Source organism: Ammospiza caudacuta, chromosome 20 (genome assembly GCF_027887145.1).
Source record: "Ammospiza caudacuta isolate bAmmCau1 chromosome 20, bAmmCau1.pri, whole genome shotgun sequence".
Taxonomy (NCBI): Eukaryota; Metazoa; Chordata; class Aves; order Passeriformes; family Passerellidae; genus Ammospiza; species Ammospiza caudacuta.
Window position 1 is genome coordinate 1,396,619 of NC_080612.1, and position 139,482 is coordinate 1,536,100.

General features: G+C 50.3%; 7 protein-coding genes and 1 pseudogene across 10 annotated transcripts; 1 reads left to right on the forward strand and 7 right to left on the reverse strand.

The window, feature by feature from the left end:
• Positions 1–1,450: 1,450 nt before the first annotated feature.
• On the reverse strand, positions 1,451–4,013 carry LOC131566668 (schlafen family member 12-like). Its single transcript, XM_058818025.1, is given in 4 exon segments — positions 1,451–2,704; positions 3,017–3,593; positions 3,708–3,857; positions 3,859–4,013. Coding segments are annotated over 4 exon segments (1,104 nt in total). The 3' UTR covers positions 1,451–2,482.
• Positions 3,494–9,326, reverse strand: BCL7B (BAF chromatin remodeling complex subunit BCL7B). Of its 3 annotated transcripts, XR_009275545.1 has the most exons (7): positions 9,183–9,326; positions 8,791–8,866; positions 7,971–8,067; positions 6,826–7,011; positions 6,556–6,635; positions 4,342–5,144; positions 3,494–3,593 (listed from the first exon to the last, which is right to left on the reverse strand). XR_009275545.1 is itself a non-coding variant. In XM_058817714.1 (6 exons), the coding sequence occupies exons 1-6, from the start codon at positions 9,272–9,274 to the stop codon at positions 6,072–6,074; spliced, it is 609 nt and encodes a 202-aa protein (XP_058673697.1). In that variant the 5' UTR covers positions 9,275–9,326; the 3' UTR covers positions 4,916–6,071. The 3 variants fall into 3 exon arrangements, 2 of the variants coding, with proteins under 2 accessions (XP_058673697.1, XP_058673696.1); XM_058817714.1 differs by lacking the exon at positions 3,494–3,593 and having other exon boundaries at positions 4,916–6,164; positions 6,826–6,996; XM_058817713.1 differs by lacking the exon at positions 3,494–3,593 and having other exon boundaries at positions 4,916–6,164.
• Positions 9,327–9,854: 528 nt separating this feature from the next.
• Positions 9,855–15,516, reverse strand: TBL2 (transducin beta like 2). 2 transcript variants are annotated; one of them, XM_058817797.1, is made up of 7 exons: positions 15,339–15,516; positions 15,128–15,252; positions 14,662–14,846; positions 13,888–14,039; positions 12,677–12,803; positions 11,889–12,041; positions 9,855–10,428 (listed from the first exon to the last, which is right to left on the reverse strand). In XM_058817797.1, the coding sequence occupies exons 1-7, from the start codon at positions 15,466–15,468 to the stop codon at positions 9,972–9,974; spliced, it is 1,329 nt and encodes a 442-aa protein (XP_058673780.1). In that variant the 5' UTR covers positions 15,469–15,516; the 3' UTR covers positions 9,855–9,971. The 2 variants fall into 2 exon arrangements, with proteins under 2 accessions (XP_058673780.1, XP_058673781.1); XM_058817798.1 differs by lacking the exons at positions 14,662–14,846; positions 15,128–15,252; positions 15,339–15,516 and adding an exon at positions 14,428–14,500 and having other exon boundaries at positions 13,888–14,172.
• Positions 15,517–16,098: 582 nt separating this feature from the next.
• Positions 16,099–33,647, reverse strand: MLXIPL (MLX interacting protein like). Its single transcript, XM_058817875.1, has 17 exons — positions 33,352–33,647; positions 27,351–27,457; positions 27,137–27,219; positions 26,857–26,946; positions 26,607–26,651; positions 26,117–26,315; positions 25,328–25,405; positions 21,714–21,886; positions 21,037–21,631; positions 20,333–20,406; positions 19,822–19,996; positions 19,063–19,175; positions 18,783–18,926; positions 18,451–18,578; positions 18,024–18,147; positions 16,764–16,893; positions 16,099–16,340 (listed from the first exon to the last, which is right to left on the reverse strand). The coding sequence occupies exons 1-17, from the start codon at positions 33,645–33,647 to the stop codon at positions 16,207–16,209; spliced, it is 2,688 nt and encodes an 895-aa protein (XP_058673858.1). The 3' UTR covers positions 16,099–16,206.
• A 5,384-nt stretch (positions 33,648–39,031) lies between these two features.
• Positions 39,032–50,385, reverse strand: LOC131566669 (fibrinogen-like protein 1-like protein; annotated as a pseudogene).
• A 6,098-nt stretch (positions 50,386–56,483) lies between these two features.
• On the forward strand, positions 56,484–97,697 carry BAZ1B (bromodomain adjacent to zinc finger domain 1B). The gene is made up of 19 exons (XM_058817643.1): positions 56,484–56,690; positions 62,932–63,048; positions 65,074–65,218; positions 66,013–66,211; positions 67,589–67,710; positions 68,513–68,710; positions 69,820–71,515; positions 73,011–73,149; positions 73,608–73,738; positions 75,040–75,151; positions 81,575–81,673; positions 82,092–82,269; positions 82,716–82,901; positions 86,978–87,125; positions 88,623–88,770; positions 90,892–91,010; positions 93,202–93,350; positions 95,005–95,108; positions 95,646–97,697. The coding sequence occupies exons 1-19, from the start codon at positions 56,578–56,580 to the stop codon at positions 96,010–96,012; spliced, it is 4,470 nt and encodes a 1,489-aa protein (XP_058673626.1). The 5' UTR covers positions 56,484–56,577; the 3' UTR covers positions 96,013–97,697.
• Positions 97,698–101,331: 3,634 nt separating this feature from the next.
• On the reverse strand, positions 101,332–103,403 carry FZD9 (frizzled class receptor 9). Its single transcript, XM_058817711.1, has one exon. It carries the CDS (start codon positions 103,288–103,290, stop codon positions 101,668–101,670), a length of 1,623 nt encoding a protein of 540 aa, XP_058673694.1. The 5' UTR covers positions 103,291–103,403; the 3' UTR covers positions 101,332–101,667.
• A 15,469-nt stretch (positions 103,404–118,872) lies between these two features.
• FKBP6 (FKBP prolyl isomerase family member 6 (inactive)) lies at positions 118,873–138,992 on the reverse strand. The gene is made up of 8 exons (XM_058818026.1): positions 138,758–138,992; positions 137,321–137,410; positions 136,541–136,743; positions 135,286–135,405; positions 134,110–134,304; positions 133,712–133,821; positions 130,351–130,438; positions 118,873–119,299 (listed from the first exon to the last, which is right to left on the reverse strand). The coding sequence occupies exons 1-7, from the start codon at positions 138,990–138,992 to the stop codon at positions 130,363–130,365; spliced, it is 1,029 nt and encodes a 342-aa protein (XP_058674009.1). The 3' UTR covers positions 118,873–119,299; positions 130,351–130,362.
• Between the last annotated feature and the right edge of the window lie 490 nt (positions 138,993–139,482).

The following is a 139,482-nucleotide window of genomic DNA, read 5'->3' on the forward strand; positions in this document are numbered from 1 at the left end:
ATATCTTGACTCACATGCCCGTACCACCATCTTGAGTGTACCTGTAGTGACTTCTGGCCATTATTGCCATCTTGAGTGCGGTGTGATGCAATTTCTGGTAAATTCTCACCATCTTGAGAGTAGCACTACGAGTTTGTTCTGGATCCACCATGTTGATTGTTACGGCACGTGACTTCCTGTCATGCTCGCCATCTTGAGAGTGGATTGATGCCAATTCCTGACTCCTCTACCATCTTGAGCACATTATCATCACAGAATCACAGAATCACTAGGTTGGAAGAGACCTTTAAGATCATCTAGTCCAACCCATTCCCTAAAACCACCTCAACTAAACCACGGCACTCAGTGCCACATCCAATCTTTTTTTTAAACGTGCCCAGGGATGGTGACTCCACCACCTCCCTGGGCAGACGATTTCAGTTCTTTATCATTCTTTCAGTAAAAAGCTTTTTCCTAACATCCCACCTAAGTTTCCCTTGGCACAGTTTAAGAATGTGTCCTCTCATTCTGTCGGTTGTTGCCTGGAAAAATAGACTATCCCCCCACCTGACGACAACCCTGTTTCAGGTAGTTGCAGAGAATGATAAAGTCACCTCTGAGTCCCCTTTCCTCCAGCCTAAACAACCCCAGCTCCCTCAGTGTTTCCTCGCAGGGCTTGTGCTCCAAGCCCTTCAAGTCATGTGACTTCCTGCAGCCAAAGCCCAACAGCACATGGCAAGAGCCCTCTTTCCTCATTTGGCTCACTACAACCCTCCTCAGCCACTGCCACTGCAGCTGGGTTCCACACCTGGTGCTCCCAGGCACCACATGTGCACCAGGGCCAGCAGGAGGCAGCGGTAGGCATGGAAAGCGCCTCAGTGACACTTCAACGAGTCACTCACTGTCTGTGCGAGGATTTCTTAGTTGCAGCACTGCTTTTTAGCTGCAGGTGGCCGCAGTGAGTCGTTTAGGTCATGGCACGTATGCCCATTTCTTAGTTGCAGTACTGCTTTTAGTCTGCAGGTGACACTACTGAGTCACTAAATAGCATATATGCGCAGTACCTCGTAGTTATCACCAGGTGGCAGCAGTGAGGTGGCAGCAGCGATTTAAGTCCCAACCAAGATATCACTGTTTTGGAATGACACACAACATGCTTTTTGCTTGAATAGACAGAGCTATCTTTATTGCCTTCATAGAGATCATATTTTCTCCCATTTTCAAGCCCTTTCTTTATTTTAAATTATATATACAAAAGGTACATTTGTATTTTCAAACGCTGTGTATTAAGATAATATGCATATTTAGAATTTCTTATACTCTTAAGATCCTGCATATAAAACAGTAGATAAAGGGTTGCATTTGGAAATCAATGTTTATAAAAATTATTCATATATATATATATATATGTATAAAACATAAGAAAATTTACCATTTTTAACTACCCTAACCATTACCCCTTACAACTGCACCTAACCCAGCAACTCAGTATCTCAGGAGCAGTTCAGAGGCAGCTGCCAGGAGCCCAAAGCCAGCCAGAGCCATAACTCGTGGCAGCTTTCATCTTGTAACAATCCTCCAATGTTCACAATTTTAGGAGGCAGAATCCCACTTTTAGCCCCAGGAGTGTGCTGCCTTCTGGTGACAGGCAAGGCGACCTGGTTCTGAGGAACAGCACGGCGACCCAAACTCTCCAGGGTCGCTCGGGCCAATGACACACGCAGACACCAATATGGTGGATGGTCAAAAGGCGTTTATTACTTCTTCTTGTGGGGTTTTATAGTCTAAGGGGTTCTCTACGTCAAAAGGGGGTCTGTCCTTATTATCTATGGTTAGTAAGGAATGGAAAATTACTGGGTAAGGAATGGAAAGTTACTAGCACTACTGTTAGTGGGGCCACACTCCTAGGGTAATCTCTTATCTTAGGGGAACAGGGGGTCCTGGCTTTCCGTGACATCGTGTAATCTTCTGAAGCGCCTATCCCTATCTACCACAGGAGTGTGACTGTGAATGTTAGCTCTTTTCCAGAGGAAGGAAAGCCTTGCAACCCTCTGTCTCAGGGACAGTTGAGACACAGCCCCCAGGAGTCCAAGGCCAGCCAAAGCCTGGCAGATTTCATCTGGAAGGAATCCTCTGATATTCACAAGTTTAGGAGGCAGAATCCCATTTTTGGATTACAGCGCCTAACCACAAATTGATGACCCTTTTCCATATGAAGGAAAGCCTGGCAACCCAGTGTCTTGTGGGCAGTTGTGTTCCAACCCAAACCACTCCATGATTCTACAATTGAGAGTGCTTCAAGAAGTCCTGCTGAATGAGTTCAGGGATAGAGGTGCCACTGCAGGCCAGTAACTGCACCATCATCCCAGTGCCTGTGGCTGGGCATGGGTCAAATGGCCCTTTCTAGGTGTGGTGAGAACACCCTGAAAAGAAGTTGATCTTTCCTCCTGAATGTTTGCAGCAGAACACAGAAATGAAGTTGATGCTAACATAAATGCGGGTTTTATTTATCTGGGTCTGCAGCTGTCATGAGCTCCATCCATTTCCGGCTGCTCAGTCTTTTAGTCAGTGCCCAGCTCCCTACACTCTCCTCCCTGATAGTGCCCAGCACCATCCAGAATTCGGGGTCACCATCGAGCACAGTGCAGCCAGATGACTCAATGTGCATGGCACAGGCATAGCCCTGTGAACAGCCTGCTTGGTCATAAACACCCAGGATGTGCACCTGTATTACAGTGACCTGAAGAGGTCTTCATGGTGAGAGAGAAGGACAAGAATCTTGTTTGATGATCAGAAGGCTGGATTTATTGATATATGATATATAATACATTATAACTATACTAAAAAGAATAAGGAGAGAATTTGTAGAGGCTGCTAAGCTAAGAATAGAATAGAAAAGAATGAATAACAAAGTTCTGTGTCCAGGGAATCTGTCCCCAAGCTTGGTCCTGTGATTGGCCCCCAATTGTAAACACGGAACGTGATCCAATCACAGGAGCACCTGCTACATTTCACAGCAGCCGATAACAATTGTTTACATTCTTCTTCTGGGGCCTTTGCTTCCCAGAAGATGCACAAATCCCAAAGAAGGGATTTCTATGAAAAAATGTCTATGACACACCTGGATCTGCACGCCAGCCCCAGAGCCACAGAAGTGATGGGCACACATTGAGCTGATGGCATCAGCTACTGTTTGTTCTAAAGCTACTTTCTCCATATTACTGTGGGTCCCAGTGACTTTACTGTTGTCATCCACACCAAAAAATAAATATCCACCCTCAGTGTTTGCAAAGGCAGAGACGTATTTAGGAAAGTTTTTTCTGATGTATTACAAGCTACTCTTTGTACTGTATTCCTTAAATTCAATATGTGTTGCCTGTGTGAAACCCAGGACCTCCCCAACCAGCACTTCATCTTTCTTTATAAACCTGACCACAGTATCTTGGATGTTGTGCTCTTGGATGTTTGGAGGAGTCTCTTTTGCTCCCCCATCAAAACTCAGCTGAGCTCTCTTGGGGGTCAGTCCATTCTCTTTGCAGCACTTGACACAGTTTTTCTTTCTCAGGAATTCAGGAGCTTCTCTGGAAGTCACAGGATAAACCAACGTGCCAGACCTATAAAACAAATCAGTGGTTAAGCTGCAGCGGTGCAACTTTGTGGCTGCACCTCCCAGCTCCGGGCCTCAACAGCTCCATGTTTTAACAAAAAGCAGCAGGTTACTCCCCTGCTGCATCCGTGCAAAGTATGGATGAGCCTTTCTTCTGCCAGTGCAATCCCTGAGGCTCGTCTCTATGTCTCCACAAATGCCATGCTCCCAGAAGTCATTTCTGTCCTCACTCTCCATTCTCAAAATTCCTCCTCCTGAATTCAGCAATGCACGCTGCTGCTATGGAAAAGACTTTTTCTGCTTTCTGATTGCTAGACTTCTTCTTTCTGGAACTCTTTCCTAAAAGCGTTTTCCCAATAACTACCAACACATCAGGATAGTTTGTGGTCAAATTAATCGGCAGCTGCCTCTCTTGGCTGGCAATCATGATCCTGAAATATTATTAAAATCATGATTATCATAGAATTGTTAGGGTTAGGAAACCTTTCTGAGACCATGGAGTCCAATTGGTCCCACAGCACTGCCAAGACCACCACTAACCCACGTCCCTCCCCTCGTGCCACATTTACACATCTGTTAAATCCCTCCCCAGGTAGTGATTCTATCAGTGGCCTGGGCAGCCTGTGCCAGAGCTGGAGAACCCTTTCACTGAAGAAACTTTTCCCTGATGTTCAACCTAAATCTCTCCTGAGAAAACTCAAGATTGTTTCCCCTCATGCCACTCCTTGTTCTGTGGGAGCAGAACCCAACCTCACCTTGCTTGCACTCTCCTGTCAGGGAGTCCTGCAGAGCAAGAAGGTCCCCCTTGAGCCTCCTTTTCTCCAGACTGAGTCTCCCAGGTTCTTCAGCTGCTCCTTATCAAACGTGCTCCAGACCATTCCCTAGCTCCACTACCCTTCACTGGACATGAAGAGAAGGGCATACACGCAATATCGGGATCAAGAAAACTTGGGAAAAAGGAAACACTGGATAATGAAAGTGAAAATTAAAATAATTTATTACAAGGGCAGTCAGGTCTGAGCGGGCTTGGTGCGGAGGCCGCGGCGTAACGATGGGAATTGCTTGGGCGGTCTGGCACTACTCTGAAGTCACGTCGAAACCACATCCCCGCCTCCGGAAGTCGCGGCCGATTTTTCCCGGCCCCCGCGGTACCTGAGGGCGAAGAGCCCCGCCCCGCGGGCAGAGTCCCTGGGGTGGGCGGGGGCGGCTGCGGAGCGGGCAAAGCCCCGGGCCGGGGCCACGGTCGGAGCCGCTGCGCAGGGCTGAGGGGCCGTCCCGGGCTCCTCTTCCCTCCCCACCCGCCCCCGGCCGGCCCCGCCGGGCGCCAGTGCCGCCTCGTCTCGGGGCCGTCCTCCGCCGCTCCAGACAGCGCCGGCGACCGGCAGGGAGGAAAGTGTGGAGAACGGGGACCGGGCGCTGACCGAACTTCCCGGGGAATCGGGCTCCGGGCCGGCTCTGTGGGCGCCGCAGGCGGCGAGTGCCGGCACAGGGCTCCGTTTGGAAGAAACTTCTCTTCCCACGCGGTCCCTCCCCACTCGGCCGACATCGTGCTCTGCATCTGTATTTCAAAGTTTAATTTTAAAAATATTCTATTCAGTGCTAAAATAACTTTCCACTTCCACGCGCGGCCGCGCCTCCAGCTTCACCAGGCTCGATCACAGACTCGGCGGGACATGCAGTGGCAGTGGGGGGAGAGTTGGGGCTAGGGGGGCAGCGGGTATTGGGAGGCGGCAGAGCCCCAGGGCGGGAGCGCTTCCCGGGAGCTCCAGCACCCTGCTGCTTCCTTTCCCACCTCGGAGATAGCGGGTACCTAGGCCGGGGCAAGGCCCTCCAGCATAGGGCAGCGGCTCCTCCTGCTCTGCAGGCTCCCGGGGGACTGCAAATTCCACTCGGCTGGAGTTGTGCCCCGAGGCAGAGCCGAGGCCGGTCCCCCCTCTGGGAGGGGAAAGCGCTCCCCTCTCTCCCAGCATGAATGGCTTACACTAGCAGCTTATTGCACAGCGTCCCAGTGGGTCCCTGCTGGCCGCTCCCTCACTGCCCCCCACACCCATCATCACCTGCTCCCACAACCGAGTGAACACATCACCTGGAGCAGGTGGAAAGTGCCTCTCCTGTTCCCAGCACCCAGGGGAAGGGCAGGCAGGGGAGCCACAAGCAGGCAAACAGCATCTGCCAAGTGTCCTGGGGACCATGGAGAGCAGGGAGCCCCATGGAGAACCCCCCTCCACATGCAGCCCACCCAGCAGAGAGCCCCAGCTCTAGGGGCAGGGAGCAGGGAGAGAGAGAGCCAATAAATAGAGGCAAATTTGCAGGTACTGGCAGCAGCCCCATCCATCGGGCAGGGCAGGATAGGGCAGGGCAGGGCGCACTTGATGCGAGTGGTGGGAGCCCCGACACTGGGGAAGGGGCAGGCTGGAGGGAAGCACTGGTCCTGGGGGGCCAGGTGGCTCTGCAAGGGGCTGGCGAAGGTGCCGGGCCAGGCAGGTTAGCTCTCTGAGGCTGTGTGGCACACAGAGTTCTGGTCAGCACAAAATCTCTTCAGAGGTGGCGCACCAGAGTCCTCATCCTCTTCAGTTACCTGCAAGAGCCAGAGGTCACAGGCAGTGACACTGAGCTATTCACACCTAGACAAGGCTGTGTCACACTATGGGGACAGCCCAGGCTGTCACCCATGCACAGGCCCCAGGGCACCAGGAATGGCAACCCACTCCAGCCCTGCAGCCTGCCAGAACTGTCATTTTCCCACATCCCCATATCCTTCCCTCACACTCCAACACTTGATCTGAACCAAGGAATAAAGACTAAAGCTCAGGAAACCAGGAGGTTCTGGGAGCTCCCAGGGGCACTTCGGGACTGCAGAGCAAGTCCATCCACCAAGATGCTTCTGCTACAAGAAGCAGGAACAATGGTCAAAGGGCCAATCTAGGTCCATGCACATTTAGAGATGGTTTGAATCCTCCTTCTCTTACCTGAGTCTCAAGGGGGACTGGCTCTTCCTTTGTGAGAGTGGGAGGCTCATCTGCCACTTCTGAGGAAGGCAGGGAGGGCTCTGGGGAGAACAGGTGGGTCAACAAAAATGCACACCTCGCACCCAGGTCAGTGCTGACCGAGGACAGAACACCTAGCTAAAGAAGTCCCCAATGCCCTGTCAGCTTCCAGCAGTGCCATGGCCACCCACTGAACCACCACGTTCCCTGATCCCACCCATCTGCCTCCTCCCTTCTCAGCCCAGCACCCACCTTCCAGGGTCTCCTGCCCCAGGGTAGGAGGCTGTGAGTCGTCTGTGCGGAAGTCAGATGTGTGGGCAGGACTCATGGACTCACTCTGTTGAGGACTGGGGCTGGAGTTGGGACTGCTGTCCACCTTGAGCTGGTATACATCAGACAGGGAGCTCTGGTTGCTGTTCTCATCTGCAGAAACAGCACCTGGTGAAAAAGAGCACCTTGACGCAGGGGCACAGGCAGCTCAGGGCGGCACTGGAAGCCGGGGTCTTGCTGAGAAGGCAGAGCACAGTCAGAGAGTTAAACAGGGGATTCACTGTTCCACATCAGCCTAAGGGCTGTCAGGCACAGGACTGAGTCCTCCAGAACACAGTGGGAATCATATACACAACTGGCCATGGGAGAGGGAATGTTCCTGCCCTGGGAATGAGAATGAGCACTGCCAAACCCCACATCTGCAGCTTGGGAGGGCCCTGGGCATCCAAGGGCAGGAATCTCCTGCTGTGTACCACGGTTTTGTTCCTCCTCTGTGAAGCAACACAAGGAATAATGCTCAGCACCATTGAAGAAGCAGGCCTGGCACACACCTTGCCAAAGTGCAGACCTGCAACATAACCCCACCACATCTGGGAGCGCCCGCAAATTTTCCTTAGCCACAGACAGAGCAGGTGCTGGGCAGATGTGTACACTACCTCAGCAGCAAGTCTGGCGCTGCTGAAACCTCTCCTGGCTGCACCACAATGCCTAGACCAAGAGCAAGGCCAGGGACAGCCTTTGCCCCTTCACCCTAAGGTCCATGGAAGTAACTTTGGGAAAAGCAAGCTTGGCTGCAGGTGGCTATTGGCCTCTCCCCAGCAGAGCATGGAAAGGGGGGATCAGGAAACCCCACTTCTCCAGTTGGCTGTGAAGCTTCCCACAGAAGATACCAGAAACAGCCCATTAAGACTCTCTAACAGCAAAAATGAACAGTTTGGACAGGGACAATCCAGAAGTGGATCAGCCCAACTCCACAGCTCAACCTCACTGTTCTCCACTCCATGCCAGTGCTCAGGGGCAAGCACTGCTCTTCTCCATATTGGCAGCACACAGAACCAACAATGTCCCAGCTGCTGTACAGCCTTGGAGTCTTTCCCCACGTTGAAGGCAGCTCAGCCCAGACCCACCTTGGAACTCCAGAAGGAGGGAGGAGTTGGCAGAGGTGTCAGCTGGGAAGCCATTGGCTTCTCGGGCCGTGCTGCTACTCGATTTGGATTTCTCTTTCTTGAGGAGAGAAAGAAAAGCACAAACACAATGTCAGAGAAACATATGCTGCTCCAGAGGAGCCATTCCCCTTTCTGTCTCCAGATGCCCAGAGGGATGTGCTCAAGCTGGCCTCTTCCCTTGGCTTTGGGGGCACATTCCTAAGTGAGAGGCAAAACTCCATCTATGAAGGGACTGGGAATCAGGAAAGAGAGGAGGAGCTGATGCCCATCTAGGAATGTCACCAAGTAAAGCAAATCCTTGGAGAAGTCAAGCAGAAGCAGGAGGGGTCTGAAGAGAGCTCAGGGGATTCGATAGTTCAGGGGAGGATCAGGTTGGCTGAAAGGGCTCTTTGGGGCTGGGGGTTGCCCAAGAAGGCCTGACAGGAGCTCATGGGCCTTCAGAAGGGTGGGGTTCGGGGGTCGGCTTGGAGAGGGATCAAGGGCTTAGAGGCACTCGGGGGATCTCGATAGGGCAGGAGGGACTCGGTCGGGCCTCAAAGGTGCTCAGCAGGGCTGGGAGGGCTCAGGTGCTGGCTTGGGGAGGGCTCAGGGGTCGACTTGGAGGGGACACAAGGGGGTTTGGTGGCGTCCGGAAGAACTGGGGGGCTCGGAGGTGGCTCGGGGTGCTTCGGTGGTCGGTAGGGCTGGGGGAGGCTCAGAGCTCAGCTTAAGGGGGGTTGTTAAGGGAGCTAGGCTGGCTGTGGGCGGTGGCTCCCGGCCCATCTCCACCAGCGGTACCCACCTCCTTACTGTCCGCCACTGGCACCCACTTGAATATCCGCAGAGACGTGTCGCCCACCGTCACCCACTTCTTCTCCCTGCGGGACACAACGCTGACGGACCGGACCGGGCCTGGGGCACCATGGCAACAAACCCCGCCATCCCGCCACGCTCCGGTTGGCCCAGAGGAGCGTCAGCTCAGCACCGCGCAGCACTCCCCCCTGCCCCCCGCACTATGATTGGCTGGGCCAACCGCCCTTCACAGTCGCTTCCCTCCCCGCCACGCTCCCATTGGCTGCCGCCCCTCCGCCCGCACCCGCTGGTTGGGCGCGCACTCTCGAGTCGCACCCCGCGGTGCGGTGATTGGCTGCGCGCGGGTGGCAAGGCCCTCCCCCCCTGCGGGCCCGCCCTCACCATCTGCGGACGCGCTCGATGGCTGCCATCACCTTCTTGATGTCATCTTTGGCGCGGCTGCGGGTCTCGGCCCGCACCGAGCGCCCCGACATGGCGCGCGCAGCCCCGCAGCACCGGCCCCGCCGCACCCGCCGGCGCACCCGGCCCCGCGCACGCGCCCTGCGTGGCCCGCCCGCGCGCTGCGCTTCCTGCGTCACCACGCCCGACACGCCCCGGCTGCTGCGCCTGCGCAGGCATAGACGCCCTACAGTGGGCACGGAAACGACGCGCAGGCGAGGCGACAGTGCACCGCCATCTTCCTTTGGGGCAGGTCCCGCCGCACACTACCGTGAGATCACCCTGAGATCCCGGGCCGGGGGAATGCTGCACCGTTACCGCACTGCCCCGTTCCCTGAAGCAGAGTCCCCACCGTTTAGCATCAACACTGAGCTTTGGCAGCTCTCTTGAAAAAAAAAAAAAAACAACCAATCAAAAAACCTACCCCAAATCCACACAACTCCCGTTTCTAAGCTCAGGAGAACTCGTAGGCATTGGCTTAGCAATCGATTTCATAGGATACTGATGATCGAAGCCCGGGAGGAAAACAACACAAGAGTGTGGAGTGTGACACTGGGAGACGCCACTGTCCCCAGCCCTGTCCCACCTATCACACAGCACGCAAGGAAGGACCTGGGCACTCTTTTATTACTGCTGTTCACAGTTACTAAAAAAAAAAACCAAAACAAAACAACAAAACAAAACAAAACATCTCCAAGGCAGAGCACAGTTGCCTCCTGCTTTACAGGTAGCTTAGTGCTTCTTGCCATAGATGGCAGCCAATGCTTTGCGAGCACTGGAGATCTGCTGCTCCAGCCTCTCCTGCGTGGCTTTGTTCCCAGTTTTTTTCAGCATGGCCTCCATCTCCTCCACCACGGCACGGTGCCCGGCAGTGTTGTGGAGGACACAGATAGCGCGGTCCCCACAGGACACGACATAGCGGCCAGTGGTATCAAACGCAAGGTCTGTGATACAGTGGCTGTGCACACCAAGAAAACGCTCCTCCTCCTCACCGCGCCGTGTGTTGTACACCACAATGTCTGTGCCGCTCGCCACAGCGACCGTGCGGCCGTCAGGGGACAGAGCAATGCGGCATGGCTCCAGCACTGCACACTGCCCTGTCAGAAGCAGGTGTGGGTCCTGCTGCTTCTTGTACTCCACATCTGTGTCCCAGAACTTCCATGTGCCATCCTTTGACACGGTCGCCATCCTGCAGCCAAGAGAGCACAGTGAGTGCATGGAAAAAGGGTGGCACCTCTTAACCTCCACAGAGGATTCCTGGTTCATGGACAGGGCAGAGTATCTCTTGGGAAGTGTGAGTCTATACACAGATACAGTCTCGGTTCTTTTTCCAAAGCAAAAAAGCCTACCACTAGACCAGGCTGCTCCAACACAGCCTTGAACACTTCCTGGGATGGGGCAGCCACATCTTCTCTGGGCAACCTGTGGCAGGGCCTCACCATCCTCACAACCAAGCCTTCCTTCCTAATATCCCACTTAACCCACTCTCTATCAGTCTGAAACCAATCCCCCTTATCTTGTCACTCCAGGCCCCTGTAAATAATCTCTCTCCCATCTTTCTTGTCAGTTCCCTTCAGGTCCTAGAAAACCACAATTACATAACCTGAAGCCTTCTGTTTTCCAGGCTAAGCAATTCCAATTCTCTCAGCCTTTCCTCATACCAGAGCTGCTCCATCCCTCTGATCATGTTGGTGTCTCCACTAGACTCACTCCAGCAGCTCCAAGTCCTTCCTGTGCTGGAGAACTGGAGGCAGCTCTGCAAGTGGGGTCTTACCTGAGAGTGGAGCAGAGGGGCAGAATTCCACTCTCCCTTGTTACCCACGCGCTGTGGGATCAACCCAGAGGAGTTTCTGAGCTGGGTCATGTCCACTTCTCACTCACAAGCACCCCCAGGCTGCTCTCAGTCTGTTCATCCCCATCTTGGATACTGGGGGTTGCCCTGCTCTGTTTGGGCAGCCAGTCAGGAGTCTGATGGCTCAGCCTGGATGCCGCAATCTTCCCAGAGAGAGATGCCACAAGAGACAATTTTCTAGGAGTCTCAGGCAGTCCTTCAACTGCTGGGTAACCTCAGCAAGGGGCAGGCAATTCAGCTCTGAGCAGTGATTTCAGCTCTGCCTTGCTAAGTGTACCCTGGCCCACACAGGGACAAAGAGACAGGAGCATCGTGTGGTTATTCCACAGGGGTAGCCTTTATTCCAGCACCCTGCCAAGGAGGCCAGGGATAGCAGCTCCCCCCTGAACGGGGCAGCAGCAGGGGTTTTTATGGGGAAAACTGGGAGTGGTACAAAGGGGAAAAACCAATCGGTCCCAACAAATTTACATGGGCTTCCAAAGCATGCTGGGAACTCACCATGACCAAAGAGGATTTCTCTGTCCAGGAGGGTTTGAGAAGATCTTATCATAACTTATTCAAGGGATACCTCTCCAAGGGAGAGGGTTGGCATGCCTATCTGTCTCCACACTGATCCAGGTGCAGCATCAGCACTTGGTCTTGTTAAACCACATGAGATTCCTATAAGCAGGGTGGCCAGATTTGGCTCCCCAGAGCAGTGTTTTACCCCCTGCAGCTCAGTGGTGCAGCTGGTGAACACTGAAAGAGATGAGCTTACATGTCCTTACAGTAACTAAGAGCAAGTAACACACACATACCTCCTTGAGTCGTTGGAGAAGGAAAAGGATTGTACACCAGCAGTGTGGCCCTTCAACTCAAAAGCCCTGGTCACCTCCCTGAAGTCTCCGTTCTTGCTAAAACACACCACCCATACCTTCACATCAGGGGTAAAGCCACAGGATGCCACAAACCTGTGTGAAGGAATAAGCAGACACACAGATTGCCTCTTACAGAGAACCTGAGCGAGGCAGGGCCACAGCTCTGCAAACCTGTCCTGACTCCTGCACTCAAGTCTGGTCATCTTAATTTCAATTTTTCCCTGAAACCTGGCTGGTAAAGGGAACAGTAAGGAAGGACACCAGAACAGCTCAGGAATGAGAAACTCTCTGGTCAAAGTAGAAGAGCTAAATGCTTTTTAGCCCCAACCTCCTCATGCCAGGAGCAAGGCAAATCAACCAACAGCAGCAAGTGATTTCCCCAAAAAACAGATCTCCCAGAAATAAAACCTTTATTTTTATAATTAACCTTTAAGAGGTCACAGACAAGTTCAAAATGCTGTTTTCTTTGCATAAGCCATTTGCTCTGTCCCACCCCTGCAATGTGAGGCCAAAGCTGTTCTCAGGTTACCAGAACAGTAGCACTGAGGCAAGATGACAGAACAAGAGTGCTTGACCCCACATCAGCTCCACCTCCTGGGAGGTCAAAATACCTTTTTAAACTGTGGAACCCTCAGAAAGTTACATTACAATAGCAACTAACTGCCAATGGTCTGAACTGATGTTATCCCTGTTCGAAGGAGCAGCCTGAAATCCTGCCTGTCACTCACCTCCCACAGGGTGACACTGTGGCATAGGCATTGTTCATCTGGTTGGTGTTAATGCTGGCCAGGACTTCGCCCTTTGGGCTCCAGATCAGGATGGTGGTGTCACTGGAAGCTGTCATGATAAACTTCCCTGGGAAAAAAAAGGCAAAGATCAGGAGAGCCCCCAGACCTAACACTACACAGACTCAATGAAGCCCCAGGATAACCTCTCCCTGCAGCTGGAGAAAACCAGCAGCAGCACCAAAATCCAGGGAGTATCAGCCTCCTAAGACAGGGTAAAGAGCGGTATCACAAGACTCAGCTCCTGGTTATGCCTCAGTACTCCCCTGGCTCCTGAGCAGGCAGGAGGCACTGAACCCATGTGTGCCCTGTACTCAGAACCCTGAGCACCACAAGCAGAGCTGGGACCCCCACATGCAGCCCCACTGGGCTGTGCCACAAACAAGAACAAACACTTCATCTGACCTGCATGCCCAAAATCAGCTTGAGGATAAGCACCTTTCAAGCTGTGGACTGCAGACAGGCAACTGAATCCCAGTCACAACACCATGATCCATGATTGCTGGTTGTGCCCATGCTGGACTGCTGCTTGTTCCCACTTCCCCTTTGCCACCTCAGCCCAGGCAGGGAGTTGCCTGTTTACCTTCCAGGTACTTGGTTTAAGTTTTCACTTTCACAGCTCCAGTCTCAGTTAACATTTTTCCTGCTCTCCTATTACAGAGGTGAACTCACATCCACCTGCTTCCAATTGCCACTGGCACATACCTGACACATTAATCCATGAAGCCCTCACCACTAAAATGTAATTTCCACCCATCCACCCCCATCTCTGTTCTAGATGATCCCAGAAGTTCAAGATAGACCATATTAACTCACTAGAGAGATTTCTGACTGGTTAAAGAGAGACCGGCAGCCCAGAGAACAGCAATCCTCTCAATATTGAGACCAGACCTCTTTGCAACAGCATCCCTGGAAATGTAAATTAAGAAACTGTGCATATTGGGGAGCTGGTTACAGGGATATTATTGGTGTGAAAACAACACCTTTTGGTTCAGTCGGCAGCAAATTAAGTTAAAAAAAACTAATAGACTACAAAGCTCAGTACTGGTGCTGTCCACAGCCCTGAGAACGCCAAAAACTCTAACACTTTGAATCCAGCAGCTTCACAAGGAAATCAAAGCTGTACTGGAGAGGTGATCAGCTCATTTCCATACCTGTCTCTGCAATCCCTATGTTAATGACAGGAGCCTTGTGCTTCTTTGGGAAGTCCCCAGAAGTCGCAGTGAAGGTGAAGCTGCCGTCATCCTTCTTGGTCATCTTGTAGACACGAATGGTCTCAGCATTGGCCAGCCAGACAATAAAAGCCCTGTGGAGGGAGAGGCTCTGAGCCCCAGCTCAGCCCAGGTCACTCAGGGGCACCTGGGAAGAGGGATATGCTGCCACGTAAAAATATTTACAAGGGCACCAACTTCTCTCCCTATGTTGGCTCAACTGCAACACTGAATGAAAAAGAATGAAATTTATTATCCACACCAGGAAACAAGATCCCTTCTTTTCTTTCGGAAAGAGACCAAAAAGCCAAAAGATATTCTTCTGCCAGATTTCCCACCCAGCAAGAGCTCCCCTGACCACTGGAGAGACTCAGCAGCACATTCCAGCTGCACTGTCAGCTGGCAGTGATGTCAACAGGTACCTTCCATGGGGGCAGCAAGCTGTGCGCAGAGATATTTGCCCTGAAAACCACATTAACCCACCAGGAGCTGGACTAGACGAACTCCAGAGGTTCCCTCCAACTCGAACTACTGTGATTCTGTGATTAAATGCCAGCTGCTCTCAGAAAAGGCCATAAGTCAATGATATCGTGATGACCCAGTGAGAGATGCTGCCTCCACCCATCCCAGAGCAACACCACTGATCCCACCACAGCTTGGTCGTGAGATTGGCGGCTCTGCAGGACATCCCGGTGCTAGTACAAGGTCCGGCCATACCGTGAGTCGGGGCTGAGGCGGACGAGCTCGGCGTGGTCCAGCCCCATGTTGACGCGCAGGCAGCGGTGGTCCCGCCCTGCCAGGTCCCGGATGCTCCACAGCCGCACCGTGCGGTCCTCAGAGCATGATGCCAGGTACTTGCCGTTGCTGCTGAAGTCCAGGCAGGTGACCGGGCTGCTGTGGCCCTGCAGACAGAGAGTTGTCACGAAGGACGCGGGAGGGTATGGGGAGGAGCAGCAGGACACCAGCACCGGGGGGGGGGGGGGGGGAAGAGGGACACCGGCACAGGCACGACACCAGCATCGAAAGGGATGCCTGCACCGACTCCGGCAGGACAACGGCAGGGGGGGAAGGGGGGGCGGGGGGACGGGGTACCGGCGGGACACCAATATCGAGGGGGACACCGATACCGAGGAGCCACTGGCATCAGCACCGGGAAGGCACCGGCCCCGTGCACACGCGGTACCTTGAGGGCAGCCACCAGCAGCCGGTGTGCGAAGCTGTGCTGGTGCGGCTTCTCCCTGCGAGCCCTCGCCGCCGGCTTCGCCTTCCGCGGCTCCTCTGGCCTGGCGTGCCCGTTCGCCCTGGGTTCTGCGGCAGGGGAGGGGTCGGTGGGTACGGTTCAGCTACGCTCCGCTCCGCGCTGCCCGGTGCCCCACTGTCCGCACGGTACTTACCGTCCTGCGGGGCGGTGGGGGTCTCCCGCGGAGCAGAGCGGTGCAGCGCGACCCCCAGCAGCAGGACCAGCATGAGGACGATGAGGGCGCCTGGCAGCACCGACCCGCCCAGCCCTGCCACCGCCTCCATATTCCCGCCGCCGCGTCAGCGGCTGGTTCCAGGAGGGGGGAAATTTCCGTGTGCGCATACGCGGCCCCGGTAATACGCGCAGGGCGGCCCCTGGCGGTGGTACTGCACCCTCCACCCCGGCCGTCCCCCATTCAGCAAAGGACACCCCTCACTCCCCCGCCCAGTCCCTGTTCTCAGCCCTTGCCTCCCACAAAGCCCCGTAAACCCCCCTAGACCCTCTTCTAACACTCCCCCAGCACCTGAGCACCCCAGCCCGTGCCTTCGACGGAGCCCGGGCTCCTCTCATCCCAGCTTCTACGTCCCCCTCACCCCGGTCCCCGCCCACATGCTCCCCAACCCCGGCTCTCCTCCAGTTCCTGCTCCCCCAGGTCCCGGCCCTCAACCTCCCCAGCTCTTACCTTAACCCCGCCCCCTGCCCCCACCAGTCCCTGCCCGCACTTCCCTTCACCCCCCCCCCCCCGCCACAGCCTCTTCCTTCACTTGCCCCCAAGCTCGGTTTCCCTCATTTCCCCCAGCCCCTGGCCCCACTCCCAGTCCCGGCTTTCACGGCTTCCGGTGTCACCCCGCTCAGTCCCGGCCCTTCCCGGCCGTGCCCAAAGCGGCGCCAGGGCTGAAGAACCAGGCGGAGTCCGTGGCACAGCAAGTCCTTTATTGCAGGGGGACAGGGCGGAACAGCCCTCGTGCAGTCCCGGCTCCCCACGCCGGTGCCCTTGGGACACCCCGGAGCCCCTGGAGCAGTCAGATGGAGGGCGTCCCAGCGCCGCCAGGGCGTCCCAGCGCCGCCACTGCCTGCGCCGCCTGCTCGGGGACACGGGCCGGGTCGCTGAGGATGGAGGTGGAGATGCTCAGCTGCCGCAGGGAGCTCAAGACGGCTGTGGGGATAGGGGACGGGGCTGGAAGGCGTGACCCATCCTGGGGAACACGGCGCTGCCCGGCCCTGTTCCAGCCCCCAGAATGGCGGGACTGGTCGCTTCCACAGCCCCAGAAGACGCGGTGGAAGGAAACCCTCCCTGAGAGTGGGTTTGGGGTGGGCTGAGGGGCTTTGGGGAGGGCTGAGCCTGCCCCACCAGGACTTGGAGTTGGGACACTTCCGGCTCAGCTGGGGCGTGGGTGTGACAGGAGCACGGGAAATCACTGAGCAGGAGCCCAAGGACATCCCACAGATCAGCCCTGCCATCGCCCAGGACACCCCTGTCCTTTTCCCCTCTGCCTTTCGAGGATGCCTTTCCTGGACTGAGAAGTCCATGCCAACCCAGCTTGCTCAGGGTGCCACTGCCAGGCACAGGATCACCTACTTGGCCGAAGCGCTGGGAGGGAGCAGTGCTGGTCCAGCCAAGCGAGGGATGTTTGGGTGAGGCTCTCCATGCTGGCTGTGGACACCATGCCATTGAAAGACTCGAAGAGGGGCCGGATGATGATACTGAACTGGTGGGATCAGAGGAGTTAAGGACCAGCTTTGCTATGACAAGGGTCTCACTCCTCCCAGGTGTGGGCATCACCCTCATATGGCAGTAGGACAGACTTTCTTGTCTGGACATGGAGCAGAACTGCTGGGACAGCAGGACAGGCCATGGAACAGACCTGCTGACTGCCTTCCCAGCACAGCACCTCACCTGGCACTAGCCCAAACTGCTAGGGTGATGGCTTAAGTGTCACCTGGGTAGGAAGTGGGAGAGATGCAAAAGCCCTGTCATGGCTGGGGCTACAGAAAAGGTTGCTGAGACAGAAGACATGTCCTCCAGAGTAGGTCAGGGAACAAGCTAGCAAAGTGCTCAGGGGCAAGGCAGGACATCAGTGTGTCCCATAAGCTCCCCTATTGCTTCCAACCTGCAGGGACCAGCCTGCAGATTTTGTGCAGGCAGTAACCCACAGAGATATCTCTATCACAAGCATATCTAGAGCCCATGTTGGCTTTACGATACTCTGTGTCCTGAGGAAGGAGCTCCCCAGCCCTGCATCAGAAGTCACCTCTGCCTGGTCCAGATGCCCTGTGCTGGATGGGACCATGGGCAGCAGTGCCTTTCATCACTCTGCCACTTGGGATTGCACACACCTCAAAGGCTCTGCCAGTGAGTCCTAGTGTGTCTAAATTGTGCTCAGAGAAGAACAGATCCAGCTCTTTTCCCACAGGTTCCTTGCCCCTTGATCCTCCCCCCATCCCTGTGCTTCCAGGGTATGGCATGCAACCACGAAGACCAAGCCATCATGTCCACAGCTTTGTGTCTGGACCTTTCCTAATCCATGGCTACTGCCTCTCAGAGCCAGTTCCCATGTCATCGAGAGCAATTCCCTCCATAAGCTTAGCTCCACTTCCCTTCTCCCTGAGGACCATTTACCAACTGTTTTTGATCCCTTGGAGCAGAATATCCCTCCTAAACACAGAATATCAGCATGTTCCCACCATGCGACTTTGGCTGGGAATCATCTCCCTGTGGTCCCCAAAGCCTCCTGAGCTTGAGGGACCCCAAAGACCCAGTAGCAGCGGATGAACCAGAGCACCTGGTGCCTCCGGTGGAGGGTGAGATGGAGCAGCAGGCACTGGCCCCAAAGGATACAATCCAGAACTTCCAGTTCTGCAATGTGGAGGAGCGAACATACTCGTCAAACATTCTGCGCATGTGGTCAAAGCGCTGCCGTGTGATGGGCACCCCTGTGGCTGGCAGCTGCTCCTGGCACAGGCTGTGGGGCACAACCAGTATTGTGGGGCCATGTTCGGGACTGGGAGCTATGGAAACTCAGCAGGAGTTGCCAGCCAATGTCCCCCTCTCAGGGCAGGTGTGAGACCTGGCCCTGCCTCTGTCCTGCCTCTTGAGCATCAGCCCTCCCACAGAGAGGGTTTGAGGAGGGACAGTCAGCTGGGAGGTGCTCCAGGGAGACCTGCCATGTCCTGCTGCCATCCTGCCATATCCTGCTGCTTGCCCTGCCTGGCTACCCCAAAGCAGGCAGTGCTCCCCCATCTCCCCCAGCCACGCCCCCCCTTACTTGATGGAGCCATTGAGCTCCTCAATCTGCTCCCGCAGACGCTGTGCCTCATCCTGCAGAGCTGCCCGCTCCTGCTGCAGCTTGCAGATATACTCGACTGTCTTCTGCAGGGTGGTGGCCTTGCTGACCTGGGGGGGCATGGGGTGAGAGGGGAAGGGGGCCCAGACCACCCTCACACAGCCGCACCGTGTGCCTGCTGTGTGCTCCAGCCTCCTGCACCACAGGCTGGGGTGCAGGAGAGGAGTTCTGAGCTGTGGGTCACAGCAGGGATGCAGTGTCTCTGGGTGATGTGCCGTGTCCCTCCATGCCCAGGGCTGGCCCTGGATTCTCACCTTGATGCTGGGCTGAGCACTCAGTGTGCTCACCAAGCTGTGCAGTGTGGTGAAGCCAAGCTTGATGTTGAAGCGTCTCTTCTGCTCAGCGGAGATGTGTGTGATGCGGCGGCTCTCCAGCTGCAGGTCAGCGCCGTCAGGCACCTCCCCGCAGCAGGGACAGCCATGGGCCAGCAGCCCCACTGGGAACAGGCTGGCCCAAAGCTTGAAGTGAGGGTGGAGGGTGTCTTGGGGGAGGAGGAAAGGGGGGTGCATATAAAGTTGGCAGCTTCTGCCATACCTTGGTGGACTCAGGCCTTCCTGGACGGGACATGGGCTGGTGCAGGGAGATGCTAGTGGCCTGCCTTGCAGTGGGTCCTGGGGAAGCCTGGCTGGGCTTGGGCCAGTCACTGCCTGAAAAAGGGAAGGTGCTGCTCTGAAGAGAGGGATAGCAACAGCACTCATGACAAGGTGACATCTCAGCACCTGGGGCAGGCAGAGAGGGGCATCCCACAGTGCTGCCCCCACCTCAGGACAAGCCACCCCACTCAGCTGATTGGGATGCTCCTCTTCAGCCTCCAAGCACACATTATCCCAAGTCCCTCTCATTTTACAGCTGTTCAGAAATGGGAACATCTGGGATTCGAGGTTTTAAATTCCCAGCATTTCTTGGGGTAGAAATTGCATGGAAAGAGGTGTGAGGGCAGCAAGGTTGTGGTGAGCAGCACCAAACTGAACTGGGAACAACACCAGAGCCTGGTTTCCAGCAGCCACACTGGTTATTGTGAGTGAAAGCGGATGCTTCTTGCTCCAAAACCAAGCTCCGGGGTTTCAAAACCACAGTCCGACATTTTGCTCCATTTTTGTCTTTCCCTATTTCTGCTTTTGCTGCTGGAGAAAGAAGCAGGTGAAAGGGCACAGAAGGAAACCTCCATGCTCATCAGATTAAATAGAAATAGCCAGGATTGCAGCCAAAATGAAAATTCCCACAGTGCTTGGTCTGAGCTCTCTGCAGGAGCCCCAGTGCCCTGTGGAGCTCCTTGGGGTGCTCCAGACTCACCACAAGCTGAGGTGGGGGACAGCTGCTCTGCCTTGGTGACTTGCAGGGGGCTCAGCTGTGTGCCTATTGTGTGCAGCAACAGTTGAGAAGGGCTGGAGCCAGGAGCCAGTCCTGGGCTCATCTGGGACATTCTGGAGAGGAAGGTGGCAGGGACTTTGGAGACAGTGCTCTGCTGCTGGGAGAAGACAGAGGAAGGGGAGTTGAGGGATCAACACCTCATGCACACCAGGTTGCACTAGGATGTGCAGCCCCTGCCACTATCTGCAGGGGCAGCCACGATGCCCCAGAAAAGGGGCCCTGGAAGTGAGATGTCTCTTACCTCTGCCTTGGTTGTTTTAAAGAAGAAACTCAGGCAACTCCTGCCATCCCCAGCCACCCAGCCATGTGCCCCCTCCTTCCCTCCATTTCTGTCCAGCCCACACCAAAATGTGACCCCCAGAACCCATCTCCACCCCTTCCCCAGCAGCCAGGAGAAGGCAATTCCCAGCCTGGGGGGTTGCTGAGTGCTTACCTCAGAGACAGGGGTCATGGGCATGAGTCCTGCACCTATTGGGCAAGGGATATCCAGCGCCAGGTCCTGCTTGGCTGAGGGGGCACGAAGCAGATGGGCATTGCTATGTGGGGCTCTTGGGGCTGGGGTGACCTTCCCTGCCCCAGGAGACAGCTAGCCCCTCCCTGCACCAGAACTGCTGCAGCCCCTTCCCTGCTGGATTGCCCCAGAGAAAAGGGATGCACCTCTGGAGGAGTCTGTTCTCCTCACAGGAGAGTTGTCAGGAGCTTCAGGCAGGAAGGGAGCTCCAGCCCCTCCTCAAGCAAGCAGAGGGCCATAACTGTGCCCAAGGGACTGTCCCATCACACCCACAGGCAGCATATCAGGCAGGACAGCAGTGAACGCCCCAGCCTGTTGTGCCAACAGAGCCATAAAGACCAGACTAGGGACTCTAGGAACTGCTAGGAACTTCCTAGCAGTGCCTGTTGCCAAGTCCTGGGGCTGGGCGGCATTTCCCTCTGAGGCCATTGAAACCAGGGCTGATCCCTCAGACATGGCTTCACCCCTGGGTTTGGAACTACCCCAGTATGGGGACTGCCTTGTGCCCTGCCCAGTATTCCCTGTGTCCCAACCCCAGGAAGAAATGGGGTCCCCACTCTGATCCCCACAACAGCATGCCCCCCGCCTCACTCCTGTGTCCCCCGACAGCCCCCCAACCCTGTTACCTGTGGTCAGGAGCTGGCTCGGGCAGGGGTTGGGCTCAGGCAGGTGGGACAGGGGGTGTCCTGGCAGCCTCCTTGCCTTGGTGCCACTGGACTTCACTTTGGGCTGCCCACCCTCACCCTGGGGTGGCCCCTTGGCGGGAGTAAACCTAGGGTTGCCCAGCAGGGCAGGGGGCAGGAGCTGGGAGACAGCAGGGCTGGAGTACCCCTGGTGCCCCATGCCTGTGGCATGGCCCAGTCCTGGGACGTAGGGAGCAAAGCAAGGGCTCGAGAGAGGGGAGGCAGGGTGAGTGGCAAGCGAGGGGTCAGGTGAACTGCTGTAGGGGAACTTAGAGCGGGAGGCCGAGGTGGGGGAGAAGGGGGGTTCCAGGCTCAGCAGTGGTGCCCGGGGGGATGGGATGGGGAGGACATAGGGGGGTGCTGGTGGCTCCAGGCTGAGGCACTTGCCAGGAAAGTCGTACTGCAGTGTGGGCTTGTGTCGGAGCTGGGGGCTGAGGCTGCTGGGTGCCACGTCGGGGGGTTCGGGGGGCAGGGGGGCCAGGGGCAGCTCAGAGCCCAGGAAGGCGCTGTGGAGGCTGAGCTGGGAGGCACCACGGGGCTGCAGAAGACATGGCAGGGTCAGGGTGGGTGACTGGTACACCACCAGTAAGCCAAAGGCTGCAGGCTGGGATTTCACTCACCTGGAGGAGGGTGCCAGGTAGGAGCGGGGCCTCGGGGCTCACAGGCAGACCCCGAGCACCCATCAGGGACCCTCCACTGCTGAACAGGGGCTCAGCCATGGGCGAGAAGCAGGATGGATCCTGGTAGCCCGGTTGTGTCTGAGATGGGGGTGGCCGGTGGCTGGTGAAGATTTCTGCAGAGCCAAGTAGAGACACAGTGACCGGCCTAAATGGACCTGCCCAGAGAGGATGGGGCAGGGTGGAACCATACCCTGCTACTGACACTCTGCACTTTTTGGGGCCAGGGCAGCTCAAGCACATGTTCACCCATGGCCAACAAGTTCTGTGCTGCCCACTCCAGTGCTGCTGTGCGTGCAGCCTGTGGCTAACCACATCCCATGGCCTTCCTGAAGCCAAGCCGCGTGACCCTGCTGCGACTCCCGCTCCCTTTCTCTCTCCTTCCCACAGCCCTGGTCCTTCCGCAGGGCCAGACACCACAGCACAAAGGGTGGGCCCCACACTTTTGGCAGCTGTCTCCCTGGGTACATCAGCCCCATGAATGCCTTGGCTCAGTGCCTGTGTCAATGCTGGCTCTGGCATCGCCACAGGGAGGGTTTATCATGGAGAGGATGACTGTGGGACACAGATGGCATTGCTGGATGCTTCCCTGTAGGATGGAGTAGGAGAGTTCACTAGGTTTGCTGCCCAGCAGCCACTGGCACAGGTGCAGTGCCTGAGCAGCCACTGGGGACAGGAACTTGCACCTCCTCTGGGAAGCACCCAGCTATGCTCTCCAGCCCTTGGCTAGCACTGGCAGTGCCAGCTCCAGGCCCTGCTGCTAGTTCTGCCCACTTGGTGTACACAACCATGCTCAGAGCTGCGATCCAGGCTCCAGCAGCTGGGGTGCCTGGGCTGGGACCCACAAAGGCCTAAGACTCTGCTGAATCTACACCAGAGGAGCAAACATGCCAGCACTGTGGGATGGCAGGAGACTGGGCATGGTGATGTTTCCAGCACGCCATGCGCTACCATCTGAGGGGAACACTGATGTGAGACAGGACAGAGCCACTGCTGAGATGTCCCAGTCAGCTCTCAGAGTGCCCCTTACCCCTGCAACAGCCATGGTGAATGCCTGACAGCATGTCAGGGCCATCCCTGCCCCTCCAAAGGCCAGTGCTTTGTATGTGCTGCAGTGCTGCCAGGCAGGAACTTGGGCTTCCTGGGATGCAGTCCAGCCCCACATTGCTCCCACCTCAGCCATGCTCACACCAGGATGTCCCTGCTACCAGCGCTGAAGCTCTGCAGGTATTTATAGGAATTTGTGATGCCCAGCCTGCAGATCCTATTGTGCCTCTCACCATACCTGTCAGACCCTCTTGTGCCTCTCACTGTGCTACAGGGATGGAAGATGCCTGGCAGCCCCTGGGAGCCTTGTCCTCCCTTTCTCCTGCCTCTTCCTCACCCCATAGCTCTTGCCCATGCTCCTCCTCACTGTTGTATCACCCTGTTACACTTGAGGCAGTGTGGCATGGCCAGGACGCAGCCTGCTCAAGGGAGAAGAGCCTGCATGGTCAGCAAACCACAGCTTTGGTATCCTGCTCAAACCTAGGGATGCTCTCCAGTGTGATTGGGCCTTTCCAACCCAAAGACCCTTCAGCACTTGTCCCAGGCTTTGGGGAGAGTCCTGCAGTGCAGCAGGGCATTGCCACCCCATGGGATGGACAGCCCAGCCCCAGTGCCCAGCACCAATCCTACCTGAAGCACAGTGCCAGCAGGGCACAGGGCTGGGCTGCTCCCTCGCTTCTGCCAGGAGGACTTGTCCATCTGCCTCACACCGCACTCCAGCACCCGCCGCAGACACAAGATGCTTCCTCATTTGGGGATTGGTTTGCAGGCACTGACTGACAGGCACTGAGCTCTGCCACACCACCCCACACAATGACAGCCCTGTGACCCCATGGTGCCTACCCCACATGCCTGCCCTGTGTAGCTCTGCATGAGGCTGCTGGGTGATCCTTGCTCCAAAGCTGCCTGCCCTGCTGAAAAAGTGACGTTTTGGGACATAATTGGGTTGGCTGGCACCCAGCACCCCAACCTCCTCTCCCCACGGTCCCAGGGGTGCATGGCATACACAGTGCTCAGATGTAACACCTTATCACCCAGGGAGCTGCTTCATCCAGGACAAAACTCCCATCAAAAGATCTCCAAGCACCCCAGGGGATGCTACTCTGTCCCAGAACACACTAAGCCTGGCAGACCAGGAGCCACAGAGAGACTGGGGACCTTCCTCAGCCCCAGCAGTGTCCCTGGGCTGAGGCACTGGACATGGTCAGAGCAGGAAGGGATGTTTCCTTGTAATGTGGTCTGCACCCATCCCATTGCCAAGAAGCACCCTAAAGCAAAAGGCCTTTTTCCCAGAAAAAAGCTAACCTAACTGATATATTGGTTCAGAAAGGAACCACCGTGCTCCTGCCATCTCCTGTTGAGCTTGAGACCATGCTGGGCCCTCAGAGAGGTGCTGGAGCTGCTGCTGCGACACCATACAGGCCCTCTCAGGATAAGGAACACTTACCAAGTGTCAATTTAACCCACTTGGAGATGTCACACTTTCTAGGAACTGATGACCACTTGGGGCACCAGGGGCAGAAGGTGAAGCACCAACTATGGCAACAGACCCTCTTCCCAGCATGCCTGACTCTGATGGGATCTCTGATTGAAATGAGTTTGAGAGGGTGGTGGCAGGAGTCTTCTCACCTCATCCATCCCAAGAGTATCCATCCCAAGGGCACCCATGCTACCACCTGCCCTGGCACATGGAATGCCTAGCCTTCTCCCTGCCAGCATCTGGTCTTGCAACACCCCAAAGCCATATGGTGCAAGTACCCTTTTTATTTCCTCCTCCAGGAAGTGGAGGCAGGCCATGGAGCTCCAGGCTGCTCACACAGGGGTCTGGAGATGCTGGTGCTGCCCAAGGACACTAGCTATATCTGGGTAGCCAGCAGGCTCCCACCCTGCATGATGTGCACAGCTCTGACACGTTAGAGGGCAAAGCTGGTCCCCAACAGTGCCTTGCCCTGGCATTTGGGGACACTGCTGTGACCAGGACATGTCCCAGCTGAACTGGAAACCAGGGCCAGACTTGTCTTTGGTCAGCCTGGCAGGGACAGTGACTTGTCCCCAGGGGATGTAGCACAGCCCTGTACAGGGTCCTAGCTCCAAGCCAACCACCCAGGCTGGCTGGGCAGTGGGGTGAGGAGGGGACTCAGCAGAACCTACTCTCTAGAGGTTTCCTCCTCCTCTGAGGGACAATTGTCCTTCCTCTATTTGCAGTCAAAATGAGGGCCTTTAGCACTCCCGGAAATAACCTCTTTTTGTAGAAATCCCCTCCCACACCTCATGGCCAAGCCCTTCCTGACCTTCTGTGCCTCTTTCCAGGGTCAGGCAGGCACAACAAGGCTCTGCCTTCAGCCCCTGCCCATCCATGCTGCTTTTCCCATGCCATTAGATGTCCAGTGCTTTCTGCCTGTCTCAGCAATTCCCACTACTGCCAGGCCAAACCTGTGTCCCTCCATTTTAAGCAGTCACGGTGTGCAGGACTGGGTGGGATGTGGTACTGCATCCAGGCTGCCTCTTACCTGATATGTCCATGTCATCCAGGCTGGGCTGCAGGGGTGCCAAATCCGGCTGTATCATGTCAGCATTCCCAACATACGCTGGAAGAGGGCAGAGCTGGAACATCAAAGCCCAGATACTGCATCCCTGAGACCCACCTTGAGGGCTGCTCCCACCACTGCTCTGATAGCTACCTGGCTTCCACACCTCTGTGTCACCCCAGAATCACCCTGTATCACTGCACCCTGCCCTGGGCAGGGATATAAGTGCCTACCCTGAGGAGAGCCAGGGCCATCACATCCCATCCCATCCCATCCCATCCCATCCCATGCCATCCCATCTCACCACTGTCCATCAGCCCCTCTAGGGCCTCATCCAGTTCCCAGGAACCGCAGTGAAAGGCTGATTCTTGGCACAGGACCTGGCCGGAGCTGCAGATGCCCGAGAGACATGGCCAGGTAGGGACAGCAAAGAGTGGCCATGGAAGAAGGACCTTCCCTGGGGGCTGGGGCAAAGTCCTTCATGATGCTGGTGGTCCCTGGGGAGCTCAGCCCTCAGCATGCTGGTGCATAGAGAACCACAGGAGAAGGGGATGATCCCACCCTGCCCAAACACTCCTCAAGCATCCTCTCCCCTGGTGGCTCCTGTTTGGGAAGAACAGGAACATCCCTTCCCCCTGCCCCATCAAGGCAGATGCCTGGGGACCCTGCCTGCTCAAAAGGACATGGCTGGCAGCTCTCAGGGGCTAAACCAAGACACAACATCTGGATTCCTCCTTCACATCCTGCTGAAGCATGGTCTGCAGCACCTACCATCTTCAGGGAGTGCCTGGTGGGTGCTGGGCATCTGTGTCATGGTGAAGAGGGTGTCAGATATGTCCGAGAGGAAGGTGTCCAAATCGAAATGCTGCCTACTTGCACACTCTTCCTCCTCATCCCCAAGCAGCATGGGCACTACGTTGCAGAAGAGCTGGTTGCACCATTTCTCTGTAGGCCTCCAGACATCCTCGTCCTACATGAGGTAGAGCAAAGGAGCTGAGTGGACGCCTTTCATGGGTGGGGTCCATGTCTGCTTCCCTGGCTGCTCCCCTGGCAGCTCCCATGCTCCCTGCAGTGTTTGCTCCCTCCAAACCTTAACTCCTGGCTACTTCCAGAGGGTGAATCCAGTATCCCAGATGCTTAGCATCTCGTTCCAATGGGCTTATCACGCCCTGCTTTTCTTTGCCCTTCTGCCCAGTGCAGGGGTCCAAACTGTCCTCCCTTTTCTCCCTCTTCCCACCCTCAGCAGTCTCAGGAGACTCACCCTCTTTGGACTGGAGATCCCTCCCTCCCGTGTGGATTTTCGGAGCTGGAAGGAGAAGAGAGCCTAGGTCATGCCCCAGGCAGGGAGAGCTCAGGGGTCAGCCAGCATCCCCCTCCCATGCTGGCAAAAGCCTGTCATGTCCTGCTCTGTCTGCCATGGCTCCAGGGAGCCATGTTCCATCCATCACACTATTCCATCCCACTGTTGGCACTGCCGCAGGATGGGGGGCAGCATGGCCAGAGCCACTCACCCGCTTCTTATAGTAGATCCTCCATTTGTGGTACTCCCTCATCACCACCTCAATGCGGCGTTTCCAGTAGTTGCCCTCCAGCACAACAGCCTGGGGGGCAGGACAGGGGGTTAAGGCTGAGCTCTCTGGCCCCACACCCCATAGCCAGGGCTGCTTTCCATGTGCCATATCAGAAACACCTTTTCCAGCAAATCTATGAAATGCAACATGTCCCCAGATCCCTGTTGTGCCACACAGACCTTGGTGCTGCCCAAGAGAGCTGCAAGGGATCCTGCCCTACCTCTGGTTTTCGGTGCTCATCAGCCTCCATGCCCTCCAGAGGGGTGATGAAGCCGCACACAGGGTTTTTCCTCCGTTCCACATCTGCACAGGGGAGAATACAGCTGGCTGTATCCATGCCCCATCCCTATCTCTGCACCTGTACACAGTCATTCCAGTGCCAGCTCCATCCCACTGGCACAGCCTGGCATCTGGGATCTGACACCCATACTCACATTGGATGTACCATGCTCTCCAGATCACATTGTTGAGTCGAATTTTATCCCAGCAAAGCAGACGCAGTCCCTTGAAATTCTTCCACTTCGGAGATACTAGCTTCCCACTGAAACACCAAGCAAAGGGGAGGCTGAGGGGCACCACCTTGAAAGATGTACAGGGGCCACCAATCTGGTGGCAGGTCAGGAGCAGGTACAGCCACGTGACTCTGCTGCAGGTACTTGCCAGGCACCTGTGGGAGCACCCACTGGAGCATTCCAAGCTCCTGCACACCCTGGGAGCAGCACTGACCTAAACCCTGAGCTTCACACACCCACAGAAGGCTTCTCAAACCCCTGGATTAAAGCACAGCCCATTGAGGCATTGATTCCTTGATATTTGAACCCCAGCTTTGAGGTGGGATCCTGCTGCCCCTGACCAAGCCAACTGTGTCCTGGGCCTGGGGGACAGGAAGGTAAGTTTCCTGCCCAGGTGAGATGTGTGGTAACATGCACTGTAGTGCCTCTTTCATCATCACAGTGTTTGGACAGGTAATTCTGACCCTTCCTTTAACACCAGGCAAGGCTTGAAAATGCTGCCTTCAGCTGAAGCAATCAAGGGCAGCCCTTATGGAGGGTCTGGGAAGAGAGGATAACACTGGAGGATGTTCAGGATGTTAAGGGACACTTGCCTGTGCTCCAAGACAGACACATAGTGATACCAGCCAGTCAGAGCTGCCCTGGCTCTCCATACCAACTGCTGCAAACCTGCCCCCTGAGCCCGAGCTGAGCTCCCCGATTCCCATTTCCTGGTTCCCAGAGGCAGCTGTGTTTGTTCTGCAGCTCATCGTAGTGGTGGTGGTGGTGGTGGTGATGTCCCTGATGGGACCTGCAGTGCAGGAAGCCTCATTTCACTCCTCGTCTTGTTTCCATCCAGCCAAGGAACACAGTCCCTCATGTGCAGCCACCAAAAAGCTCCTGAGGGTCCTGCTGCCCCAGGAACTCTGTAGGGAAGGCCAGGGTCCCTCTGCCTTACTTTGGGATCCATTTCACATCTCCAGCTCTCCCAACAACATGCCGTGGGCCTCGGGGCAATGCCAGGTGCTCCAGGGGTCACTTTGAGAGCTAGCTGCAGGCTGCCTGGCATTCCTGCCTGAGAAGCCATGTCCCTCTCCAGCAGACAGTTTTTACCCTAAATATCTTGGTGCTGCTTTGACTTCCACTTTTCCTTGGTACATGCTTGGAGCAGGAAAGGTGGAATCTGAGTTGGTGTCAGGGTGCTGTATATCCCCTGTTTCCAGCCCCTCCAGGTGCCACACGGCTGTGTCCCCAGGAAGGGGAAGGTGCTGGGAACGAGAGTGGTGCATGAAGCCTCTGATTTGTTCATTGAAGCTGGTGAAACCTGTAAATGTTCTCAAATAATGATTTTGGTGGGTTCTGTTTCAACCTTCCTTGAAATCTGCCTCTGGGAGAGGGAGAAGACTGGGGACCCCTACAATTCCAGAGCCTGATGCAGGGATGTGTCTAGGAGCAGCTGCAGGAGTGGATGAGGATGGTCTCCCAAGGGAGACCAAGCCTGACACATGGCCCCAGGGGCTGGAGAAGGACCTGTGACTCCAGCCTACAGAGAGTTAAGGCTGACACTGACCACTCTGCTATCACCAGGATTTTGAACTTTCCCCAGGCGCGCATGGCAAACAGCAAGATGGTGCCAAGTGGAGGAGCCAATGGAAGGGACAGGATTCCTGGGCACATGGCCAGATCATGCTGGTCAAGGCCATGTTCTTCACTCACAGCCAGCTGAAAAGAGCAGCCTGAGCCTGTGGGACACACCTTGGCCTCGTGTGAGGCCAGTGGGCCATGACTAGGAGTTGCTGTGGGGCCTGGAGGCAGCAGATGCCTTTGAGCTTTATCACCAAATGCTTTTTTTCCCCCTTCATGATCCTTTCAGTTTTGGGGCTTAACAGGCTGATCTTTGCTCCCTGCTATGCCTTGAAAAGGACCCCACCCTTCCCTGCAATTAATCTCCCCTGGGGAGATGGATGCAAACTTCCCATTGAACCTGGGAAGGTTATAGGGTGCCCCAAACAGGTTGGGGGTCCTGCTGCCTACACTATCAGAAGGAGGGGGACACAGACCCTGCCACTGGCTACAGGGTGTTTGTGGAATAGGGTGAGGTGGCAACAGGGCTCAGCCTGGGTCAAACACTGGCATGGATCCAGCAGTACCTTGTTTGGTCTGTGACTCATTTACCCATCCAGCAGTTTCAGGGAATGGGGAAAGGGGAAACCCTGGGGAATGACAGAAGAAAGAAGTGCAACTCCCTGCCACAAATGACAGCAGAGCCACAATGCAGCGTGGGTGTGTTTAGCCCAAGCACGAGCCTTTCCCACTCATTAGACCCCCTAGACTGGAGGTCTTCTGCAAGAAAAAAGAGGGTTGAATGATGAACTCCAGTGAGTGCATTCCTGGAGTCTCTGCCTGGTGTTCACTACCCCTGTGTGAGCATTTAAGGCACTGTGAATTAAAGAATCAATAGCAGCAGTTCCACTTCTCCCAGGGGGGATGCAGGCTGACAAGAGGATGAATTAGTAGGGGATTGGCCCCCCAAAGACCTTGTTTTAAATGACAAGAAAGGCTGAGTGTATACTCCAAGAAACTTCCCAGTCTGCTGTCCCTTTCTTGTCAAATCTCTCTGGAGCACAAGACAGATGTTGCCAGGTAAGACCACAAGTGACTGCAGTTCACATCTCCCAATCTGCCCCCAGTTTTCCTTCCTTCGGGAGGATGTTCCCCAGGTCAGTGATTCCCAACAGTAAGGCACAAGAGGGAGTGTGAGCCCAGCCATGACAATGTACAGGCCACACTGCGGTGATAGAGAGGATGAGCCTTCTCGTGCTAAGGTCCACCCTCAGCTTTTTGGGTAATGAGATGCAGCCAGGTGGGCTGTAGAGAGAAACAACATTCTAGGGAAGGATTCAACAAATGCAGGATGTTGCAGGAGAATGAGTGGGAAAGTATCATTACACAGGAAGCTGCTCTAAATGTCCTGGAATACAGGTAAAAAGGAACTGCTTCATCCTAGCCTTAGGAGGAAGACCTCAGAGAGGGGAGTTGCCTCCCTTTGGAGGATCTGAAGAAACAAATCAAAATGTGGGAAGCAAACCTTGATGTGGAGAGAGCAGTTCTTTACCACTGAGGAGTGATGCACAGTCCTGCCCGTGGAAGGAAGATAAGTCATATCCCCAGAATGATTGCTTAGGCTGAGACAGGACTGCTATAATGTTTGTGAAATGCAGAGGAGGAATGCTGGAGAGGGGAAGAATTCCAGATGTAACCATTGAAAAATATTTAGGGAAAGTTTAGTGAGTTACCTTTGAAATGGTGCGAGCCCAGACAGCAAAGGATGGGTGGCTGTAGCAGTCACAGCTCATGAGGGGACAGGGTAGTTTTCCCCTCTGCTCCACACTGCTATGGCAAAGTCTGGACATTGTGTCTAATGGACAAGAGAAGGAGGTTTACAAACTGGAGTGGTCCTGGAGGAGGATATCAAGGTCGTTGGGGACTAATATATGTGACAGAAGAGGACTGTCAAGGATGGGTTTGTTCAGCCTAAAGAAGGTGAAGAGAGAATTACTGCCATCAGCTGCCCTAAGGAGGAGACAGAGCCAGACAGTTCTCAAACATGTACTGAGAAAGGCCAAGGGGAAACAAACATAAGAATTGGAACAGGTAAACTCCAAACTAGAGCCATGGACAGCAATTCCCTGTGGGAGAGGGGCAACCCTGAGTAGGCTGGACAGGTGGTGGGGTCACATCGTAGGGCTCCATCTGTCAAAGTGATGGCCCTGAGCAACCTGACCTGGCTTTGGATCTAGCCCTGCCCTGCATGAGGGTTGTATGAGGAACTCCACAGGAGCCTTCCAGGTGACAGCTTACAGTGGTTTCTCCTTGGTTAGGAAGTTAGTCTGAGCTTAACTGTGGGTGCTCTCCTGAGGGCTGGAGGATATTAGGCTGGTGACCCCAACTGAGGCTGTGCTGCCTCTGGGAACCTGGCTGGGAGGGGAAGTGGGAAATGGCAGGTGATGCAGAGAAGTATCAAATCAGACAACACTAAATGTAGAAATGCACCAGAAACATTTAACTCTATTTTCTCACCCTGATACCTTTCTCCAACTGCTGCCTACAAGTGTGTCAAAAATGTATTAGCAAAAGAAAGGCAAAGTGAGCTGGGTTGTCCAGCCTGGAGAAGAGACGGCCCCGGGGAGACCTTAGAGCTCCTCCAGTGCTTAAAGAGGATCCAAGAGAGCTGGAGAAGGATTTTGATCAAGGGCCTAGAGTGACAGGACAAGGGGGACTGATTTCACAGTGTCTGAGGACAGGGCTAGATGGGATATTGGGAAGAAATTCTTCCCTGTGAGGGTGGTGAGATACCTGAACAGGCTGCCCAGAGAAGCTGTGGCTGTCCCATCCCTGGACAAGGCTTAGGTGAGTGTCCCATTACATAGGAGCCAGTATCTGCACTGCCATGTTCACTGCAGGAAGGAAATGTGCCACCGAGAGTCCAGGGAGTAAGGAGAACTGGAGCAATGGAACCCTGACTGTAGTGGAATGGCCAGCCCCCAGTCACACACAGTACTCCAAGCGTCAAAGCCCTTGTAGCCTGTCCATTTCCACTCTGCCTGGGAGCTCCAGAGCCCAGGGGCACACTGAAGCTGCCTTGCACTTCATGAGTCTACAGTTTGAACACCCTGGTGTGACAGTATCTGCTTCTCCAGCCTCAAAGCTGCAGGGCTCAGGTATGGAAAAAATGGGGCTGGGAGAGGAAAAGACAGCAAGGCCACCAGTGTCTCTATGACCCCTGTGTGTGGCACTCAGGGTGACCTGCCCAACCAGGAAGCATGATCCTTACCTGGGTCACCCCATGCTGAGGCTCCCTGTGCTCCCAGAGAGCACTGGCTTCCCCAGCTCCTTGGAGCAGAGCTGTGCTGTGCTGGCTGCTGGCAAACTGGGATGATCCCATCCACCACCTAGGATATGGTGATGGGTCAGAAGTACACAACTATGTGGGAACCGGAGTGCTGTCTCTCTGCCCAGCATCCCCAAGGATGTCCTGGCAGTGACCACATTCCCCATTGCATTGAGCATTCAAGAACTCTAAGACAAACCTGAGAGCTCAGCCATACTGGATGAGGTAATGGACACCTCTTCAAGGCTGCTTTGCTGAGGTTTTGCTTTCACATGGTAGAACATCATCATCATTTGGACATTTTGGGAGAGCTATACACGCAGTTTGGCACTGACTCCAGCAGAGCAAGTCATGCTGATGCCATGCTGGAGAGAACTCAAAACCTTGGGGCTTGGCAAAGGAAGGGAGCTGCCTCCAAGAATGTGGACTGTGGCCATAGAAGGCACATTGCAGTCTGTCCTGTTGTCACCAAAGAGCTGTCACTGGGCCTTGGCAATTTGTCAGGCAGAGGAACAATGCAGGCACCCATCTGATTTTTCAGGAGAGAAGGAGGAAAGCTTTCAGGAGACCTTGGACGAAACCCATGCAGCCATCCAGTCCCAAGTGCTACTGCATGTCATGGAATAACCTCAGGACATGGGGACAGAGTAAAGGACGGAAGGCAGGACTCCTGCTCTGGGCTGGGTTGCCAAAGAACTGAGTGTTAGCTGTCCACAGGGTCACTGCTGCTCTACAGAGTGTGCTAGGTCTGGCCCAGGAGGAAATACAGCTGGGCACAGTGACACCAGATCTCATGGGAAAATGGAGGAGAGTCAAGCTACACGTGGAACAGAGAAGCTTCTCACCTGGCTCCACAGCCAACAACCCGGCATCAGCTCTTTCTCCCTGAAACTTCCCAGGATGGCAATTTCTGAGCATATGACACATCACAGCCCATGGAGAAGAGGAGGTCAGATGGAAACAAATTCCTGGCTGGGGGACGGGGCTCATCTAGCCTCCTGCCTTCAGCTAGCTGGGGGTCCATAAGACACACACAAGGGCTCTGGGACTCACCTGTACTCCAGGCTCATGCACTCAAAGAGCCGGGTGAGGGTCGGGTCAATACTCCGGGGATCAGCCAGCTCGGGCTCAGCACGGTGGTGCCGTCGCCGGGGCAGTGAGTCGCTGTGCGGGCACGACACCATGAAGTGGCCACTGTGGATGACCTGGGAGTAGTTCTGGGTTGCAGCACTGGGTCCTGTGCCACACACAGCTGCATCCTCTGAGTCAGAGTCAGAGTCGGAGACAGGGCAAGGCCCAACCGGAGGCTCCAGGAAAGATCCCGGCAGTCCCACCTGAGTTTCTGCCATTCCTGCTGCCTACTGGGGAACCCTTATGGATCTGACCCAGCACTGTGATCTGTGCCCCAGTTGAGCTGAAGCCCTACAGACACTGCATTGGCATCGAGCACATGCTGGACTCCCCAGTACAGAACACTGGCACCACGCCTCCTCCTAAGCACCTCCTCCAGCCAGCCCACGCCACCGTCTGTTCCTTGCTCTAGGGTTCAGCGGTTGGTTCCCCAGGGCAGAGTCACTGCCAGCGCTATTTATGGTGCTGGTGGCTGATCCCGCCCATGGCAGACCATCAGCAGGACACATCCAATGGCCACCAAGCACCAGAGCTTCAGCTCCATGCCACCATCCTGCTCTAGCAGTGTCCTGACAACCCCAGCTTTTACATCCCCCACACACCTGGGGAGGAGCGTCCCCTGTCCCCCCTTGCTGTGGCCAAGGGTTGGCTGGCAGTCGGCTCTGTTTACCTGGAGTTAATCACTGATCCGAGGTGCTGGTGGAGTGAAGTGCTGGCAGTATTTACCCAGTGCCTCTGCTTTAATGGATCTCCCTGCACTTTCAAGGGAACAAATACAGATTAAGGGACACAAACAAGTAAAATTATAGCAACGGCCACTCAGCTCAGTGCAATGCCAAGGCACTGAGCCAAGTGCCGAGCTAAGAAACAGCTCAGGAAAGCCTGCGCAAAGCTGTGATCCAGCAGGAGAGGGGATACAAACAACAAATATGAGAGAGAACAGATATGAGTTTGGGTATGTGGGATTTACACACCTTGTTGTCATGTAGTCCTTAAAATGAAAGAATCATCAAATCCTAGAATGATTTGTGTTGGAAGGGACCTTAAAACTCATTTCATTCCACTCCCCTTCCACTAGACCAGGGACACCTTCCACAAGAACAAGTTGCTCAAAGCCCTGTCCAATCTGGCCCAGAGTACTTCCAGGGATGAGGCAGCCACAGCTTTTCTGAGCAGCTTGTGCTTGGACCTCCCCACCCTCACAGGAAATTTTTTTTTCCTAATATCCACTCTAAATCCACCCTGGGTTGCCTTCACCTCTGAGGTTTCCTGAGAGATTTGGGCAGGCAGGGCTTGATGCACCAATCCCTGCTCCATGACAGTGGATCTTGGACAAATACAGGATGTGGAATGTGCCATCCCAGCCAGACCTGTGTCGCAAGCATCTGCTCACTGACCTGAGCCACAGAAGGATACAGTACATACAATTTCACACTTAAAACATTTATTTTCTTTCTAATTCCTGGCAACTTCTTTCCCAGCCCCACAGCCTGGAAGGAGCACACATGCCTGGAAAGCACTCTGGAAAGCACTCAGGCAGAGATCTTAGGTACCTCTGATGGAGATACAGTATAAACTCAGAACAGACGGCTGCAGACATTGGAACCCTAATCCAGTTTGTAGATGGAGCTGAATACTTTTCATATCACCCAAGTGAGACCAAGAAGGGCCAGCAGCTATCCAGGGTATTTTCCAGATCTGGAAGAAGAATATGCACAAGAAGGTGGTTTGGACAGCTTCTACTGGTTGGTGCAAACCTCCCTTTCACACCATTTCTTCACTTAAGAACCACGTCTACATTTTCTAGACAGATTTCTGTGGGTCTGCAGCTTTGTTTTCTCCTCTGTGATCCATTACAACCACCTCAGCCTGTCCCAAGCTGCCTGTCAAGATGTTGAAGAGAGAAGTAATTTTAAAACTACTGTCTGTATATATTTTAAAATAGTAACGGGCATGTGAGTGACCTAGGAAACGAAGAATTAGGCAAGGCACAAAGAAACAAAGATGTCAAAGATACAGATACTTTCTGGGCACATTCCACTCATGCTGTGCAAAAGAGACTTCCCAGAATTTTGACCAAAACCATTTGCCATCTGTTCACCAGTCCCAGACAGACTTCAGTCCTCTGAGATAACATCTGTTTGAGGGAAACAGAGAAGTGCATCAGTGAGGCTTTTATGAACATCACAACTCCCTCATTCCTGGTCCAGCAGCTCTCATGCTGCAGAGAAGGAAAATCCCACAGGCAAAGGGCATCCAGCCTGGATGAGGCAGTGACAGATCTTTAGTCAACCAGGGAGCAGAGCAGGAGTCCTACACAGGGGCAAGTAGGTTGCAGAGCTGAGGAAATTTGTAAAAGACTGTTTGGGTCCTAAAATGTGTGATGCCATTGGAAATGAGAGTCAATGTTAAGGGTAAAGTGAAGCACATCCCTCACTGTACACTAGGGGACTCTAGATTAACGCTAGTCAAGAGCTAAAGGTAACTGTAAGCAGTTCCCTGTAAACATCAGCTGAAGGTTCATGAGTAATTAAAAAGAAAAAAAGGCTCCAGATATTGCAAGGAAAATATTGCTTGCCCCCGTATAAAGCAAGCTCACAAGTGTGTGTGGCTCTGGTGCCTGGCTCAGAAAAGATGGAGAAACACTGGAAAAGGTCACAGAGATGAAGAAAATGGGTGGTCAGAAGTGGGAATGGCATCCTTGCAAGAAAAGGGATCAGGACTGTTAGGAAAAAGGTGAATGAGGTGACAGGCACTGACAGTGTAGACATGGATGCAGTAGGAACAGGGAATGGTTAGAGGTGGTTATTCAGCACATTTCAGAGCTGGAGGTTGGAGTGGATGATCTCCAGAGGTCCCTTTGAACCCTGAATATTCTGTGATTCTGTGTTTCTAGGGGCACCAGGCAAAGGAAGGGCTGGCATATTCATCTCAGTATGTTGTGAAACCAAAAGTCCAATCAGGAATTGGGTAAACTGATGGAGGACTGGAACCATTAAAATTTTTTGTGTGCCCACAGCAAAGCTGACTGATGGGAACTCAGAGCTTTTAGCACCCTGGTCTAGTGGAAGGTGTTCCTGCCCATGGCAGAGAGATGGAACCAGATGAGCTTTAAGATCCCAAACCATTCTGTGAGTCCATGATTCGATATCTATGCAATGAGGTTCTTGGTGATTTTTTCCATGGATGGCCTCTCTCCCTGTGTGAACAGCTAGTGCTGACAGGATCTTAACACTCCATGTAGTGGCAGGACAGAGCAAGGAACATAGAAAAGAAAATTGCAGCCTGCAGCCAGACTCCTCATAGAATATTTCTGGGCTCTCCTTGTCTGCCAGATTTCCCTCAGGAAGCTGCCTGGCAAACCATGGGCAAGAGCACCCTCTGGGGACCAACAGAAATGAAATGGTGATATTACACTTCTCAAATCCCTTCTTTTCACACTGACATTGCATTTTAATTGGGTTTCATGATGGTGATGCATGCCAGGTTGTTTGCCCAGAAAGTGGAGCCTGCTGGAGAGGGCTGGCTCACTACATCCCATCTCTTGTTACTGTGGGACAAGCTGAACCTCCCTGGAGAGAGCAAGAGAGGCCTGAGGATGCACAGCAACCTTGGAGCTTCTAGGAAAAGTGAGGTATCACCTCAAAAAATCATGGAGTGGTTTGGGTTGGAAGGGACTTAAACCTATTTCATTCCAACCTTACTGCCATGGCCAGGAACACCTTCCTCTAGACCAGGTTGCTGCAAGCCCAGTCCAAACTGGCCTGGAACACTTCCAGGGAGGGGCAACTTCTCTGGGCAACCTGTGCCAGGGCCTCACCATGCTCACAGGAAAGACTTTCTTCTCAATATTCCATCTAACCCTGCCCTCTGGCAGTGGGAAGCCATTCCCCCTTGTCCTGTTACTCCAGAGTCTTGTCCAAAGTTCCTCTCCATCTCTCCTGGAGCCCCTTCAAGCACTGGAAGGGGCTCTAAGTTCTCTTTCTCAGGCTGGACACCCCCAGCATCCCCAGCCTCTCTCCACAGTGGAGGGGCTCCAGCCCTTGGAGCATCTCAGTGGCCACCTCTGGACTGGCTTCAACAGCTTCACATCTTTCCTGTGCTAAAGACCCCAGAGGTGCAGGCAGCCCTGCAGATCGGGTCTCACAAGGGCAGATGGGGACAGTGTCTTCCAGACAAATGTCACACTGGTTAAAGATAATGAGGGGACATGGTGCAAAAGAGACTTTTCTGCATCTTGCTAAGGAGACTCACCATGAGGATGGAATATCCAATGGAATTGTCTTTCCTGTCCTGGAAGGGAATATGGTGCTGGGAGCCCAACACAGGTGGGGACACTGCCCCTGAGCTGCCTCTCACCCTACCTGCATGTATAATGAGTGTCCAGCCTGGGAGGGGAAGGCATTAGCAGAGAGTTCCTTTAATCATACATCTCAATGTGTATCTCAAGGCAAGAGAGTTAGCCAAGAAAAAAACCAAAAAGATTTCTAAATGCAACAAGAAATTCCCAAGTTTGACAGCCAAGAACGTTTTATGTAAGTTATTGTCTCCTACACTGGGTGTAGTCTCCTTTCTGAGCTGGCAGATGCCTACTCCCACCTGTCACACACTTCATGACTCACTGCAGAGGAGCAGGAGGCAGTAGGAGGCAGGGAGAGAAATCCCACATTTCAAGGCAGACAAGCAGTAAAATGACAGTGTAAAAAATCACACACAAGCATGACAAAGTAATAGAAGATTTGTTATTGATGACTTTTATTTTCTAGCTCATGTCTCTATATTGATTAGGAAACAGCTCTCATCTCCCTGAGCCAAAGGCACTCCAGGACTCACATGCCCACTGGAGGCAACTTTAGTACATAAATACCATGGAGGCCGGAAGCTGGAAAGGGTGGCATCTGCTGAAGGGTTCTGCCCTCAAAGATGAGGATGTATCATAGAATCATGGGGGTTGGAAAAGCCCTCTACATCAAGCCCAACTGTTCTACCAGCACTGACTCTGGAAGTCATCATGGCTCAGGGAAAACCTGAACAGCAGCAGTAGAAACCCTCTAATGCATTAACCTCTTTGAGAACTTCAAAGGTCTGAAATAAACTTTCACAATTCAGACAGTTCTTTGAATACAAATTTATTTGACTAATTAACATCTATTAGGCCTTACATGCAGGAGGTTCGGAGTGGGAAGTTGTCTGTGCACTTTAGTATCTTGAGCAAGATCTTCAGTAGAAATTAGGTAGTTTTCCTGAAACTAAAGATGTAAATTAACTGACAAAGCCACAGAAGTCTACTGAGTTGAGCATTTCACATGTTGTATAAAGTGCACTACCGATCTGGAAACTTCTTAGTTTCCAAGAGACTGTTTCTATTATTAATGTAATTAAAATGGTCTGACTCTGAACTAGACAACACAGGCACAGCTGAGAAGTAGAGAAAATCTACAGAAGGAAGAAAAAGTTGAAAATGTCTTATTTTATTCAGTAGCTACATATGACCAACCTCTGCAAAGACCCTGTGGCACACCCAGTTTGGTTTTGCTTTGTTCCAATTCTTTGGAGTGCCTGAATTAGCCCCAGGTTGGGCAGAAAGGAAATGAAAATGCAACTAGCAGTAGGTGGTGGGTTTAATGAGGATGGCCGAGGCTTTGCAGTTCCCCAGGCACAGGTTGCTCCATGTCATGCCCCTTTGAAGTTCAGATGTACAAAGTGATATGCCGAGTTCCACCACCACCCCCAGAGCTGGCGGCACAGCTCCCATCAGACGTGTCCTGATCCCGATCTCTAGCAGAGAACTTCACATTGTCATGCATGGTGGTCATGCCCTTGGAGGCCATTGCATCCTTCACTCCCCAAGTGCACTCCCAGCCTCAGCTGGTAGCTCTAGAACTCATCATCCAGGCTGAACAGTTTGTAGTCTGCTAACTTCATGTTATTTGAAGCATCCCAGATGACAAACCTGACCTGGTAGACATTCTGCCTGGTGATCTGGTGGATGTACTCAGTGCCCAGCCAGAACTCGGTGTGTACATTCCCAAAGCCATGCTTTGCTTGTAGGTGCTTCAGGACTCATCCCAGCTGACTGGAGTATCTCTGTGATTCCTCTGGATGACAGTCCAGCCTCCATCCTCCCTGTTCATCTCACAGTACACCATGATGTTTGCTGTCCTGTGGGTTGGATGATGTAGATGCCACTGGGGCTGCCAGCAGGGACCTTGCTGCAGTCCTTGGGCCAACCTGGGGCATGAGAGAACATTGGAGGACCAATGCACAACATCCCAGTGTGCTGTCCTTGGCATCCACTGCATCCCTAGGGTTGAGAAGGAGGAAACCTCATTCCCTTAGCATTAGACCCTGTGGATGGCTGTCCCAGGGACATCCTGGGACTGAGAAGAGACATCCTCTGTGGGCCTGTGGCAGCAGAGTAATGATAGCAAAGTAGAGTCCTCTGAGATCACAGAATCCCAGAATGGGTTGGCTTGGAAGTGACCTTAAAGCACATCTTGTTCCATCCCCCTGCCATGGCCAGGGACACCTTCCACTAAACCAGGTTGCTCGAAGCCCCATGCAACCTGGACTTGGACACTTTCAGGGATGGAGCAGTCACAGCTTCTTTGGGCAACCTGTGCCAGGTCCTCACCACCCTCATTGTCTGACATTTCTTCCCCATTTCCAACCTGACCCCACTCTCCTTCAGTGGCCTTCAAGTTTGGAGGAGTACTTGGAGTTCTGCTGAAGCACTGGGCTGGCTGATCCCCAGGCTGATTGCCAACTCACCACAACTGTGCCTTCATTCCCTACACCCCTCCCTGTTCCCTGGGGAATGTGGATCCTTATTGCTGCGGCCCTGTGCCTGCTGAGGGTCAGCTGCCTGGTTCTGCTGGATGATCCCTCCAGCTTCATCTGCATCAGGAAAACATGGAGTGAGAAGAGCAGCCCTGTGCCACAGCACAGAGGTAAGTCCACCCCCCACAGGATATTATTTCCAGCACTGAGTTTTTTATAGGGCATTTCAATGATTCCACTTGGCTCATTTTTCTTCCTGTGTGGTAGTTTTTAGTTGGAAAAACTTCAAAGGCATCAGAGACTAGGAATGGGAATGCTGCATCCATTAACGGCTGCCTATTTGCTCCTCTCAGCAAGGAGCAGACAGCATAACTGAGTAGAACCACAGAATCATAAATGGTTTAGGTTGGAAGGGACCTTTAAAAGACTATCTAGCCCAACCACCCTGCTATAAGCAGGGACACTTTCCACTTGAACAAGTTACTCAGGGTAGTAGTGATGAGTAGAAATATGTACAGAGAGAGAAGGATTGAGAGGGAAATCAGACCATGGGTGCTCTCAGACCAAGATCAACAAATGGAAGGTGTTGCTGTGAACCTGCTTTCCAGTGATGAAGGATTCATGTGCTCGTTCAATTCATAAAGAGCTCCAGAAACCTTCAGAGTGTGAGGGAGCTCACAGCTATGAGAGAACAATGCTCTGTTTCAGGGAAATCCCAGCACCCATCTCAGTAAGACTGTTTCCCTGACAGCCTCTAGAATTGTGACCTCCATCAGTGGTGTGATGAAGTTTTGGGATTGTTTTGCCACGTGCAAGCTTCAGAAAGCATTTTGATTAGTCGCTTATACAAAGTCTCTCTGAAGTTTCAGGGCTGTGAATGACTATACAAATATATATGGGAAGAGAATACATAAAGGAAGAGAAACAATCTGTCTAGAAAAAGCTGCCACATACAACCTTGTCAGTAACAAAGAGGGCTGAATTACCAAATCTGGTGAAGTTTGTTTAAGATATTAAATTAGAGGAAGATTTGATCAGGATTCTTTTATTTCTACAAGACTATTTTCCACATCTCCCTTTCTGTACAGAGGAGACGGCTCCTGATAGTTCGATAAACAGAGTTCAGGGATATAAGACAGAGAACACATACCAGGAAAACGCCCGTCAGAATGGATATTAACAATTTCATCTAAATTTACTTTCATCTCTCCAGGTTTTCAATGTGCAGAGCAAGAAGTGGGGATAGCAGGGCCAGCATGGAGGTGAAGAACAGAGGACTGTAGTGATGAACAGCTGGAGAAAGAAGATACACAGTGAATTTGGGAATGTGAATCCTCTGGAGCAGAACTGACATGTTGGGTTGTGGGCATTGCTGGTACATAAAGATACTCAGGATCTCCTGGAGGAGGGATAAACAAAGCACAGGGACCTAGGAGTTTGGAAAGAAAGGCTAGGATGCCCAGCTGCACACAGAATTCATGCCATGCCATGCCATGCCATGCCATGCCATGCCATGCCATGCCATGCCATGCCACACTCATCCATGCTGTCTCTGTTGGGACCCTGTGCAGTGGGGAGCTGAGTAGGTCTGGTCTGGTGGCAGCATGGCCAACCCCTATGTTTTATAGGGCTCATCAGTGAGGTGAAGCAGCTGAACAAATAGCAGTATGCATCTATTCCTGGGAATTTATGGTCTATTTGTCCTCTACAGGTACCTCTGCTCATCTGTTGTGTGTCTGTGGTAAGGGTTCCCAGCTGCTGGGGTTCACACAGGATTCCACAAAACCAAGAAAAGCTTGTGATAACACCTAGCAGGACCATGGTCCCTAGGGTCAGCCAGCAGGTCAGTGCAGAGGACCTGCTGGTGCTGCCCAAGCACTGGATGAAAATGGGGACTGAAAGCAGGGGGGAAGAAAGATGAGATTCCAGTCTGATGCTGAGGATTTACCAAAATGCCCTGCACAGATGTGACCCAACAGTTGCAGCTGCTGCCTGATGCACTGGCCACAAGAGAATGGAGATGTTCTACATGAGAAAGCACCCCAGCTGGGGTGATGCCCACCCACACACAGTGAGGGAGAGCAGGTCAGCAGAGCCCTCTTGAGCTTGTTTCTCCCCCTCAGGACATATGGGATATAGGCAGGGAGTGTAGGGAAAGCAGCACTGTATGACTATAAAGTTTTTGTTCAGAGCTGCCACAAAGCATCCAGGAGTCAGGGACCACCCCTAGGAATGAATGTTGACCTTGGCCCCAGCCTTTGCTGATGGAAGGCACAAGGCATCTCTGCCTGCAGTTCAGTTCTGTTTTTCAGCAAGGTGAAGTAGTCAATCCAAACAGCAGAACTCACCTGTTGTTGCAGTGTGAGCTCATTTCCTGTTTTAGATTTCCCAGTCCCTTCCCAGGTGTTGCAATACCTCTCCCTTACCCCTCCCCCTCGCCCCCTTTCTGGGTTGTCAGTCAATCCTTAACATTCCAGCAAGGCCATCGTGTGGTTGGTCAAGTTTGAAGGATGCCCCTCAGGCCTGGGGGTCATTGGCATAGCCAAGTGTCGTTTATCCCCTGAGACCCTCCTCCTCCCACCTGGTTGGTGCTCACCTGTCCCTTCCCCTCCCTCTGTCCCTGGGCTTAAATTGAGCCAGGACCATGGGGTCAGTATTCTGTTGGAGCTGTTACCAAGATTCAGATGTCTGTGACCATGGAATAAACTCTGGATTAAACCCTCCGGCAGAATCCGTCTCCTTTTCCTCTTCACCCTAGCCTGAAGCCTTTCCACCAGAGGTAAACTGAGTTTCTAACCTTGACTGGACTTGTTTCAGCGCCCAGCTGCAACATCCAGCCAGCCAAAAGTGTCTCTGAGGTGAAACACCACAGCTGCCCCCTTTGGCCCAGCAGCAAGGGTCAGACAAGCCCAGGCACGTTCCACCTGGTAATACTGGGATCTTATTCCAATAACCTATTCCTGGAAATTATGGTTTGCTTACCTCCTTCCACAGACTCCTCTTCTCACGTGCCAGCTGTCATGCTTCAGTGATAAGAGTTCTCAGCTGCTGGTGTTCACACTGAATTCCACAAAATCGACAAAAGCTACTGATAAGGATTTTTCTGAGTGTTGTTAATACTTGCAGGGTTTGAAGCCAAGCCGTGTAGGGACAGTCTTTCACCTGGTCATGCCAGAAATTTCTGTTAGACATCCACCAGGTCTGTCCACCTTCACCTGGTGCATTACTTGAGGGGATACTGTGCTCTGACATTTTACGTGGGATTCCACACACACTGAGCAGCAAAAGGGCCTCATCTGTAGCTCTGACCCTTGCTTCCAGTGCCATATATAAACAGGGACTGTAGCATTTGTCTTAGACACATTTCTGGCAGTACAATGTCAAAACAAATGAGAAAGGTCTCCCCAGCCCTTCCAGCAGCACTCCCCATGCCACACAGGAGCAGGGCTGGCTCTCTGCACCCACCTGGACACCAAGTGCAGCCCCAAAGCCAAGGTGCCAAGCTGTGCCTGACATCCCAACCTGTGGGCACTGGGGAAGCCCTGGCTGCTGTTACCCCTCAGTGACATCCTCACCCTACAGCTATAAGGGAGGTCCTTGCAGCTGGGACCCCATGGTGTGCCCTCCAGCACTGTGGACCCTTGAAGTAACAGTGCCAGGGCATGGATGGCCTTGGAAGTGTGAGCCCAGCCAGGGTATCTGGAGGCCACAAGGGAAGCTGAATTATGGAACGAGGGAGAAGAAGGGACTGAGCCTCCCTAGATGGAGACTTGCAGTTGTCCCCTGCTCCTCTCCTGCCCTCACTGTGGGACCTGCTGCCCAGGGAACCATCATCCAGAACAGAGAGTGTACTGGAGCCAGATGAACACCCAGTGCTGGTGACACACAGGGGTACAAACGGTTCTAACAGGACCACAGCAGGAGCTGGAGGTCAGATGGCAGATCAGGGGGGAGAAACTGCTGGTGCCACCCAAGCACTGGATGCATGGGCCCAGTTTGTGTGACCAGTTCCTTGGGTGGTGAACTGGGCACTGGGGCACAGCCAGGTTAGGGTGCAGGTACAGGGGCTGGTGGTACAACAGGTGCAAGAACTCTCATTCTGTCTCATCCTGCTCAGTGCTGTATGGAAAACCATGATATGAAAAGCCAGTGTCCATAAAGGAGACAGAGGAGTCCTGCAACTTTATTCCAATAAAGGGAGGAAGTCCACTGGGTCACACTCCCATGGGGTTTTTTTCTCTCAAGGTTTTGGAGGACGCAGCCTCCTTTGATCCTGCCAGGAAAATTAACCCACAAACACCAGAGATTTATGTCCAAAAAGTAGACAGGGGAGTCGCATTACTTTACTTGAATAAAGGGAGAGGCCATGGGGAATTCCCCTGGGGTCTCTCCAATTTTTGGCCAACACAGCCACCTTTTTATCCTAATTTCCCAACCACATGTCCCTCTCTCTTTCCCCATTGGCTGAGGGACTTGAGAGGTACAGGCTCCCCAAAACACCTAATACCTAAGGCCCCTTTCTAATGTATAACCTCCCCACACATTTGTCTTTTCCTTGTGTCAATTAGTGGAATTCCTTATGGAATTTATGGTTCTTCCCATTGTTTCTTTCAACTCCCAATATTGAATTTTATTTATCAAAAGACCTACAATTTATTTGTAAAGACAAATCTCTCATTCCATTTATGAATCAGTGGAATTCTTCCCATTGTTTCTTTTATCACTCAGTATCCAGCTTTATTTACCAGCAGATCCACAGCTTGTTTGTAAAGACAAGTCCCTCATTCCTTTCGATCCTAAACTTCCGGATGCATGTTGCTGTTGCCAGAATTATTTTTGCTTTTATATATTCTCTATATTCTTTACATATATATTCTAGCTCTATTGCTGTATAGTTATATAGTTCCTAGCTAGCCCCAGTACTTTTCCCCACCCTGATAAGCATGTGAGAAATGACTGCACCCTTTAAAATTTCAAAAGTTTATTAAACTGCAACAAACACAACAAAGGACTGAATAAGGAAAACAGACAGTGCTGGGAGTGTGGCCGACTGTCAGAGGCTCATCCACAAAATGGCTGCTCCACTTTTTATACCCCTGGTTGCATCAGCCAACCCTAGCCCCTCCCAAAGTCTGCCAGGCAACTCTTCTTTGCCATCCCTTGGTGGAAACCTTCCTGCAACTTGCTTGGAGGTGAGATGTTGTGCTAAGCCCCCCCAGCAACAAGCTTTCCCCATTCCCAACTGCCCCACGCAAGGGGCACATGTACACACCCTCCCTCCACATGTCCCTGACAGCCCTGACGATACAGAGGGGGGAAGGGGGAGAACAGAGGGTGTCCAAACAACAAACTACAACAACATAACCATACATCAACAAAACTTCTCTTAACATACACACAATATTCATCCCTTTATTGCAAGAGAGTAAATACTGTCCTATTTACCTGTAACTTCCACTTCCCTTCATTATCTTTCCTTGCTCCCATTTGGACGAGTTTTCTCTCTTTGTCTCGCTAAACATCGGGACTTACTGCATTTCCCCCATGGAGGTTAACACCATCATTACCCCGATTAGGCCACATCCCTATCTTCCAAATCCACTAAATTGTTTCCCTGTGCCTCCAAAGTCACCTCTTTTTTGATGTCCCTTAACATATACCACTGCCATTTCTTCTGGTCATTGTAGGGCCTTCAATTACTCCAAAATAAGCCTTTCATGAGTGCACTCCCAGCCTCAGCTGGTAGCTCTAGAACTCATCATCCAGGCTGAACAATTTGTAGTCTGCAAACTTCATGTTATTTGAAGCATCCCAGATGACAAACCTGACCTGGTAGACCTTCTGCCTGGTGACCTGATGGATGTACTCAGTGCCCAGCCAGAACCCAATGCACATTCCCAAAGCCATGCTCATAGGTGCTCCAGGACTCGTCCCAGGAGATCACTGAGCTGCCAGTTCCTCTGGATGACAGTCCAGCCCCTGTCTGCCCCACTCATCTCACAGTACACCATGATGTTTGCAGTCCTGTGGGTTGGATGATGTAGATGCCACTGGGGCTGCCAGCAGGGACCTTGCTGCAGTCCATGGGCCAGCCTGGGGCAGGACAGAGGAGAATTGAACAAGCCCAAGGCACAGACCTGACATTACCAGCCATATCTGCCCAAAGAGTACAGATGAGGCAAATCCCATTGTCAGGTGAGCACATTTATTCCCTTCTGGAATTAATGCCCGCCTCCTTGTCGTGCCCCCAGTTCTGCTCTCCCCACCTGTGATGAGCACTCACTGAGGAGCCTCTCCATCCTGTTGCAGGTAATATTGTCCAGACAGATAGTCCATCCCAGATCCTCTCCCAGAATAAATGCTGCTCAGGGCTGCTACTGCATTCCCCCAGCCACACTGCCTACACATGACAGAGACATCTGTTGTGTCTCAGGAGTCATCAGACACCATCCCCCACACATTGCTGTACCAAACCTCTATCTGTCCCAAGCACTGATTGGAGCCATTCACCAATCCTGCAAGTCCTTGGAGAAAAAGGGCTCAAGGAGCTGTCAGTGTGTGGACAGAGACATCATGATGAACAGGCTTGAGAGGAAGGCAGGTCTGAATATGGCTTTAGAAAGACAGAGTCAACACCAGATTGAGTGTGACAAGAGTAGTTCAAGGAGGGTTTTAATAGGAGTTAAAAACGTTAGCAGAGTTCTCTAACTCTATCCTTTTTTCTCTCTTATATCCATATTTAAACATTGTGATGAGCTTTGTAACTTATCTTCCAGGTGGTGTCAACATCTGCACATCATCGTTCCCTACCTGCATCTGACCATGTTTGTGATGTCAACCCTTGCCACAGAAAGCACAAGGTCACTGCAAAGACACATGAAACACAAGGACATTTGAGTTTGCCACTGTTAGCAGTAAAATCACATTCTCCAGATGAATCCTTGTTATTCCAAACTCAAGGATGGAAAAACCAAGATGATACAGATGTGCTCCCATCATCCTGGAGACATCTTCCAAATAGGCACTTGTATCTTTTTACTGCCAGGCCAGTGAGTTTTTCATATGCACACATGGTGAGTGCAGCCCCACAACACAGATGCCCCACAACACAGAACTCATCAGCTCAGCAGAACAGCATTTGCTTTGCAGTGCTGCAACACTCAACAAGAGCATCCTCTTCCCTGTGCCAATAGCTTGGAAATATTTTGAGGTCAAGACTACTTGTCTCATGTCCCAGGTGACTTTTCTCCCTACCCCATCCTAATAATTTGTCTGGCTACAGGCTTGGCGGGTCACAGACAGCCATAATAGCAGCAATTACTGCCCTTTCCAGCATCCCACACCACAGAGAAAAGCCTGCAGGTCCTCTCTAAACTTTCCTCAGGAGGAATTCAACAGTGCTGTGGTCCAGCCCCATGGTCCTGCAGCGACAAGAAGTGATGGGTGGCCTAGGAGAGGCTTTGGTTCCTGGAGAATCTGAAGCAATTCTTAAGCAGCAGCATGGACACCACACCAGGAGGAGTGTAGTGGCTTTGGTTCTCCAATTTGAGATTTCGCCAGTTTTAAGATTTCCCAGCCAATGCACCAATGCATGTGGTAGGTTCAGTGCTGGCCAATCACCATACACTCACTTCCTGCTGTGAGGTCGGATTAGGAGAAAGGCAAAGCAGGCACAACACTCTAAAAGGGTATAAAAAAAAGTTTATTAACAGTAACTAAAAGGAAGAGTAATAAGAATCAGAACAAACCTTCAGGACACTTCTCCTCCCCCCACAACTTTTTCTTTCCCACTGACAATGTAAAGAAACAAAACCTAAAATTTCAGTTAGTTTACCACCTCTAAAAAAGTCTTTTTTCAGTTCACTTAGGGAGAGAAGTCCCTCTTGTTAATGTTATGGAGGTTTCTCCACAAGAAAACAGTTGTCTCATGACTTTTAATTTCCATCAATAGCAGCCACTGGGGGAAATCTGCAATCATGAAATCCCTCCCATTTTCCACAAGCTTTTCCTACAGCTGTGTTTATGGGCCATGTCAACTTATGGGTTTTAAAGATGAGCTGTTCAAAGGCAAAGTTTCTCATTATCTATCTCTAAAATCGTCTTCATCTTTGGGAACACAGGTCTTCTTATTTCCCTGGGGGCACAGGGTCTTCACTCTTTTCTCTCTTTCTGTTCAAACTTCTCATAGATTACAACTGCTTTATCATCTGCTTACTTTGGCATAGAGGCATTTGCTCAATATCAATCTGAATTCTTTATATCCCCATGATTTCATGTACTACAGGGAAACAGAGTCTTTTCTCCATAGCTTTACAAGGGAATTTCAGCCCTAAGATTAAAACATCTCCTCATCCCTCCCATCTGGGACTTAACTTCTTCACTGACCTCAATGTCTTCATATTGCTCCTTTATATTGCCTGCATTTTGTTCTTTTCTCTCACTCAAGGGAGGATTGAAGTACTAAAAATTAACATCTTGCCCAGGGCCTGCAGATTGTCACCTGACCCTGGCCGGGGTGCTACAGATGGCGGGAACTGCGGCTGGGGGGGATGGAAGGCTAGGATCTAATCTGCCAGGCCGGGATCTAATCCGCCAGGCCGGGATCTAATCCGCCAGGCCGGGATCTAATCTGCCAGGCCGGGATCTAATCAGCCAGGCTGGGATCTAATCAGCCAGGCTAGGATCTAATCCGCCAGGCCGGGATCTAATCCGCCAGGCCGGGATCTAATCAGCCAGGATGGGATCTAATCAGCCAGGCCGGGATCTAATCAGCCAGGCCGGGATCTAATCAGCCAGGCTAGGATCTAATCAGCCAGGCTGGGATCTAATCCGCCAGGCCGGGATCTAATCAGCCAGGCCGGGATCTAATCAGCCAGGCCGGGATCTAATCAGCCAGGCTGGGATCTAATCAGCCAGGCCAGAACTCAGCAGCATCACGATGGGGGAGGGGAGGGGGGGTGGCTTCTCCTTCCCACTGCCCGGTGGCTGCGGGCGAACTCCATGGTGGTAAAATCTTGGCCGAGCAGGCCCGGCCCAGGCTGCTTCTGGGGGCTGGTGGACTCAGCTTGGCCCTGGGCTAGCAGCAAGATGTTAGAAATTGGAGCCATGGCCCTGCTCACGGCACTCCCTCCCCTGCCCAGCAGCCGATGGGAGGGGGCTGGCAGGTGCCCTGGGGGAAGGGGCCCAGCCTGGGGCAGGGGCTGCCCGGCCTGGCCAAAACAGAGGGTCAGGGTGTGTTACCTCTTTGCCAGCTGGAAGATAAACAGGAAGTTCCCAGGTTTCTTTCATCTTTAACATATTTTTCATAGAGGTGTGTACAAGTTTCCAGTGGCTAAAAGTTTTGCATCGCTTCCATAAATGTCTCCCATGCAAAACCAGGACATTGAGGCACCATGTACCTCAGCTGGGGTCACCAAGCTTCTGCAAAAAGAGAAAACCGATGGAATAGCAGCTTGACATTGCCTCCCCTTGGCCAGCACTGAGTGCTGCAGGGAGAGCTGTAGGATTGGGCCCTTAGATGTGTGTCTCTGGTTTCTCTCAATTCCCCAGTCACAGAAACGCAGCACATAAGAAGGAGCTTCCCTGCCCATTCCCCAGCCTGAAATAAAATGCTGGTTTTAGGCCAGAGCAATTTCTTACCATGTAGAGGACAGCAAAGAGAGAGGAGAGGACCCTTTCCCAAAGGGATCCTTGGGTACCAAAGGGAAGGTGGTCTGGTCAGATGCAACGGCCACCCCTAGGCTCAGCAGCCTACAGGACCCTACTTTTTGCCCATATGGGTACAAAGGAGCTCCCAGCACATGCAGGAAGCCCCATGGCTGTGACTGACCCACGGCAGGATTTTCCCCTTGAAGACATGCAACTGTGAGCAGGCGTTTCCTACCAGTAATTTGGGAGGATTGGAGCTGAGCTGTGGAGTAGGGTTTGGCTGTTGCACACTTTTGGTCCAACTGCCTGTGCTGCAGTGCCAGTCCAGAACCCTTGACTCAGGAGCTATCAAAATGTGCTAATATTGCTGGCTTGTCCTAGGATGACTTTATGATACTAGTATCCCCAGCCATCTGTTCTGTTTATGCTGAATATTAAGTTTTGCACCTTTAAGACTGGTTCCAAGAGCGAAGTGGGGGGGAAAAGAAGCACAGTTTGTTTTCAGAAACTGCACTCACTTTCCCGCATTCCTTCTCATGGATTGCATTGTCTGCAGCATGGGACAGACAGTGGGAGAGAGCTCTCCTTTTACTTTTTTTTTAGCTAGCTAAGGCAGAGAAGTTCCCCAGACTGTGGCTTTTCTTTTTCTTGGAACTGATCAGCACTTCTCTAGACTAAAATCCCAGAAAAACACCAGGAGCTCACACCTGTGGCCCAGCCCACTAGGGCCGGGGCATGGCATCTTCCAGTGCAGGAGAGACTGATAAGAGACTGAGTGAACGGAGCTACACCCAAGAAGGACTTTCTGAATTTGCCATGTCTTCAGAACAGTGAGGAGTTTTAATGTTTAATATTTTTTATGCTTTTGAATACTTTACTTGTTAAAGAACCAAAGAAGGTTTTTTTCCGCTTTTCTCCAAGGAAATCTTTTACCAAACCAGTAGGGGGAGGGGCCACTTGAATATGCTTTCTAGAGGGACTTCTTTGGAAGTTGCCTCCCAAATTTGCCCTAAACCAGGACAGACTCTGATAGTGAAAGATTTTGTGACCAAAAATATATAAGGATGTATATTTGCACCTGGGATGGCCATGTACTGCATGAGCAAGACCACCAGCTTGAAAACATGCTTCAGGTTCACAGGTATGGAGTAAAGCCAGAGCCTTTTGGTCCAATTCAAATGTTCACTGATGTTAGAAAGGAACAAGATTACATCTAGCATCTGGATTAACTCCAGGCTGGAGCAGGAGAGCTGATTCAGACACACCTGGGATGTCATCACCAGCAGCGAAGAGAAAGAACATCTGCAGGTGTCCCATGGAATCTGCATCTGTTGTGTGTGCTATGAGCCAGGAGCTGGGCAGCGTTCACTGCTTCACTGGGAGAAGGTCAGTGATGCTGGTGATGTTTGGGGACATTCCCTAGAAGCCTGTTGTTTTCCCACCCCTGGGAGCCCTCAGGTGCTGCTATGTCCACTCCACCAGGAACCTGCCTGCCTGTCAGGGACACAATGTCACCTCAGCATCAGGCAGGCAGCCAGTTCCATTGGAAGTGACTGACTGCAATCAGTCGAGGAAAATAGTGTCAGAAATTTTATCACAGTCTCCTGGGAATGTATCAAAGCAGCACCAGGCTCTTAATAGAATAAGTACTGTAAGCTGTCCTGCACACAGAAGCAGTAATGGGGTACGGCTTCCTGCAGGAGATAGTTTGATGTATCTGGACCATTTCTAATGAAATCCTCCCTGAAGTCCCCTCCTTGTGGCTCTTCCAGGTCCTCCAGGATTAAACAGCTCTCTCCTTTTTCTCTGAAAGACACAAGGCTACTTGCAGCTCCAAATGCAAAGCCCTGTGGGAGCTCCCCTGTGGAGAGCATCAGTGGTGACAGCAGGGTGGCAGCCTTGGCCACCCACTCACAGCTATGTCCTGTTCCCAAATCCTGTGTTATTTATGGAGGCCCTTGCCAGCACAATGTTCAGACAGCTGGCACTGAGTAGTCCAGCACTGTGTAGTCCAGCAGGCACTAGGGTGAGGGCAATCCCTGATTTTGGATCCTGGCAGCTACCTGGGGTGAGGGGAGAGGCATGTTATGACCCACATGGCCAAAATCACATTTAGGATCAAACTGACCTTGAAGCACTTGGGGCAGAGTTGGCTTCTGCTGGTTCACCAGCCCAGAGGAGCAGTAACTGGGAAGTACCTATTGCCCTGGGAAGGATGGGGAAATTAAGAAATTGCTTGAAGATGTAGGAACATAAGAGGAAACAGTTTTCAAGCAGAGATCACAAGAACAGCTGACAGATCAGCAGGACGCTGTGCCCACAGATTAGGCACATTGACTCCCTCCTGTGTCAGTACAGAGAAAGTCCATGACCCAGAGAAGGGCTTTGCAAACCACCAGGTCAAACAACGAGTGTGTTTGGAAGCTGCTAGGAACAGCATCAATGCAGTACCTCCTCAGGTGCCCTCAGGCCAGGCAAGAGTCAGACCAGCAGCATGGCCAGTCTGGACAGACCCCTGTGTCATCTCTCCCACCACTCACCAGCTCCTCGCTCCTCTGGGTCACAAACTCAGTCTTGCTCTCTAAACACGCATGTACCAGACTTGCAAATCTGCTTTTGTTTCTGAAGAGGGAAAATCTGAGAACCTCCCCAGGGTCACAGCTTCACCTCCTACCTACGTTCAACTCATTCAGATAAATCCACTTAGTTCCACCAGCAATTAACAGGAGTGGAAGGTTATTTCAAGTGCGTCCAAATGCTTTTATTTCCTCTATGTCCACTGCTGGTGAAGGCGAGGGAAGATGGGGACTGAGGGAAAGGGCAAGAGCAGTTAAAGGCTGTGAGGAACAAGGGGTCCAATGGTGATTTCCATCATGTGCTCCCTGCTGGAATGCTAAAGGCACCAGCCATGGCTGAGAAGAGGCAGCCAGTGGTAAGGCTTCATGACAGTGAGCTCCATCCTCATAAGGATGCTTTCATTTGACAGTGACACCAACCCATTGCTGGAGTTTCTGCCATCAATACACACCCAGGAATGCCTGCCTGCTCAGCAGAAACTGTTCTCACAGCTCACCACTCCAGCTTTGGTATCTTCCAGAACAGGATATATCACCAGACCGTGCAAATGTCACTTCCCTCCCTAGCAGAACGAATTGGGATGATGATGAGATTTTCCTCTTCAGACAACCTCTGGTGTGTCTGGAGAACAGCTGCACACACTGTCCAAATGCAGGAGTGCCATCTCCTAGGCACTGGAAGACAGTATACAACAGCCTTGGAAAACCATCCTGGAGTATCTCAGAGCTCCTGAGGCTAAGAAGCTGCTGCTACGGGCAGGTACCACCCATGAAGAGAAACCCAACCTTTGTGTGCCTCAGCAAGCAGCTGCAGGGTCAATGAACAGCTCTCAGGTCAGTGCATGTTTAACCTGTGCCAGGAACTACATACAATTTCCCAGCTTGAAAAATGACTGGGGGACACCAGACCTTGACCAGTCCTGTATTGGCACTGGAAGGTTGCCATGCCTCAGATCCCAGTGGTTTGCTATGGAGGAACAGGGACACGGCTCCACAGCGGATGTGCGGGGACAGGCACCTCACCCTCCCATCCCTCCCCGTGGTTCTGCTTCCCTCAGCTCCTTGCCCTGCCTCGGGCTCCTCTGAGGCTGCTCCCTGTCCAAGAACTATCCCTATGCCTGCTGCCTCCCTCCCTGCATGCTGCCATTCCCCAGGATCAGACTCCTGATGTGTCCCCACAGTGTCAGAGCTACAGAGTGGCCATATTCACTCAACACTGCTTTCCAGCTAAGCATGTTCTTCCCACATTATACTGCTCCACAGGTCCGTATCTGCTCCCCATTCTCCCTCAGTTCATTACACTTGTTTTCCTTCTCCTCCCCACTTTCCCCTCCAACCCAGAGGGCACATAGAATTTCAGCTCTCTCGGGGTCTCTAGCTGGTCAGTGACCCTGAGATATGTCAGAAAGTCTCTTTTCCCAGCCCAGGGGTTGAAGAAGGAGTCAGAACTCTTCATTTCTCGGTCTCAAGGTTGTTTATTGTATCTTATCTATAAAATTCTTTCTTCTGACCTGCCGAGGTCTGCTCAGCAAGACAGTCAGAGGCACTCTGCCTGCCCCCGGGCAGTTATCTTTTTATACTAAAAACTACGTATACAATATTTACAGTTACTTTCCAATACCTATCACCTATGTTAGACAGTGAGCTTCTACTCTAAACCAATCAAGAGTGCCAACATCACAGCAGAAGATGGAGGCCAAGAAGAAGGAGAAAGGCTGGATGTGCCCAGATTCCTCCATCTTGCCCCCTGAACCCCTATTCTAAAAACTCCAAAAAATCTATTTTTTCGCCCTGTGATAAATACACTATCATTCTACTTAAACTGTCATGGCTTGTAATTCTTCATATAAGGTTGGTAATTGTTTTTTCCAAGGGCTAGATCAAAGGCACAGGGGTCCTGGGCTCTGTGCCAAGGTCTCTAAGCCCCCAGACAGGGGCTTGAGTCCTCCAGGGCAGCCAGAGGAATTTCCTGGGTTCCAACAAGCTCAGGTACTCTAATTTCTGACAAAATAACATGGAATGAAGCCAAGCTCCACGTGAAGTCACACAAGAACCTGTTTCACTGGCTGTGAGCTGACTGTGCTTTCAAGCAACTCTTACAGCCCCTTACAGGGGTAATGGGAATCCTCAATAACCATTCTTACACTCACTGATGGATTTATGGCAATACATATCTCTTCTGGTACTAAATAGAATCATAGAATCATGTGAGGGGATAGGCTAGAAGGGACCTTGAAGACCATCTTGTTCCATCTAAATAATGGACACGGACACCTTTGACTAGATCAGGTTGCTCCAAGCCCTGTCCAGCCCAGCCTTGGACGCTTCTAGGGATGGGGCATAACTTCACTGGGAATCTGTTCCATTGCAGAATACTACTACTGGTACCAACAATAAAGAAAGAGTGAACACTTATGTTACAGCATTACCCTTCTTTCTTGCCCATTTACAATGCTGTGGAAAATACACTGGACTTCTGATTCCAGCAGACACTGTGCTCCATTATGCAATTGCTGTGTTCCAGGGATACTTACAGCCCAAACTTTTCTCCAGAATTACACAACACATCAAATGAGTGTGCACCCAGGGAAGTTAAATTATTTAAATACTTCACCAGCAGAAATTATGAGATCCTCATTACTATAAAGCAATCTAGTGAACTAATAATAATCTGATTATTACATCTACAATTATTATATCTGGAGAATACTGTGTGAGATCCAGTTACTCTCCTGTCTTCTAGGGAAATGAATGATACCATTAATTCTTTTGCTCCAGAGCAGGACTGGTCCCAGTTCATACATTCCCTTGGACCAAATCACCCAGCATAAACAGCCCTTTACAGGCAGGGGGTAATCTGAGTGTCCAACTACCTGACATAGTGCATGGTTAGATTGGGTATTGGGAAAAAAATCTTCCCTGTGAGAATGGTGAGGCCGTGGCACAAGTTGCCCAGAGAAGCTGTGGCTGCTCTATCTTTGGGAGTGTCCAAGGCAAGGCTGAACAGGATTGGAGCAGCTTGGTCTAGTGGAAGGGATCCCTGCCCACGGCAGGAGTTGGAACAAGATGATCTTTAAGGTCCCTTCCAACACAAGCCATTGTGGGATTCTATGATTCTAAGCAGTTTTCCAGGGCTGCTGCTTCTCATCCTGAAGCAGCCACGACAGGGCTGTAAAAAGCAGACCTAGTCTTCAGTGCCATGAACAGCACAAACCCAGGATCCCTGGAATGTATTTGCACAGTAAACACAAATCTCCTTTCCAATCCCTTGGAAAGAGCTATGAGATCACAGCTTCTGCTTTGACTGCTGCCGCCCCTCCAATCCCCAGTATATGTTCATGCCACAAAATCTCCCCACACATTTCCTATGAAGAAAAAGAAAGCCATAAACCCACAAAACCCAACCCACAACTCTCTAATTTTTGTCTTTCCTCCATTCCCAGGAGCAGCACCCACGGGGTGGCCGAGCCTCTCTCTCCACTGTCCCAACAGCCCCCAGGCCGCAGCTCCTGGCTCTTCTTCAACCTCATCCGTCCCGGAGGCCGCCGCTCCGCCTCCCCGCAGAGCGGAGGGACCCAGCGCCGAGGGGCCGCTGAGAGTTCGCACCGGCGGGCCCGGCCCGGGGCTTCCTACGGGAGCGGCTGCGCCCGCCACACAAACCCCCACAATGCCCCGCGCCAGACGCGGAGGACAAAGCCTGGCGCGCGTCCCCGCAGGGGTACCCGGATGGGCGCGAGGCGGGGCGGTGGCCGGAACGCGCTCTGATTGGTGGTCACAGAGCTAGAGGGGGCGGAGTACCCTGTGATTGGTCGCCGCGCGGCAGGGGGAGAGGGCGGATAACGGGGGGCTACAAAATGGAGCCGTGCGCTGCGCCGCCACTTACATAACGCGACCTCTCACCCCACCGCGCCGGCGGGGCGGGGCGAGGCGGCGCGATCGACTGGCCGTGACACCAATCCGCAGCTGGCGGAGCAGGCGCCTAGCCAATAGACTGTCGGCACCGCGGCGCGGGGGGTGGGTGCTGCGGGGCGGGGCGGCAGGGTAGGGGCGCGCGCGCGGGGCCGGTCCCGCCGCTCGCCGTGAGGGGGAGCGGAATCTCCCGCCATTTTTCAACCGTCCCGCCCAGGCCCCGTCGGGTCTCACCATGGCGCCGCTACTCGGCCGCAAGCCGTTCCCGCTGGCTAAGCCATTGCCGCCGGGGGAGCCGGGTGAGGTGTTCGTCATCCCCCACACGCAGGAGGCCTTCCGCACCCGCGAGTATCCGCCACACCGGGGCGCGGGGGGGCCGGGACGGGTCCCGGGGCCCTGGAGCCGAACAAAGCGGTGGTGGGGTCGGGCGGGTAGTGGGACCGTGAGGAGAGCGCGGCGGGCGCTGCCCTCGGCTCGGCGGGATCGTTGTTCCCTGAGGAGTTCCGGAGCCTGTTCCGGGCGGGCGGGGGAAGTGGGGCAGCAACTCCGCGGGGCTGGAGCGGGCGGGGAGCGGAGCTAACGGGGACCCGGCACCGTCAGAGCGGGCTATCAGAGCAATTCACGCACTCCCGCGGGCCAGGAGCACACTGCCGCCGGAGGCTTCCGCAGTCCTTAATTTCTAGAGAATTAAACAGCGGTAGGAGCTCTCGCTGTGTACATCCCAGGCTTTCGTTCCGAGCGTATCTCTTCCTGGGCTGCTTTTGCATAAAAACCAATTTTTAAATTTTTTTTTTTTTCCTCTGCGTGTGACAGCCTTTGATCGCAGGAAGTGGCCGTAGGCCAGACTGGTGTCTGACAGAGCTGCGCGGCAGCAGAGTTACTGACTAAGTCCGCAGCAGGGCTGAAGGGGCAGGACCTCGGCGCTGTAACGTGCAGACTTGCTGCTGCAGAAGGCTGGGTTGGTGTTTGTGTTATAAAAATCAGGATCTGAGTTGAGAACTAAGGAAGGGCTCTAAGTAAGAGGGAATGCATGGATATGGGAAGGAAGTGTTGGCAGTGTGGAAGACAAAGGGGCTCCAGAACTTCCATATCCCCTGTGTTGAAGAGTGTCTTGTTTCTGCAGTGAGCAGAACAGGTAGAGGAAGCCCCTAGGAAGGATTAGGTGGCCTTTGAAGAGGAAATGCATCTCTTGAGTGCAGGTAGCCATTGTTATATGTACTCAATAAAATATTATAAAAAATTCTAATGTAGCCCAGTAAAACAAGTTAGGTGGAGTGTTGGAGACATGCTTTTTAACTGTGTTTCAAATTAAAACATGCAGTCTGTGATGCCAGCCTGCTTTTTTGGTGTGTGCAAACTGAAAGTAGCTCAGTCATCCACCTGATCAGGCAGTTCTATATTTTTACCTGTGAGGAGTGATCAGTGATCAAAAAGACGAGTTTAAGTCTAAATACTACTTTTATAAATAAGACATGGCTTTAAGGGCCATCTGCCTTGTCAAAACAGCACAGGGGAGCTCTGGGGCTCCTTCTGAAAGCACCATTTTGTTAGATGGCTCTTGTGGATCGAGCGAGTAGGTGGAGGACATGTTTCTGCAAACACTTGGGGGGGTATTAAAATTAAGGGGGGGGGGGAAGATAGTTTCTCTTCCTGAGAGAGGGGGGTGTTAGCTGTAGGATTAGAAGGAAAGAAGAAACCAAGGCAAGCACTGAGGTTCTGGAGAGGTGCTCTTTTCCTGGAGGAAGTATTTCATGGGGTGCTGTGGGAGGCAGCCTAGCATGTTCTAGAAAGTTCATCTTGGCAGACAGACGTCATGAGGCTAAAAAGAGAAACCAAGCAATGTTGGGTTTCTGCTTTGCCTTGTTGACGGTGTATAATATATGCTAGGCCAAAAGTGGAACAGAAAATTGCAAATGAGCCAGTGAGCTGGAGGGAGATATTACCCAAGGAAGACTTGGAGGGCATTTTTGGTCACTTCCATTTATCCTAGATAGTGTTGAGGAGGAGTGGCTCTGGTAGATGAGAGAGCCTACTAAGAGTGTGCCAGGAGGTACCTAAGTTTTCACCCAGTGTTATTTATGCCAAGATCTGACAGAATATATTCTCCTGAATTGTCTTCTATCTTATTGAAGATAGAAAATTATTGATCAGCTCTTGCTCTAAAGACTGTTAAGGTCTTGTACTGCACAGCTACAAGTGAGGTGTTTGAAGGACACCAAAATTTCTTAAAGCTTTTTTGTTGTTGTTAAAATTTGCAGCTGCAGCAGATTGGGTCACACAAAAAAATGGAGACTGTGGTGGCATGCATGAGGAGAGACATCTTCCCCTTGGGTGTGTGTTATGGAAGTGTTTGGTAGCAGTGGGAGTGGAATAAGCTGGTCATTGGAGTTGAGGTGTTTGTTTGGCCTTATTTTCCCTTGTAGCTTTTTGTGGTTTCCTTTGACTGCCAAATCCTGCAAAAACCTTATAAGAGAAGTCCTGCTGTGTAGAGCCCTTTGCGTCCTGGCAGAGCCTTGGGTCCTGCTAGTTGTGTGGGTGTGGGGACGGCAGATTGTGGGGCAGCCAGGGATAGACTCATCCCTGCAGGAGCTCAGTGGGATCTGCTCTGAGCTACCTCAAGTGTCAGGACAATGCTTTGGATGTGTACAGTGCTGTTGCCAGTGCAGTGGATGCTGAGTATTTGCAGTCTCCCAAATACCCAGTGTATACCCTGGTGAATGGTCAGCTCAGCTGTGGGTATGTGGGTCTGCTGCAACATGGTTTGGAAAACTGCTGCTGGATCAGGAGATAAGCTGGGTTTAGAGAGCTCAGCCAGCCTGGGCTGTTCCAGCCAAAGCTTTGCCCCAGCTTCCAGCACATGGTTTTGGGAAGCTGTGTTGTCTCCTCTCTGGGTAACAGCCTGCTGTCCTTCTTTAGTTCATACTCCCGTATGGTATCAGCGCAGGGAAGAAGAAGGGTTTGGCAGGTTAAAGGCTGCTGCTCTCTTCTTCACATGTGATACTGGCCTGACAAACTCTACCTGGAAGGTGGCAGCACAAAGACACTGTTGTGTCACACTCTCCAATTACAAGAAGAACTTTGCTACACATCCAGGGAGTAGCACCTTATAAATGTACCCACATTTCTGGGAAGTTTACCTTCTTGGCTGATGTAAGTGCAAACAATTCAGATGGAGTAAAACTTTTTTGAAGTTGATATTCATACTCTCCCAGAAATTAGTAACTGAGGAAAAAGTAAACGTTTTATTCTGTCAGCAGTTGTTTTGTGCAGTGGTTAGCTTGGTTACTTTTAGACATCTTTCTTTAAAAAGGTCCCTTTTTTCTACTGTAATTTTGTTTGTACTTTAATTTTGACATCTTTCTGCATTGGGTGATCTGCAGTGGGATGCAAACAGATGTGATGTATTAACAGCTACACAGTGGATAGTCAGCTCTTTCATTTAATATACATGTTATTCATAACTTTTTGGGCAGTGTTTGCAAATAGCTTGTGTCCAGGATTTTATTTATTCCTGTGTTGGAAATTTTTGGCAGTGGAGGCTCCAGTTGTGTAGAGAGGTGGATTGATTATGGCATACCAGGGGCAATGATGACTTGCAGTCCTAGATCAGACCTACTGAACAATCTGAAATTTCTTGGGTTCGTTTCCAGTCTGAGTGGAAAAGACAAACTGTGTATATGTAGTGGAAAGTTTGAGCTATAGTAAACTTTGCAGAAACATCCTCCTGCATTTTGGCTTTGTGCTGGCCCCAGGAATTCAAAGCAGGACCTGATCTGGAGCTCTTGGCAGAGCACAAAGGCAGGGTCAGCGCTGTGGGACAAGTCTGGAGCCCTGGATAAGGAGTGTGTCCAGCGTCAGATGAGCTGACCAGCTGGAGGTGGAATTAAATTGCATGGAAGAGGCAGATCTGAGCTGAACAGGGAATGACCTTATCTGTCACGTCTAAATTCCAGGCTTGTCTGGGAAATGTGAGTCCTGATATGGTGAGGTTAAGCCTGTTCTCATAGGTGTGGATAAGGAGTGGAACATTCGTACGGAAAAGTCTCTTGGATCTCCCTACTGATATGGGCAATGATGTTAGGGGAAAAAATGTGTCATTCAGTTATTCCACAGATACACAGAAGGAAACCAAGGGAAGAATGCAGAGGGATTGCAGCAGGATGAAGCTGAAGATGGCTGCTGCTCCTGCATTTAAGCTTGTCTGCTGTGATGATTTGATTTGGTTTTAAGGCTGTTCTTAGTGGGAAAGGCACAGGAATAAATAGTGTTATGGTTGCAACTTAGTCATTATTAAAGTGATTATTGAATCATAGAATCTCAGAATGGTTTGGGTTGGAAGGGATCTTAATGCTCATCTTGTTCCACTCCCTGCTGTGGCAGGGACACCTTTCAGTAGACCAGGTTGCTCCAAGACCTGCCCCAGGGATGGGGCAGCCATAGCTACTCTGGGCAACCTGTTCCAGCCTCAAGTTGCTGTAAATTCAAAGAGAATTCCTGGTTTCTTGTTTGATTTAATTTTTTATATTTTTTTTCTCTCCTAGCTCAGTATCACTATAACAGGCATCACAGTGTCACAGTGGCACTCCTGGGCTGGTCAGTGGGGCTTTGCAGATGAGCTGTGATTTTTTTCCTTGCTCCACCGCAATGATCACACTTCCTCCCCCTGAAGCACAGAACCTTTTGTTTCTGTGAAAAATTTAGCGTCTTTTAAACCCTAAAGAGGGTAAGAATGGACCAGAGGGCTTGAATTATAGTAGGGTGATGAATTGTCAGGTCTTTTCTTCTGCTGAGGAGCAGGAGACTCCACAAGCAGGACAAGCTGAGAGACCACGGGGTTTCTGCTGGAGTTTGCAGTGTGCTTCAGGGAAAGGGAGTACTGTGGCAGACTTCTGGAGTTGACTCTTCCTGGTTAATATCCTTGCATTGATCACGGGGCAAGATTGCTACGTCTGCAAGTTACCTGTACATCAACACCCATAATGCAGCTGCTGTACCTTATTATGCTTTACCTTGGGGCTGTGAGGAAACATTTAAGGAAATTTGCTTTGATGGAATTGTAATTCCTAATAAGAATCTTAAAAAAGAAAAAGAAATAGGTTGGTCACACTACAATGTTCTGGAATGGCAAAAGGTGTGAGACACACCAAGTGCTTTTCTGTGACTGGTGGCTCTGTCTGTGCAAGAGCATAGAGCAATCTGCTGCTCCCACAAGACTCTGCAAATCAGTGCTGGTGCGGCAGTGGGCTGAGCTGTGGCTGTACCCAGTGTGCCTTATGCTTCATGCTGGCTTTAGCACCGGAGGGCATGTGCAGGAGAAGCAAAAGGTGCTTTTCTTGCCTCTCTTAGAATGTCTCCTCATAACTTCCCATTAGAAGGCATGTGGCATTGATCATGGGGCAATTGGTGTGGATTTACACCACACTGATAATTGTGCCTTGCATCTTCTGTCCATAGTGAGTGTGAAGTAGCTGCTCTCTGTTTACCCTGACTATTAATTACCACCCAGGCGGAGCAGGGAGAGCAGCTAAACATGCTCACAGCAGAGTAGCTATTGCTCTCTGCACCCTGATGGCTTGCTCAGGCAGCCTTTAATCATGTTATTCCACCTGGAATAACATAACTTTGAGGGAGGTTGTGACAGAGGAGTGTCAGCACCAGAAGCGTGAAAGAACAAGAAAGAGAGGGACTTTTTGCAAAAGCATAAAGTGACAGGACAAGTGGGAATGGTTTCAAATTAAAAGACAGTAGGTTTGGATTAGATATTAGGAAGAAGTTCTCTGCTGTGCGGATGGCGAGCTCCTGGCATAGGGTGTCTAGAGAAGCTTTGGAAGTGTTCACGGCGAGATTGGACAGAGCTTGAAGCAACCTAGTCTAGTCCCTGCCCGTGACAGGGGGATGGAGCAAGATCGACTTTAATGTCCCTTCTGACCCAAACCATTCTGGGATCCTGTGATTCCATGAAGGAAGTGATGTAGTTGGTGAGAGAGCTCCTCATTTTGGAATGCAGAAGGCTGATATTTTTGGAAATCAAAGGAAAAAAATGGCCTTTCTAGGGGTTTCAGTTTCAAATAGGTTGCTTTTTTTCTTTTGTCAAAAGATTGGGGGTGATGGGTAGCCTGGTAATTTGCATCTGGATTTTGTAACACCACCATAAAGCATTAGTACTAGCAGTGTCACAACAGTTATTGCCAGGAATGTAGCAGCAATCCATGCTGTACTTCCTGCATGTGCCTGTGACATTGGTTGTGCTGTTTTCTAGTGTATCAGCCTGGAAAAGCTGAAATAAGCTAGCAATGCTGTGAAACCTTCAGCCATCTGTGTTCCCCTTGTGCAGTGCAGCTGAGCTATTGGTGGTGTGGAACCTTTTGTGCCAGGATGAGCAGGACGGGCATTTTGGCCTCAGAAAGCACCAGCACATTTGATTTAGCGCAACATCCTCATGGTGGTCACAGGGTCAGAGTGTGTTGAGGCTCTCCTTGGCCTTTGTACGCTCCGGTCATAAGAATTGATTAGAGTTTACTGTTTTGTGCTATGGTGATTGTGGTTTCCACTGCATAAATCCTGTTTTCCTGAGCTGCTACTCATACAGAGAGTACGAAGCACGTTTACAGCGATACAGCGAGCGGATCTGGACGTGCAAGAGCACAGGAAGCAGCCAGCTGACACACAAAGAGGCTTGGGAGGAGGAGCAGGAAGTTGCTGAGCTGTAAGTACTGGTGGCGACGTGGGTTTGTGCTTATCTTTAGGTGTTGGGGTGTAAGAGTGGGCTTGGGAATGTGTGGCTAGTCGGTGAGGTGAGGTAAGGAGATCTGGGGATTCTGGAGTTAAAAGCAAATGAAGTCCAAATTTTAAACCATCACTAATACAATTTGGTAATTTACTTATTTGGTGTTGTCTCTTGGTATTACTTGAACCAAAATAGTTCAGCATAGGGCACTTGGCATATTTTAAAGCCCCTGGAGTGTTGGGAATATTTTAGAGGGAAAAATAACAGATCTTGAACAATGTACAGTCAAAATAGAATAAAAGGAGTCAGTTGAAATGTATGAGATCAGCCAGGTCTGCACCTGTAATTACTTACTCTAGGTCTGCATTAGAGTTGTTGCACTAATTTAAAAAAAGTTGTAGTGAGATTTTGGAGAATCTACTCTACTTGAATCAACGAGAGTCCTTGTTCTGTGCAAATTGTGTTCCTCTGGGCTGCTGTGGCCCTGACCTTCTCTAGCCCACAGGAATCCTTGGATGAAATCCAGCATGGCCCTTGTCTTAGAAATGAATTTTCTGTAAAGGTGCAAGTCCTTGTCTCAACCAACACATATAATTTATTGTGTGATTACCAAATCATAGGAATTATGCTAAACAAGTGATATATTTCTCCATTCTGTCAACTTATGACTTGGACTTCTGTGACTTTTTTTTCCCCAGGATAAAAACTGTGGACAATGTCAGTGGTGTCACCTAAGAGGTGGAATTTTCTGCTGCTTCTCTTCATGTTTCTGATCCATTGGCAGAGTTCACAGCCTTCTCCTAAGGAAAAAATCTCCATCATTTGTGGTTAATCACAATCTTAAAGTCAACAAATAAGAAGCCCATTTGCTAATAGTCCTAATTTCTTTGAGGGGTGATACACTACTGCCTTCAGGCATTGCTCCCTGGTGTTCTTGAAGGCAGCTCCATAAACTTAAAATCCTGAGTTGAAACTCAATGGTCTGCTGCTACTTTCTTTTGGTTGTCCATGTTGGATTGATTGACCACTTCTGGAAACATTAAGAAATGTCAGTGAAATAGAAACAGGAGATTTCTCAAATTTCTCAATAACAAATTTAGCTGTAGTCTCTCTAATATAGAGTGGGGTGTGAGAAGATTCTGTAAAATGAGATTTTGGTCTCGTCTCTTTGAAAGTGGATGAAAAGCTTCCCAGGTAGTTTGCTTTAATAACTGACACTAAGCTGGATAAAAAAGTTCATTTAGGCAGGTTGCTAAAGGGATACATTTGCTTATGGCAGTTGTAACACAGCACATATAGCTGAAGGTTCTCAGCCATGGATCCTGGAGTTTGGGAAGATGAAAGTGCTTTGGGAAAATGGAGTATTTTTTCCCTCCTTATGGTAACTTGAAATGGACTTTACTTTTTAGCCCAGAAGACTTTGTGCAACATATGCCTTAGTGTCCCTGCGAACTTTCTGATGTCAACTTTTAGAAGGGAAAGAAGGGAAGTTAGTGTCGTTTTCGTTTCTTTGAATGAAAAAGTTTGAAGGTCATGACACATGAAATGTGCAAGATAATATGATTGTGTAAACCTGCCCCTGTCTTTACTGCACTGGCAGCCTGTTGGGGGAGAAGGAAATACTAAATCTTTATCAGAATCATGGTGTTACTGTAAACAAGCATTTTAAAGTAACAAGCCCCAGGATAATTGCATCATCTGGATCTGTATTTAATATCTAATAGAGGAACAGTAATAACTATCGTGAAAGAGTTCACACTCAGTGCTGCTCTTCCTGAGTGTTTACAGTATTCTTTCTGGGAAGAACCAGGACATTTGGGATTTTCATGCCAGCTAACACCCGGGGAAAGGAGGGGACCAAAAAACCCTTGAATGTTTGCATGCTAATGGAGCACCTGCCTCATTGTGGCTGTTAACAGGAATTCCTGGAATTGGGAAATGGGAGGGTACTTTGCATTTGGGCTTTTATTCCCCTGAATAAGGAAAACTTCTATGCTTGCTCAGCTTAAAGGAGGAGTTTCCTATCTGGTATGAGAAACTGGTCCTGGAAATAGTCCACCACAACACTGTGTCATTGGAAAAGTTGGTGGATGCAGCTTGGTTGGAGATCATGACCAAATTCGCAGTGGGTGAAGAGTGTGACTTTGAGGTAAGGATATGTTCTCTGTTTTATCTTGTGCTTCTGCATAGGGCTAACTCCAGATAGCTAAAGGTAAGAGACAGGAAGAATATGTTAGTTCTAATAACTCAAGTTATTAGAAGGATGTGAAAATTTATTCTCTATAGAATCCCAGTGACAGCACCTGCGTTTGGATGGAAAATGGTTCTGTGAGCCATACTTCTGGTGGAAGGTGTCCCTGTCCATGTCAGGGACTTGGAACTGGATGGTTTTTAGGGGCCCTCCAACAGGATCCTGGAATAATAGCAAGTAAAAAATGACTAATATATGTGTGTGCATGGGAAAGTGATAAAATTGTTATACTGCTTAAATATGTGATGATCTGTTTATATATAAATACATGATTTAATTAGAAGAAATTAAAAATTATCATCTGTCATAATCTTTTCACTTGACACATTGCCAGAAGGAGCAGTAGTCTGAAACAAATGGAGCCTGAAGTCAAAGCTTAAAAATCTCTAAAAAGACCCTAAAGATTTGAAAATTCCTCCAAAACTGGGAATGTTGATGAAAACTCCAACTTATTGAAATGGGGAGGAGTTAATGTTGTGTGTGGGCAACGTTTAAGACATAGTCTCTTAAACTGGGGCTACCTTGTGCACATGCTGTGTCCTTAGGCTGAGGAAGCAGCATTGGAAAATGCTGTGAGTTGGGAGTTTCGCTTTTAGGTCTCTTAGCTGGTATTTTTCCCTTCCTCATAATGTTAAAGCCCGTTAGCTCACCTGTCTTGTTCAAGTTCACTCTTCACCAATATTTCTGTGCAGGTTAGTAAGGAGAAAATGTTGCCTGTAAAAGTTGTGAAAATGCATCCCCTGGAGAAAGTTGACGAAGAGGCCTCAGAAAAAAGATCTGACGGAGCTTGTGATTCTCCATCCAGTGACAAGGAGAACTCCAGCCAGGCAGCCCAGGACAACCAGAAGGAAGTGATGCTGAAGGAAGATGACAGCAGGAGGGATAGTATGAGTAAGTAGAGAGACAGCATGGCAGGGCAGTAGGTAGCACCTGGCAGTGAGTGTTGGAGTTTGCTCAGTGATTATATTTACATCTCGGTGCTGGGCTGTGAATGTCAAAACAGTGTTATAGGGTGAAAATCCAGAATTGTACTTGTTAGTGGTGAATTTTTGGGGCATCAGTGCTGTTGGCTTTCAGATGCTCTTGCCTGATTTAAAGCAGAAAATGTGCTGTCATTCTGAGGTGTAATACCAAAAGCAATGCATCATCCATGTGGCTTTGAACTGTTCAAGGGATAAATGTATGTTTTATTACAATAGAATGCAACAACAAATGAAGCTGGCTTTTTAAAATTAACTTCAGGATGGAATGGATAGTAATTTCTTCTTCCTCACCCAAATACCCAGGTGCTCTTTGAGGGAATTCCATATAGCCATCCCTATTTGTGGAATCTAGACACTAAATCACAAAAGAGGAAGTCACTTGGGTTTATACCATGTTAGGTATAATCGTGCTGGAGCTTCAGTGCTCTATTATGTGGTTCTGAGGTCTATATTCTTAAGTTTTATTTAGGTTTAACATCTACTTTTATTCTCTGTATATTTAGTAGATTATTACTCTCATCCCTCATGCTTGCTTTATTGTTTTCTTTGAATCCTAGGAAGAAATTCTTCCCTGTGAGAGTGGTAAGACCTTGGCACATGTTGCCCAGAGTAGCTGTGGCTGCCCAGTTCCTAGAAGTGTCCAAGACCAGATTGGGCAGGGCTTGTAGCATGGTGGTCTAGTGGTAGGTGTCTCTGGTCTAGTGACAGGAGCATGGAATGGCCCATCCATCTCAGGTCCCATCCATCTCAGACTATTCCATGATTCTGTGGTAGCCACAAAAACATTTGGAGATTGCTTTCTTTTCTTAAGACAAAACAAAGTCAGTGATTCCTATCATGGAACTATTTCAAAGAAGGCATGGCATAGACAGTCAGGGCTCTTGGAGGAGTTCCCTTAGCAGATTTACTGGTAGTGTTATATCTCCCTTTCATAAATCTTGCATTTTCTCCCTTTGGATAGGTGGTTGCAGCTTACTGCAGAGAGATGGGTTTAAATGAAGATGGTCCTTTTTACTCCGTGAAGATAGATGTTATCTCCTTAGTTCAGAGCTGGTCTGGGCCTCCATTCCTGGCCTGTATCTTCTGGCTATTTCTAAAATCCAGTTTGGGTTATATTCCTAAAGTTCTAGTTTAACCAAACAGTGTACAGATACCAAGAAGACAGATGCCCTGTCCAGTAGTGGTCTCAATTTTTCTCAATTTTTTAACTGTTTTTTTTTTCCTTCTTTTTTTTTTTTTTTCTTTTAAACTCTAATAATAAGACTGTGTCTCGCCTTTTTATCAGATGATCGAGCACGTAGGTCTCCTCGAAAGCTTCCCACTTCGTTGAAGAAGGAAGAAAGGAAGTGGGTCCCACCTAAGTTCCTGCCACACAAATATGATGTCAAGCTGAAAAATGAAGATAAGGTGAGTTGTCTGCTTGAGTCCTTTGTATTATAACATGAATATGCAAGTTTAGTTAATCACTGTCGGTGATTATACAGCACAATGTAGTGCTTTCTGCCAGAGTCCTGGCACTGGAAGCAGGATAGTTGTCTGTGAGGCTGACCAGCCCGTCTGTTTCTATCTGTAATTGGGTTTTGTGCATGGAAACTCTTGGTACCACACACACTGAGTCACAGAGCTTTATTGTGGTTGCTGTTAAATGCCTCATCTCTGGTGTTGCAGTTCATGAGACCAGTGAAATGATGAATGGCAGTTGTTGCTGTTGTCCTGACCAAGCTGCTCTGAGTTGGAGGTGGCAGTGCTTTGGGAAGCTGTGGATAGCTGTGGCACTTCTCTGTTCTTTTTGTCTGTTTTTTGGTAATTTGACAAGTGAGGCAGTGCTGACCTCAAAGAGTACCATGTGCAGAGGTGCTCCTTTGGTCTCAGGAAAAAAAAAAACATCAAACATGTATATGTAAAAGCTTAAAAGTCAGTAGCAAGCACAAGCTGTAGGAAGGCCAGAGATAAAACAGTGGGCTTTGGCAAAAAATCTGCATCATAAACTCATGATTTCTACTGTTCTAGCTATCTGATTCTCCTACCAATCTCTCTGTGTCTCAGTTCTGCAAATTCTGTTTGGCTTGAGTCTTTCCCAGATAGCTTTGAATGAGCGAGGAGTTTTCGGACATGAAGCAGTACAATGATCCTTGTTCCTTATAGGCATATGATCTGTATTTATAATGTGGTTAGAAGTTAATCATTAACAGTGTCTCTTATCTCCAAGATCATCAGCAACGTTCCAGCAGATAGCTTAGTCCGTACAGAGCGTCCTCCCAACAAGGAGATCCTGAGGTACTTCATCCGTCACAATGCGCTACGTGCTGGCACGTGTGAGAACGCTCCCTGGGTTGTGGAGGATGAGTTAGTGAAGAAGTACTCTCTCCCCAGTAAATTCAGTGACTTCTTGCTTGACCCACATAAGGTAAGAATTCCTAAAAGTACCTGCTTTGCTTTGCCGCCCATTCCTTGAGTCTTGGCAGAGACCTCAGTGTGCTGGTTGGGTTTTAAAATCACAAAATCATTAGGGTTGAAAGCCATCAAACCTCACTGTTACCCAGCATCACCGAGGCCACCACTAAACCATGTCCCCAAGTGCCATTTCCAGAGAGAAGCAGAGCAGGAATACCTACTCTTTTGAAGGGTGACCTTTTGAGAGGTGACATGGCTTGAACATCTGGAACAGTGGTCTGCTTTGAAAACTTGAGATGCAACTGCCTTTTAATTTTTCCAATGGTTTGCATTACTTGTCTACAAGTAAAATAAAGTTCCTGGTGTAAGAAAAATGGGAGAGCTGCAGTCTTTATGTGGTAGTATCAGGTATTGGGCCCAAGACCTGGATGCATGTGACTTCATGAGGCCTGGTTCATGTACAGGGCTGCCTTGAGCGATGGCAGATAATACAAATTTAGTACTGAACACATACATAGCATGAATGGGTTCTTCCAGCCCTTAGGGCTAACCAGCCAAATATAATATTAACCAACTAAATGCCATACCATGAAATGAGATGTTTTAAAATCCATCTTCTGGTGTAGAAAGCACTATTTTGTTCATTCAGTAAACTCACTTTTTCATAGACTGTCAAGTGTTGTTGTAAAACCAGGAGATAAATATTTGTTCGGGGCAAGGGAGAATGGCTTCAAACTCACACAGAGTAGGTTTAAATTGAATATAGGGAAAAAATTCTTCCCTGTGGGGGTGGTGAGGTCCTGGCACAGGTTGCCCAGAGAAGCTGTGGCTGCCTCATCCCTGGAAGTGTCCAAGTCCAGGTTGAACAGGGCTTAAAGCAACCTGGTCTAGTAGTAGGTGTCCGTGCCTGTGGCTGGGGTTGGAACAAGATGATCTTTATGGTCCCTCTGAACCTAGGCCATTCTCTGACTGATTATGATTGCAAAAGCCTGTTACCCTTAGAGCAATGAGCAATTTCATTAGAAAAAAAAATTTAAAATGGGCAAAAATAATTGACAGATATCTAGATAACTTTATTTACCTTTTAATATTAATACAAAATAATTCTTCCTTTAATTTTAGTATATGGCTCTCAATCCCTCAGCCAAGAGGAAGAGCTCTCGGTCACCTGAAAGAAAGCTTCCTAAGAAATCCAAAGCAGATGGATCTTCACTGGGACAGCCACTGAGTCCAACCCTGTGGTGTCACGTGCATTTGGAAAAATCTATAATTGGCTCTCCGCTGAAGGTGAAAAACTCTAAGAACTCAAATTGTCCTAAAGAGGAGCTGGAAGAGGTGATGAAAATTGTGTCACCTGCTAAACTTGGTTCTAACTTTCACATTCCAAAGAGGAGCCGACTAGCAAAGGGGAACAGCAAAACCTTGGACAAAAAGCAAAGAGGCAAAAAGGTTCTGAATGGGCAGAAGTCGTCAGGGAAGGCAAAGTCTCCCAGAAAAGGTTTGAAGACCCCCAAGATGAAAATGAAGCAAATTACACTGCTGGACATGGCTAAAGGTACCACTAAGGTATCCAGGGCTCCCAGGAATTCTGGAGGCACCCCTGGATCTTCCAGGAAACCCCAGAAACATCTGCCTCCTGCAGCGCTCCATCTCATTGCCTATTACAAAGAAAACAAAGACCGGGAAGACAAAAAAAGTGCTCTGTCCTGCATCATCTCCAAAACAGCTCGGCTGCTTTCCAATGAGGACCGTGCCCGTCTCCCTGAGGATTTACGAGGCTTGGTACAGAAACGCTATGAGCTCCTGGAACACAGGAAGAGATGGGCCACCATGACTGAGGAACAGCGGAAGGAGTACATGAAGAAGAAAAGGGAAAAGCTGAAAGAGAAACTGAAGGAAAGAGCAAAGGAGCGGAAGGAGAAGGAGATGAAGGAAAAACTGGAAAAACAGAGGAGATTTGAGGACCAAGATCTGAAAGGGAAGACATTGCCTACTTTTAAGCTGGTTGATACTCCAGAGGGACTTCCTAACACACTTTTTGGGGATGTGGCCATGGTGGTGGAGTTCCTGAGCTGTTACTCAGGGTTACTAATGCCAGATGCTCAGTATCCCATCACAGCAGTGTCCCTGATGGAAGCCCTTTGTGCAGAAAAGGGAGGCTTCCTGTACTTGAACAGAGTACTGGTCATTCTCTTGCAGACCCTGCTGCAGGATGAAATTGCTGAGGATTATGCTGAGCTGGGAATGAAACTTTCTGAAATCCCACTTACTCTGCATTCCGCTTCAGAGTTGGTTCGCCTGTGCCTGCGCAAGTCAGATGTGCAAGAGGAAAGCGAGGTCTCGGATAACGTAGATGAAAGTAAGGATTTGGCAGCTTTCGAGGATAATGAGGTACAGGATGAGTTTTTGGAGAAACTGGAGACATCAGAGTTCTTTGAGCTGACTCCTGAAGAGAAATTGCGGATCCTTGGAGCACTGTGTCACCGGATCCTAATGACATACTCGGTGCAGGACCATGTGGAGGCCAAGCAGCAGGCCTCGGCTGAGCTGTGGAAAGAGCGCCTAGCTGTCCTGAAGGAGGAAAATGACAAGAAGAGGGCAGAGAAACAGAAGCGAAAAGAAATGGTGGCTAAAAGCAAGGAGAATGGGAAAGAAGAGCATGTGATGGGAAGAAATGAAAAGAAAAAACACGAAATTATGAAAATAGAGCACCGGGTGGAAATCGAAGCTGATGATATGATCAGTGCTGTGAAGAGCAGGCGCCTTCTTGCCATCCAAGCCAAGAAAGAGAGGGAGCAACAAGAAATACAAATGAGAGGTAAGAAAAATTACCTAGCGAGTAGTGTTTGTGTGTTGTGGAATAACTTCATGGCAAAAATGACAGCCTGTTTCCAGAAGCATTTTCTGAATGAAACCTAAATAAAATGTAGGAATATAGATCTCAGAATGACATAATAGAGCACTGAAGCTCCAGCACCATTATAACACGGTATAAACCCAAGTGACCTCTTCTTTTGTGATTTACTGTCTAAATTCCACAAATAAGGATGGCTATATGGAATTTAAGGGATATACTCACTGGAGATTTATAGTTTGTCTCCTGTGGTTCCTGTGGCAGCTTAAACTTTGTAAATTTAAGAAAAAACAATACTTGCTTCTAGTTTTTTATTTGTGTCTGTCTTTTGTTCAGTACCTTTCTAATTATGACAGGCCCAGAGAGGTTGGACAAGACAGTATCTGTTTTGGGAACAGAAAAGAACCAAAAATTTGTCTTATGTCCAAACATCATCTGGTTCTTGGGTACAGAGGAGATACTTCCTGCCTAAAATCAGTTCCTACTGCTGGCCCTGCTGCTGTTCCCGTGGTCAGGTTGTTGCCAGCAGCCCTTCTCTCATATCAGGATTCAGGCAATAAATCTCAGTTTAGTGTTTCTTGCTTTAATGAATTAGTTATGGAGCTGTGTAAATATAAACTGTCCACTCAAACCTCTCTAAATCATGAGTTGCAACACCAGACCCTGTCTCTGTGTAAGTAGTGCTGCTTGAGGAGTATAGATGTAAAGAGAGAACACGTCAGAATTACAGTTTAGGGGTTGTATTGGTTGTATATGTGGATGCTGGGTAGATGGAAGTGGACCGTGTAGCTAATCTATGTTATTTTGTTTCTGAAACAAGTGAGGGATAAGCATCCCTCATGGAGCCTGGCTTTTGCTCCTTAGCTGGAATGTGGGAGTATCTGTTCTGGGAGACCAAGAATCACAGAATGGTTTGGATTGGAAGGGACCTAAAAGTTGATCATGGTCCCCCCTGCCCCCTTCATGGGCAAGGACACCTTCCACTAGACCAGGTTGCCCCTAGTCCCATCTATCCTAGCCTGGCACAGGCTGCCCAGAGAAGCTGTCGCTGTCCTATCCTTGGAAGTGTCCAAGGCCAGGCTGGACAGGGTTTAGAGCAACCTGGTCTAGTGGAAGGTGTCCCTGACCATGGCAGGGTTGGAACAAGATGATCCTTAAAGTGTCTTCCAGCCCAAACCATTCCATGATTCTGTGATATGATGGTTTTTATCCAGGGTTTCTTCAGCCCAGTCTATTCTTACACCTTGACTACTTCTATATAGATCTATATGAGATTTATTTTTTTTTTAGAATGGTGGGCAGAAAGTAAACGGAAGAGTATATGGTTGTAAAGAATGTTTATTAAAATCCTCAATAAAACTGCTTTTTTTTACTCCCGTGGTATAGTAAAATAAAGGACAATATTGATGTCTGGATAAAATAAAGGAAAGCTAATGCTGCTCTTTGCTGATTCTAACAGTGAGGATGGAGAAAGAAGCAGAGGAAGAAAGAATCCGGAGGCATAAAGCTGCTGCTGAGAAAACTTTCCAGGATGGAATTGCCAAAGCCAAACTGGTGATGCGCAGGACCCCAATTGGCACTGACAGGAATCACAACAGGTGGGAAAGGAGATGACCATGAACTTCCATCTCTGCCCTGAGAAAGGGGCTGTGTTAGATACCATCCCCCAGGAAGGGATTGACTGGGAGGGTGTATGGAGTTGCAGAGGAAAGAGAAGTATTTGTGTATATGAAGTGTAGTGGCTGGTTACGTGCCCAACTTTTTGAAGCCTTCCCATGGAGGTCAGGACTAGTGGAGGTTCAAGTGCTGGCAATGGCTGCTCAGGAACCTTGTTACCATCTTTTTTTTTTCATGGTTATTGCACAGGCATGCTCTTGGAATGGATTCTAAGCTAAGCTTTTCGTGTTTCTCAGCAGGGCTAACATAAAGATATGTCTGCATTCAGCTTTTAGTGAGTTGAGCACACAGATGCTTCTCGACTCAGTGCAAATAAAAGTGTGTGTGTGTGTTTAACCAGAAAAGGAGACAGTTACCTAATAACACATATTTCTTACAGGTACTGGCTGTTTTCAGATGAAGTTCCTGGCTTGTTTATTGAGAAAGGCTGGGTACATGAGAGTATAGACTACAGATTTACCCTTCCCCATCAGAAAAAGGAAGATTCGAAGAAGGACTACAGTCCTGGAGGTATGGTCTCTTGAGGGTATTTCCTCTGCTCTGACTATTCAAGTGGAGTCATGAGTGTGAAAGAACTGTGTAGACCGACTGTTTTCATGGGTATGCTCTGATTTAACTCTCCTTTAAACTCTAGAAGCCTAGAGGAGGTGCTGGTGATAGTTCCATTCTGCTGCTGCAGGTCTGGAGACTTGCCTGCAGTGTTTCACCTAAGGACAGTCTCCTGTCCTTCAAGTAGCAAGGTTGATGTCGGTTGGTATCATCCCTCTGGTTCACTCTGACCCTGCTGAGTTGCAGTGTGCCAGACCCCTTGCACAATTAGCTAGTTGTGCTGCAGAGTGAGGATGTCTGTCACAGTGCTGATATTCCGCTGGTGCCAAGACTCCTAGATCAGCCTGTGGAATAGTAACAAGCAGGGCAGTCTGTTAGATATGCATAGCTTTGCTGATTGAGATTGTTTTGGTGAACATCCCTCATGCACTTCCTCTCAACCTTCTATTCACGTTTGCTCAATGTGCAGGTGAGGTGGAAGGGACTTGCTGAACTTCTAGTGCTTCCTCTGTGATTTTGCCTGGCTGACTTGGAGCCTGGGTCCTGGAGCCTTGCAAGCTTGAACAGGCACAGAAATCTATCTGTACAGAAGGAAACTTAACATTTCTGTGTGCAAGTAGTTCTTGAGACGGAAGATGCTGCAATAACCTGAATCAACTGAGTTTCAGTTGTGATCATTTCTTGCTTTTGGAACATCATGTTCTGGCACTGAGTCCATCTACAGCAATCCTGCATAGGAGAGCTTATGGAGTTAGATCCAAGCCCTCACCTGGTAGGATTGTCTTAGACAAGGGGCAAACTAGATACCTGTACAGGAATAGAACAGGGCAAACATACAGTGAGATCCTTCATCCAGGTGTAATTTTACAAGCACCTGTGTCTTTGAGACTGACTGAGCTGGAGGTGCATCATTCCAAGCTCCTCCATGTTACAAGAGCTGTTTCAAATGCTGACCAGCTGTGTTCCTGATCAACTCTTTGCTTCCAGCTGTTTTCATCTCAGCCGCTGCTGCAGCCAGTGGGCAGGATTTCAGCACATTCCTTTGGAAACTTAACAATCGAAGGCCTGAACGAGCAAAGATTTAAATTCATGTCAGAGTGTTATCTGAGATGCTCAGAAATAAAAATTCATACTGCTTATACCTCCTTTGGTTTTCAAAGTGCTTTGTCACTCTACAGCTAAAAAGTGAAACTAGTTTTTGTATTTGGAATAGTAGGAATGCTGCTCAGGAATCTGCCTGAGCCTGTGCTTTTCTTTTGCAGAGAAGCGGAAGAGCACAGGCAATGACAGCCGAGGGAACAAGCTGCACCGCTCCATGCCCACCACAGACCTGCCTGCTGAGACCACCACTCCCAAGCAGGGCCAGAACTTATGGTAACACACACTTCCATGGCTGCAAAGTACTCAAAGTGTAAAGGTCAAGGAATCTAGACAGATTTCTTTTACTAAACCTACTACAAACCTGTTCCTCTTTCAGTGCTGAGCAGTTGGGTTGGTTCAGCAGCTCCGCAGGCCTCTGTTGCTGATATTATTACTGCCCTGCTGACAGGGTAGCCAGTCCAAGAGCCAGTGGAGCCATCATTCAACCTAATCAATCATACAAAGGCAGTATAAATTAAGCTTTTAAAATGCTTCTTAGATGTATTGCTTTTTAAATATTTTATTTTTCCATGTTGACAGCCTCTTATCCCTTTAATGCTTCCCAATGCCAAGCAGTGTCTTCTAAGTGAATGAAATCTACCTTTGAGCATGGTTGATTGTAACCTGCAGCAGTAATTGGCCCTATCAGTGTCCTTAAAGAAATTCTCCTCGGTTGAATGTTGCTCTGTGTGGTAAGGAGTGCTCATCAGTTGTCCCCGTGCCAGAAAACCCTGGCTAAGCTTCACCTGTTAACTGCTGTGGAGCATTGTGTATTTTTTTAGATAACCCTGAGCATAACTGTCACAAAGTATGTGTTCCTGCAGTTCCCCTCTTAGCAGCATCTGTCCCACACAGTTCCACTGCTGACACACAGTGTGGGTTTGCTTTGGTCTTTGATAAATAGAGCTGAACTCATCTCCAAAGAGTAGTTGCCAGTCAGAGCTACTTTACTAAACGCGTACCTGCTTCTCCAGCAGGAACTGTAAAAGAGACTGAAATGGTGGATGTCTTGATTTATCTGAACCACCAGCATTGGGTGCTGACTCTTGGTATTGCCCTGCTGCTTATCTGTCATGGCAGCAGGTTATAGGATATCATAGAGTTCCTGTGCTTTCCTTCCCTGCCCCATCCTCCCATGACAAATCCCCACCCTGTGACCCCTGGGCCTTCCCACATCTTGGCAAAATTCAGGCAGTTGGTCTTTCCTAGGGAATGGGTCCTGCACAGGCAGTGTGATCCACAGGGAAGTCCTCTGCTCTTCCTGACTGCCTCCTCTAACACTTGATCTTTATTGAGCAGAGATGGCAAGGTGTTTTCCAGGAGAAGGACCAATTCCATAAGGAAAACAGTAGCTTAAATTTACAGAGCACATTGCTAACACTGAGGGCACCATAGAGCCAAATTGGATGAGTTAATTAACACAGAATTCCTTCAACTTTTGTGACTCCCGGCTGAACTTGAAAAAGCACAGTATTTGATCTGCTCATTCAGGTTGGCAACTCCCAACAACATTCTGAAGTATGTCAGTGTGGTGACAGAGGCGGGAGTGCTGTGTGGAGTAACCAGTCACAGCCACAGCTCTTGGAACTAGATCCTGGACACACTCAGTGCTAAATTATATTCTGTTGCTAAGAGCTGCTTTGTATGGAGTGGCCATAATAGATGGTATTCTCCTTTTAGAAAAGAAAGCAACAAAAAGAATTAAGAATCTTCTTTTAAAAAAAAGCTTAAAGTGACAGCCAGAAGCCCAAAACACTTTCAGAAATATTTGCCTTAGAGTTTCCTACTAAACGGTCAGAGAAAGTGCTGTCTCTTACCTTTGGAAAAAAAAAGGGTTGAGGAAGTTGGAAACAAAACTGTAGCAGCAATAACAAAACATTTTGAGTTCACGTCAGGATAAGGAAGCTGTTAAAAGTAAGAAAGCCTACTTAAAACCTGTGGTGAATCTCAGTGAAAGAAATAAAAAGAATGATAAAGTGAAGTACAGACTAAGGGCAAAACAATTTTTTTTCCCCCTTGGAGAACAATCCTGCTTCACATAATCTGTCGTTACAGGGTCTGCCTTCAGAGAAGAGGGAAGCTCTTTGCATGAGAGAATAATTGGCTAAGAAATACTAAATAAATAACGGAAACACTCTAAACTTGTATGTTCAGCAGGGAGATGGAGAGTAATGCTAGAGGAAACTGGGGAAGTCTCCTGAAGAGGTTTTCTTTGATAGAGAAAAGAGGGATCAGGAAACAAAAGTAGCAAATGGCTGTTTTGAAATGGAGAGGAAAGTGCTGCAGCTGAGATACACAACTGGCTGCTACCATCTGCTGTAGATCTGTGAATTGGACCTGTTCAAAGCACCAGTGGACAAACTGCTGAGAGAGGAGTTCATTGAGGAGTAGGAAGCACAAAGATAATTGTCCTGGCACACAGAGGAGTCCTCAACCCAGCGGATGCTGCAGACTGGAGGAGTAGGTTGAAGAACTGTCACTGCATACCTGCTCTGCCTTTTGGCCACTCAGACATCAGACACTGAGCTGGGGTGGGAGGGGTGGGGTTGGCCTGGCTGTTATGCCACATGTCCTTAATTTGTGTTCTTTCTTGTCCACGCTAGGAAGGACTTTTAAGTGCTGACAGTCACAGCACTTGCTGTTTTTTTACAAGGGTCTTGTGCCTGTGTGCACTGTTCTGCCAGGCAGGAGCAACAGTGCAGGTGGAAATCTGAGCCAGGCATGGGCCTTGAGCAGGGGCACAGAGGCAGCTTCTCAAAGGACACGTAACCCCTTCTAATTGAAAGCTGTGGTGACTGCCTCTCCCTGAGAGATAGGGCATCCAAAGCCATGCCTGCAGCTAAGCAGTAAGGTCTCTCAGCTGAAAGGTTTTTCCTTAAAGATCTGGAGCTCCTTAGGGTTTGTTTGCTAAGTACCTGTCTGACACCTGCCACCACTTACATGTAAGCATCCACAGAAAGCCAAGTGACAGGCTGGGAGCTGTTACTTCAGGGGATAGCCAGGAACTAGAACTTTCCTCTGAGGAAATCCATATTCCTTTTTCTGTATTTTCCTTTTGGGGCCATTGCCATTGATCTCAAGGACTGCTCTGAGCATGAGTAGTTATGGAAGAGTCTTTTCCTTGGCTGCTTTTTGCACGTTATCCTTGGACGCCCTGAGGAGCCCTGAGCCCACACGGAAGTCCTTGGATATCTCTGTTGTTTGGATACAAGGACTTGTCCAGCTACAATGTATAATTTTTGCATGCGCATAGGTTTCAATTCTTTATGTTCTGTTTTAGGTCATGCTGTTTGTCTGTTTTCCTAGTGGGATGTGGGATTGAGTAGCCTCAGAGTGCATGTAAAGGATCTTTAGCTTTACCCTTTCTTTTATCTTTTAGAGTGATGGGACTGAAATTAAACCCTAAATTAACTCTGATTAGTTGTATTTTCACAGTCCTGCCCCTTTTCCCTTTGAGGATGGGAGCTGGTAGGGCACTAATAAAGGGAGAAATAGATTTATACTTCTGTCAAGAGTTACATAAATAATATCTCACAGAAGTAGTTCTGCTGTCAGTACTTTGTCACAGAAAAGGGTCCAGTGTTCAAGTATTAGTTCAGTGCTGCTAAAAGTGCAGCATCATAAACACTTGGTTATTTCTGTCTTCTTCAGACAAATGGACCACTCTCTCTGTTCAACTTGTGCTCCACTTTCACAGATGTTGATCCTTATTAAAAAATCTCCATGATCTGGGCACATAGGCTCTGAAGAAGTCTCTCTCCATACCATAGTGCTTGTGAGCTGTGTACTTTCCTGCAAGAACCATGGGGGAATCACAGCCTTGGCAGGATATTAGCATGCAGGAGACTTCTTGCTCATCCTGATAGAAAGGTGTTGACTTTTGGAAACATTGGCATCTCTGCAGAGTAACTGCCATTGTTCTTCATCTGTTAGGGATTCAGCGTGGTAGGGTGGGTCCCCTCAGAAGACCATTTGAGTTAACTATGAGTAGGTGCTGGCAGACTCCCTTTTCTTGCCTGTATTGTACAAATGGAGTTCCCCTGTTTCCAGCAACCTTCCAAAGCAGGTAGTGGTCCTGGGCTCCTCTAGTTGTTCTCTCAATTTTGTTGTTCCTTAGGCCAGGTTTTAGATCTTTCTGTGGTCCCTTGCATCCTGTAGCCTGAAAACAGGTAGGAATATTCAGCGTGAGTGAATACTGAGAGCTCCTTTTGACTTGATGCTTGTGCTATTTGTGCCTTTTCTTCTGGTTGGTGACCAGTCTGTTGGCTTAAGCTGCCAGAAATGTCAGGAGAGAATCTAGGCTGTTCTTTGTGAATGCAGGAAGCCCTGATACCAGTCAGGATTTCCCCCTTGTATATAAATTTGAAGACCCTCACCTGGTCTTGACTTTCCCAAAGGGATCTTTCCCCTCCCTCTCGAGTGTGTGATTAATCTGTGTCAGGCAACATGAAGGGCACCATCCCTCTCTTCAAGACCCACTTTTCTTCCCCATTTAAAATGTCAGCCCTGTCTTACCATGTCAATGCTCCCAGCTTGGAAGTGGTTGAGCTCCAGCTGGATATGCAGGTAATTCCTACAGGTACAGCATGCCTGGAGCTAGTTTGGGAAGCAGGAGCTGTGGCTGCACAGAGCAGAAAGGGGTCAGTAATCAAATTAACATGATGTCTCCAATATGTTTGTATTTTGCAGATCAGGCTTAGGTTCAGGCTTCAGTTCAGGCTTAATTAGATCAGTTCCCTGTCCCAGAAATCCCAGTTCTTACTCTCAAGGTGTACTGGGAAGATTAAGTACCTGTTGATGTTCTTCCTTCCCTGTCCCATATCCTTTTCATCAGGAACAAAGTTGTACCAGGGCTTAACTCTGGCTTTCTTAAAAGGGTGAGAGCTGTTCTCTGCAGCTGCCCAGCAGCCTGTTTTGTCTTTCCCCAAAATACTGGAGAATAGAAACCCTACATGATGACTGTTTCCAGAGCCCTTTCTTTTTTACAGTGTGACAGAACAGTGCAGTGAGTGCCCCCTTTGTCTCCATGGAAGAAAACAGGGAAAGCTCAGGCATTGTCATCTTGAATATTTGTCTAGCTGGATTCCGTGGTGTATCACCAGCAATGTCAGATGTTGTTTTATCCTGACCTGGGCGACCCATCTCAAGGTGTCTGGGAAATACTTCTGTGCGGAGTATCTGTAGAGCAGATGGTTTGGTGTCTGGATTATGCCATTCCCCAGCGGTGACAGATTCTAGTAGGTGAAGGATATCTGAAGCTGTTCTGTCCTATTCTTCAGGGAGAGGTGCAGAGAGTATGGTGCCTGAAGGTTTTAATCTCAGAGTACAGAGTGAGGATGCTCCACGGGGTCAGATGTACTTAAGATGACTGGCTTGAAGACATCCTGCTTCCATTGTTGAGCAATCAGTCCTATGTTCTATTAGAGTAATGAATTTCCTAGCTGAATGCAAATTGTGAGGCTATTACCCTAGTAGGAGCATACATAGAATTATGAAATACTTTCCGATATGGTGTTTAGTAAGTATTTCTGCCAGAAAAATAAGCATCGTGGAGACTGGTATTCCAAGAAGAGCCACAGTGATATCTTTCTCTAGTTGTTGCTTGACTCATCTGAGCTCGTGCCCAAGAAGAAAGATTAGATCTGGAATCTTCTGGTAAGGATCACAGAGTGGTCCTTTGCAGTTGTTTCCAAATGAGGTTGATTCTCCTCTTTCCTGTCTTCCCTCTTCTGATGAGCAATCCTCTTATAGAAGGTAGGGAATTTGTCATATTTTCTGTAATGACCTCTGAAGTTTGAGTTGAGTCCACATCTCATCACATGAAGAGTCTCCATGGTTTCCTAGAGTAGAATTGGAAAGAAAAGAAGGAAAGGTCGGAATCTCATTTAAATGTACAACCCAGCATGCAAACATGATTGTATTTTGGAATTGAAGAATATCTTGATTTAGAGAAATCTGTAAAAGTAGTTCTTCTTTTAGATTGGACTAACTGCTGATGGCCATTGCTGTCTTCAAGCATTCCTGAGCAAGAGGGTTTCAAGCTGATCAATATGGTTTTCAGATTCTGCACTTGGGCTTTCTTGTTTGGGCAAGCTTAGAGAGGAGGACTTACGCATTTGCAGAGACAGAGCCTGCACAGGCACACATCTCCAGCAGCAGAAGTTGTGGGATCAGCCAGGACATCTCCTTTTTAATCTGGAGATTTCTGTTTCATGAAAGAAAATAATATTAAATTGCCATGCTGTCAGTGCATAGTATGTTAGTCTTTTCTATTACATCTAACACAACATTCAGATCACTTAACTGCAGAGTAGTGAATGGAATCCCTGGGATAGACAACTAAATTCAAATGTCAATGTTTTAATAAACTTAATGGGGAAAATACATCTATAAACCAGTTGTGTGTTTATTTTGATTCTGTTTTTCTTACTCTGGCATTGGCTACATTTGGGGACCTTGAAACGAAGCCAACCTGAAGAAAAATTCTTCTACCAGCATTCCTGGAATGTTTCGCCTTGCTCCATGGCCTCAGGATATAGGTTACCTCTTATCCCTACCTGCTGATCCTTGGGAACTATTTAGAAGAAGAAATTGTATCGTCACAGAGATACCCTAGGTGATCTAGGGTAGTGGTCTAGGTGCATTTTTTTCTTTCAGGTTTCTCTGTGACAGTCAGAAGGATTTGGATGAACTGCTGGATTGCCTGCACCCCCAAGGAGTAAGGGAGAGCCAGCTCAAGGAGCGCTTGGAGAAAAAGTGAGCCTACTCTTTGTTTTTCTTATGTGTGCCTTCTCCAAGTCAGAGCAAGTCCTTGGCACAGCAATCCTTGCCATTCCTAGGGCAGCATCTCAGGCTGGGCTTTGATTATTCTTGTGCTGAAGAGGGGAGGACATTGAGGTAGAGCGATTGCTGGGTTTTTTGGGCAGATTCTTGATAAATAACGCTCTTGAGCAGTGAGGAAGTTCTGCCAGTCTTGAAATTCCTCCTTGAAACCAAGAACAAAGGCAGTGCTGGTTGCTCTGAGCCAGATTTGCCATGTGCTTTCATGTGTCTTTCAAAGAACGTTCTGCAGTGGTGGAGCTCATAGCTCTCACTGAAGACCATTGTCCCAGAGTCTGCTCTCCTCCCAGGGCAGTGCTCTGCCTGTACTCAAAGGTTGTGTTTGATTTTCCAGGTATCAGGACATCACACATTCCATCCATTTGGCTCGGAAACAGAACTTGGGCCTCAAATCTTGTGATGGCAACCAGGAACTGCTGAACTACCTCCGGAGTGATCTAATTGAGGTTGCAACGCGGCTGCAGAAGGGAGGCCTGGGATATGTTGATGTGACACCAGAATATGAAGCAAAAGTGAGTGAACAGGCAAAGTACTGAACAAGACAAGTGTGTGAGATGATACTTTCTGTGGAAGGTCCTTGGTCTTTTGTTCTCCTCAGACAAGAGGAGCAGGAAATCAGTTTTCTCATTTGTCCTTTAAACAATTATTTCAAGATTACATAGCTGATGGCTTGAGGTGTAGGCAGGTCATAATGTTGGAGCTGAGTGTCCTGTTCAATTGTCCTGTTTCCATATTCTCATGACAGGCTTCTTTATGGAGCAGAGCTCCATAGCTGATTTTTATCTTCTGTATCAAAGCCAGCATGTCTTGTTGGGACAGCAGCAATATGCTGGTTCCGTAACCACCAGGTGTGGGAGGTAACCAAACTGCATTAGGTACCATGGGCATCCATTTGCAGATGCACTTTGAGCAGCAGAGTAATATCCAGCTGTTATGGGGTCCTGTGCTCTTCCAACAGGTGTACTCGCTGGAGAGCCTAAAGGATTTTGGAGAGTGTGTGATTGCGCTCCAGGCTGGTGTTGTTAAGAAGTTTCTGCAAGGTTTCATGGCCCCTAAGCAGAAGAGAAGGAAACACCAAGGAGAGGATTACATTGCCAGGGCGGACGAGATAGATGAAGACAAGAAAATGGCAGAAGAAGCCAAGGTATTGTTCATGTCAGGGCTCTGTTTCGGTCTTGCAGTAGAACTCTTTGAGCAGTAGCAGTCCATTTCATGAGGTACTAAATCTTGAGCAACTTCCTCCCATTTCAGATTTGAAGTTGAGTGTATTTGGTGTTTATGGGGCCAGGTGTTGCCTGTTTATTTTGAGGAGTAAATGTATGGGGAAAGTAAAAATAATAGTGAGGCGATGCCTATTTTTCTCTCTGTGAATAGGAAATGGGTCAAGTTCCTTCCATACAATTCTGCTTAAATAAAAGTATATTATAGAACATTTTCAGAGAACTTAATAGGAGTTGTATCTGCCAGAGAGGACTGATGGTGCTTTGGTCCACAAAGAGAAGGAGAGACATGTTTGGGTTCTGGTGACTTCAAGGGGATGAGATTCAGGTAAATACCACATTAGGCAAAGGGAGATAAAAAAGTTGTTGGATGTGTGGGAGCACTTGAGGAGATGTCTGGCCAAGCAAGCCTCCAGGAGAAAAGCAGTATTGTGGGTCTAAATATGTATCCCTCCTAATAAAAGGGATAGAGAGGAGCTGCAGAGGGTTGGGAAGGGTACTGCAGGCACTTATGCTGCACCAGTGTTTCACACTGGTGCAGCAGAGGTACTAGAGTTCAGGGGTGGTTTTTGTATACTTAGTTGAACAGGACGTTAATGCCCTGTGACAAGACATTCCCCACTGTCCTCAGCTCTGCCCTGGCTGATCTCTGACTTCAGCAGAGGCAACAATGTCAGAATTGGACCAGCAGAAGTACTTGACAGTCCCAACTTAAAAACCAAATTATATTTCTTCACCTGTGTTTACCTGCAGGGAGCAGGCGAGAAAGGTGGAGAGAGACTAATTTACAAGAGCATGTAGTGACAGGACAAGGGGAAATGACTTCATACTGATAGAGAGTGGGGTGAGAGTAAATATTGGGAAGAAATTATTTCCTGTAAGAGTGGTGAGGCCCTGGTACAAGTTGCCCAGAGAAATCCCTGGAAGTGTTCCAGGCCAGGTTGGATGGGGCTTGAAGCAACCTAATCTAGTAGTAGTATCTTTGCCTATGGCAGGGGAGGTTGAAACGAGATGAGCTTTCAAGTCCCTTCCAACACAAACTTTTTTGGGAATCTGTGACTGAGGCTAGAGCTAGGTTTTTTGCTGTGGATCTGTGGGGCTTTTTTTAAAGCTCCTGTCATTATATGCTGAATGCTTGTTTGAGCATCAGGTCTTTGCTAAGCTGTGCTATTGCTGTGTTAGCAGGATAATTTGGATAGGTGCTAGAAATTTTCACAATCCTCAGTTGTCCTGAAGTATTTAAACTTTGCTAATTTTAAATCTTCCATCCTGAGTGGAAGAGTAATGGGAGGATGCTGTCTCCTGAAAACTCACAGCAAAATGGAGTGCTGTAAAATCGGTGAGGTCTGAGGCAGAAAGGACTTGGATCAGCACATTTCCTGTTTCTACAGCAGCACCATATTGTGCCTTACTCCAGTTTGCCTTAGGGCTGTAACCCTGAGGGCTGTACCTGTAGGGCATACTCAGGGTAGCATCAGATTTACTACAACACAGTCCCAGTATGTGATTGTGCAGATCTCCCCCCTCGCAAGCACTGGCTTTAGTGTCATGCCAATCTCTGGAGCATTTTTTTATGCAGTGCAGTGCTTACTATCTCGTTCAGGCTTTTCTAGACCTTTGTGGTGGTATAAGCAATGTTCAACATTTTTGGGGGTGTTTGTTGCTTTGATTTGGCAATTCTTTTTAACCTCAGTTTATCTGGAATAAGCTTTTTTTTTGCCAAAGCAGAAAGCCTTTACAGATGACCTTGAAAGAGCAGCCTTCTTCTTAGATACAGTTATCTGAGGAAAGTCCCTGACTGCCAGGCCGACTGTTCTGAAGAAAAATCTTCTGCATAGGCTAGGAATTATGAAGCCTTTTGAGCCAGAACTGCACTGAGTGCACACAGGAGGTAAAATACAGCATAGCCACACTGGGAAACACACTCAATGTACTTCCAGACTTCAGAGGAAGAATTGCAACTTTGTGGTATGGGTATGTCTCATTTTCCCTGTGAGAAACAAGTTATGGCTTAACAGGCACCTGTTTGCTGACATAATTGTCTGTATTAAGGGTTCCTGCTGGCTCAGCTGCATTGCTGAAGCTCACACTGCTGAGTGGCAAAGGATTGCAGTGAGACCTGGCTTTTGTGGCTGCTCCTAAAAATCAGGCTGGTGTCTCTGTTGATGAAAATATTCCCATTTTTAGTGGCAGTAGCATGCTGGACTGTCCCAGAACAGGACTTCTTTGCAGCATGACATTGCATCACTACAGCCTGAGCAGAGTGAAGAATATGGGTGGGTTACCACCCCTGTGACCTGTGTTCAGTAAGTAGTCTGTGCAAGGGGAGAGTCAGTCTGCACCTGCAGACAATCCCTCAAAGAACAGCTTCACAACCAAGCAATTCCAGTTTCAGCTGTTCCAAGGGGTTTCAACTCAGGGTGCCAGGTGAGAGCCTTTGTATCTGGAGGCTTGTCTGCCTTTACCAAAGAAGGTGTTTTCTGTCACTCTGAGGTTGACATGTGACTGAGGACTTGTACTTTTATTCTGCGAGTTGCTTTTTGGTTTTTTTTCCCTGCTCAGTTGCTCCTATCCAGTAAGGAGGGGATTTAAGTAACTTCCTCCAGTCTCCCATTTTGCCTTGCTGGCAGCTGGAACTCCCTTGGTACTGGTGCTGCTCAAATGCCACAGTCTCCTGATGCTTGGGAGGCAAGGCTAAAAATTTGTTAAATTCCACAGACCTGGGGAGGAACATCTCAGCAAAGCTTGCCAACAACTTTTGCAGATTTCTCTTGGCCCAGCATGTTAACAGCAAAACCCATGGAACAGTTCCTTGGAAAATCAATTATACCGTATGCAAAGCACCTCAACAATGTTCTGCAAAGAAAGAGCGCAGAGCTGTGTAGCTTCCACAGTGGGCTCGGCAGCTTTACATTTGTCTCCAGCGATTCTCCAGAATCCACACCAGCAACAGCAGTAGGGATGTTGGCATTTCAGAGCAGTTTGTGTGTTTTTCCAAGCATCTAATATATGCTGTGGTTCCTCAAATTCAGTCAGAGGAGAATGTGCAACTCTGCAAAACTCCAAGGTTTTGTTTGGCTCCCAAATTGCTGTCAGCTGCAGAGTCTAGATTTTCCCATCTGACACTTCACTGTTTTTTCTTTCATTCTCCTGGGGTAGAAGAACATAAACTAAATGCCTGTTATGTCCCAGTCATGTCTGGGCCATCACCTTACTGTTGTAGAGCACAAGATTACCGTTGGAGAGGGACATGGCTCTGGATAACTTCTGTCCTGCTGCATTTCGGATTTATCAAAATGGTATTTCCAAACCTCCTGAGCTGGGTGTGTGGTTTCCCATTGGCCTTGCTCTGTGCTGACCCTGGCAGCTGCCATGGTGCAAGGCTCGGTTTTGATGCTGTCATCCTCATCACCAGTTTCTGGGATTTCAGATGAACTGAGGCCATAGTGTCTCAGGGAAGCAGCTGGTTTCATATTTGGCTGTCCAAATGCCTGTGCAGTGTGATTATAGCTGGTGGCACTGGGTTCCCTCTGCCACCTGAGCAGCTCAGGGACCGCATGGGTGTTGCTGCGGTCCAGGTGCCTCTGTGGTACCCACTGGAGAGCAGCACAGGTCACTTCAGCCCTCCTTCCACTGTGATTACCAGCTGTTCCACAGTTTTTCTCCCACATTTTACAGTGCTAGATTTCTGCCTTTTATTTTCTTAGCCTGCTGATTATTTGGGTTAAACCTTCAGATCAAGAATTTAGTGGCGTTCACATAGATTGATTCAACCTGACTGTGAAATGCAAAGCAGTTGACTGTTAGGAACAAACTGTCTGATCCTGGATGACTGGATATGGATAAACCACAACCAGAACTGCTGAGATAACACAGAAGGAAAGAAATATCAGAGTTGAGCTTTGGTTATGAAGGTTCCCAGCTAAGGGATATAAAAACATCTTTAGACTGAGGGGATCTGTGTCTGTGCATTGTTGTAAGATGTTAGGTCTTTCTTCAGGTTGCTTCAGCCATGGAGAAATGGAAGACAGCAATCCGTGAGGCCCAGACCTTCTCCCGTATGCATGTACTGCTGGGGATGCTGGATGCCTGTATCAAATGGGATATGTCAGCAGAGAATGCCAGATGCAAAGTGTGTCGCAAGAAAGGTACGCATTCCTGCCCACAGAATTCCTGCTTGTGCAGCAATTGGATGCTGTCACCTCTCTGCTGTGCTTAGGTGATGTGTCCCTTGTAGTCCGTCACTCTGACTATGGCTGTATTTTAAGTTCTGAATGTCAGGATTTACAGTCAGCAGCATTGATCTCTCAAAAACATTTGACCCTGACTCTAGTAAACCATTCTTATGTACCCAGTATTGCAGAGCTGCTATCCCCTGGATATTTAGGGTACTTGGATGAAAGTCATCTACAAATCCTTCTGGGAATATTTGTGCAATTGTCCATTTCCTAGTTTCATTTTTTTGAATGGTCTTTGGATCTCTGAGCTTTTTCAGTTAATCCTGTCTTTTAGAGAAGGAGCGAGCAAGGGGAGGGGTTGGGAAGGTTATTATGGGGAAAGCAATTTGGGATATTGCTGCTCTGATGCCAGAGTGGGAGCAGAACTCTACTCAATGAGCTGGGGAGGTCACCAAACAGGTGATGAGGGGATACTTTCTCTGTGTGCACTATAGAATGAAGGACTTTAGAGTCTTCCAGGTGAAGGCCGAGGTAGAAGGGGTGTCAGCAGAGATTGATTGCTTGTATTTGTTCTGCCATAACCTCTCCTGTTGGATGGCAGCCTGGAGGAAAGAGCTTGGTGGTACATTCTGCCTCATCACTTTTATATTTGCTGAAACTGTAGCGGAAAATGAGGGCAGGCAGAGCTCGGGGGACTGCTGGGCACCTTTTGTTTACCACAAGGCTAGCCATTCATCCCTTTAGAGAAGTAAGGGCTGAACTGGTGCAAAATCTGCCTTCACTGCAGAGCCTCAGGGGTTTGCCAAACCAGTGCCAAAACTACCCTACCCTCTGTTGAGAGGAGTTTCTAGGCAAAAGTAAGGGGAGGCTCACTTGAGACACAATAATTTCACAGAAGCTAAGAACTGAGATGTTAGAGGAAGACAAGCTGGCAAGCCCTCTACACTTTTTCCACTTCTGTAAAGGAAAGCTGGCTCAGGATTATTTCCCTGTTTCCCTTCATCAGTGGGAGGCACAAAGAGACTACTGCTGCCTACTGATTTTCAGTGTAGCCTTGTCACCCTGAGTGGAAAGAAGATACCATGTAGGTTAACCAGACTGAACATAGAACAAGAATAGCTCCATTTTTAGCTTACAGCTCTGGAGCCCTGATTGCCGCACACTTTCCCCATGTTTGTCTGAGTGGAACCTCTTTGGCAGATTTCTGTCTTTGCCTTGAGTGAAATCTTTGCAGGGCGAGGGACTCTGCATTGGTTTTGTTTGTTTTTAACTGCTGCTGTTCATAAATACAGTGGTGGGACAGAAAGAAGGATCCCCAAGGAAGGTCATCAGAGAAAGGGTCCCTGCCCTCAGAGGGGACTCTGCATCTTTCTCTTGCTTAATCCTGCCTTCCAGCACTGCAGCAGCTTCTAGCTCTCGGGTTAACTGAGGCTGTGGCCTTGTTACAAGTGAGCTGCACTTTGGTAGGTGAGGATGACAAGCTGATCCTGTGTGATGAGTGTAACAAAGCCTTCCACCTGTTCTGCCTGCGGCCGGCACTCTATGAGATCCCAGATGGGGAATGGCAGTGCCCAGCGTGCCAGCCTTCGACAGCCCGGCGCAGCTCACGAAGCAGGTGAGTGACCCTTCCTGCCCATAGCCTTGTCAACAGCACCGTCCTGAGCCTCTTTTCACAAGACCCAAACCAGCCTGGAGCAAAGCCACTTTAGAAAGTTTGAAATCACCCAGTTAAAGCAGCATTGAAACAGAAGAAAAGCAGTTTCAGGATGTAAGTTTAGCACATGTGTTGTACTGATGCATTACAAGTTCATGAGTTTTAATAAATCATTTGGGTTTGGAAATGAAAACATAGGCAAAACACCCACCAAAATTAGTTACACTAAGAGTTGTTTCCTTTGAGCATGTGGTTGGGTTATTTCTTCATGTAGCTGGTGGCTGCAATTCTGTGGGTCCCTGGGCTGGGTTACTGCAGTGTTGTTTTAAGCTAGAGCAGACTTTACTCCAGGCTGCAGCTCAATCCCTACTCTGCTACGACAAGTCAAAGTGCCATGCTAGTGGTTTTCTGTAGGGAATGTGATTTGAGGAGGCGTGGCAAATATGAATTGCTGCCTCCTGACAGCACGGGGTTAGATTGGTTTTTTGAGTTGCAAGCTGGAAGTTAAGCATTTTACAGTGAGAGTCATTTGCTGGTGATAACTGTGCTACATCTGTCCGTATATCAGTGAGGTGAGGCTGTGAAGTGGCACCTGATGCAGAAACAGAGGAGCAGCACAATAGAGGTGTGCCAGCCAGTACTGTGCAGGTGGTGGTATATGGCCTTAAAAGTATTACTTACTCTCTGGACAGCATTTTAAGAGTTCATCAGGCTTGTACAGAAATGACAGGGCTTAAAAGCAACTCTTGTAGCCTGAGTTCATAGTTACTTTGATGTGGCTGTCACCTGCAAGCTGCTCAGCTCCTGACCCAGACCCATCAGGTGGAGAACACCTGCTTTCTGCTCTTGTCTTCTTAGCTGAGATAGGAAAAGAATGTCAACTTGGCAGATTCTTCGCCCTCTGTGCTTTGGAAGTTTTATTCCTTTTATTGCTCAAGATCCTCTTTCTTCAGGGGATTTAGGCTCCTACAGTAGCTTTGCCTGTGTTCCCTTTTGTTTGGGTATTTTGGTTTTTAATGGTCCAAATGAGACCCCACCAGCAGTACTCCCTCTAGTTCTGGGATCCCCAGCGCAGGAAGGACTTCAGCCTGTTGGAGCAAGTCCAGAGGAGGCTACCTAGTTGATATGAGGGATAGAGCATCTCTGCAGTTAGGGAAGGCTGAGAAAGTTTGGATTGTTCAGCCTAGAAAAGCAAAGGCTTTGGGGTGATCTAATTGCAGTCTTTTAATACCTGAAGGGAGCATGCAAAAAAGATGGAGAGAGACTGTTTACAGGGGGGAATGGCTTCCTTGACATTGTCCCTTGACAGAAGGCAGGGTTAAATTGGATATTGATTGGGAAGATCTTCTTCCCTCTGAGGGTGATGAAGCCCTGGCACAGATTGCCCAAAGAAGCTGTGACTGCCCCATCTCTGGAAGTGATGGAGCTTTAAGTAACCTACTCAAGTGTCTGAAGTGCTGAAGTGTCCCCTTCCTGTGGCAGGAGGACTGAAACAAGTTGAGCTTTAAGGGCCGTTCTAACCCAAACCATTCTATGATTCTATGAGTGATTGAACAGACACAGATGAGAAGCCAGAATGTGCTGGGCAGGGAGTCTGCGTGGCTTCTGACTTTTTAGCACTTGAGGAGCCTGACATTCAGTTCACCAATTTGTTTCCCATGGTGTAAGGAAACCAATCTATTTCCTTAAGTATATGGAAAATATTCCAGCAGGAAAAAGAGCCTCTCTTGAATTTCTTTAGGCCTGGTCTGCAGACCTGGGCAAATAGCAAATCGTCCTCTCAGGGAGGAGTAATTACACAGCAATCAGAGTCTTATAATCCCATGCCCCATGGTCGTGGTGCCTAGAATACCAAAAAATACCATGATTCAGCTCTTGGGAATTTTCAGTCCTTTCAGATTTTTAGTTGAGGAAGTGCCCTTTGAGCTATAGCTATAACTTGATATTCTAGAATACAGTAAGCTGCTTTCGGCTGAGCCTGGTGTTTGTTGTACAGTCTAAACAGTACCAGGCCCCTGGGGCCACTGATGCTCTGATGCTCAGGCTCTTGTACCACAAACACATACACCTGCCTTGTTCTAGGAACTATGCAGAGGATTCTGCTGAAGATGAAGGTGAAGAAGGTGAGGAAGCTTCTGATGAACCAGATGCTGAGGAGGAAGAAGAGGAGGAAGAAGACTATGAAGTTGCTGGACTAAAATGTAAGGCTTTGACCATGTAGGGAAGTAACAGAAATAGTAACCCTCCTGCCTTCAGTATCTGAAATACTGATCCTCTTTGTGATTTTTCCTCATGCAGACCAGGTATAGGCCTGGGAGATGTCACAGGGAAAGGTTGTGGCTGTGCTGGAGTAAACCCTTGGCCATTTGTGATGGGGTCAGCACTAGCAAAGATTGAAACTGCTCACTGCCCAGTCACTCCCTGGGGACACTGCTGTTCTGAGGGCTGAGAGGGGTCAGTAGAGACTGCAGTGGGCTGGGGGGGTCAGCAGGGCCTGCAGAGTGGTGGGATTGTCAGTCTCTGCGCCTACTGGATTTGTTGTACACTGGAAGCTGTTTAATTGCTTATGGGAGCTCTCACCAGAGCCCCCTCTCCTTTCTTTTCTTTTTCCCACCAGTTCATAACCCCTTGAGTGCAGGACTTCTAGTGATTTGGCAAGGAGGCATTTTGAAATAGGAGGACTAGCACTTCCTCTCTTGATTCCAGTTAGAAGGCACAGTGCACCTGGTGTAGTGTGGCCTGGACCACTAGCACCCTTTGATTGCCTACAGAGACCAATTGGGATGCTCCTGGGGCAGCTGGGAAGAATAAAAGACTGTTTTCTAGATTCTTCAATGTCTGCTTCTTCACCTAAACATATTTAGTATGTGTATCCACTTTGGTTTTAGGGGAGTTTGATTCAGTCTCAGTTGGGCAACTTGCTGCACTGAAAAGTTCAGTCTGGGAATGACACACTGCCAGCATTTGCTTTCTGTCAAACTGTCCTTGACTGACATAACATTAAATACAGGTTGTCTTAAACAGGGCAGATGGAATCCAGAGGCTGGGACTCAGAGGATTATCCCATGTTCTTTTGAGGGTTTCCGTCCAGGCCTGAGTCTTGATTCCCTTACTTTTTTCTGGTTTCAGGGAGGCTCACTGATACCACGGCTGTGCGCACTGCTTGTTGTCCTGCGGTGTATCCATGTCCACACTTGGAGTGTGTTTAGCCTATGTTGCATGGCCAAGGCAGGAGCTGAGCCAGGCTTTCCAAACAATGGCAAAAGAGGGTTACGGTCACTAAAAATAAAGTGCTAAATGCAACCCCTGGCTTTAGAGAGCATTAACATGGAAAGGTCACCATGGAAAACTTTTGTTTGAATAGAAAAATCACATTGATCCTTATGGCCTTTATTATCCTGAGGGATCTAACCTAGAATGTTGGATTGTCAGACATTTAGCACGTGCTGCACGCTTGACACACAAGCAGAGTGACAGCAGGTGGACGCCCTGCAGCTTCGCCACATGCCCAGCATGATGATTTATGGGACAGGGCTGTATCAGAGGCTGCAGCTGAGGTATCCAGTGTGCTGGATACAGCTCAAGGACTTGGGATCAGGTGGAAGGGCTTGGACTTGGGAAGGCAAACACATTCTCCTCATACAGAGGGTCATGGGAGAAATATAAGACAAGGGAGTGCGTCAACATGCTTACATTGCCACCAGTGGGGAGCTCTGAGAGGCGGACTCACACAGGCAAGTGCATTTCTCTAGGAGGTAATGTGGCAACCCCAAATCTTGGGGAATAAAATCCCATTGTTTCCCACTTGCAGCACATGGAGCAGCTTCCAGCTGCAGTAATTTGACACTTCCTCTGCACACAGTTCTCTTCTCAGGGGGCTTATCCCACTATGTGGGCCACTTGGAAAAGCACCCATCCCCAAAACTGTGAGGAGTAAAGGGGCAGTAGGAAACTGAGGAAACTCCCGATTTCTGCTCCCAGTGCTTTCAGAGGGTATGTTGCTGTTTTGAGACAGCTGTCTGTCCTTGTATTGCTTTCCTGTCTTTCCCTCAAGCCTTGATGTGTTGGTGTCTCTTGGTGCTGCAGGCAGAGAGGTTTGCTGTGACCTGCAGTGGATGATCCAGGAGCTCCCAGGTTTCCCTTGGAGCTTGAGGATCTGCTGTGTGTGAGTACCTTTTTAGCAGCAGGCTGTTGCCAGCCATGGCCTCTTCAGGCAGGTGGTGACGACCCACAGATGCCCTCCCTAGAAGGTGTGAGAGTGTAGCTAAGATGAGGCTGGGTGGTCCCTGGGGTCACCAGCCTGAGTGAGACTCAGCCTAGTGTGGGAAGCAAAGGGTGGTGTCTGCTCCCAGATGCACCCCGGCCTCTAAGCCCATGGCTTATCTGTTTCAGTGAGGCCCAGGAAGGCAGCCCAGGGCAAGCAGGGCTCCATGTACTCCTCGAGGCAGGGAAGGCACCAGAGGAAGAAGCAGACATTGCACTCTGTGCGGGGACCCCGGCAGCGCATGGCGCCTGTCAACGGTGCAGACATCGATGAGCTGGTAAGAGCCAAATTTCTCCCTGGAGACCACTCACATCATGAGTTATAAACCAAACAGGTGGCAGGCTTCCTCCCATCCCTTCACAGAAAAATACCCTGAAGCCCGGGTTGGGCTGGGTTAACAAAGGAAACATATCCTTAAGGGCCTGCTGCAGACAGAGCACAGATATGTCAGGCATCCCGCCCCAGCCGCTTTCACACATTGTCCTCTGGAGCAGCAGGCAGCCTGCAGCTTGTTAAAGTTTTTTTAATAGTATCCATATGTCTCTGCAGAGAGGTGGGGGAACTGAGGGGGTCCTGGATGGCCAGAGAATGCCAGCAATGTTAGACCCTTGCTCCCTAGCCTTGGCCATTTTATGACAGTTGTTGTCTGTATGATCACTCCCCAACTTCCAGGACATAATTTGGCTGGTTTAGGTTTCATTTGATATTTAAAGAATAAAACCATAGGCTCCTGCACAAAGCAGTCTGTGCGTGCTGGGTGGGGGGAGCTGTAGTGACTGTCTCTGGGGAGCTACACACCATAGGGGATACGTGAGGATACTCCAGCCCCACAGCCACGTCACAACACCCTGCAGATCTGCCATCTGTCCTGTGACCAGCACTAGTGGTGCTGGTGAGTCCTGTCACTCTCCTTGCTCATCGACTGTGGGCTCACTGCTGCTTATGCTAGGTCTGGGGGACTGTGCTTGTGGTCTTTGTTATACACTGGAGGGCAAGCAAGCCCAGCATAGACAGCCACAGCCAGCACAGAGGGATATTCCAGTGGGGAAAATCTTACTGGAACAGCACACTGGCTCAGAGAAGAGGACTTTGTCATGATTTATCACTTGTCCTGGGAAGAGACCGGAGCTGGGTCAGAATAGCAAGTACCCTGTGCTGTGGAGCCTTCCTGTCATTCAGTGTTTTCCTCAGCAGTGATGTACCACAAGCTGAGCTCTGGAAGCTATGGGGATGTCCCCATGCTGGGTGTGACCTGTTCTGGGTCCCTGGGCACATGAGTGACCTTGTGCTGAGCCTGCACAGGGATGACAGTGCTCAGGGCACCAGCTGCTCCTGGGATTTGAAATGGCACAGTCAGCTCTGCCAGGATAGAACAGCAGCACAAGTGCTTCTCCATCTGCCTCGCGTTCTTCCTGCCACAAGCTCAAGAGAAGGCAGGGAGAGGGAATTCACATTCTTCATTTGCTGGCATTTATTTTTTGGCTGCTTGTTATGGCCATATTGTCTTTGAACTTATTTTGAAAAAGCCACCTGCTACCAGAGGAGAGCTGGGCAGTTTGTGAGCTGTTCCCACCAAGCTCCTGAATGAAGCTGCTGTCCTGAACCCAAGCGGCTGCCACATGTCATAATCACAGAATGGCCTGGCTTGGAAGGGGTCCTAAATGCATCGCATTCCAACCCCTCTGCCATGCACTGGGACACTTTCCACTAGACCAGGTTGCTCCAAGCCCTGTCCAACCTGTCATTGAACACTTGCAGGGATGGGGCAGCCGCAGCTTCTCTGGGGAGCCAGTGCCAGCCCCTCGCCATGTTCAGAGGGAAGAAGTGTCCTGGCTGTGCTAAGAACTAGCTCCTTCGGCCTCAGGGCTGTTAGCTGAACTCCGAAGCCTGTAGCAGTTCCCTCCTTTTACCAACACCCTTTGTGTGGGCAGGTCCTTCAGACAAAGAGGACAGCGCGTCGCCAGAACCTTGAGCTGCAGAAGTGTGAGGAAATCCTCAGCAAGCTGATCAAATACCGCTTCAGCTGGCCCTTCAGGTGAGAGCAAGTGGCGTCTTCCTCCTCTGTGGGCAGGACTGGCCACAGGTTGTGTGGGGATGTGGGCTGGCTGTGGTGCAGTCCTGCCAGATCCACTTGAGAAACTTAGGGCTCCAAAAGCAAGACATATCTGGGAAGAAGCTGCTCCAGAAGAAACCATCATGTTCTCAGTCTTCTGCTGGACTGAAGACATGGTGCCCTTCTGAGGTGGCAGGCAAGGGGCTAATGCAGGAGGTAGGTGTTCTCTACTGCCCCCAGGATTTTTGGAGCACTGAGGTGCTGGGACTGAGGGAAGCTTCCCTCATGGGCCTTCTCCCCATGCCTGAGCCAGCTCCCTGGGCTCCTGTGCTTCCCATTCTCGTGCCATAGGGCTGATGTATCTGTAACACTGTAGTGGTATTGCTTGGGCTTGTTGCACCATCGTGGGACTGCAGGTCAGGGGTGCCACAGGGGCAAAGAGGTGGCAGGACCCCACTTCTCTGCAGTGGTGCCAGGGTTGGCATTCCCTTTCTATTGGTGTGGCCCTTCTTTTGGCAGGGAGCCAGTGACCACGGAGGAAGCTGAAGACTACTTTGAGGTTATCAGCAACCCCATGGACTTCCAGACTATGCAGAGCAAGTGCTCTTGTGGCAGTTACCGCTCTGTGCAGGAGTTCCTTTCCGACATGAAGCAGGTGTTCTCCAATGCTGAGCACTACAACCAGAATGGGAGTCACGTACTGTCCTGCCTGGAGAAGACAGAGCAGTGTTTGATTGACATGGTGCACAAACACCTGCCAGGCCACACGTATGCACGCAGGAAACGCAAGAAGCTCTCTGCTAGGTGCCAGGGACTGGAGGAGCAGGAAGGGGACAGTGAGTCAGAGCCCCTTGAACATTCCCGGGGACGGAAAAGGAAGAAGTGAGGGATGGGGAGGCTAGGGGAAGAGCCAGAACTGGAGCAGGCCTTCTGGTGCTGCCAGGCAGTCGGATGGGTTGTCTGGAGGGAGTTGAGGAGCAGCAGGCACTTCTCTATTAATCCAGCCTTCCCTTGGGCCCATCCTAGTTTTAATTTTTCTGCAATTTCCTCAAGTCATCCATTGAGTGGCAATGACTTAATGCTTCCTCAAAATCTACAAAGCTCTTCATGAGTCTGTCCTGCCAGGAGGGGAAGGTGGGAGGGCAAGGGGAGGGCTGGGCCAAGCTTGGCTGGGCAGAAGAACACCAGCATGCTCCAGTTCAGGCACCGTCAGTTTCCTGGAACGAATTGCTTCCTTGCCTTTGCAAGCAGCCAGAGCGTGGTAGGGCAGTCTGCTGCCAGTCATGTGAGCACACCAGCCTCCAACTGGTGCAGGGGGGGGATAGTGTTGCTCCACAGAACGACTGGGGGCCATCAGGCCAATGGGCTACTCAGGCTTGCATGTATATATTTATATGGTGTTAATTCTGAGCCTCGGTTCCAGGCTGTGTGGCGCGAGCAAGCACTTAGGTGTACCGCGGTCTGGCTTTCACCAGCATCCCAACACCACTGCTCCAAGGTGCTCCTGCTTTCCCCTCTCCTTGGGGAGCAATCCTTGAAGGTCTCAGTCCAAGGAGAGCTCTAAGCTCAGCTCCCCACCTGTACATGCCAAGAGGAGGCTCCCTGCTCCCCTGGACATGCATGCCGTCATGCTGCCCTGTGGAGTGCCAGCAGCAAACTGGAGAGTGTGGGTGTCTACACAGCCCAAGGAGAGCTCCAAGGCCAGGGGAGAAGCAGAAATGTGCTGTGTAACTTTTTAAATTAATTTTTTAGTTGAAAGTGGCTTTGTTTCTAGCTGTGATCTTGTACAAAGAACACCTGTAAGATACCCTTGTCTTGCTTTGGCACATGTACAGTTTATATAAAATCGTGTTTGCTTTATATTTCCCCCTTCTTTAAAACTCATTTTCCTACCAGTAGCAGGAGTTACATCAGGGGACTTTGGGGGGGGAGAGGGAGATCCTAGTCTCTCTCAGCCACACTCACAACATTTCATAGTAACACCTTTGTTCCTGTGCCATGGCCCAGCACCAGCTTCTGCTGCCCCAGATGCTGACTTTTCCTTAAGAAAAGGGTTTGTTTTCTCATTCTCTCTTCCCCTCCATCATGACAGGTTTGGATCATACAATCAGGGCTTGAACTTCTTATCCCAGAATGGTTTGATGTGGAATAAATGGGCCATGGGGCTGTTTGGTGCTGGTTTTGCAACAGAAAAGCAGAAGCAGCTGTTGTAGCTCCTGGGATTTGAGAAGAAAGGAATAATCAGTTACAAATTTCAGCCTAGTTTTGCAAATGTTTTAGGTTTGGGGTTTTTTTTAACAGGTACTTGTTTTAAGTTCTGGACTGTCAATGACTGCAGATGAGGCAAGTTTCCAGGCCCTTCCCTCTCCTCAGCCTCACTTCCCTGCCCCACAGAATAGCACTGACATTTGTATCTCGCACATCCCTTCAGAGGCTGTTTTGTCTTGTTTCCTAGAGATCATTTCCTGCAGGTCCTACATGGTAGAACCTTTGGAACTGCACGTTTTCTTAAAAATCAGTGTCATTTGGGGGGGAGGGGGTTTCTGCAAAGGGCTGTACTTGTAATAAATTGGAAACTTAAGAATAAACATTATGTACTTGTGTTTGTAAACATGGCTTGTGTGAGTTCTTTGTTGGTCCCTATGTTGATGTGGGATTGTCTGATATGGCTCTCCTCTGCCTTCCTAGAGCTACCACCAGACATCTCTGGAGCACAAATGGAGCTATGGCATAAAGGAATGGTGAGTCAGGATCAGATCAGCTTCCGGGAAGGTGCTGGTGTATTGTCACCCTCCCCGAGGACAAGGAACAGAGCTATGCTCTGCCTGTCCCTGGAGTGGGGAGCAGTCCTTGTTCCTTGTCCCCTGCAGGGTGCTAGTGTGACACTTGTCCTCCTGTTCCATTCGGGGTGGCACTGGGCACCCCTGGAGGGACTTTCTCCAGGTGATGGGGAGCTGGGATATGTCTGCTCTTTTGTACTAGCGTGGCCTGGCTACCCCCAAAGCCTCTTCCCTTGTGTTGGAGTGTGTTATGCAACCTGAGCCATGCTTGCAGTAAGAATTATTGCTGCTGTGTCCCAGGCCCCCATCCTGATTTCCAGCAGCCCAGCAGGGACACTTGGAGCTCCAAGGGCAGCTAGAGCAGTGGCATGCCAATGCTCATGACCACAGCTGTGACAAAAGGTTTGGCTGAAGCTTTGCTTATTTCTGCTGGGACAACAAGGGTTCCTGGGTGTCTTCATCCTGCTCCTCACTCCAGATCTGTGCTGGGAGTGTTCCAGCCAGGCCCCATACTGCTGGGCAGGGAAATCCTGATGGATTTGAGGGCTTGAAGGCTCTCAGCAATGGGCTGATGCTGTTTTCCCTGGAAAACCCTCCTCTCTCCACAGGGGATGGTTTGGCTTGCTGGCCATGCAACAGGACCTGGGTGAATCTGAGTGACTCCAGCTGGGATATTTCCAGGCCTCAGTGTGGAGATCTTGCAGCAGCATCTGCTCCAAGACCTTTCTGGAGACTTGTTTTTTATAGCAGCCCCGTGGCATCAGTGTCCTGTGCAGGTCTATAAATAGCTGTCCTCACACCTGGCAGGGCAATGTGGGGGCTTGGCAGGCAGCCGGAGCCCTGCTATCACCATCATCAGCCCTGCTGCACCTGCTGCCTGCAACAAACCCCCGGGGCCTCCTATGATTGCTGGAGTTCCAATGTGGCCTTGGGAAAATGAGACCCAACTTTGGCCCCATGGGTTTTCTCATGGCTTAATTCTCAATCATTAATTAATATTCTGGGTAATGGGGGTTTTAGCAAATTCCCAGAGAACAGTGGCTTTTCTTTTGCTACTCAAACTTGGAGGGAGTGTCCATCCATGTGAGGGTGGATAAACTCCATAGCTCAGCTATGCCAGGAGTGATAAGACTCCACTTCTCCATGCTGAGCTGGACCAAGACCTCAGGGACATCAGGATGTCCTGGCCCTGTTCTCACCCAGCTGGCATCCCCACCTCGCCCTCCACAGCCATCCTAGGCCAGGTACTGCCCTGTGGGGCCTAGGCACTGCTGACCCCTACTTTTTGCTTGCTGGGGGTTTATTGGAGCAGATGTTTGGTGTCCTTGGGGCTGCTCTGAGGAGGATGGAGATGGGATGCAGGGATGAGTTTGGGTGGGAGTGTACAGAGAGAGCCTGAGCCCCAGAGCACAGGGTTGAAAGAAGCTGTGACTAGGAGCCAGCAGTGTCCCTGGGCCAGTCCTTCCATGTGACAGCTCCGCTTTGCAACAGGCTCTGTGGAGCTGCGTCCTGGCCATGCTCAGCTCTTGAGACTGGCAACCTCCAGTGGAGCCAGCTGGGCTGCTGGGGCTGATAGTGGGTAGTGGTGGGTGCCGGCGGCCCCTCTGGGGCCCGATAGCAAGAACCCGTTGGGACAGCTTATCTGGGTGAGCACTCCAGAGGCAGCCGCTCCTTGGCAAGCGCCGGGTGCTCAAGGGCAGCCTGTCCCCAGGGGTGCCGCCAGCCGGGCACCAGCACTGGGCTGCATGCCTGGTGCACGAGGTGAACCCAACTGGCTCTGGGCTTAGCACCCAGGGCAGAACACAGAGAGAACACATGGCTCTGTGTCCCCTTCCCAGGCAGCCCCTGCCTAGAGCCATGCCCAGCTCTCCAGATGGACTTTGGAGCCTGTCCTGCAGCCAATATTGACTCTCCTGCCCCAGGTCATGGCCCTTTGCCCAAAACAAACTTTCCTGTGGCAACCAAGGGAGCTCCAGAGGCTGCAGCCCACCAGTGCTGGGGCCAGGTAGGGTCCTTGCCCTAGCACCATCATCACCACCAGCCTGGGGAAGGGGCTGGATGCCCACCATCACAGCCAGGGGTACCCAAATCTGTTGAGAGACCCTCAGTGTCCCCCCAGCGACACCACATGGGCACTGGGGGCTCCTTCACACCTTGTCCACCACACCAGCTCCTGGGGGAGGAAAAAGCTTTTCTCAGCTCTGTGGCCCAACTTCTGCCTTCCTGGCATCCCAGGAGTGGCAGGGAACAGATTAAAGGCGCTTCACCAATCCCAGCATCACAGGAGCACAGCCCTGGCACAACTCGATGGTGAGCAAGGGATCCCAACCCCAGCCCTTGCCCCCCATACCAGCCGTAGTGGGGAGTCTTGCCCCAGTCCTCCAGCCACAGTTTGATAGTCTGAACTGGGAAGGCTTCAACAAATGGGGACCAAAGGCTGTTGGGGTGAGCAGTGGATGCCAGGTTGAGTGCTGGAGAGAGGGTCCATTGCTGGATTGTTGCTCCCTGGACAAGAGTTGACCCTCCCTGGAGTCCAGATCTGCCCAGCCTGCAGGCTGCTAATTAGATGATCTAAGTATCACTAGAGCTGTGTTGCCCCTACAGATCCTGCCTGCCACAGGCGCTGTGCTGCCTATGCCCCTGCCACAGCCCCCTGCCCACTTCTCTTTCCTAGCACTGGGAACCGCTGGCACATCCCTGGGGACAGCCAGGCAAAACAGCCCCATCAAACCCCTAGAGAGATGAGCTGACCCCTGCCAGCCCCTCAGAATGTCTCAGGGGGGTAGGCACTTCCCTCACTCTGAGCCCCTGCAGAGGCACACTCCTGCCCCCCCTGTGCCCAACAGCCCTGGCTACTCCTGCCAGCTTCACCAGCACCAGCTGAAGCTTGAATTTCCCTGCGGACAATGGGGAAGGCGAGCTGGGATTGTAACCAGAGTGGGAGATAAATAAAGCTGCACAGAAGTTTCCATTACCCGCACCTCAGGCTTCTGTGGGGAGACATCAAAGCTGAGCCCTCTCTGCCCCAAGTTCCTGTGTCCCCAGCCCATCTCCCTGGCTCCCGGCCTGCCCCCTCAAAGCTCCTCAGCCTGGCACCGAGGCTCCGGCAGCCAATGGCACTGACACTAATCACCTTCAGAGCATGGAGTGGAAAAGATGATTCGTGTCATAGCATGGGAAAACCCTCCTCCTCTTCCATCTCCTCCTTGCCAGGGGGCAGAACTGGCCCCAGGGAAGCCACGGAGGAGAACTGGATGGTGGTACCTGCTGGTACCACACTCTTGCCAGCAACAGAGGCACCCCTGTGGTGGCACGGCCTGGCATGGCCTGGCCCGACATGAAAGACCCCAAACTGGGGTAGGGTCCCATGGGGGGAGCTCTTGATCCCCTGGAATGCCTGCAGACAGCACCAAGCTTGGATCAAATAACACATCCAGGGTTTATTGTTTTTTCCATTCCTTGCAGCTAATGATCAAAAAAAATTTAAAATAAATTACAGAATTAAATAAACATGGATGGATTATTCCTCTCCCTGTCCCTTCCCCACCAACCCCCAAAGAAAGCGTTATAAGGAGTCACTGGATTTGGCAACAGCAACAACAAAACATCCTCTAGGAAAAAGCGGCTACTTGTCAGTGAGTGGTGCTGGGGGATCCTGCAACCTTGCCCCCCTATACCTGGGAGTGTCCCTCCTGCTGCACACAGCCCTTGCCCCTTACCCATGAGGCCACTTCTTCCAGTGTGGGGGCCAGCCCCCGTCTCTAGACGTGAGTCGGGTTGTCCAGGTACGGGTCCGTCTTGGTCATGTGCAGCATGACTGTAGGGGCTTTGTAATGGCAGTGTCCCCCACCACAGCTGACCCCACTGCAGGGCTTGCTCCGCGTCCTCATGCCCAGCCGCCTGTTGCACAGGCTCTGCCAGGTCTGCAGCGTTTTAGAGCTCCACACCCACACCCCGCTGGTGATGCCCACCACCAGTGACATGAAAATCTTTAGCATGAAGACAGCCACAGTGGGCACCGAGGCCTCAAGGGAGCAGTCGGTGGCACGGCGGCCAGGCAGGCGCAGGCAGCCACGCTCCAGTGCCCGCAGCATCCAGTAATCCACATTCAGCCGCTCGTAGAAGTAGCAGACAATGACACAGGTGGCCGGGACAGTGTAGAGGATGGAGAAGACCCCAATCTTCACCATCAGCTTCTCCAGCTTCTCTGTGTTGGTGCCACCCGTCTTCATGATCTTCCGGATGTGGAATAGGGCAACGAAGCCAGTGAGGATGAAGGAGGTGCCAATGACCAGGTAGCAGGAGAGGGGGATGAGGACAAAGCCAGTCAGGGCACTGATGTCCATGCTCCCCACATAGCACAGCCCCGTGAGCTCATCCCCTGCCACCTTCCGCATGGTGAGGATGACAATGGTCTTCATGGCTGGGATGCCCCAGGCAGCCATGTGGAAGTAGCTGCTGTGGGCCTCGATGGCCTCATGTCCCCACTTCTTCCCAGCAGCCAGGAACCAGGTGAGAGTGAGCACAACCCACCAGAGAGAGCTAGCCATGCCGAAATAGTAGAGGATGAGGAAGACAATGGTGCAGCCTGTGCTCTCCAGCCCCTCCTGTATGATGTAGAGCTCACCGTTCTCCCGGTCACAGGCAATGTTCTCAGCCCCAGCCACAGAGCGGATGATGAAGGCCACAGAGTAGACGTTGTAGCACATGGAGAGGAAAATAATGGGCCTCTCAGGATACTGGAAGCGGTGGGGGTCAAGCAGAAAAGTAAGGACGGTGAAGGCAGTGGAGACAAAGCAGAGGGTGGACCAGACAGCCATCCAAATGAAGGCGAAGTCCTTGTCCTCCCGGGACCAGTACACGTCCACCCCGGGGGAGCACCTGGGTGCGCACGAGAGGCTCTTCTCCACGTACTGGAACTTCTCAGGATTGTCGCAAGCTCCCAGCCCATTGGCTCCCCGTCCCTCGGTAGCAGTACCAGGTGGCCAGGGCCGGGGGGCCACAGGCAGCATCCCCTGTCCCTTGTGCGGCTCAGCAGCTGAGGCATTTTCAGGGGCCTCCATGCAGAGGGCATTGGGGTCATTCTTGGTGGGCAACCTGCCACAGTCAAGTGACTCAGGCCAGCCGAAATTGAACTGTTCCATTATGGGGACACACTTGTGTCGGGCCTGCTCACACATGGGGCGGCAGGCAGGGATGCTGGCGCTCACCTGATCGGTGCACATGGGTGCGTAGAGGGAGCAGAGGAAGAAGCGCAGGTGAACGTGGCAGCCGTACTCCACCAGCGGGGCGAACTCGTGCAGCTTCAGGGCGGCCTCCCGCTGGCTCTCGTGCCCCAGCAGGTTGGGCATGCGGGTCAGGTTGTACCCGATCCCCCGGCACATCGGGATGTCCACAGGCTGGCACCGCGCCGCGCGCCCCCGCGGGCCCTCCAGTCCCGCCAGCTCCAACCCGCGACCGCCCACTCCAAAATGCCACAGCACCCAGAGGGCCACCCGCAGTCGTGCCGCCGCCGCCGCCATCGCCCGCCGCCCGCCCCGGCCCCGCGGCTGCTACAGCTCCGCCATCGCCCGGCCACGCTGCCCCCGCCGCCACGGGGCCGATCGCTGCGGTGCTGGAGGCGCCGCGCCGGGGCAGCCCCCGGCCCCGGCCCCGGCCCCGGCCCGCGCCATGCGGCGGCGGCCCCGCCGAGCGCCCCGCGCCGCCCCGCGCCCGCCGACACCGGCAGCACCACCGAGCCCTCCCGCCCCGCCCCGCCCCGCCCCGCCCCGCCGGGCGTGTCCGGGAGGGGGCCGGACGGGACGGGACGGGGCCGGACGGGGCGGGGGACGGGGCGGGGGGCGGGGCGGGGGGCGGGACCCACGGCGGGAAGTGGCGGCGAGGTCCGCGCGCAGCCCGGGAGCTCCCCGGCGCTGGGGACGCGCGGGAGGGGGAGACGCAGTCACAGAGCGCACTGAGGGACGCGCACACGCGAACACGTGTGCACAAACAGAACATTTACACAGCTGTAGATACACAGATACACACGTGCGCGCTCTCGCACGCACTAATGGGCACATGTCCCTGTGCACACAGACAGATAACGTGCACACTCACAGACATGCACACCCTTCCACACATCTTCCACACGCATGTGCACACCCTAACGTGCACAGGCCCACACACATTATCACATACTAAAACACACACACATGCACACGTTAACATGCACTAACACACACAGACATAGCCACACACTAATGTGGACACGCACACATGCATTAAGAAACGTGCCCATACCGTGTGCATGTCCATATGTACACACGCATACACTCACATGTACATGCCCACGCACACCTAGACAAGCACAAACAGGCTAACACATGCACACACACACGCACACACTCATGCACCCATAAAGGCATACACATACACTAACATACACGTGCACATATACTCACAGACAGACACATGTGCACATCCACACACTGCCAGCCAGGCCCCGCACAGGGGAGTGCACTGGCACATGTATGCACACATACACCTGGGCACAGGATCACACAAGACCTCACGGCTGCCCAGACCCGCCGAGTGCTGCCAGACCCCCCGTGTGCCAGCAGGGTGTGCGTGCGCGGCTGAGCACACCTGGGCGCACCCCAGGGCTTGTTGTCCCTGGGGGAGGGATCCTCTCCCCGCAGGAGGACATCCCTCAGTTTGGGAACACAGACTGCAGCTTCGGTGCCGCTGCTGAGAACTGGAGAACTCACAGCGCGTGGCACATGGTGCCCCTGGGGCTGAGCACGGGGTAAGACAATGGAGACTCCGGGAAATGGCTCAGCTCCAGTGCCCACAGCACAGGCTAGGAAAGCCGTGTCTCCGGCTGAACAACAATTCAGGGCAGGGGACAGCAATGTCACTATGAGGCCAGGGCAGCTCCTGGGAGGTGACACAAGTCAGGGTGGTCAAGCCGGGGCTGCCAGACCCCAAAGTCCAATGTCCCACTCATAGGCTGACCAATTACATCCAAGGCACAGGGAGATGTTACACTCCGGGGGTGGCGGCACCCTGCGGACAGGCTGTGCTGCCCGGGCCACCATCACAAGGTGCAATCAGCAGCCCCCACTCCTACGAGCTGCTGATCCCAGGTCAGCCCGGGTTGCTCTGTGCCATCTCCAGCATCCCTTTTGGAGCAGCTTGTCCACCCTGGGGTGATTCCAGCAGGGTCCCTGCAGTGTCCTGCAGGACATGTGGCATCCAGTGCCTGGCTGGCGCCAGGGGGTCCGGGCATCCAGCCATTCCTAGTCATTCCCACAGCCCTGCGATTTCTTTAGTAACAGCATAACAACCTGTCAGCGCAGCTCCTAATCACTGACACCCACTGTGCAGGATCCAAACATCCTGGGTCCGGCACTATAGGGAAATTCCATGGGAGCTGCTTATCAACCATGTAACGGAGCACGAGATAAGGCGTCACCCCGGAATTTCCCTCTAACATGGGGTGTCTGCACAATGGGCTCCAGAGCCCTATGAAAAGGACTATTGGAGGATATTTGGGATGTTGGGATGTTTTTCACCTTGGCCACCAGCTCTGGGGTGTTTCAGAAATCACTGTCCTGTGTGCTTAGTGACACAAAGCTTCAGGGGGCTTCATGGTGTGGGTTAGGGCCACATACTCTAACAACTGATTGTTTGGGGGTAGTTTGTGCTGTGGTGCAGCTCTGGGGACAAATTGTCACGCACAGCTGAGCAGCAAAGTGATGGGGATGGAGGTGGCATGTGTATTGTGCTGAGACCTTTCCCTGGGTCCTTCATCTCTCCAACCCCCAGACCCAGGACACGTGTCCTGTGTGAGGTGAGGGACCCAAGGCAGTCACTGCCATCACTCCAGGACACCCCAAACATAACTGTGGCCACTAAGGCTTTCCTTCAAGGAATTGATTGCATAGGAAAGCTGGGAAGCATCACCTGGAAAGCCTGAAATGTCGCTGACCCAGCCCTGGCTGCCCAGTGAGGTCCTGGATGGGCGGTGGGCACAGGCAGGGGCTGGATGAGACCCGGGGTCCTCGCCCCACCTTCCTGGCTCCCCCCCCATGGGTGCCCTCCACCTGGACTATGAAAGGTTGGGGGCGTTGGGGGGGAGAGGGCACAAATAAATATATTTTAATTTAATTTTCCTTTAATATGTAAAACTGTTGCTCTTGGCTCCTGTTACTGCAGCCTAGCCAAGAGCAACATACGGATTTTTGGAGTCAAGGGGCTCGTTGTAGAGGTGTGGCTGCCCCTAACCTTTGCCCTGCACCTTGGGGTGCTCCTCCCTCATCCCCCCCACCAACCCCCAGGTACTCCTCGGTGTGCCCAAGCCCTGCCTGAGCCCCAAGGAGCTTCATCTCACCCCAGAGGTATGCAAGGGATATCAGGAGGTACCACCAGCACCCCAAGCCTTGCCCTTGCACTGCCCTACTGCCTGTGCCTGATGGAGAAGTGACCTGTCCCTGCCTGCTCGCACGCCTGGGTAGCGCAGGGACGGCGGGGAGGGGACAGTGCAGGAGCGGGGACATCCCGGCCACGAACAGAAGCCGAGATCTCCAGCAGGTCTGGGAGCCCCACAGTGAAAACAAGAACCTCAGGTAGAGCAACACAGAGATTTACGGTCTTGGAAGTGGCCCTGCGCTGTGGATCCAAGATCAATAGCAGAAAGAAAGGGCTCTCAGAACTGCTCAGGAATTCTGCCCGGGAAGCGGCCAGGCAGGAGAGCGGGACGGATCGCCGGAGCCCGGGAGCCTGTGGTTCCTGGCAGAGCTTTGCCCCATTTCCTTTCTTCCCGTCAACAGCGCCTGAAACCTGTGCGAGAGCCTCGGAAGGAGAGGGAATGAACGGAAAAAATCCACTGGCTGCCCCCCCCCATATCCCGGGTACAGGGGGCTGCAGCAGCGCCCCTCTGTCCAGCCGTGGCATGGGGGACGCCGTTCTGGGAGGAAGGGCTTGGGGGAAGCTCTTGGCACCAGAGATGGGGACAGCCCTGATGGGAGTCAGGGAGGGGCAGTGGAGGTGGGGTGGTAGTGCAAGGGAAGGGATGGTGGAGCTGGGGAAAGGGTGATGGAGCAAGAGAGGAGGCAATGGATGTGGGGAGAGGGAGAGGAAAGAAGATGGGGAAATGGAAGTGGGTGAGTGATGGAGTAAGGAAGAGAGTTATGGAGGTGGGGAAGGAGCAGTAGAGTAGAGGAGAGGGTGATGAAGCTGGAGAGGGGGGCACCAGAGCCTGGGAGAGGTGATGGAGCAGAGAAGGGAGCGGGCAAGGGAGGAGGTGATTGATTCAAGGAGGAGGCAATCAACTTGGGGAAGGGGTCAGCAGAGCAGGAGAGGGGGCAATAGGGCAGGGGAGGATGTATAACGGCAGGGCATCAGAAGATGGAGCTGGGCAATGGATTTGGGAAGAGGGTGGTGTAACTGTGGCAGGACTGTGGGTGCTGCTTTGCCCAGCCTTGGCCAGGGCAGCAGGACTTGTTGCAAGGAGGTGGGGGGTGCCATGCCATCATTGCCCTTGCCTCTGTCCTGATGAGCCCCCAGATCCCAAGTGGTCCCAGTTCCCACCAGTGCCTGGCTCGTAGACAGAGGCATGGGCTGGGGGCAGGGAGAGGAATCCACGAGGACAGGCCAAGTCCATGTGAGCCAGGGCTCTGGGCACCCTGTGCCCTACCTGCCAGCTTGGAAGCAGGAAATGGCACAGTCCTGCAGGGATCTGGGAGGGATAATTTTCCCTTCCTGAAGAATTTCACAGGAATTGCTGTGCAAAAGGCCAGCGGCTTCAGTTTCAAAAGGATGCCAGTGCCAGGCCGGATGGGCTGGTGAGCAGGTGGAGGGGTCCATTCTGGGAGCAACCCATGGGGCTGTGGACTGGCACCCACCCAGCCAGAGAGGCAGATCACCCCTGCCCCAGCCACCATCTCCTTGGGGACACCAGGATCACCACGAGTGATCCTCAAGCCCAAGCTCCTCCTGCCCCAGGCACAATCCTGTGTGATACCAAGGCACACACATGTGCAACAGACTGTGCCCACCATAGGACAACTGTTCTCTGTGCCCCTGGGCAGGTTCCGTGCCATGGGCAGGTGGAGTAGTGGAGAAAGATGTGGATTTTGGGGTCTGGTCCCCAAAGAAGCAGGTGGAGAGCAAACAGTGTCCCCAGGCAGTGTCCTGTGGGATCTCAGCACCTCAGGACGGAGGTGCAGAGAGGCCGAGACCACCCTTGGGGGGCTCGGGAATCCTGGAATGTTGCCAGAAGTGTCTGGTGGCAGGATTTTGATCCTACACAGGAGATGAGACCTGTATGAGGATAGGAGGAATTCACTGGGTGAATGGTGAAGGGATAAGTTAGTTAGAGTGTAAAACACAGGGTTTAGGATTTTGGTACAGGGGGGTCTAAAGAAGTAAGATGGAGGAATTGGGGCGTGTCCTGTCCTTCTTCTTCTTCTTCTTGGCCTCCATCTTCTGTGGTGGTGGTGGCACTTTGGGATTGGTCATTACTAGAAGTGCACAGGTTAATAAGAGTAGAAAGTATTGGAGAAAAATGATAAATATTGTACACGTAACTTAGGGTATAAAGATAAGTGACCGCCCAGGGGCTTGGGGAGTGTGCCCATGGCTGACTTGCTGTGCAGACCTCTGTCGGGCTGAAAGAAAATCTTTTAGATAAACAATTAATAAACACCGAGACCGAGACAAGATCAGAAGTCTCTCCTCGTTCTTTGAAGCGTCGGCTCTCCAAGGCCATCCCTGGGCCTTTCCAGGCCACCAGAACAGCAACACAGAAAACTTTACAGTGTCCCAGTCACCTCCTGGCCTCTGGTACTCTGCAGGTATTTGTGGTTACAACCCAGCCCACGGTGCAAGGACACTGAGGCCAGGAGTCGGGGATGCAGGCTGACACGTGTGACATTACCAGGGATGCTCTCTGCAGCCTTGTCAACCCATCACCCCCCAGACGGGAACTTGTGGGTCCTGGTGCCAGCCAGCCCCCCCTCCCCAGCCCTGGCCACAGTATCCCTGGGCCATGACATCCCCATTCACACAGCAGTGACACAGATTAGGGAGGAGACACACGGCTCAGGGATCCCTGGGAGCCTGAGGGACCACGTGCAGCTGTGGAATTCAGTAGATGGGGCAGAGGACAGTGGTGTGTCCCATGGGAGCCATGGCTGGGAGAACGAGGGAGGAGAAAGACAATGTCTCTACCTCACCCACAATATTTTATCTGGTGAGTGTGGTGGCAGCACAAGGAGTTACTTTCAGCTCCTGGCAGCACTGAGACAATTGTCCCCAGCAATGGGACCTCTCACATCAATGGGAAATCTGGACTGAGCCACACCCACCCTCAGCCACCTCATTTACCCCTGCAGACCCCTTCTAGGGGGACAGGAGCCAGGTGAGCCCTGGCAGCAGCCATTCACTCTGAACCCTACTGGTGGCAGCAGCTGAAGATTGGAGCAGCTGCCTGAGAGAGGCAGATGAATAGTTGGAGCTCCCTCCCAGCTGCCTCAGCCCCGGGAAGAGCTGCTCATATACCCTCCCATGCTGGGCCATGGGGCCACCATGTGTCCCCTCAGGTGACCTTCAGTGCCCACCTCTGTTTCCTGGCAGCCCAAGGATGGGCCGAGGAGGTTCCTTGTGCTGGGAGCAGGCTCTGAGGTGCTCCCAGACAACATCCCAAGCCAGCACAGAAGCCTTTTACCCCCAGCCCTGCTTGCCCCCCGAAGTGAAATTTCTTCCCCAGGATCCTCCATCCTGGGGCGGGGGTGCTGGCACCAGGTCCTGGTGCTCACATACACACTCAGTCCTTTCTTCAGCCTCAGCCACAGGCTCGGTGCTGGCAGGAGGCTCCACGCTGCACAATGCACCTCCTTGTTCACCAGCCCAGGGCTGGCTTGTGGGGACTGGCAGGGAATCGCCTCCATTTCCTGCTGGAGTTTTATTACATTCACCGTATAAATAAATAAATACAATCCAGAGAAGAAGGGGAGAAGCACGGGGCAGGCTGGAGCCAAGCAGAACATGGGCTGGGACTCAGCCCCACAGCACCAGGGCTGGGGGCACCCTGGAAGGGGGTAGGAGATGCACCATAGCAGCTGTGTCCTGGGTTGTTCATGCTCCCTGCACCCTCAATGCCTTTCCAAACAGCAGCAAAATCCAGGAGGCAACTGCCTGGTCAGGGACTGCGGTCACCAGTCTGGACTGGAAGAGAAACCTTCTTCCAAGTAATTTGGGAAGACTTGGAGCCCCCTCAAGCCCTGCCACCTCCTGATGAATTGCTGTGTCACACTGAATGATGCCAAGAACTTCTGAGCCTAGATCTTCTGCACAGGTTTAGCCTTTTACAGAATAATAGGCTGGATACAGTCAAAGCATCCCCTGGGAAGAAGGAACATTCTCAGAGAGCTGAGCCCCAGTCCCCGTATGCTGCAGGAGCAGGGAGAGCTCTTGGAAAATGCTAGAAATGGTTTTATCACACCACTGACTTGGCCAAACTGCCCACTTGGTTGCCAAGACCATCCACATGTCTCCAAGTGCAACCTCAAGGCTCTGTCACCTGGCACTTCCCTGGGTGCGCAACAGCCATGGAGGACTTTCTCCAGGTCCTCACCTACTGGCAATGCCATTGGTGCTGTGGTTCTCCAGCTGCATGGACCAGGAGGAAGAATCCTGGCTTTTCCAGGGCTCTTGGGTTGAGTTGGTGTCAGCTCCCCCACACAGCTGGGCCCAGGTGCAGGGAGAAGACAGGAGCAGCCCCAACTGATGGTCTCCTGTCCCTGATACCTCTGGGTGAGCATATCTCCTCCCAGTTACTGGACAGAGTTATCAGTGCTGGGAAGCCCCATACTGCATTCCTCCCTTACTTCCCAGGCTGCAAACACCTTCTAATAGGTGGCATCCCAGTCTATGGCAGGAAGTTGGAACAAGAGGATCTTTAAGGTCCCTTCCAATCCAAACTACTCTCTGATTCCACAGAAGCAGCCCATGTTCAGGCATCATTCTGATGGTTCCTACCCAAGGTTGGGTCGCTCTGCTCTGGACAAACCATCTGGCACCAGCATCCTCCTCCCTGGGCTGGTTCCTCTTTGAGTACTGCCTCTTGTCCTCCTCTCCATATGGAGAACCCTAGGAGATCCTCACCGCTCACTTGGCCAGAGGAGGAAAGAGAAAGTTCCTCAGACTAACCTGATCACCAGAGAGCTGCTACAGTGCAACAATTCCATCCCCACCTTCCCTGGGCCTACTCTGAAGAGGAGCTGCTGTGGATGAGCTGCAGCTCAAGGCCCCGAGTTCCCCAGAGCCTTATTTCTCAAAGAACAGAGCCTGATGTCCTGGCAGGGCCAGCTCAAGGGACACAGAATTTTGACAAGTTTAGGATAAAGAATTTTCTGCTCTGCTGGAGATGGACCCAGAGCCCTTCTTCCCTTTTGCCTCCCATCACCCACAGGATTTGGGTTCATGTCCAGATGGGAGGCTCTTGATGGGTCATTCTGCTCTTCATTGTCACCAGCTGGTCAAATGGGCTGACACCTCTCAGGGATCAGAAAAGCCTGCACCTGCTTGGCCCCCTAAACACTCAACTTGGCAAGTTCAGACCTGATCCCAGTCTCCCTGGGGGAGATGGGATTTAGGCACAGGGAATCCAAACCAGCAAAGAACTACACCCCAGATGATCCAAGGATGTTCCAGAAAAGCAATGTGACCTCTTGCCATTCCCTGCAGGTCCACGCAGTCAGGAGCATGTCAACCCTCCCAGCTCCCTGAGGCATCCATCCCTTGGGCAGCACTGGAGCATTCCACCAGGGAAGGACTTTGCACTGGAGCAGCACCAGCATGGCCTCCTTCTATCTCAAAAACACCCTAATATGCCAACATCTTTGAAAATATTTAAAAACCCAAAGTTTAACAAAGAAAGCAAGCAGCACCGTGGTGGGGGAGACAGCTGCAACTTTTCTTTTTCCAAAAAATATCTTCACAAGATGGGGCAGTGCCTTGTCAGGTCTATCATCATCATCATGGCACCAGGAGCTAAAAACAGCAACTTGGAATGGAGACCCTCAGGTATGTCAAACAAAAACACAATTCCCCATTCGCTGGCTAATCCTGTTCTCCTTGAGGGGAAAAAACCCACAAATCTCCCAGATTTATTCAGACAAACTCAGCACTTTTGAGTTTTGCTGATGGTGTCTAAATATAGTTTGTGAGAAACAAATAATCTTTCAGGGATTTCTGCTACCTCCATCTCTCCAACCACCTTGTTTAAAGGTCAGCGGCTGCAGTGAGGGCTCACAGGCATCACTGGCCAGGAGCCTGGAGATGAAGAATTGAGCTTTTTGGTGTGCCACCAAGGCTGTGAGCTGGGTCATCCATCCCTGGGCTACTCCAGCAGTACTGGGGTGGGCTCTGGGGTGGCTCTACTCTGTCCCCATCCCCAACTCCAGCCTGTCTGTCTCCTGGCCCTGCTAATAGCACAAATTTCCCTGTCATGTGCTGGTCACTGGAGGAGATGGGGAGAGCAAAAGCTGTTATTGGGGAAGCTGCAAGCTAGAGGTGACATCCCTGTCCCTGGAAGTGTTCAAGGTGAGGCTGGATGGGGCTTGGAGCAACCTGGTCTAGTGAAAGGTGTTTGGTGAACAGAAGTGAAAGGAATTTGGAACTGGATCATCTTTAAAGTCCCTGCCAACTCAAACCATTCTGTGATTCCAATTCCATGATCTAATCCCACAGCAGCAGGAGACAATAGATCTGAGCTCTCTGAGTGCCCTGCTCAGCCTCTTCCCCTGATGTTCAATCTGCATGTTCCTGCTTTTGCCCTGCCCCACGGTACCCTGAGTTACCTTCCTTCTCTTTCCGTCCCTAATCCTGTTCCACACAAAAAGAGCCACAGGCAAGGGAGTTGGTGCTGGCTGGCAGAGCTGAAGGTCCCACCAACTCTACATACTCCCCAAATCCAGGGCTGGAAAACAAACTTGTCTCCAGGTCTGCAGCAGAGCCATGGCCCATGGAAATGTCATATCCTATCACCCTACTGACTGTGGCTGTCAGAGGGTTGTGTTGGCAGGACTGAGGGCAGAACCCAGCTGCCCTCTTAGGTGAGTCCAAGTGTTTCTGCAGCCAGCTCATGGCTCCCAGTAATACAGGTTTGCTGCAAACACCCCAGGAGCAGCAGTAAGGTGTCTAAGTGGGATTTGAGATATCTGCATGCCACGGGGGATGGCCTTGGGTGGTGGGAGGGAGCTGCAGTACTGCAGCAAACCTGTGTCCAGCCCTGTGCTCCATGTTCAGGCAGGTCCCCTGGCACCTCTCTAGCATTCCCATCACATGTCAGCCTCAGGGATGCCAGACCATCCCATGGGAGCTGAAGTCCAGGCAGCTTATGGAGCTGCCCTGCTTCCCAGCAAATTCCTGGCCCCAACTACCCTGAGTGGGGACACCTCTCAGATCCACTGGGCTTTGGCATGTACCATGTCCATGTCCCTGCCATGGGCTCTGCCCTGGCAGGTAGGTCACATCCCAAAGCCCCCAGTGACCCCACACCCCTCCTCTCCACATTTTCCACCTTCACTGCAAACCTCCAGTGAAGGAAAATGTGAAGCCATGGAAAACCAAGCCTGTCCCTGTCAGCCAGGCCACATTCCTCCTCCCCCTCCTCCTCAGCCCCTTGACTCTCAAGCCACAGATTGTCCAGCTCCAGGATCTCCAGTGTCCCACCACAGCTGGTTGCCCACTCCCCCTGTGCAGGATCTGGAGTTTCAAGGGTGACAGTGCTGCTGGTGTAGCTCCAGTGGTTCCCCCAGTCACCTTTCCCTGTGTTGCTCCAAGCCCAGGTCCTGCATTAGCTCCAGCCTTCCTGAGTCCACATTTGGGACTGGTCTCTCCGGCATCCAACATAGGAGGCCAGGGAGACATCACTGTCCCTCTCCTCTGGGCTCACCAAGGGGAGCAGAGCTGGGAATCATCACATTCCTGACCCTTCCACCTGGAATGACCACAACCTTCCCCCCCACACTTCTCATTTCTGACACAGGTCAGTATTTCCACCCTCAACTTTCAGGCCCATGTGCAAAATCTGAAGTCTTCCTTTGCCTACGTAACTCCAGAACCTTCTCTACTATCTCCTGCAGAATCAGCCCCCAGAGCCTGTCAGGCACAGTTCCCGTCTGGCTTCGCACAAGAGGATGCTCTGCACTGTGGGAGAAACAGGGGAGGCACCAGGATACACTGAACACAAGATGTGCATGGGAAGGGGTGGACAAACTGCCAAAATCCCAGAGAAAGCAGCTCAAATCTGATTTTTTTTTTTTTTCCCAAAACCTGGAAAAAGAAGTGCAGGATCATCAGGGAGCTCCCACTTTCCTGCCAATGTCAGGACGAGGTGAGGGGTTGAGGATGCATAAGCTGGACCCCTCCCAAGAGCATCCTTACCTGGGAGCTGCATCATCCCTAGGGAGATCCCTTGGGCCCTACTTGGATGGGAATGCTTCTGTCAGCTCTGGAGCCACAGCTGTATCCTGAAACAGAGGTATTCTGAAACAAATGCTAACTGTTCCCAGTTAAGGACAGAACTTGAATACTTATCAGCACATGGTACCAGCCCTAATGATTTTCCCAAGATGGCTGGGAATGGGAGCAGTGGAGCTGGGGAAGGCTCCTGCTGTTGGCATCTGCCCCGAGAGGGGAGATTTGTGTCTATACTGCTTCCACGGAAAGGGAAAACATGCTTTGGGCTCCCCTGGGCTTTCATAACAGCTCCTCAGGGGATGGAGCAGAGGTGTGGAGGTCCCCAGGGACCCCAGTGCTCCATAGCAATAGTGCAAGACCTGGCCCAGTGTCCCCTCCACCTCCCCCTGCTGTGATTGGCTGTCTTAGGGTATCCCAAAAGTAGCTGGGGCCAGGGCTGAGATAGCACAACCCCACAGCAGCCCCAGCATGAGATATTCCCAGCTGGGCTGAGGACATTGAGTGAGGACACCGGGGGCTGCATGGCCCTGCAAAACCACCCAAATATGGCAAACAACTGAACACAGAGCTTGGCTGGGCTGTGAGTGCCCTTCAAGGAACTCAGACAAGAGGAAAGCAGAGATGTTTCCCCTGGATCCCCAAGGCTGAGCTAGGCTGGATGCTCTGCATGTGATACCACCCTCACTGCTTCTGCAGCTCACAGAATTTTCAAAGAGATTTTCTCAAAACTGGAGGAAAAAGCCTTATGGAAGTTGCAAAGTCATGAAGAGCAGCAACACAAGATGGCAATATGGGGGTCCAGTGGCACCCAATGCCCTCAAACCCACTCAAGAGAGAGCAAGCTGCCAAAACCTGACAGATGCTGGAAACGCTTTCAGCACACACGGAAATCCCTGGGGCTGGGTGCCAACTCTGCTAGAGGGGTTTGCACCTGGAAACACCAGCTGAGGGCACTGGGAGCCCCTGCTCTGCTTGGGGGGATCCCCTTGGTGACCACATTGCTGGGGAGGTGAGGTACCCCAAATCACCCTGTAAGCAACAGCCGCTTCTTCCATTACCCAGCCAGCAGTGCCAGCACACTGGGGAAGAAAGGAATTTCTGTGTAAATCCCATTTACTGTCGGGTTTCTCACTTCCCACCCAGTAGACAATCCCAGCCCTCAGAGTAGCACTGCACGAAGGGGCAGTTTGATGTATTTTTGGAAGGAGAGGAAAAAAAAAGCCCTGTCTGAAAAGAGCCTCTTTCAGCTAATAATGAAGTGAATATTATATTAAGAGTGAAAACATATTCAGGGGAACTTACAGAGGGAGACAGAAAACCTTTTCATAACACCCTGGCCACAAACACAACTGCCAATTAAAGCGGCTTCGCTCTCCGGCTGGTGCCAACACAAACGAGGGGCCAGGAGCGGAGCGTGGAGCTGGCGCGGTCTGGGGCCGGCTGGGCTCGCCTGCGGCTGGCAGCACCAAGGAGCTCCTGCTTCCATGACTTCCAGGGCCAGCCATTGGAACAAAAAGATCCAAGTCCCTTGTCCTTACCTGGGGGAACGGGTGCCAAGTGAGGCAAGGGACTCCGGTGCCATGGGGGTCCTTGGTCCTTGTCCCAGCCCAGGGGCTCCAGTGCCATGGGAGTTCCTGGTTCCTGCCCCAGCCCAGAACAGGGTGCCCAGTGACTCAAGGGGCTCCAGAATCCCAGGGAGTCCTCTGCCCCTATACCAATCCAGGGGATCCAGTGCTACAGGGGTCCTTGGTCCCTGCCTGCAGCCTCCTCTCTGCCCTGTCAGCAGCACAGGGATGGTGGCAGGAGCCTGAGCCCCCAAGTTCCCCCCAAGATCAGCAGGATTGCTCCTGGCCCAGGGGAGGGTACTGAGCACCCATCCAGGCTGAGCTGATAGGACCAGCATCCCCACGCATACCAGGAAGGTTTGGGGGGATGCTGCATTTGCCAGTGCAGCACTTTGTGCCTTGGAGGAAACCTGTGACCAGCCTGCATCATAACAGGAGGTGCCACAATGTGGAGCACCTTCCAGCACTCCTATTTCACATGCCCTGGATGCCTCAGCACAGGTTTAGCACAGCCATTTCATGTGTTTTGGTTGCTTGCCAGCAGTCTCAGCTCACCCTTGCCTCTGGCAGAGCACAGCCCACACCACAGGGGCCACAAGGACACCCATCCACAGTCTCCAGGCTTTCTGCACCAGGTGCCAGTGGAGGAAACAGGCTTGGAGTGGGATCTCATTGCCCTTATGTGCTCTTGGGGGTCAATGGTGTGCAGGGGAGAACAACATGATGGGAGATGCTCAGGTGACACACAGGGGTTGTGATTCACACTTCAAAGAGGCTTTATCTTTGCAGCCCAAGGATCTGCTGGATTGGTGGGTTGAGGGTGCATGACATTTCAGGTTTGGATTAACAGCCATGCCAGGAAAACTTCACCTGAGATCAGATAATCTTGGAATTGAGCAAACCCAGCACAGCTGCAGAGCTGCAGGTTGACATTTGATAAACCCAAACTGGAAATACAAGACCACTGCTGAGCTGGGACCAACATTTGGAACAGGGAATACATTGAAGATGTTTGTCAAAAACTATTTCATGGAGGGGGACGAAGGGAAACATTTTGGCCAAAATTAAAAATTCTAGTAGGAAACTTTTCTCTGATTCAGTGTTTTTTGACTACCACCCTGAAAGCGTGGCTCTCTGTCGAGATTTTTGTCTCTTTTGCTCAAAGAATAGTATTTTGGCTTTAATGCTAAGTCAGGATCCAAACACACCTGATTTTGCCCAGGGGCTAAGAGATTGTATTTCCTCCCTTAATAATGAGAAAGAAGGAAGGAAGGGAGAAAGGAGGGGAATAAAAAGGGAAAAAAAAGGGAAAAAAAATAAAGTAGTTTTTCAACCCAATTTGGTAAAGAAAAGTACACTTCAGCAAGATCTACCTCACCGTGGGAAGTCTTCAACAGCAACAAACTGCCTGTCAACAGACTCTGGGTGAAGTACAATTAACCAGCATGGCCTGGGTGGCAGGGAAGGGTGGCTGCTGTTCCTACCGTGTGTGCTGATAGCAGCAGGACTGGAGCGGCTCTTCCAGAGGCTTGGAAAGCTTCTCACTGTGCCACAGCAGTCACACCCGTCCTACACTTCAGATTTAGCAGATGAAACATCTTTCTCAATGGGGTCTGTCCCCACAGTTTGGGGTCCAGGAGATCTTGCCTTTCCAAGGTCATTAGTGGACAGCGATGTGCCAAGTCTCCACTCGTGGATCCAGCTGCCCACAGTCTTTTGACCGAAGGGCTGGCAGGGAAGTGCCAGCACAGCCCTTTCAGGGAACTCCTGGGAGGCACAGCTGTCCCATTCTAGGAAACTTGCTGTGTTTATGTCTTCAGAACTATCTTATCCCAGGAAGCACAAAGTTTTCTGCTTCTTGTAGGGAAGAGGCATCAACTCCCACTCAGAGTTACTATGAAATTTACACAAAGACAGATATCCAGATTTAAAGGCCCTCAGAAAGGAGTCCCAAACACCGCTGGGAAGGAGGCATTGCCATCTAGTGTCAGGCTAAGAAAGGGCTCAGGGAGACACTGGCCCTGCAGCAGGAGCTGAAACTGGATAATCCCAGTGGGTCCCTTCAGTTTAGGATATTCCATGCTTCTACAATTCTTCTCTTAGTGCCAGCCCAACCTCTGCGGACTGGAGATATGGTTTTAGACCCTTCTGCAAAAGAGCAAGGCCAAGAAGATGGACAGATGAGGCCATCTGTGATACATGGATGGCTGGGAAGCCCTGGCTGATATGGCTGTGGAAGTCAGAATCATGGAATAGTTTGGGTTGGGAGGGACCTTAAAGCTCATCTTGTTTCACCCCCTGCCATGGGCAGAGACACCTTTCACTAGACCAGGGTGCTCTTAGCCCCAGCCAACCCAGCCTTGGACACTTCCAGGGATCCAGGGGCAGCCACAGCTGCTCTGGGCACCCTGTGCCAGGGCCTCTATGTTCACAGGGAAGAATTTCTTTGCACTATCCCATCTAACCCTGCCCTCTGTCAGTGGGAAGCCATTGCCCCTCATCTTGTTACTCCAGCTGCTTGTCCAAAGTCCTTGTCCAGCTCTCTTGGAGCCTCTTTACACAGAGGAATGGGCTCTAAGGTCTTCCTGGAGCCTTCTCCACATGAACAGCCCCAGGTCTCCCAGCCTGGCTCCAGAGCAGAGGGACTCCAGCTCTCAGAGCATCTCTGACTCTGCATTTATTCAATCCCAGCCACAGCCCCATGTGAGCACACAGAGTTCTGGAGTTTGCTCCAAAGCTGGTATTATTCAGCAATTTTAGATCTAGCATCAACATTCACAGGAACGTTCAGCCAAAACAAAGAGTACAACAACCAGTCACCCATGAAGGGAGCCAGCTCTACAGACCCCATTCCAAATTCCAGCTCCTTTCAGGCATTAATCACTCTTGCAATCACTTTTATTTGTGCAATACATTGGCACAAGTCCTGCCAGCTTTAATGTTCAGGTTGGTTTATTTCCTCAGAACAAAAATATCAAACATATTTTTTTTTAAGAACAACCTGTGTAAATAGAAAACTTCATGGCATCCTCCTCCCCCTTACAAATTTCCTGAAAGCAGCCTGGCATCTATCTGCAAGAGGCAGGACATCAGGAAAGAGTTTTCTTCAAACAGTGTGCATGGGAGAAGAGAAGGAATTTACACAGACCTATTCCTCTCTCCAACAGCACGGATTTAATTATTCTAGAAACTGCCTCAAAACATAGCAAACAAACCAAACTTCAGGAAAATCAGGTTGTGTATAAACACTGAACCTTCACTTCAGTCTCTTGAAGTAATGCAGTGCTCCTGCCCCTTTTCCCAAAACTTGTATGTGATGCTGAGATCTCCATGTGCCAAAAGGCAGACAGCTGCAACAGTCCTAGGATGACAAAGTATCACAGTCAGTGTTTCCCCAGCATCACCTGCACAGTTTATTGAATGTCAGCTCTCAATGATCCATGGTTACCAGCACACACCTCCAGTGACCCTGAAAGAAACACCTAGAATTCCACAGATTAGCACAAATGGAACAAACACAGTAAAATCCCCTTAAATCCATTCAACTTCCTCATGAAAGACTTGGAGAAAACAGAGTATTAAGTGACAAGAACTAAAAACAATCCAGGCCCCTCAGGCAAAGCCCCAAAGCACTCCTTGGGCCACCTCCCTTCCTATGCAGGGTCATCCATGCTTCCCATCACTTAGACTTTTCCTGGTGCTGGGAAACTGAAGCCTGGATACTTACTCTGCCTTTGGGAGAAAGGTGAATCTTGTATGACATAAAGGAATTTCTCCTCAACCTAGATTTCTATTGTTTTTCCCCATATTTCCCTGCTCCCAGCCCCTTCCTGTTGCAGGACGGCTTGGCCATCTGGCTGCATCCCAGCAATGGATCACTGAGCACCCCCAGCACTTGGGGCAATTGTTTACCTCACCCCATCACTTGCAAGTTGGGTCCTTAACAGTCTTGAAGCCCTGGCAAGGGAAATGACAATTTCCACATCCAGCAAAACCTCTTTATTTCATCTCAGCCTCCACCCATAGCTCCCCCTTCTTTAGGGTAACCAGAAGGAAATTCATATCTTGGTGTAGCATCAGCTTGGTCTGGGTAAGAACCAGGACTGTTTTTAAGTGGTGATTCCTCCCTCCTCAGCTCTAAATTTGAAAGGGAAGCCTCTGGTTACCGATCAGGACTTGGCTCACCTACCTCACCTTGTAATGTCTTCACTGACCTTGTTGCCAAAAGCTCACCTGCTCCTCCAGTGCCTCTCCCAGGTGGGCTTTCCCTCTGCTCCTACAGAAGCAGCACCTTCCTCTCCCTGGTCCTCAGACAGAATCAGCACCTTCCCCTGTGTCTGGTGCCACAGTCACATCCTGCTCTCCTTGATGTAGCTGCAAGTGGCTCCTCTCAAATACCAACACAGAAAAACTCCTACTGGAAGTATTTCCCCAATTTGTGAGCACAAAAAGACACCAAAATACTGTTGGAACATAAGCCTTGTCCCAATCTCATCCACAGGATTACCAGCAGAAGGAAAAACAGAATAAATGAAAACCAAAGAAAATCCTTAGAAACCATTCCCCAGAACAACCCAGTATCTGTCTCCTACAGCAGCTCTGAGTATCAAAGGATACCACCCAAAAGGTGCATGACCTGCTCACAGCTCAGGAACACCAGGAGCCCAAACCCATTTTTATACCCTTCCAGCATCTGCATGCCACCACAGCTGACCCAGCCAGCTCAGCTGCAGTGGCCATTCCAGCACATGTAAATCAAATTACTGGTGGCAAAATAGGAAAGCCTGTTCCTTAGAGGATATTGAGTTACAGGCTGCTAACCAGGAGGCAAAAAAAAAAAAAAAAAAAAAAAAAAAAACCAAGAACTGTGAGGGGGGAAATAGCTTCTTTACATTCTTTACAGACTAAAAGAGGAGAAGATGAAGCATCACATGATGCTCAAAATCCACACCTCATTCATTATACATCCTTGAAAGGCACCACAGGATCACAGGATAACTGGGGCTTTGAGAAACATCAAGACTCTCCAGCCCACCCCTAATGACTCATCTCCCTCTGATGACCCTGGAGCAGTGGGATCATCAGCCCATGGGCTCAGAGTCAGAGCCACACAGAACCTATGACCAAGGGCCACCCTGCCAGAAAACTGGGCCTGAGTCAGCACAATGTGCCTCCTACAAGGGTTTTCCCAAATTTAAAGTTAAGGACAATAAAAGCATAAATGAGTTGAGGAATTTTTAATACTGTCAGAAACACAGGAATGAGACTTCCAGTATACCACAAACGGGGAGTTAGTGCACTCACCAAATCCCATGCTACAGCCTCGTTTAATAGGCCCCCTTGTACTGCCACACCTTCCAAAACTTTGGGGGTACACAAGGTTCCTGACACACAAAGATATCAGTTGTCAGTCCAGGCTGGCAGCACTTTCCAAGAAAAGAGGGAAAGGAAGCCCATAAAGGACACTTCAGCTGATCTTCTCTTTGAAAATAAATTAGAGGGAGAAAAACATAAATAATTTCTCCAGTTCACAGCAGAAAGTTCTTTCAACCAGGAGAAGGAAAGAAAGGCTTCAAGTGGGAAAAAGGAATCCTTATTCTTGGATGTGCTACAGTGTTCTCTGTATTGTTCAACTAAAGCACCCTTGCTCCTCCTAAAATACAACTGACCTCCACTCTGCTCCTTGTCAGTCTAATCCCAACCCCACACAGCAGTTCTTCCACATGTTCCCAACAGGAATATTTCAAAGCTGATCACTTGGTGTTCCCACCAGCATTTACCTGGGGTTTGGGCTGTCTAATTTGGAACGAAGCTTCTTGTACACCAGGAAAAAAAAAGGATCAGACCAAGAGGTTTCTGGTTTCATGGCTGCTATTTGAAGTAATTAGGTCTTATCATGCAGCTAATTAAAAAAAAAATATTCAAACTGAAATTCTAAAGCCATTTCAGGGAGTGTTTGATCAGTTTATCTCTTTCATTTCCACCAAATGGCTCCACAATCAGAAGAGAAGTAGAGGGGAATCAATGGACCCTGCAGACAGAGCAGCTGGATAGGGTTCAATGTCCTATCCAGTCCAGTGCTGCTCCTGCATGGAGGAGAACAGCACACTCCAACCAGAGCCCTGCTCCAAGGTTTGTTTCCTTCACTACAGCAGGTTGGCAGCAACTCAGCCATGAAATCCAGCAAGGCACATTCAGATTTCAAAGGTCACACACAAGCCTGTTGGTCTCAGCTATTTTAACTCATCCTTTGGAACTACAAAGCTGATCATCAATTCATAGGGAGTAACACACCAGGTCACGGGTCATTTATAATCATAACTATCACCTTTACTCTGCATTAAAGCCACAATTAACAGTTAATGCTTAAGTAAGGCTTTACAACTTTTTAAAGCTACTTTTCTGCATAAAAAACTGCAGGTGCATCTTCCCCAGCTCCCCCTTTTCTGCCTCCATCTCTAGAAAGGCTGCAGGGAGGTACCAAACACAGCAGATAAAGTTCCTGTCAAAACATGAGGAAACTGGAAAACTCAGAATTGTGCATTTAACCATGGTTTCTGTCAGTTCAGCCCTCACTGCCCCCATGCCTTGAGGCAGTAGCTCCCAGAGTGCTGCACTGGGACAACCCTCAGTGAGAAGAATGCTCTTCAAGGCAAGTATCCAAGAAATCGGGTTGGTGGTGGCAGTCTGGAAAGCTTTCGCATCTCAGAAAAGTGACCTCAAATGATATTCATAGAAATGCAGCCTCCCCTCGTAGGGGAAACAGAACATCTCCTCTTCAGTGCTTCTGTTCAGATCTAAATGGGATTCACAACTGAGCACAGAGAAGAAAGGAAGGGAAGTTGTGACTCAGTAGCCAGAAGGATAAAGTGCATCCTAACACTGCAGCTCCACATGAGCTTGGCTGGGAAAGCAGATGTTATGTGCACACATCAGCAAAGAGCCAAAACCATGAACAGCAACTGCCTGAGAAGTGCTCTTCACTCAGAGCCTGACCAGTCCCAGAGGCACTGACACTCGGGAGAAAAACCACTGCAACCAGGAGGGAACAATCTCATGGACTCCACGAGAGGTTCCTAATGCTGCAGTGCTCTAGAGTGCTAAGATGAAATTCCAGCAGCACCAGTGTGCTCTGAGCAGCTGATAACATTATGTGCTGGGCAATCCACCCTGACACCAGGAGAGGAACAGTTATTTACAACACCAGCCTGTCCTGATTTATCTGGGCATGAGGCATTGCCATCTTAGGGAGCTTTCTCTGAGCAGGTGACATGCCTCAGGGAGAAAATTCCCTAATTAGGGACCGTTGATATGCTCTCTGTGGAAGTGGCTCTGCAGTCAGCCATGCCCTCCTCTTTTCTCTGTAAGTGCTCTTTAGGTATGTCCAGCTGTGAGGGCTTCGAGCAGCCACTCCAATGGTGGAGGTGGCTGTGGATATAGTCCCAGAGCATGGCAGCACACAAGCAGACACCCACCCTTCCCACATCCAAAGTCAGAGTCCTATCACAGATGCCCAAATCCACAGAAGAAAGTGGAAGGAACAGATATGCTGCTCCTCTTTTCTAAAGCCAAGCCACATAAACATCAACTGCCATCTCAAGATCTGCACTTACACACATTTTTTCCTCTGGACTTTTTTCCAAGTCAATTTACAAAGATTCTCAGCTCTGCAAAAGATCCACAGTGAGTTCCAAGAGCTGCATGTATGTTAGAGAGACACTCTGTGGCAGGAGGAATTCTCTAGAGATCTGTAACAAGTCCTGACTCCAAAAGCCCTGACTGCTGATGACATGCACTACCATTCTGAACCTAAAGTGATGGAAGGAAGAGCTGTGAAGTCTGCTTAGATCTGGGATAAGACAAGAATACATAAAGCAAAAAGGAAGAACATAAAGCAGAGCTCTTTCCCAAGCATACCTTTAAAAAAAAAAACAAAAACAAAAAACAAACCCTTAAAACAGTACCCAGCCAAAGCAACAAAAGTTCTTGTTCAGAGAGCAAGAGGTCCCATAAGAGGAACGATTACGGGAAGGTGAAAGAAGTGATGAACTCGTCAGCACACACTTGTGACTCAGGAAGGACTTCACCCAGCAAGTGGGGGCTGAAACTGATCCTCAGAGCAGTGCCCAGTCCTTCAAGTGCTCAGATAACCTCTATGACAATAAATGTTCAGCATTCTATGGAATCAACAGCCCCTGATAAAGCAGGGTGGGCTGCACAAGAGGCACATTAAGGTCATGTCTATCCTTACTGGAAGTAACTCTTGAGCTCTGCAAACCAACTCTCAATAATGCCAAGACACTCCCTGCATCTGAGGCAAAAAGACTTTCCAAAAGCTCATGCCCTAAATATGGAGCCCTTGGGGGGACTTCCTGGTGCTCACAGCCAAAACCATCACCTGCTTGCAAAGTGCTCTGCCACTGTGTCAGACATACCTGGCTAGTGCCCAGATGCTGTTCCAGCAGGGATGCAGCCCCCAATTCCATCAGCTGCTCTGTGCTGCTGATGATGAAAAAGACACTCCAATATGGAGCAGCTGAAGGAGCTGGGAAGGGGCTCAGCCTGGAGAAAAGGAGGCTCAGGGGGGCCCTTCTGGCTCAACACAGCAGCCTGAAAGGAGGGGGCAGCCAGGTGGGGGTTGGGCTCTGCCCCTAAGGAACAACGGACAGAACAAGAGGGAAGAGCCTCAAGCTGTGCCAGGGGAGGTTTAGTTTGGATATTCTTGAAATTGTTTTCACAAGATGGCTGGTCAGGCACTGACCAAACTGCCCAGGTCAGTAGAGTGTCCATCCCTGGAGGGGTTTAAGAGATGTGTGGATGTGACACTTGGGGACATGGGTTAGTGGTGGCCTTGGCAGTGCTGGGGGAACAGGTGGACTCTGTGATCTTAGAGGGCTTTTTCAACCTTAACAACTCTGTGATTCAGTGACTCCATGCACAAGTGAACAAGGGTGAACAAGGCTTAGGAGCTCACAAGCAGATGAGTGTTTCTCAAAACCACAATGAACACTTATGAGGGCCCTCAGCACTCATCAATCACATTAACCTCAGCTGCTCCTGTATCATCACAGCTACTGCAATGTCCAATTAGAGCATTTAAAACTCTGCTCAAGATTGTTGGTGTTTTACTGCTCACTAAAGCAGAGAGCTGGCAGGTCTCAGGACTCAGACTAGCACCAACACCCTCTCATAACCAGGAGAGCACTTCCCCTGGAGGGCATCAGGACATCTCTTCTGTTAGTTCAAAGGAAAAGTCTGGAGCCTCTAAAGCAGCAGGACTGGTGCTCAAACAGAGCAAGTCAAGGAGAGAAAGGATGCCTGAAAAATTATAAGTCAGAGAAAAACTGAGGATAATCATGTGCCTCCTTGCTGCGGGAAGTGAGGGATAGTGACCCTGAGTGCTCTGCAAAGCTAAAACTTCATAAAGAAATTCCCATCTTACACATAGCCAAGTCTGTTTAAACTCTACCTGCATGATAAACCAGCTGTTTTCATGGGAATGGAAAGAGCCCAGCAGCTTTTTCATGTTCTACTGATTTGTAACACCACAATATTTTATATTAGAGCTGCTGGCAAAGGCTCTGAGAAGTAAAACCTCACACAGGGATATCCCCTGGGATCTCAGCCTGGTCTTCCCAGGACTAGTGCCAGGTGACTTTTAACAGGCAGGAGCTGGAGGAGAACAGAATCACAGAAGGTTGGATAAACCCTCTAAGATCATGTCCAACCATCAATCCAGCACCAACAGGTTCACCACTAAACCGTGTCCTGAAGTTCCACATCCACACATTTTTTGAACACTTACAGGAAAGGTGACTCCACTACTGCTCTGGGCAGTCTATTCTAATGCTTTACAACCCTTTCCATGAAATTTCCCCAAATATCCAATCTAAATCTGGTACAACTTGAGGCTGTTTCCCCATGTCCTGTCACTTACCACCTGAGAGCAGAGCCCAACCCCACCTGGCCCCAATCTCCTGCCAGCAAAGTTTCCTTTCAGCACTGTAGCCAGGAATCTGCTCCTACCTCACCTGGGAGCCTTGTGTTTGAGCACAAAAGGAAATTACAAGCTTTAGGCACTTCCTAAATCAGAGAGAACAGCAGAGGGCCCATCTTTGGATAAGGCTGGGGACCAATACTTCACCACAGCCTTGAAGGACAGGCACAGTGGGACACTGGGATATTTTCACAGGTCTCTGTCCTTTCCATTTCACATCATCTTGTGGCTTCTAAGTCCTGGCCAGTGCTCCCAGTCTAGGCAAAGCCAGCCCAAGTGCATCCAGACCCACGCCCAGTGCGTCCCCTACAGGGATCCCTAAAACCAGGAGCCACAGTAATTTCTTCAGTTTCCAGAAGACATCAGAGCCCAAGATCCTTCCAGAGAGGTATCACAGGTACTACTGCAGGCAGGAACTGCAGAAATCCTCAGAAAAAAGTGCAAGATGCTAGAAGAGGAGAGAGCTGGAAGGAAAACAGAACTCAACAACCTCATTAAAGCCTTTCTTCTTCCTTTGCTTAACAAGGAGAATGCTTAATTAAGTCTTCCTTCAAGCCTTCCCCCTCACCTGGCAAGGCTCAGCAGAAAGCAGAGACTTAACAATTTCCTCTGCAGCACAGGACACCTCAGTGGGACAGGAATTTGCATATTCTAAAGGAGCAGTGAATCGCTGTTTCTCTGTTGTTCAGCCGCAGTGGGGAGGGACAAAATCAGCAGGAGGTACATTTCAGCTCTGCTCAGGAATAAGAGAGAGCAGGAGGGAAAGGAATAAACAGCAACTTGCTCCAAGTCTGGAGCTTTCCCAAGGCAGGAGTTTGATTGTGTTATACACAGACTTCTCAGTTTATTTGCAAGTCTCCTGCAGCTTAGTAGGTCAGTTCAACTGGCAACTGCTGCTGATTTTAAGCCCAATTATAGCCACTTCTACCTGGTGACAAAGCCTCAGTTCTGCAGCCAATTCTCACCCATTAATGCCTCCAGAACTGATTCAACTTGCTATTCATGATAATCACCAGTTTGACCTCAAAGTTACTGTTCCCTGTCACAATTTCAGTCTTGTTTGTTTTCACTGGAACATCTCCCTGTGTATTCCCAACTCCTGGGACCACTTCTCCTGTGTAGGGAGCTGAGATACATACAAGCTTTCAACTCTGGCTCACTTATAACCAAAAATAAGAGCACAGAGACTCATCCTCCTGGGACAGAACTATCACCAAGGACCCTCTACTAGAATCCAGACATTCTTAGGGAAGTTGTCCCCAGTCCTCATGATTTAGTTCTCTTATGAGAGAGAGTCCACAGCAACACAACAACGGGAAAGTTCTTTTTTTTTTTTTCTTTTTTTTTCTGATAGGTCTTTCAATCAAAACATAACAAAAAGCTCCAAAAAGCCAGAAGCCTCAGCCCACCATTCTGCAGTTTAGGGAACACCAAGGAGGACTTCAAGCTCTGCACATCCCAGGAAACTGGGCTCTACATACCTGCATCACAAAGTGAACGGAGACAGGTAAATAAACCAAACCCTCAGAGGGGCCAGCTTGAGACCCAAGAGATTTAGAAGGAAGTGCAGCAGGATGGATTTAAAAAGGAGTTTGTGCCTTTGTTTCCCTCTGAGTACTTCCCAATTCCCCCAAGAAGCACCACAAGCAGCCTTGCATTTTGCCAAAGGGAGATCTATTCTGACCCAAAAATTCCATTGAAAAGGTAGGAAACGTGTTCTGAGCAAGATGCTTGTGGCAATTGGAAGAACTGGGCTCTACAGCTGCCAGGGGATACAGAAATCATGGAATAGTCTGGGTTGGAAAGGACCTTAAAACCCATTGGTTTCACTCCCTGCCATGGACAGAGGCATTTTCCACTAGACCAGGGTACTCAGAGCCACATCCAGCCTGGCCTTGAACACTTCCAGAGATGGCACAGCTCCAGTTTCTCTGAGCAACCTGTGCCAGGCTCTCACCAACCTCACAGGAAAGAATTTCCTCCCTATTTCAAATTTGAATCTTCCCCCTTGAAGTCCTTAAAACTTAAAGTCATTTTCCTCTGTCCTATCATTACAAAATCTGTTGCAAAAATATCAGGCAGAAGGAAGATGTTCAGGTGCATCAAACTGGGTTTGAGTGTAATTATACAAAACAGCCCTGGATTATTTAGTACAGAGAAATGAACTTTGTTCCTGGAACACAGCAGGGTTCAGCAAAGGCATAGCAGTCTCAGCTTGGAAAGAGCTGTGAAGCAAGGGAGGGATGCAGCAATGTTCAGGAGGGAAGAGATACTACAACTGAGCCATTCAGGAGCTGGACCACGGGTCAGCTCAGTGCTCCACAAGCACCTGTCAGCTGGTACATAGGGAGGTTTTCTATGACTTTTGTGATTCCACTGGTCCATTAACCATGGACTGCAGACAGCATTCCCAGCCCATCTCCTCACTCAGGGTCTAAGAGAATGGATTAAGCTGCCCTGCCAAACCGCCCCAGTACAGCCTGTACTCTAAACTTAACTGGTACAAAGCTGTTGGAAAACACTAAAGAATGTTCTGCCTCAATTCTGACCAATTTCCAGTGTCTTTGATAGGGAGGAGGAGCTCCTGCTGGAACTGCTTTACTCCTCTCTGAATGTATAATGATGTTTTAAAGCAGCAGCACAACCTTCAGCTTGCACATGGCCCTGCAGGAACTTCTTTTCCCACGAATGAACAGTAGATTTTTGTTTGGGTCTCAGTGACTTATGTTCATCTGGGAGACTTAGTTTCCTTTTAATACTGCAACAAAAATCAACTTCAAGGAAGCCTGGAAATATTTTTGACTGACAGCTACCCATCAGCTGTGTAAGGTGGGAGAACTCCACACACAGAAGTCAGTGGATAAATTGGCTGATAAGCAGTTCAGCCCAGCACTTAAGCTTGCCTACAGGAGAGAATTTTCGCCCTTTTCCTCTGCACTTCTCAGTCTCCTCTAACCAAAATCACTGGTTCCACCAGATGTGTGGAAATCACAAGATGTTTTGTGGGAAACGAGAAGCCACACAATCTTCCTGGGGAAGACCTGTCTGGTGCCCCAGCAGGTCACCACAATCATCCTGACTCCCACCACAAACCAGGCCCAGGTGATCCCAGACCCCCACAAGAGCTTCCCAGGTCAGACACCACCAGGGATGAGACCCAAGATAGATCCTATATGCTTCCAAACCGCAACTTCCTGAAACACAGCAAGTGGAAAATCAGGGCCTTTTGCCAACTCTAGAGCCACAAACTTTCTGCACAAGACCCCATCAGTCTTACATCCCCTTTCAGAACTCCTCTCCTGGGGGCAGGCACCTGCTAACACACTTACTAAAGTCTCATCCCAAACCCAGGGCAGGATGACTTGTGCTCTGAGATCACATGTCCAGCTTGGACCAGAGCAAGGAGCAGTGGAAGAGTAAAGGCAAGGAGATGTCCAGATGATGTCCAGATGTCCAAAGAGATAAGGAATCATGTCCCATCAGGAGAAGGTTGTGTTCCTTTAGGAAGGAGCATTCAATCCAACCTCTTCCTCAAACACTGCCTTAGCTTCCTCACAAGCACAAAGAGACAACCTTAAAACACCAGAGCTGTTGGAAAGGCTGCCAATATTCATTTTCTGCTAGCAAGAGGTACTGTCTGTATTGCAGGAGAGACAACAGCAGCAAACTGATGGCCCTGAGCTGGGGCTAGTTCATGACAGAAGGATTTTGTCATTTTCCAGAATTCTCTCCCTAGGGTTTCCCCCAAAGCAAGAGACCAGAAAAGATTTCTGCTCCTGCTTGCACCTCCCCCTGAAGATTTCAAGGAAAAAAAGATGCATCAAAGAGCCTTTTTGCATTTATAAACCTGTTATTTTTTCTAGAAGATTTAAGGCTTTAAAGAGTCCAAAACATTTACTTGAAGTTTTCTATCCAAACAGACCTCTTTTAATACTTAAAAAAAAAAAAACAGAAATAAAATATTTAGATTTTTCTGAAGTAAGGCATTCTGACAGCTCCAGACAGAAGTGCTGGAGAGGAGGAGGAAATCCAATTTTTAAGTTTGACAACTTTTCTTTTTTTTCCTTTTCTTCTGACTGGCAGAGAAACAAGACTACAGAGCTATTTCAGCCCCTGGCTCTGACCAGGAATAGCTGGGATGAGCAGCACAGGAAACAACAAACCAAACTTACTCAACTGCCGCCAGTTCCAGGTCCCTGTCCCACACATGCTTTGCCTCACAAGAAAGATTCTTCAAGGTGATGATGTAGCAGTATTCCACCCCACCGTCCTGCCCTTCCTCTCCACACACTCCCACCACTTTCCATTTTGCGTCCAAAAGCCTATCCCGCAGAAGAGAAGCAAGTTCCCCACCTGAGAACACTACAGGCATGACATGTTTTGGGAGAGTTCAGCCCTTTTCAAAACCTGGTTACCTTGATTGTTTCTCAGCCATAAGAATTGAGAGGGTCAAACATCTGGCAGCACATTTCTTTCTCCACTTTCATATACTCCTTGTAGTATCTGCAAAGTAGAGCACAGGATGGCGTCAGGGGGCTGGAGACTGTCTGTGCCACCCTCAGTGTCACAACCTGAAAATAATGTTATTTTCTGGATATAAATAAATTAACATAATGGAAAATTGTGCCAGCAGCACAGACACAGCTCTTTCTTTCTGCAATGTCAAGGAAAGAGAGCTGGAAATTTGATGTCTCACCCCCAGACCTTGGATCTCTGCTCGGGACTAATTAGATCATTTGCCTGCTGTGAGACAGGTGCTCTCTACACTAGTCCTGGAAACAAGGGACAGTGCAGAGGAACCCCACCTGTGTGCTGTGAGATACTTTTGTGAGTCCTTATGCAAGTTCTTTTAGCACCCAGGAGACACTGTCCGACTACCATACAGCAGGATATCTACATTGGATATATGATCTGGGCAGAGGATGGGAAGGAGACAGTGGGGATTTGTGTCTGGACTAAGTGGATGACAAGCAGATGTATCTTCCTCTGCTCTCTCTTCCTTGCCAGTGTGACAGGATGGCAAAAGCTTTGCAGCCTGCTCCATTTGAACTTTTCCAAGCACAGCATCCTCTGCTCTCTGTGCTCTCACCTCACTGGTAAGGAATCCCTGAGCTGCAGGCTGACTCAGTTTGGGAACACTGTTCCAGGGATCAGTGGCTGCCCACGAGTTCGGCTTTCCTGCATCTACTGCCATATAAGGCCAAAAGCAAAGGGTTTTGTGCAACACACTAGAACCAGCCTGAGGGAGAGGCTGGCTCAGGTTCTCTCAGCCCCAGCCCTCGGCACCCTTGGGGCCCGGAACCTCAGAGGGTACAAAATCCCAGCACAACAAATCTCTCCTGGTAAGTCTCACACAGAAGTTGCTGACCAACGATGCCCACCTGTAGCTGGCACATTCCCACACCTATGACAGCAGGAAATCCAAGAGCCCTTGTTTGGAGGAACAGATTAATACCAGATATTGGAAAAACATAAATTCATTCTGGTTTTGATGCAATGCAAGCCTTCCAATAGAATTCCTAGATTCAGCAGCAGAATTTGCACCAAATCCACCACAGCTGGTACCAGACACATTCTACCTATCTCTCATCCTGGATTCTGCCTGTTGTTCTCCAGGGGATTTTGCCAAGAATCTGTTTCAGCCAGTAAACAGATGCATTCCAAAGCTTTGTTTTAGACAGCAAAAGGCAGCTTGCTGATTACCACACAACACTGCTTTTAACAAAGTACAAACGTACTCAGTAAGGAAGTGAAAAGCCACTAAGAACAAGATTTTGATTCATATTCCATTTCTGAAGCATTTGTCAGATCACACTACAAGTTCTCAGGCAAGGGCAGGCTGGCAACTTTACATATCTAGTCAGAGGTAAGGACTCATTAACAACACCCAGTAGCACTTGCTTCATCTGCTTCACACTAATTCCACTCTTTGTCACAGGCAAAAGACTTCTCCTGCAGTGCTGCCTCCAGCATCAGAAACACATACAGCTGCTGGAGCAAGTCCAGAGGAGGCCATGGAGATGCTCCAAAGGCTGGAGCCCCTCTGCTCTGAAGACAGGCTGGAAGAGCAAAGGTGTTTACATGGAAAGAACTCCAGAAAGACCTCAGAATCCTTTCCTTTGCCTAAAGGGGCTCCAGAAGAGCTGGAGATGGACTTTGGACAAGGACAACAGGGAATGACTTCCTGCTGCCAGAGGGCAAGGGTAGATGGGATACTGGGAAGAAATTCTTCCCTGTGAGAGTGGGGAGGCCCTGGCACAGGTTGCACAGAAAAGCTGTGGCTGCCCCATCCCTGAAGTGCTAAAGGCCAGGTTGGACAGGGCTTAGAGCACACTGGTATGGTGAAAAGAGTCGTTGCCCATGACAGTGGAATGAGTTTTAGGACCCCTTCCAACCCAAAGCATTGCATGGTTAAAAGCAAAAAGTACACCAGTTTCAACAGGCAGCAAAGCAGGAACTCCAGGACAAGAGTTTAAGGTGTCCTCAATTCCGACACACGCACACTCACTGAATGTGCCGCTCTCTACAGAGCTGGAGCTGACAAAGGCAGAAATGTCTTGTTGCTTTCCAGTCACACCACCTAAACACCATTAGCAAAATTTCCCTTTTATCTACCAAAATATTTCAAACAAATCTAAGTGAATACATGAGGCTACCAGAATCAGACCTTCTAGCCTTATACATATACTAGCCTCCGAGAGCAGTCAGCCAGATCTAGTTTAGAACTCCCCAGTCTCAGTGGACAATTTGGTAGCTCCATACCCAGTGGGAGATCAGGATGAATACAAGAGATTAATTTAAAATTTCCAGACCAGCAGCTAATACTACCTTCGAGCTCTTTGTTCTTTGGAAGTAACAAAACAAATTTGCAGACACAGTGTTATGACAGACTATTTAAAGACAACATGAATACACAGGACAGAACAGCCCTCCACCAACATATTCCCTGGCAAACGGCACTCAGCCAGACTGGCTTTTCCAGCAGCACCAACCACTCTTTTTAGGTATTACTGCTGCCTTTCTGCAAGTGCCTGGCACTGACATACAGAAGAGGGTTCATATTCAAGGGCTACTTTATGAGCTCCAGAGCTGAGGACAGCATCGCTCCTGCCTCAGTACACAGTGCCAGGAGGACAGCATACACTTTTGGGAAATCTAATGGGAATCTAATGCTTCTGACAGTTTCAAAGGAAGAGCATCATGAGGGCATAGACAAGCATTAGTCATGTTTTGGTGGGGTGGGGGCATGACTAAAAGCTGGCAGGATAGTCCTGAACTCAGCCTATGGGGAAAGGGAGAGTTCATCTTCAGGGCTGTTCATTTATTATCTCCAAGATGGCAAGAAATTCACTTTCAATGAATATTAGTATTGTGCATTGAAGCACATGCAGCTTGCTGAAAATAACCAACACATCTTAAAGGGAATGAAAATCATACTTATTGAGAACATTACCAGCTGGATCATCAGTCAACTGTATTTCACTGGATTTGAGGTATTTTAGTAGCCCCCACATCCCTGTTCTCACCCTGATCTGCTCACAAGTCAGGACACATACACCAAAGAAATACATGGAAAGGGTGGATGCTTTGAGCTCCTCACTTGCAGCATCTGGGCCTGAAAAATGTTTCAAGCTGTTTTCTCCACATACATTTTCCCAAGTCACTTATTAACCCAATAGTTTGGGGTTTTTTTGAATATTTCAAATATTTTGGAATGGGTATTACAGCCTGTCCAAACACTCTCTCTTCCCCAGGTATAGAAAGGAGGGCTCTCACCTTGCTAACTTCTTCAGCTCATTGTTGATATCACGGTTGAAGGGTTGGATGCACTGAGCTCTGGCCAGGAAATCCCGGGATTTGCTGTACTCCCTCATGCAGAGACAAGCCTATCATGGAAAGAAGTTAGATGCATCACAAGATAAATACAGACCTGCTGCCCTTCTTCAGGCCTCGTGCCAAAACAAACTTTCCTGCAACAAAGAAAAGTAATTCAGGAACACTCCATGAAAAGCTCCATGTGACACATTTCCAGAGAGCCAGACTTTCCAAAAGGGCAGATGCAGACAAACCACCTTGACTACTGCAGCAGCCCAGAATTCAGAGATTCCCTTCAGCTCATTCTGGGCTCCCTCTACAGCCAGGCCAGGATGTTCCACGATGATTTATTTGCCCACCTGGCCACACCTGAAGAGCGCTTTGGCATTTCCTTGGTCCACCTCCAAGGCCAACTCCCCGTATTTCAAAGCTCGGTCAGCACGTTCCAGTTTCAGGTAAGTGAGTGAGAGATTCAGGAAGAGCAGCAGTTTGGAAGCATTGATCTGGCTCTGCTCTGCCTTACCGGAAGAGCTGCGACCCAGGATGGAGAGTGCCTGAGCAGAGAGGGAAAATCAGCCAGTGCACAACAAATCCATCATGGAAAGTGAGAAATCCATCTCATCCAACAGCTACACCCATATTTCTGGTCACCTAGGTCACTAAAATGTAGTATCAAAACTCTAAATACAGGGCATGGCATTCTCAGCATGACTAGTCATGCTGACCATATGACCACAGGCTTAGAAACTTACCATGGAAAGCAGAAGAATAAAATAAAAAGAACCCAGAACTCAGATTTAATATGGATATCTTACAGGATAAATATGGATATCTTACTGGGAAAAAGGCAAGTCAAATTACTTTAGTTTCAAAAATCCAAGTAAAAGCAACTTTGAATCATCTCTACCTCTGAAAAAGTAGCAGATGCCTTCCAGTTTAAGAATAACTGAGCATTTACCCTGCCAGGAGAGGGAGCTAAAGAGGCTCAGACTAGGAAAAAGGATTAGGGGGAATCACCTTCTCACTCTCTACAATTCCTGGACAAGAAGGTGCAGCCAGATAGGGGTCAAGCTCTGCCCCCAGGTAGCTGGACAAGACAAACAGCCTCAAGTTGCAGCACAGGAGGTTCAGGTTGGATACTGGGGAAAATTTCTCACTCAAAGTGCTGTGCAGCCCTTGCACAGAGGCTATTCAGGGCAGTGGTGGAATCCCCATCCCCAGAGGGACTTAACAGCCCTGTGGATGCGGCACTTGTGGACATGGATTAGTGGTGGCCTTGGCAGCTCTGGGAACAGTTGGACTTGGTGGTCTCAGAGAGCTTTTCCAGCCAAAATGGTTTTGTGACTATTCCTTAATTTACCACTGCTGCTCACACAAAACCAGGTGTGCAAGCCCTGTTCTGAAGTAACAAACTATGCCTGGAAAAATACCATAAAGTTATTTGATCTCCAGCCTGTACCTGTTGTGGTGAGCTAAAATAATCCCTTCTTCCAAAGCTTTCCCAAAGCACACCCCACATTTTCCTGGTGCCATACCCTCTTGTATCTGTCCTTGGCAATCTTGAAGCACTGCTTATAGAAGAAGTAGTTGCCAAACTCTCTTTCTGTGGCTGCCACTTTCAACACCTTTTCCAGAGGAAGTCTATCCCGCTGTTCCTGTGTGAAGAAATATCTGAATTTCAGCCCAAACTAAAGAAAACAGGCAGAGAACTCAGACAGGACAGTCCTGAACAGCTCCCTCCTATTCACAGAGCAGAAGCCAGGTCCTTACCAAGGCCAGGCCACCACCATGTGGTATCTCCCCAGCCAGGCTGAAACATTACAGTGTTCTTGTGCTGATTATTCCACTAAAGAAGTCAGGAAGCTCCTCAGGCCTAAAGGGGGACTGAAAAAAAGCAGGAATGTGTTCTTAAAACCTGCCCAACTCCTTCAGCACACAGCTGAGTTAACACAAATGCTGACACTGGCACAAAGCTGCTCGAAACATTCCATTGCTCTAATTGCTCTCAGGCCAGCTCCGGCCTGACACTCCCAAAGACACCAAACAGCAAAACAAAAATCCCAATAATCATTAAAACAAAGATAAAAATGGAGGGACAGGTTTTCTTCTGGGTCTGCAAGTTGGAACCAGCTCACAGGGAGGGGTCAGTCAGACAAAATGGGTAGGCAAGGAGGGAGAACAACAAGTCTGGTTTGCTCACAGGGCTTTGGGGGAAAATTTACCTGTGCAGGGGCTGGAGGAGCTCCCCCATTAGCTTCTGCCTCCACTCACTGACCCACAACCACAGCCCAAAGCCCTTGACATGGAAAGGCGAATTAACAATAGCAGTGTAACTCACCAGGAAGGAAAGAGGGAGCACTTGGGAGAGGAGCCAAGAGGCAGAGACAAAGGGTGGGGGCTGGTGGGGCACTAGGACACTGCAGACTGAAGAGGACTGTAACAGTCAGCTCCTTACTGTTCCTTGAAGAAATTCCTGGAAGCTGCTGCCCTCTAGTGCAACCATGAGGTTTCTGGTAAAACTAAAAATAAACGGGAGCCATTCCAGCACAGAGAAGCAAACAAAGGCAGATCCCGCCTTCTCCCTCTGCACGGGAGGGCAAACAGAGAGAGACATGGAGGGACACAAAAGGCAGGCATGTGGATCAGAGCAGAGCTGGGAGCCCAGGGACTAGATACTTGCACCAGCATCCACGTGAACACGTGTAACACACAAGCCACAGCCACTGTGAGACAGGACAATGGTGGTTCACGCTCCAGATTTCGGTCTCAAGCCTTATTAAAAGAACTCACACAAGTCAACTCAAAGAAGGTGTCGCACTCCTCTGAGTCTATGAAGTCCAACAGCTCCACCTTGAAGAGGACCGTGGTGTTTGGGGGGATGGAGGGAGGACAGCCCCGCTGGCCATAGGCGTATTCCGGAGTGAGGACGAAGAGCGCAGCCTCTCCTTTGGTCATGGACAGCAGCCCGATCTCCAGCCCCCACAGGGTGATGTCTGTCACAACGAGGGGTGGGACATGTGAGCTTCACCAACACCAACACCCTCACACACCAAACAATGACTTCTCCTTAAGCTTGATGGAAAAAAATCCCTGGGAGCTCCTGTCTCAGCAACTACAACAGCCAGTTGCTCCAGAAAGGATTATCAGGGGTACTGCTGCTGTGGGACTGAGCACATGGCATTGCAAATCCAGAGTGGGATGAATTGGAAGGGGCTTTAGAGATGATCCAGTCCAAGCCCTGCCACAGTCAGGAACACCTTTCCCTAGACCAGCATGCTAAAAGGCCTGTCCAGCCTGGAAAACATCATCTCCTCTCAAGAGACTTAAAACTACCTGAGGGCAAGTGGGAAACACCTCCCTACCATTCCCAGGCAGAGGGTCAGCAGGTCCAGATTCCATCTCCCACGTGAACCAGGAGGATTTTGGACTCCATAAACAAGTGTTAAAGGTTTCAAACAACCCAAAGACACCAAACAGCATTTAAACTGAAATGCTTTAATACAACCCCAGGGCCCAAAATGCCTTAATACAATCCCAAGCCCCAGGACAAAGTCTGTGGCTCAAACCTACCTTTTCCAAGTTTCATCAGCCTCGGATACTTGCTGTTCCCATTTGAACAGAAGAGCTCATTCCAATTTCCTAGGTACCCAGAGTACCTCACTGTACAGCCCAAAGCGAGGAGTGGGTAGAAAGGAAAAGCAAGAGGTTGATTTCATATCCCATAACAGCAACATAGGAGCACACTAAGAGTTGTAACCACCCAGTTATCCTGCTTCTCCTTTTCCGTTCTGCTATAGGACAGCAGAGGCAGCAAAACCCCTTCTGTTTTACACCAAAAACCTGGTCACATCCAAGCAGTCAACTGCTGTGTGTTTTAGCATCATTCCCAGACAAAGCAGCTGCTTCACAGTCCTGATCTATTTAAGAGATGTGATTTCGCATTTTTAAGAACTGGAAACTTCAGCCGAGCAAATTAAAATGCCCCAATTATATGCAGAAATATTTAAAAATAATTCCCTAACCAAAGCTGGAGCTCTGGAAAGAGGAACAAGAGGAAAAATGTACCACTACCCCAAGCTCTGCATCTGTAACTACAGTTCTGCCTCAGAAAATACAGTGTAATGGGCTCTCTTGACACAGCACCAGGGCCCTGCACTTCAGGAACTGCTTCCAACTCCAAACTTCTCTGTGAGCACAGGTGGGCCCTAGAAATCCTTCATTCCTCAAGGTCAAGATGCCTTTTCATTTAGTGTGTCAGCCACAAGAAGTTAAACAGGGTATCCCAAGTGTTCAAACACTGATAAGGAGAGGAGACAGTCTCTGAAACAGAGACACAGCACAGTACAATATCAGCATTTTTAAGTCCTTGTTGTGGTTTTTGCCAGCCACCAGCATGTCAACATTACAGCCTTGGGGGATTTTCCCCCACAGGCTCTGCCCTGTTTCCCTCAGCAGCCGCTTCAGGTCCAGCCACACAGACCAAACTTCACATGGAGACACAGGTGACAGAGATGAGCACCAGATCCTCACTCCAGCCCACACTTCCACGGATTTTCATGTTCTTAGTCCTGCTGAACTTAGGCTAAAGGAAACAATTCCTATTTAAAAGCTGCTCAGGAGATGGTTACTGGTGCCTGAACTAGCAGTGAATTCAGGCTCAACATTACTGCAGAGCACCCTGAACCTCCCCAGGCAGCCAGGCCGAGCACAGACAGCCTCACTCCAGGACACCAGCCCTGGAGAGACTGCAAGAATCGTGAAATGGTCTGGGTTGGAAAGGACCTTGAAGATCATCCAGTCCAACCTCCTACCCATGAGCAGGGACACCTTCAAGTAGAGCAGGTAGCTTCAGCATGGCCTTTAACATTTGCAGGAATGGGGCAACCTCGGCTTCCTTGGGCAACCTACGCCAGAGAGTTGGGACATCCCTAACAGGGGTGCCCGGCCCTGCCTACGGGACCTCTCAGGGCCCACAGGAGGCTCCGGAGGCCCCAGACCCGGCTCTACCTGCCACGGAGGCGGATGGGGGCACGGGCTGCCCGGTGCCGGGGCGCAGCTGCTCCTTGCGCACCCCTCCATCGCCGGTCAGGTCCTGCAGGGGTTGGAGAGACTCCGAGGCCAGAGATAAAGAGGGTGTCGAGGCCGGGGTCGGTGCCAGAGCCCACGCCGGAGCGGAAGCCGGGTCCAGGTCCGGATCTCGCCCCCCGGCCCCGAGCCCCTCCCGGCCGGCACCGCCCGCCATCATGGCCGCGGCGCCTCCAGCCAACTACGCTCCGAGCAGCGGCCCCGGCCCAACGCGCGGCTTCAGAGCCACGCGGGAATGGACACGCGCCTGCGCAGCACCAACGGAAGGCGGAACGGCACGGAGCGCCGCGGTGCACCCTGGGGGATGTAGTCCGCGGTCTGCACTGCCCTCCGCATTTCGTTAGAACAAAAGCCCCAAACCAACCCAAAACTCAAAACCCAAAACCGACTCCCACAAAAACAGCCGATCAAAAAACCCAACCAAACAACTATACGAAAAAAAAACAAGCAAAAAACCCCCAAAACCCAAACCACAACTGTTGAAGTGAGGGGGAGAACGACCATCCTATAATGCATCGAACTCCGCTTTATTGATTGATCAGTCACTTTAAATAACAGTGTTAATTAACTTCATGCATATTCCAAAATCCAGGTTTATGATAGGCTAACAGAGAAAACTCTAACCACTCCTTTTGTTTTACAATACC

Coding starts and splice junctions, on each gene's coding strand:
- BCL7B (XM_058817713.1), bottom strand. CDS start 9,274: ATGTCGGGGCGCTCGGTGCGGGCCGAGACCCGCAGCCGCGCCAAAGAT. Junction 8,068..8,790: donor CAGTGGCGGACAGTAAGGAG/GTGGGTACCGCT, acceptor TCTCTCCTCAAG/AAAGAGAAATCCAAATCGAG. Junction 7,012..7,970: donor CCTCCTTCTGGAGTTCCAAG/GTGGGTCTGGGC, acceptor CTTTTTCACCAG/GTGCTGTTTCTGCAGATGAG.
- TBL2 (XM_058817797.1), bottom strand. CDS start 15,468: ATGGAGGCGGTGGCAGGGCTGGGCGGGTCGGTGCTGCCAGGCGCCCTC. Junction 15,253..15,338: donor CCCCACCGCCCCGCAGGACG/GTAAGTACCGTG, acceptor CCCCTGCCGCAG/AACCCAGGGCGAACGGGCAC. Junction 10,429..11,888: donor TTCTCCAACGACTCAAGGAG/GTATGTGTGTGT, acceptor TCTTGGCTGCAG/GATGGCGACCGTGTCAAAGG.
- MLXIPL (XM_058817875.1), bottom strand. CDS start 33,647: ATGGCAGAAACTCAGGTGGGACTGCCGGGATCTTTCCTGGAGCCTCCG. Junction 26,947..27,136: donor ATGAGCACCGAAAACCAGAG/GTAGGGCAGGAT, acceptor CCTGCCCCCCAG/GCTGTTGTGCTGGAGGGCAA. Junction 19,997..20,332: donor CCATGACCCCTGTCTCTGAG/GTAAGCACTCAG, acceptor GTCTTCTCCCAG/CAGCAGAGCACTGTCTCCAA.
- BAZ1B (XM_058817643.1), top strand. CDS start 56,578: ATGGCGCCGCTACTCGGCCGCAAGCCGTTCCCGCTGGCTAAGCCATTG. Junction 67,711..68,512: donor AGCTGAAAAATGAAGATAAG/GTGAGTTGTCTG, acceptor CTTATCTCCAAG/ATCATCAGCAACGTTCCAGC. Junction 82,902..86,977: donor AAATGGCAGAAGAAGCCAAG/GTATTGTTCATG, acceptor GTCTTTCTTCAG/GTTGCTTCAGCCATGGAGAA.
- FZD9 (XM_058817711.1), bottom strand. CDS start 103,290: ATGTGCCGGGGGATCGGGTACAACCTGACCCGCATGCCCAACCTGCTG.
- FKBP6 (XM_058818026.1), bottom strand. CDS start 138,992: ATGGCGGGCGGTGCCGGCCGGGAGGGGCTCGGGGCCGGGGGGCGAGAT. Junction 134,305..135,285: donor CCAAGGACAGATACAAGAGG/GTATGGCACCAG, acceptor CTCTCTGCTCAG/GCACTCTCCATCCTGGGTCG. Junction 133,822..134,109: donor CGCTCTTCAGGTGTGGCCAG/GTGGGCAAATAA, acceptor TTTCCATGATAG/GCTTGTCTCTGCATGAGGGA.